The following is a 135,863-nucleotide window of genomic DNA, read 5'->3' as shown; positions in this document are numbered from 1 at the left end:
CCTACTGTGGATGCAGGACAAGAGGGATAAGACAGTATAAAACACAAGTCACCCTGCACTACATGGCATCCACACCAGAAAATATCCCCAGACCTGTCTCCTATGCCCAGGGAGATGTAGCCAGCGAGACCACATGGAGGGGGTGTGAGATATGAGTGGCACTGAATATTTTCCCTGCCTGGCCAGATGCAGCACAGCAGGAATTGCACCAGGCCCAGGCGAGGTCTGACCTTTCCCACTGCATCCAAATCACTTGGTGGGAACCACTACCAGCTCGGGCAGCACAGCCAGGAGCGCTGCTCCCTCCCACGGCAGCATGGAGGCCTGGCAGCTGCAGGAACAGGGATGACATGGACAGGATTCCTCCTCCCACAATAAAAGTTTCAACCATGGTAAAATCTTACTTCATCCTAATTTTTAAATTAGGCATTCTGGGTCATGCAAACCACATTAACAGACCCTCTTTACTAGAATTCCAAATCATAGCCCAAGTATCTTTATAAATAAAATACAAAAATTATTTCATCCATTTCTTGTTCACAAAATTGTTACAAACTAGCTCAGCCACAAGTTACTGTCATACTGGAGGACTTGCATGTTGAAGGGCATATGCTCCAGAAAAGGTCAGGCCAGCTGAAAAAGCAGGTTGATTAGGACTTAGAAATCTAGGCTTTAGAAAACCAAAAACAAAGCCAAACCAAATTAACCCAACAACAACAACATAACTAACAAACAAACAAACAACAACAAAACCCACAAGACCAAAGCAAACAGAAGAAACTCAGCCTGAAGTAGCATTTGGCAAACTGGCATTTTCATTGCAAGGAGCTCCTTTAAAAAAGCTGAAGCTGAAATGATTGTTTTTCCTGTAATGTCTCAGCCTCCTGTGTGCTGAAGAGCGAGCACCCAGCAAGCGACGGCCTTTGACGGCCTTTGTGGGTGGACACATGGATCTTCGTGTTGCTGGAGTGCTGTGTGCCTGGGTACCAAGGTCAGATGAGCTGCTCCAGCATCCTCAGGACGAGCAGTGGCAGAGGCAGCCTGAGCCTCCCAGAGCAGCAGGGATAAAGCCCCACTTGGCTGCGCTGCCATGTGCCAGGTGAGCAGCTCACTCTCCCCAGACATGTCGTGCATTCCTGTACATGGCTTCAGACAACAAAGATGCTCTATCTACATTTTTTTGGAGGGCTGCCTGGCATGTTTTCACTCTGACTGACTGGTCTGCCTTGTTTGACAGGACACAGTTGCTCTGTTTTATCCTTCTTGCCCAGGAATATTGGGAAAATCCTGTGGGGCTGTTAAGTGTTTGGGTGAAATGCTGAGTGTAGGTGCAGCCATGCAGCTCCTGTTGAAGTTAACAGACCTGGTGGCAAAACCTACCCCTCAATATCAATTTGAGATGAAAGGTAAAGTTCCTGGTTGTTGTGAAGGTCAATGAACATCATATAAGGGCAGGGTTTGTCCTTGATACCATTATGTTGGAGGGTCATGGTGAAGATAAAACCAGGGAATGTATTCAAATGGCCTTTTGTGCTTACCTGGCCTCTAAGTACAACAGGGAAGCTCAAATCTAGAGGCCGAAACATTTTTTTAAAAATTAAATTAGTTCTTGAAGAGGTCCTAGAGTACCAGCTACTAAGAAGTATTTATTAGAAATTATTTTGGTATTGTTTAAGAATCTGATATGGAAAGCTCCTTCTTGTAGATGTGGCCTATAGGGTTAGTTCCATAAGCTGATTTCATGAACAAGTGGGCACACATAACAGTCAAGTTAATTTATGAATAAAATTCATATATCAATGAAATTTCCATCCGTGAAAGACATCTAACTTTTTCAAGGAAAAACATATGGTAATTTGGCTGCATCTCTTCAAATTTATTAGAGAAGGAAACTGATGAGTTTTCCCGAAGTGCAGTTTTTAAAAAGAGAAATATGTCAGAGTGCACATGCCATATTATTTGATTCCTCAAATTTAGCAATGTCTTTAAGGTAAATACTGAAGAATGTCTAAAAATACATGCATTGGGCAATATAACCCTTGTGAATCTACACAACAGCTTTGCCAATGATGGTTTATTCCTTTTTTGAGCTCCTTCTTCTCTTAAGGATTGTGGGTTTTTTCCATGTTACTTGTCCTTTGTTGCAGTGCTAGGTTTGGTTTAGCAAGCTGCAGCTTTCCTGGAGAGCACAGCTGGGATGCTTAGGCCAGAGTGACCATTTTGCCCTCCCATAGTCCTTTTGGACTTCCCTGAGCTCCTGCTCCGGCTAGCTGGGCTCTACAACACAGTGATGGCAAAGGAGGCAGAGAAGGGACCTCACAGTGGCCTCAGAGCACTCTTAATGTTACCTCTTGTCCCTGCAACCCCCAGAGGCAGAGAGACCTGGTGATCTGGGCACAGGGGGTTTTCTCAGGGGCCCCGGAGCGGTACATGGGCGGAGTTGGGGTACAGGATCCAATTGGGAGAGCCCGAGGGAGCGGCCAGGGCTAGGGGCAAGGAAAAGTGGGGGGGGACAATGTGAAAGGCATTTAATAAGTGAATCAGTGGGAAACACAACCCCACAGTCCTTCAGCAAGACTTCTAGCCAGCATAATGTTATTTATAGTACCTCTATGAATAACCTAACTCTACAGCAAATTAAAATCAGTGTAAAGAAACCCGTTGTACTCTCACTGATTTCCTCAGTGTGAACATGTTAGCCTTGATCTGTTGGATAACCAGGCTCACAGGATGTCTACAGCAGAGGTAGGAACCTCATGTGTGTTTCCAAAAAGCTGATCAAAGCTGCAGGGCTATGTGATATCCCCGCTCACGTGTGAGCAGCAAGTTAACTTGCATTAGTACAGCTAAAATCAGGATTTCATGCATAACACTCCCTGAAAGCCACCTTTTCCCTTCACTTAAGCAACAACTCACTAACCAAAGGAGTTTGCCCATAGTTACAGGGCATCTTTATGCTATTACATGCCACACTGGTCTTGATTAATTGTGTGGCTCTTACTGGAGTAAACCCATCCCATGATCATCTTATTCATTAAGGTTCCCTCCAATGCCAAAGACTTAGTCTAGTGTGTTCTACCATATAAACTGCTAGCTTCTGACAAATACCAATAGACCATCTGTTTATGCTGGGCAGTTTAAATCCTTCTCATAGAAAATATCTGGGGTGCTTCAGAAGGTTACAAAGAGAAGCTTTCAACAGCTAACAAGACAGTGCTGTTTAAAGAAGTAAATCATTTTTGAAAAAGGAGTTTTAAAAACCGTTCACGAAGAACATTTCATTAGTTTCTCAACATTGAATATAGTCTTTTTAGAAGTGACTCAAATGCACAAAACAGCACAAAACCTCAGAAATATTCTTTTGTTATATCTGTCTTTTTAACCCTCAGTAGTGGCCTATTTTGTCCTCCCTTTTGGTTTTCTTTTTAAAAAAAATTTAAAACTGAGTCTTTTTTATACACTTTACTGTGCCTCCAAAGCCTCCTGCTATTAGATCAGTTTTAGCTTTCAGCAAGCGAGAGTGTGCAATAAAGAAAAACTTCCCAATGGCCACCAACACTGTGGCACAGCGTAGCTGTGCACTTGGATGACAGATTAGCTCCAGAATGCTACTTTTTATTAAATTATCTAAGCTTTCATCTGAGGATGCTTTCACCAGGCTTTTACAGCCTTTGATAAAAGGCAAGATTTTTGATAAGGAGCCCAAAGCTTGGCTCCCATGCCTACATTGATCTACATGATGATGTCTGGCCCTCAGATTTTAGCTTGTAGAACAGTGCCACCATGGTAATATGATGTAGCCCAGGAAGAAATAAGCAATGCAAATGAACAGAAGTCTAGAAAATATATAGAAAAGAATGTTGTTTAGCCTGAAGAAGAGGAGGTTTGAGTGGGAATAGGAAAGAGATTTTTTGAATGGATTGCTGCCAGGGGAAAAGATTGGTTATTTTCCATGATGATCTCTACAGGCCAAGAAATCATGGCTTCAGGTTAGATGCCAGGTGGAATTTTTTGACAGGAAGGATAATATGAGGATGGACTGTCTGAGGAGGGTATGGGGTCAGAAGGTCCTCAGGACCTGCTTAGGCAGCTGTCAGAAATGATACTGCTGTGGTTATCTGTCTTCAGCCAGTGAAATGGACTAACTGTCTTTTGGGTCCTCACAGAAAGGCAGCAAAACTATTGAAAACAAGTGAAAAGTTTTCATGTTCAGGAAGAAAAGGGGGGAAAAAAGTAAATTGTTTTGTGGGGCTTAAGTCAATGAATACTTACCAATTCAAATGAACAGCAATGCATCCCAGCCCACTCCCCCATCCTGGAGGGCAACTACTTAAATCCCACTCTGTTCCCACACCATAAAAAAACAGCAGGAGGCTTGAGAGAGGTGAGTGTCCCAACTCTCATGTCTGCTCCTTCAGATGTTTTCCTGGGAGTGAAGTTAAGGAAATCTTCTATTTCAGCTCCCTTTCCTGAAGAAAAATATTTTGATTCTGTGCTTGCACTTTTGTGTTAAAGTTACCAGATCAGTCTGGCTAATCACAGGAATGATCAGAAGCTCTCAGAGATACCCGAATCCAGCCTGGAGCATGTCTAAGTTGATGTCTTTGTTCACTTCACAAAACTAAATAGGAGTACCTTGGGAGAGGATTAGGTATCTGCAATTCAATCCAGATGATTGCTTTATCATGGAAAACCATCCCTCTCTGTACCACCCAGAAGGACAGCCATCACAGGATGACGGTACCACGGGCTCCTGTTCCACCCCAGTTGAAGCTGCAGGCTTTAGAGACAGAGCTAAAGGATGTACAGCTGCTACAGGAGAGGGTCTTAACAGTGTGTGAACGCCATGTGCTTGTAAAGGTATTTAAAGGATTAGGGGAGAATTAAATGTTTGTCTGTCTTTGTTGTTCAGCACAGCTTCAAAGCTGGAAGACTATATTAAAGGAGATATTTCCCGTCTTTAAATACCGGAAGGAGACTGCTAAAACAATAGCTGGGAAATGCAGGCATAACCTAACAGATTTATACACAAAGATGCTGGATGATTCTTACTGGATGGGTGAAGAGCATGCTATTCTGCAGTATAAAACAGTGATATAAAGGTCACAATTTCAAATACCAGTGAACAATCCCTAGCAGGGACACAAGAGCTGGCTCAGGATTCCTCTCTGGGAAACAGAAGGCAAGCATCCTGGCTGGTGGTTTCAATTCACCCCTCTGCACTGGGCTGTGGGTTAACTGGCCAGCAGCAGAGCAATGCTTCCCATGGCCTCTCCTCAAAGCAGTTCTCTTGGGCAGCCAGGGGTGGTCACCAGTTTATCTGCTGCTGTTAAATCTGCCTTGTACCAAGAATCAGAGCTCTTAAGTTCCCCAAACAGGGAACTTTCTCTGTAACCTTTCAGGAAAAAGCAAGTCTGTCTAGAGACAGAAACACTCTTGGAGAGATGCTCAGGCCAGCAGGTGCTTTCTGGGGAAAGTTTTAGTTAAGGATTCAAGTAAACTCAATGCCTTAGCTGGCAAAGGGAAATGGAGAGTCTTTCTCAGAGAGGTTATGCCATTAAATCAGATTTTTACTGAACTGAGAAACTTGCAGCTCCACAATAGGGCTAAGAGGGTCTTAAGACACCTTGGTGTGCTCCTGATACCGAGCTATTCTGCATAGCTTAGACAGCTTTGGGGACATGGCCTAAGTTGTGGCTCACAGCCTGCAGTAAGTGCCTTCAGGTACCAGAGCTCTGCCCAGGGCAGCCACTCTGCTCCACGCTGTGGCTGCACTCTGGCTCCAGGCCCTTCTGTCTCCAGCATCATCCTCTCAAAATACCAGGTCCAGTGCTTCTGAAAGCATCTTTAGAAGGCAGACCGATGGCTGTTTTCTGCATGAGGGAACATCTCTTCCAACTGCATTTGGGAGTTTTATGGATTATTCCTCTTCACTATTCATTCTTATTTTATTCATTATAGAAAGGGCAGAGCAAAGGCAAAAACCTCACTCATTATATATTTCTCCTCTCCTCTTCCAGCCTATTTCTCTGAGAGATGTCATCACTGAAACAGTTAATTGGGAATAGTAGCAATTTATATCATCCTCAGAGAATAAAGGAAAATTCTTTCTAACAGCAAACCTCATTCTGAGCAAACACAGCCCTGAGTTCCTTGGCTGCCCATCACCTAAACCAGCTGCATTATTTGTGACTTCACAGGCCCCACAGTGAAGAAAATAACTTTATTCATCATCATTGTCATCATAGTATAAATTTGAAATGTATTCGGGTTAGTTTAATGAGAGTGGGAATGTGCTCCCAAGAACATTATACAAGTATTTTTACAATGTGCACTGAGCTAACAGATATTCAGGTTATTGAGCAACATGTTCATACAGCCAAAGGCTTTATATCTTGGCCATGAAGAATGCTGGAGCAGAACAAGGACATTTCTCTCCTTTCCTTCTTTTCCTTTTTAAAAGTGAATTGATATCTCTTACTGGGGACACTGGTCCCTCCTACATTAGGGTTACTTAACCCTTGCCTTTACAATGGATGCTTGTGATCCTTTTCTGGGAAAGGATCAGACCTCCATTTTTTTGGAAGCAGGTATTCATACTCTGTACAGGGAATGTCCTTGGGGTAAAAAAAGTATCTTTGACTTGGAAATTCCTCTCTGCTTTGGTTGAGACATTGAATGTTAAACTTCTGTTATTTCACGTCTCAGTTTCCTTCAGCTGGAAAGCATGCTGGCAACACTCCAGACTGACTGAAGCATTTGAGGGATCTATGAGGCACATGCTGATGGTTCAAGCCAGGGCTCATTCTGAATTCCTGCTGACTTCAGGCACTGCCAACACCACAAAGCACCTCTGCTCTCTGCAGTTGCTTTTGTAGCAGAGTTGGCCAAAGCAAACGTGTCCCAGCCAAAGCATCAGCCTCCAAACTGTCTCTGCTCCTGAACCACCTGAGCTTGTCTGTCAGCATGCTCAGGATGGGCTGGACCTGTTGACAGAGCAGCAGCAGATATTGGGCAGAGACACAGCTGAGCTGCCTGAGCAGTTGCAGCTGGGCGATGGTGGAGGACTGTGCTTCATGTCACCATCCTGTCACAGCCCCCTGGGGCCCCCATGACGGACTGAGGGATGCCATCCCTGAGTAGGGGAACAAAAAAGAACAGTTGCCTTAGGTGTCTTTGTTCTCCCTCCGCAGCAGTGCCAACACATGCAGCACTAAAACTCACTTCTCATCCTTCTCCTTCCTTGTTTGGGTCAAAAATTCCCCAGCTAAAGAATGAGGGTTAGCATCTTCCTTCTTACACTCACCACCAGCAGTGTATGCCCCTCTTAATCCCCCAAACTTCAGGGACCTGAGGCCCTTGTCCTTCAAGGGCAGGAGAGAGGATATTGGATTGTGCTCCTTCTCCTTATCTTTTGAGCCAAACACAAGACAGCAATCCTTTTCAAACATCCCAGACCCCAACCAGACAGACATGCACAAGCAGAAAGAGGGTATCAAGATCACCAAAGTCTCTGAGTTACCATACTGAAGGCTCAGAGGTGACTCACTGTAGATAACAGTAAGGTAACTTATTACACTCACATAAGAGAATGAATGCTTCATTTTGGCCTTCACAAACTGCAGGAGCTATATTTCAGCACTTCATCAGAGCCTTGCTATGCAGGGTAAAAGCAGTTGACATGCAAATGCTGAACTATGACCAGAAGTGGCATATTTGGTGTTGCTTGTGAAGCCTGCACTCATGTGCAGGCATAAAACTGGTGTTTAATTGCACAGTTCCTTTATGCTTTTGTCCTGAACCTTCCCTGCATCCAGCACTGAGATGGGATGTCTGAGTGGGATCCCTTTAGGTTATACTGGGAAGTTTGAGAACCTGGCATTTCCTAACTTTTGGTACACATGGCATTGCATCCTAAATATTTCTTTCATGCATTAATTTGATGAATACAACACAGATTGATGTACTCATCAGTCAAACAAGTGGCAGAATGGACAAAGGCTGGCTGCTCCCTTCATGATCTAAAGCTAGCTTCAAGAGGAGGGCAGCGCTGTTCATGCCTAGGAGAATGGTAACAGCAACTGGTGCTCTCAGCTCATGTCACAATGAGAGTCTGAGACCACTTGTAGGACACTGCAGGCTCCTGCAGTTGTGCACTTCCCTGAATAGCCACTCACTACCACCTTCTTGGGAGAAGCACACACTCCCCTTTCCAGCTGTCTGGTGCTCTCAGAAGCATTGCCCAGCATCCCCGTACTGGGTGTGTAATGGTCCTGGAGTCAATGAGAAACAACTCCCTGGTTGGGTCCACGTTGCTAAAATAAAAAATGATCAGGCAGATGCTGGCCATGCAGCCAGGTGGAGCAAACTGGCTTCCGCTCACACCAGAACCAGTTCCTTCTGAGCAGTCTTGCCTCAACCCTTCAATATTTGGCCTGGTTCTCTTCTGGCCCCATTAAGGCCCTGTGATCTGCCTTTTCCAAATTTTAGTTCCATTGGAAATGGCAAAAAGCTTCTTCCCTTATTGTATCCATGGGCTTAATGTGTTTTCAGTAGCTTCCTGAACATTTTTTACAGCTCACACACTGCAGACAGGTAACTTACACAGAGCAGACAACCAAACACTCTCAAATACTTCATTTTTATTGCACTCACTGTTAAGCTTGCAACTCCCCATCCCTTTCATCACTAGAGTGCAACACCCTGCTGCTTTTAAAAGAAAGTATGAGCCTTCCACATGGAAATTTGAGCCATCAAATAAAAGGGAAACCAAAAGGAATTAATTTCTACTGTGTTTTATATTCTAGAAGCGTCCTTCTCATTTTTAATATCATCTTCAGATCGTACCATCAACATTTTATTGTGTTTCATTAAAACACTACCACAAAGTGCATCTTCCCTAACAGAAAAGGAAGTACAAATGCGATAAAATCAAGTATTCTTAACCATTTCCCTAATTGTAGCTATTAAACATAGCAGCTGCAGATTAAAATCTCACTTTGAGAAGTCTGTGTGCACATAGACAATAAAGACAGTACTATTTCAGACAATGTAGACGTAAAATTACTTAATTTAAAATGAATGTTTGCCTGAAAATTGGTGTATAAATCAGGACTGTAAGACACAGATTTGAGATCCAAGAGGTACAGAGACTTTTCTCCTCCATGAGAACACCTTTCCCCATCTCAGAGGCTGCAAGTGCTGAGGCTTCAGACACCCTCCTAATGTCTGACAGTACCAAACCAATTCTTGCCCCCACATCCTCCCTTCATGCAGATCACCCTAGAACTTGTGGAAATACATTTATTTCCAGAAGTAGTGGTTTAACAAGCACCAGAAATTTCAAATTTAACTCCTGTGAGTAATTCTTTCTTACTTCATGTTTGCCACAGTGGAGACCATTACACAGGTGCCAAGGAGCTGCTGGAGTGCAACAGCCCAAGCCTGTAGACAGCCAGACAGTTGCTGTGATGTATTTAGCCCTTCAGGAGAAAAGATGCTTTATTCGAATTGACACAAGAAATTGATCTGTGTGTTCTGCAGCACGCAGTGGAAGTCCTGCCCCTAGAGCCTGAGGCCTGCAGCTCTCCAGGTGCCCGCACCCTCAGGCTGCCTGTCTGCTCAGCACTACAGTCCATGCCTTGGACTGCACCGGTACCATCATGTAGCTGTAAGCAAACACAGGCTACAGAGCACTGCAATCATGCACAGGCCATCGAGAATTAAAAGCATAAGGCAGTTAAAAGCCAGGTGAATTGCCTGACTCCAGCAGACTGTACACACTGAGCACACAGTGGGATGGATGCTGATGTACTCATTAGCCTGTGGCATATTTAATTCCTGACTGTTCTGTGGGCAGCCATGAAATGGTGGTGGGAGTGAGGACAAGAAAGCAGGAAGAATAATAGTCTGCCCATCAGAAGTGCTTCATAAACAGGTAACAAGCTATAGTGTACAGGATTAGGTCCAGGCTGAGTCCAGAGCCCCATGTCTGTAGCACCTTGCATCAATACCTGCATGACTGCATAAAAAATAAAAAGCAATTAAGTGACTAAAAAAAAGTGATAAAGGGTCATTGAACATTAGTTACTGCTTCTGTCAATCACAGAGGGGGTGCAAGGCAAAAGCACTGTCGGGGTGCCATCACAGCCAGTAAAGAACCACCCTGTGGGTGAGCTGAGGTGACCACTCTGATCAGGGTAACCAGAAGTATAGTTACCTTGGAGGCACAGTGACAATTTAAGTGTAGCTGTAAGTCATAAGTCCCTTTGTTTTGACTAGTTTCTAACTTCAACAGCACAGGCATCATGCATCAGCAGGACCAGATCTGTGCATGTACCCCATGACCATCTTGTAACAGATGTTCTTGCAACCACAAGCAGCTCTAGCTCCAAATCACAGCCACAGCAAGTTGTTCTTCATCAACCTCTCTGCCTGTGCCAAAGCTCTTGCTGTTTCTGACCTCATACTTTATCAGCTGATGGGGCTTGACAAAAGGAACACATGCCACCTCCAGTGTGATTTGATGATCATACATCACAGTGGGATCTCACCAGTGACAATATGCCCTTCCCAAGGCACTGAGAATCTTTTATCGGCTGCCCATTGCCCTTTTGCTGTACATCAAGGAGACAAGAAAATGTAATAAATCTCAGAACCATTTTAGTGAATCAAAGGAGAGACAAGGGTGTCTCTGGTTGTGTGGTTTTCAGAACAATTATGGGACTGAGTCATACTGCAAATTTGTTGGACTCATTGATGGGGACTAGACTAGAGAAGGCACAGTGTGTGAAGCTGCCTTTGCCATGAACTATTTAATGTGCTAAGAGGGCACAGGAATATGTGAGTATAGTGGCAAAAATATGGGAGATCCATAGAGCTGCAGCAAAGAGAGCTAGTTTTAGGATGGATAAGATTTTAATGTTGGGGCTGGAGCAAAAGGGACAAGACAATCATTTTCAGAAGGGATTAGAGCTCTCACTCCCTTATTATTTATAGGCCTTTCAACCATGGGATGAGTTGTATGACAGGAAGAGAGGGAGGGAGGGGAATGTCTGATGAGCTGTACCGTGTAAGGACAGGTTACTACACAGACTGCAGCAGGGGAGCAAGCTTTCTCAGAGCAGATCATTTGAGCACATGATCCTGCTTCATGGCCTACCCTTTGACCACTGTAGGAGCTTGATTCCTCCTCTGCTCCAGGGACATTTAGTCAAGCAGTCACAGACCATGACCAAACATCCCTGCGAGACTCCTGCAAAAGGTTGTGCCAGGATGCCCGGAATGTGTGACTGTCCCTAGCTTTGGTGAGCCCTGTGCTCACAGTGTGAGACACAACAGACCTGTGTTTGGCTCTGCAGCAGCAAAGCTGAGGAGCTAATCCAGCAATGAGAACATCTGGATTAATAACATCTGGCATACTCATATGGCAGATGTATGGACCACACATACAGAGCTAGAAAGCCCCTAACTCAACAGACACATAGTTTAAATACAATGGATACAAATAGTATCTCACTTTCACCCAGTAAGACTGAAGCAAAAGCCTTACCTCTCCTCACTTAATCATGTTTTACATGGTACATAAAATTATCCTCTTTGTGCTCTGTTCACCACAGCTTTGACAGCCTCTAAACACCTAAGAAAGCCTGGGGCTATGTATTTTTCACTTTGTATATGCTACAACCACATACAATTTCAGGAAGTATTGGAGGATGTCTGCTTGTCTTTTACTTGGAATTAATCTTTTACACCTTTGATTCAAGGAAGTTCCTTGTTATTCTCACTTTCAGATATCACTCAGCTGTGTCAGACACACGGCATTAAAATGAACACAGATAATTTTATTACTTATCCATGATGTTGATTTTATTTTACTGTTTCCTGTGTTGAAATGGCAAAATGACAGAACATTCTCTCATTTAAAAAAAAAAAAAAAAACCAAATGATGATACTTGTAAGATAATGGTAAGGAATGTGGTAAGCAAAAGTAGGTTAACTTATTTTACATCAGTTATACAACAGTCTTGTGAATTGTCCTTAATTGGTTTTGGTTATGTCAGGCCTTTATTTAATTCTCCATCACTTTTAAGAGCCCTGAGGTAACGCACTTCACAGAGAGAATATTCTGACTGACTTTGAAAATGTGGTATTGTTGAGCAGAAAGACTCACTGAGCAGACTGCTAGTTTCTTTCAGCAGCAGGAGAGATCCAGGAGGTGATTAGCTTTGTTCTCATTTACAAAGCACCAGTGGGAATTTCTAAAGGGTTTCACAGGCCCTGGGGATAAGGCCAAGAACAAAACAGGGCAGTGAAAAGCAAATAGAGCACTTCATCAATAAACTACTTAGAGATGCCACATCAATAGTAAATTAGGAAGAAAGGAAGGCACTCTAATACTTTCACATAGCAATGGAGGTTTATATATTGTTTTTATTCCTACTTGACTTTTTTTAAACAACTGCACCTCTATCAAACTAAGCTTAGCAGAGGGAATAGAGGTAATACCAACTCGCCACAAGGCTATTTGATAAGATTTGAAAGGCAGACATACACTGCTTTGTGCTGGTTCTACAGTGCTGACCTCTCCCAAGGGTTACTACCGCCAGGAACTCCATCCTCGGAAAGGCTGGGAAGAGAGTGCAGCAGTGGGAAAAGGCTACCAGGAACTGCCCGACTGCTTACCAAAGATGCTGAAGTACTGCTGCCACAGCACCCCCTGCCCACATGTCCCCACAGAGGACACCATCTGCTCGGCAGACACAGGTGTGGATGGAAAGCTAAACAGAAGGGGCAGGGAGACAGTATGTCATTAGTACCTCGGTTTTTATTAATAAATGGTGCTTCTAAAACGTCTATTGCTCCTAACCAGAGGGGAGGAAAAAAGATGAACATTTAAAATAATTTTACAGCTGGAACAAAATCAGCACAGGTCTATGGATCTTTTTTGTAATTGCAATGATGTCGAGGCATTTGTTTGGATTTTAATGCTGCAATAAACCACTAGCAATTAGCTAATTTTTCAAACAAGGATCTCACTTTTAACCATAAGACAGAGTTTTCATTTTAGAAAAGCCTCCACAAACTCAATTTTCTAGGCTGAAACCTTCCCTCCCCCAAAACTCATTTGCCAATTTAGTAACTTTTTGTTCAGATGATTAAACGAAAAATACAAAAATAAACCCTGCTTCAACAAAGCTGTATTTTCAAGTTTAAACCAGCCTCAAAACCATCCCACATCAACTTTGCTCAACAGCAGCTGATAGAAACCGAACAAAAGAGCAACAGAGGCAATTTCACAGCTGCATCATGCAGTCTCGGGTGGGGATGCTGCAAACCTGCTTCAGCATCGTGTATGACTTCTGACGACAGGAACAAAATGGGAAACAACAGAGAGAAACACATCAACTAATTTACTCCTTGCAGCTTGAAGAGGGATGATGTTTTGGTAACCATTCTACAGCCACAGAATATACAGACACAGGGTTTATCCTGTTTTGAGGTAGTATTTAAAACAGGAAGGTCCATTTGGACCGATGCTCCTGACATCAGATGCTCTTTACCAAACAGGCCTTTCTGGAAACCCACCTGCCTCCTAGCACATCCCCAGTGGTTCATTATTTTTGCCACATGAGATTCTTGCCAAAACAGCCATACATTTGAAAGACATCTACATCCTTGATATGGGAGGCTTAAGATACAGTTCCCTCAGTCTTTGTAAGCAATGCCAAGAGCTTTTCTCTTGCTCTTCAATTGCTTCAAGGAACAGAACGTACCACGACCCTTCCTGCAGAGCACTTGATACCGAGCCGTGCCTGCAAAGCCTTCCGGGCACAGATCGCCACGGATGCATTCGAGCTTTCAGTCGGGTGACTTCACCGAGGATCCATGCCAGCGCCCTGCGTCCTTGACTCGTGTGATTGTGACCCGTCACCTTACACAGCCCCTGCTCTCAAGCAGCAAGGGATGCTTGAGAGTGACCATTCCTTTGCTCTCAGGAACGACCACCGTGCTCCGGGGATGGAACCCGGGAACTGCTACCTTCCCTTAGTCCTCAGGCGGACAAAAAGGGACATCGTGGCCCACCCCGTACCCTCACGAACCAAGCCCCACGCCCACCGGAGGGGCGGCCCGGAGGGCTGGCAGCGGCGCTGCCCCGCTCCCGCACCCTGCGGCGGGCGGCGGCTCGGCCCCCTCCGCGCCCCGCCTCGGCCCGCCCCCCGCGCGGCACGCCGGGCCAGCATGGCCGCTTCCCGGCCCGCCGGGCGCCGGGCGCGGGGCTGAGGGACGCGGGGACACCGCCCGCCGCGGGGCCGCCCGGCATGGAGGGGAGCTCCAGCTGCGAGAGCCTCGGCGCCGGGCGGGCGGCGGCGGCGCGGCCGCCCAGCGGCGACTCCCTGTCCAGGTACCGCCCGCCGCAGAGCCGTCGCCGCCCGCCCGCGGGGCTCGGAGGCCGGGGACCACCGCGGGGCGTGGGGGCAGAGGGAGGGAGCGGGGAGGGGCCGCCAGGGAAGAAGAAGCCGAAGGGATGGAGCTGGTGCTGTTTGTTCCCTCCGTGGGCAGGAGGCTCCTGCGCTTCCCCGGGGTCGGGTCTCTCCTGCTGGGGTGTCCCTGCTGCTGGGGGTGGCTGTGGGGTGACGGAGCAGGAAGGCAGGCGTGGGCTCTGCTCGGCTGCGGCACAGCCGCTCTCTCTTGCAGGCCTTTAGTCAGCGCAGGAGGTGCCACACCCACCAGGCTCTCGGTAAATCCGTGCGCAGCCAAAGCAGTGCCCCTGCCCTTGGTACCTAAGGTGGAGGGATCTGGGAGATGGGCAGCACAGGTAAGCGTTGCTGGAAGGGCAGGCGCGGCACCCGCTTGGGAGCTGCCTTTCAGCGCGGTGCCGTGCCCACGCCAGGCCTTGTCCTCTTCAGGAGCAAATTTCCTGGGGCGTGTTGAGCGTTTGTGGTTTTGCCATCATGGCTTTTTCTGAAAGCTTGACTTTGCGGGTTGAATGGCTTGTAATGCCATGTGGGTAATATTCAAGGTCCTTAAGCCATGGAAGCCAAAAGGAGATTTTTGTGTTCTTTCCACCCTCCACGGGCTATCAGTGAAAGTTTAATTTTGTGATTGAAAAGCACATCCTGCTTGGGCCTTGTGTTTGATGAAGGAGGTTGCAGTAGGGTAGCAAGAGCAGGCGCTGAGAGACTGATAGGGCTGGTGATGTGGGAGGCCCTGGTGTTGTGGTAGAGCCTGGGAGAAGGGTGACCTGATGGCTGCTGAAGGTTGTTCTGTCCCATTCTGGCTGCCCTTGCCATGCACAAGTTGCAGGATGACAGGATAACTTGGGTTGAAGAGTTCTCAGCATCCCTGAGTCCAGCCTCCTGCTCATACCAGAGACAGCTTTAAGATCAGATCAGACTGCTTTTGGCTTTTACCCGGTTTGGTCTTGAAAACTTACAAAGGTGAAGTGCACACAGCCTCTCTGGGCAGCCCATCAGCATCTCCTGTATATCTTCCACTGGCACTGGTGGCACTGGGCATGCTTTTTTGGTCCTGCAGAGCAGTCTCTCCCCAGTCTCTTCACACAGGCATGGTGCTCCAGCTACACTATCCCTGAACTCCCTCTAGCTCCCTGAAGACTTAACTGCACTGTGGGGCTAATACCTGCATGCAGTACTCCAGAAATGCTCCTCTGAAAGCTGAGTACAGGGGGATCCTTCCCTGGATCTCCTGGCTCTGCCTCTGTTCTTAGAGCCCAAGATGCCAGTGGCCACTTTGTTGCCAGCATCTCCAAACTCCCATGGTTGGCTTTTACCCCGCTGCTCCTCAGACAGGCACTTGGGTTTCTTCATTCTTGGGTCCTTCCTGACTTCTGACTTTCATTTCACCCTTCTTCATCAAATTCTTCTGCTCTCTGTACTGGTTTCACTGTGCAGTTCTACCAGTGCCCTGCCAGATGCCAGCAGGCCTCTTTCGCCCTTACTTAACTGACCCATTATATTCTTCTTTTTATCTCTGCATCAGCTCAGGCAACTTGGACCCATCTGGTGGAGGTCATTTACTGTGAGAGGCCTATGGACACTAAAGAGAGCTTAACTCAGAAGAGCCAGTGGCTACAAGGAAGCTCCTGTTGAGCCTCTCGGCAGCATGCCCTGCGCAGATGGAACCATGGGGAAATTGAGATGATAAATCTGTTTCTGTTGAGCATGCACAAGGCTGTGTCCTCCAAGTCCTGGAAAGGCCCAGACTCTTAAGAGATTTCTTGGGATGTAAAAAAAGCTTATTCAAAAGCTTTCAGAATCTCAAGTCTCTGCTTGAACATCTAGAACCCATAGAAGAAAGCTAGCCACTTGGGGGGGGTTTAATGTACTCCAAACATAATACAGGTATTCGAAATAGATTAATGTTTTTCATCTGTAATTATTAATAAAAAGACCCTCATCTTGAGTTGGTGTATGCTGTAAAACTTTTTAGTTGAAATGGTTCAAGATTAGGGCAAACTTACAAGAAAATAAAACAAGGTTCTTGTAATGAGAGATGCCTGGTGACCTTCAGAATGTTTATTATCAGCTTACCTTGGCAATCTAGTGATGCATATGCACAAATAAATAATTGTCTATTAATTGGACAGTAGATTGATTTTCATCAGGTTTTTTTTTCGTTGAAGCTGTACTGCAATCTGATTTTATACATCAGAATAATTCTCTGAAGCTAATTGGACTATTTGTATGCATTGAAATATACTTATTTTAATTTCTGTGATTGTGATCTAACAGCTAGACCAGCTTCAAATTGTAACCTATGACACATTTTCACCAAATGATTTTGTTTAAAAGAAGTTAGCGTTGGGAATGATGTGAGGAACACAATGAATCATGAGGATGCTGTCATCAGTTTTTATAATCCATTTTATTTAAAAGAATCAAAACCCAAAAAATGACTCAAAGGTCACTCATCTCAGAATCACCATTACCTAGCCTTGTGAAGCCTTACTGAGTTATACTTACTGAATTGTTTTATGCAAGATTTAGAAGACTTGGAAAGATGCTAGTGATGCTGGTATGAAATACATACAGCAGGACATTCTTTGGGTTGTCTCAGCTCCAGGTTGGAAGTGTTATTATTTCTACAGGTGCTTAAGATCTAGCTCCTCAAGTAGACATGCTTGATAGGGTTTACTTGTACATAAGGCTGCTCACATCCAGATAAGTGCCTTGAAGAACATTATAGGTTTGTCTTTTAGTAATGCACATGAGCTGTGGCAATAAGGGCATTTGACAGTGAAAGTTGCTTTGATATTTAAATAGACCCTTGTAACGTGCAATACCTGTGGTGTAACGTGCAGTACCTGTGGTCCTTGAGGAAGACGTAGGAATAATTAAACAAATGTTACCTACTTTCTGTCCCAACTAGAAAAACATTGAAAAACTCCTAACGAGACTTACAGTGTAGTTGTTTGTACAGGGTAAAAAATCGCCAGCTCTCTGTGAAAATACCGAGTTAGTTTCAGATGAGCAGGTCACAGCTAATTAACTCGGCTGCCCTCACAGTTGTGCTGAAACAGCTATTCTGCTTTTCAAGTCTCAGCTGTCTCACCCAGTGCTGGCTTTGTGCAGCACAGCACTGGGTTCTGCAGCTCTCTGTGGTTTCCAAGGGTCAGTACTTAGCATGGACATTCCCCTCCCATCCTGTTCTCATGGAAGACACATGACCATGAGCCAGCTACTCATAAAGAGCTGTGGTGGTATTTGACTAGCAACTTGCAAGACGTGCTTGTGTGTCTGCAGTGTCTGTCCAGAAACAACCTGTGAGACAGAAGAAGGAGTGAGGTAAAACACTGATTCATATGTTTGATGAGCTACAATATGGTTATGTCCAGAAGAACAAGCTTTTCTCAATGTTATGGACTGCTATTATATCTCTAGAATGGCCTGAGGATCCTGGGTGAGTGAGTGATAAACACAGTTCAGCTCTGCTAGTTATTCAGACTTCTTCCAAGACCATTCTTAAAATGAATTTGTGGGTGGGTTTGTTGTATTGTTGATTTTGCAAATTTGAGGTTGCATCCAGACCCTCTGACCCTTGGAATTCAAAGGAATAGCCAAAAAATTTCTACCACAATCTTTTCCTTTCATGAAGGGAAAGCCAGATGGAGTCGTGTATGATTTTAGCAGAACACATGACTTTAGGGAAAAAAAGTGGTGGCAAACTTCAGATATTTACTTTTCATTAAATGTGTTTAGGCATTTTGTTCATGCAGTCTATGTGGTTATGTCCTGTCGTTTCTGAATGAGCTTGCATCTCTGTATTCCTCAGGAAAAGCATATCACAGTTCAGTCTGAACAATGGTCCAGTAAGATATCTAAGAGGCTTTCTGTTAGGTCTGCTGAAGATAATAATAATAATAATTTGTATTGCCTGTGCAAAAGTGTGGAGGTGATTGTACTGTAAAAAAACTGTTATAGGAGACGTCAGTGCTATTTCAACATCAGTATAAAATGAGAGGAAGATAAGGCAGTGGGTAGATGTTTCCCACCAGCATGACTGTAGCAATGCTTGATGTTACTGCTTTTTTTGTTGCTTGTTATCACCTTTCTTCTGGTGTTTATCATCCACAGAGGTCTGCAGACATGGTGGATCCTATGCACTGCACTTCTACTGAAGCATATGAGAACAATCATGCTCCTTGTCTTTATGTTTGCAGGGATAAATCTGAAAATGTAAACTCAGTGTAAATCAGTGCAGCAAGGTCTGTTGAACCAATAACTCCATGAGGTATGAACTCCCCCCTTGTCTCAAATAAGGCCCTGTCAATACCTGGTCTGATTTAAGGCTGTGTTGAAGGAATTCTTTCCCCATGGGTGAGAGTGATGCTGGAAAGAGTTGGGTCTGTGAGCTGTTGGCTGAGGAGGGCGTTAGCTGTAGCACCACATTGCTACCAGATGTATGAGCTTTGCTGATTGAGTTGTTTTGTGATGAGTCATTGAAGTTAGAGTTTGAAAGGGAAGATTTTTGCCAGTTTTGGTGTTCGGTGAAATGCTGTCATTTTCCTCATGGGCTTTGAGAGCATTTCTTGCATTTGATTTCTTGTAAGTGCAAAGCAGGATTTCTCAGGAGTTGTTACCATTAAAGACAAGTATGTTGCTGGATGAGTGTTGATAATGAACTGGTTTTGCATCTCAGGAACTTAACACTATGCCTAGAACCAATTAGCAACTCCAGAGCAGTTCATTATCATTGATTTTAATAAATGAGTGATAATTTCTAGCGCTTACTTGCAACTGAAATCTGTTCTGAGACGGGTGGCTTTCTTGTGTATTGTGAAGATAAATAGCACTTTTGCCTGCATATAGATTTGCAAAATGAGAAGAATCTTTTTAATAGTCTCAGGGTTTGGGCCAGAAAATAATGAAAATACCATTTAGTGAAAAAGACTTTAGAGCTTTTAATTTATAGCTGCGCACTTGTGAAGATAAACCATTGCCTCTAAAGAATTCACAGATTGCTTTTAGTAGCAATCTTTGCTATGCACATTTCTGCTCCTGCATTCAGCAGAAACCATTTCTACTTATCTCAGAGTGTGAGACCTTCAGTCTTAAAAGTTTTCCTCTGTCAGGCACATGCACATCTCTTTGTCCCAGTTCTGCCCATTCAATAAAATGCTTTTTATTGATGACAAAAATGTTTGTGTTTAAGTATATTTTTCATCCGAGAACATAAAATACAACTGACACTCACCTGTTCATTGTATTGTAATTAAGACTACATTGGTGTTTAAAGGCCTCACAGGAATTTGCAGTATCATAGTTCTAGCTGCTGTACAGATGGCAATGCTTTCTGTGTTGAAGAGATGGGGACCAGCTATTTAATTGTGCCTAAGCCAGGACTACTCTATTTTTAATAATGCCTGGTGGGTAATTTTACTAAGCTCTTGGATGTGCAGTTGAATGCCAAGACTCCTTGCTGAGAGATTGGGCACAGAGTGAGATAATCCAAGGACGAGATGAGAAACTGCAGTGGAGACATGAGGCAAGATCTGACAACTGGTGAGGAATGAAGCTAGGCTCAGAACACGACTCTCTTGGGTCCTATCAAGCACTGCCTTCTCTGAAGAGGGAGGGTAATGCTATGTTGACTAGCAATCTGTTTGCTAGACAGCTCTGAGTTGTACACATAGTTCCTTAACTGCAGGCTATCCATAGCAGAGGTGCAATTACAGAGCCTGAATTTTTAGATTGAAGATGACCTGACAATCTCAAATTACAGAATTCCTATCTGTAGCCCTGATAGGTTAACACCTGTCTTGAACATATTTTGTTACCTATTTCTGATGTTTATCATCTCCCTTCCTTTGCTAATTCTTTCACACCTCATGTATACAGGCAAGAACTGCATTTGGAAAGGTCATAATACCTCTTTAATGGCTCAGCAGATCGATTGTCCACATCTTTTTCATTAATCTTTTCCTGATGACCTGCTTTACTGATACTGGTTTTTCAGTGCTGGGGGTATCAGCAGTGTAAAAAGAGACCTGATCCATACACCAAAGAGCTTTTGTTGACTCAGGAGTTGGACTCAGTGATCCTTGTGGGTCCCTTCCAGCTCAGGATATTCTGTGTTACCAGAAAGCTTAGTCAAGGAAAACAAACAACAGGCCTTCATTAGAAATGAAAGAAACAGTCCGGAGGTCACCTTGATACATGGCTGTTATGTACAAGTGTAGTTGTAATACAGCACATGAAAAAGTCTTTTTTATTTGTCCGTGGGAAGCCCATTCCACCATGAGGAAGAATGTGACAGGAAGGGAAAGGAGTGCTTGGTTTGTAGAGGTGTCTGGGATAACCCAGGGAAGTGAGAATACAGGAGAGACACTGTCACAGTAATTACCCCATCTTCATTTTTAACTGAAGTAACATCTGGCTCTTTTATTGCCCCAATAACTGGGAGCTAATTGAAGGAAAAAATCAATGAAAGACAACAAAATATCAGTGGAACTTTTCAAGTATTTGCTTTTCCCTTTCCTGCCATCCGTAGTTACTTTTGCCGCAGCATGTTCTCACTCAGTAATTTTCCAGTGATTTCAAGGTAGCTCTTCTCTTTGTTTCTCTCTTGCTTCTCTGCTCCATGAATTCTTTGCCGTTGCTTTCTAAACCCTGATATATTTGATGAAGAGAAAGTGTTAGCAGTTTTTGAGTCCATAACCTTTTCAAGGTGATTTTCTAGTAATTTTGTTAGCTCTGTACAAATGCTCCCACTTTACAGATCTGGCTTCTGTAGTCTTCTGGCCACGGCTCCAGAATCATTAATGCTGGGTCACCCAATGATTCAAATTTGATCTGGGTCAGGTGTGGGTGTGTGATCATATTTCTGCTGAACTATTTGGAAAAACTGGAGTTTATAGGTTTTTTTCTTTGTTCTGGGAAGACTGGCAACACCTGTTTAGAATAAAACCATATTTTTATCTGGATTTATTTACTGTGATGTAGAGACTATGTGTCCGTACAAAGTGTTACACACAAGACCTTGTTCACAGGCAAAAAGGCAGTGCTTTTTCATATAGCAAAGAATTTATTCTTAGTGTAACTGAATTTTTGGAAGTCTAACCATGATTAGTCCAGATGCAATTATTACAGAAAAAGAAAGAATAATAATGCAGTTAAAACTGTCATACATTAAGTTCTTGGTTTCTACCCCTCTTTCTGGTGTTACGTTCACCCATCTTCTGTTCCTCTGGGTGCCAAAGCTGCTGATTTTATTTATTATCTGGTAGTAGTGGATGTTAGAGCAAATTGTCAGCAACTGGAGTCCTTTGCTGGGAGAATATGAGGTTCATCACATTGACTCTTTTCTTTCTTCACTGTAGAATCCACCTGGGGTCATTTCAGTGTGTTTTTTCTTCATTGGCCTGCAGTTCCACACTGCATCTGAGTTTTTGCTATATATAATTGCATTTATGGGTATTAAACACAATTTCTTTGTTCTCCTTGTTACCTCTGAAGCCAGTTTTGTCCAGCTCCAGCTCTGCATTTCTTTCATTGATCGTTGGTGAGTTGTTTATGGCCATGGTCTCAGGAGCCAAGCCTGTGCCCCATTTCTCATCCTGTGCCTCTACTCTTCCATGCCACGTCCTGTGTCTCCACTTCTCCAGTCCTCTGCTGTGCTACCAGGCTGTTGTATTTCTCTCTACAAAGTTACTACATTAGTGGTAAATATTCTATATAGAATAGCTAGCTGCTTTTTACTGCTGTCTGTGCAAAACTGTGGTTGTATCACACACAAACAGAAATAAAACAGAGGGGATATACATACCTGGCCAGTTACAGAAATTGCAGTCACACCTAAACCAGTTCAACCAAAGCTACAAGCAGGCCAAGAAAAGTTAAGGCAAAGCAAAAGTGACAAGTTCTGAGGCCTTGAAAATTCACTACAAGGCTTATGACCTATGAAGATCAATGGCAATACTGAATGACAGGACTGAAGTTAACCCAACTATTTTTTTCTGTACAAAATATAACTGCTGGAGTGAGTATACCTCTGATCATTGCTTGGTGTTTTGTGATCAAAGTATTTGTTGCATTTTTACCCCGGTACAAAATGCACTAATACATGAATTACTGAGCTGAACCATGGCCTCATTCGTACCTTCTGCCTTTAGTGAAAATAAAGCATTTGTGCTGTTTTTATCGCTGTGTTAATAAATCCTATTGTTGACTTCAGTTGATATCACTGCTCAATGGTCTTCTCGAAGAGAAGGATTGTACACATTGGTAATAGGACTGCCCTCATGAACAGGTTCAGCTAAATCTGCCCATGAAAGGGCTGGAGGCTGGGAGTGAGTTGGTTGCACTTGTGAGATTAAAGGGCCTGTCTGCCTGCTGTGGAGAGCAGATGCTGAAGGTAAGGGCAGGTCACTGGGACCTGTAGTACCAGAGATGAACTGCTGAAGGATGGCTGTCAAAATCAGTATTTAACCAGCAGATGGATGCCTTTAGCAAATGCAAACTGATCAGCATCTTACCTGTAAGTAGAACCTCTCTGAAAAGAAATGAAAAATGTGGGATCTTCTGCCCGTATTTTACCCAAGCCGACTTTTGGGGAAGACTGTTCTTGAAAATTCAGGCTGTGTCTTCCAGTCTGAGAATGGATACCTCACTCCCACACTGAAAATGAACCCCCACACCCCCACACCTTATGAGGGAGTACTTCCCAAGTCTTTTTCCTCGAAGGTGAAGCAACATGCTAGCAGAGTAGTCGTTAAATACCAGGGTGTGAGAAGGAGGATGTGGTGGGTCTGTTGGTGGATGTGCTCAGGACTTGTGCCAGCAGAGCAGTCTTGGGCCTTCAGTATTCCCACCTGTTTGGGTATAGCTTCTGCTGATCACTGCTGCCTCCAGCACCACAAAGAGACAGAGTTCATCTTTTTTTGCTAGAACATACTCTGATTCTAGACTCCACATTCTCATTCCACTTTCTGCTTCCACCTTTCATAAAGAAAAATACAAGCATCCTGCATGAGATTTTTCTCATCTGGTTGGGTTGATACAAAGTTCTGGTAGTCTCTGGGTTGGTGGGGTTTGTTTTGTTTTGTTGTGGGTTTTTTTTGTAGACAATGAGGAAGAATGAGTCATCTCAGTTTCTCCACGGTGGCTCTAAGTAGAGCCTACAGTGAGTAATTCAGATGTGACCACCTACACAGAACTCTTTCCCCATCATTGTGGTAAGGGCAAAGAGAGCATTGAATTTGGGTTGTTCTCAACTCCAAAAAAAGAAGGAGCTATTTCTTAATTCACAGCATTCCTCTTTTTTACATGTTAACTAAATATATTTGCAACTGAGAAGAGAGCAGAGATTTGTAGTCTGGTTTCCTAAGTCCCATTTCTCCATGTATGTGTGTATATCTGTCTAGTTTATTGACTAATAATTTTTGTAACATTTGGACAGTTTTAGCCATGCTTGACAGAGGAGTGAAAATAGTAACTTATGACAAGTTTTGCATTTAAGCAAAAATGGAGATAGGAAGGGAGGGCACGTCAGTTCTTCCATTACAGAAAAAGTTTGTTTCATTTCCAACAGAAGGGAATACCTAGATAACAAGGATGTCATGAATATGTGCAGATTGTTTTGGACAAGGCTTCTCTCTCAAGTTGGAGAAATATGTTATATTCTCTCATTTTTGCATTTCCTTCTTTCCCTTTGCTTTCTCTGGTGTCTGCAAAAGGCTGTGTTCAGTTAAACAAAGCAAATACAAACTACTCTGCCACAAGACACTGATCTTCAGGAAACCAGGGTAGGATCTCATTCAGGTTGCTCTATCTCCATGGGAAGTAGGTATCTAAAACCTCCCTACCCTCAGTGGATTCAATACACTCCACAAGTAATCCAGCAGAGATCAGTGTCCACTCCAGGAGGGCTGAATTGTTTTCTAAACTCCACTGCCTGGATTTCCGTTGGCTAAGCAGAAGTAGAGACACCCATGTTATCCACCAGCCAGAGGCGAACCATTCTGACCTCATTGGTCCTATTCCTTTTTGAGTTAGTTGGTTTTTCACATACACTGATTTCTGCTTGAGGAAGCAGAAGTGGCAGGAGGAAGTGGCTGTGGGTGATCTTAGATTAGCCCTCATTTCAGATGAATGAGCACTGATGTACAGAAAATCCTCAGATGAGCTCGCATAGTTTGTGTTCCTCATTTCATTGCAAGGCAGAAGAATTTGAAAGACCTTTGTTTTCAACATGTACCCTGGAAGTTCTTCCTCATGTTGAGATGGAACTTCTTGTATTTTAGTTTATGGCCATTGCTCCTCATCCTATCACTCGGCACTACCAAAATGAGTCTGGCACCATCCTCTTGGCATCCACCTTGGAGATAATGATGAGATTCCCTTCTCAGTCTTCACTTCTCACACAAATGCTCTGTTTTTGAAAACATCCTGTGTTGTCTTAGGTTGAATTTCTGGAAATAAAGCCCCTAAATTGTCAAATACTTGTCTGACTTGAGCCTTGAGATTTTGCTAGGGACCAATTTCATGCAGGGGCTGAACTATCAAGAGAATAAAGGTGTTCCCAGACTGTTTTTTCTGAGCTGAATGTGACAGAGCACATGGCTGCGTAGTGTCTGTGAAAGCTTAGCAAGGTGTTACAGTTTTGCTAGGTGATACAAGACTCTCCATATTGGCTATATTTATACATCCTTTCCACCTTCTTTTGATTTTCCCAGGACGGAACAAGTAATGTCGTTGATTAGTAAATCGCTGGTATTTTTAATTCCTGTGGGTGTTAGGTTTATTGGGGTGAGGGGGTTGTGTAGTATGTGTTTTAAAGAAAATCAGGAAGTTTAACAATATGTGTTACGCTCTAACTAAGGTGTTTCTTAAATAGGAACATAGGAAGGAAGCTAAAGAAAAACTGAGAGAGCACATGAACTGTGAGAAGTACACGTATATTTGGTTAATATGTGCACAATTTGTTCTTAGTAAGTAACTAGAAATTGAGGCACTGCCAGAACACAAATCATAAAAGAGAAGTTATATCCATCTTTTTATTCAGTTCTTGTTTCTGTCCTAAGGTAAGTACTTACTAATGTAATTTTTGTTTCTCTTTCTTTCCTTGATCAAGTTAATAGATTTTTCCTAAAAAATAAAAATAAAAATTAACAACCAAATAAAAGATTTGATATTCTGTGTTTCCATTTTTTTAATTTCTCTTTTCTCTCCAGTTCTGGACTAGTTTTTGCAACTTAGCGTGGGAATGTCTGAATTTGCAACAAAATCCTGATCGTTTTTTACTTGTCTGTCTTTCTCTGGCTTGATGAGTTTTTAAAGGAAGGGTGTCAGTGTTTAGAGGGTAGATATAAATATTGATTAACTGCAAGGGTGATTTTGAATTGTATGTAGGATTTCCATCATGGCTTTTGTCTTCATTCAAAGTGCTTGTGGAGACAGTTAAATGTTGCCAGCTCTCTTTCTCCTGTGGCGTGCAGTGGGAAATCCACGTTTGCTCTGATGTAGGAAATAGCAGCACCACCCAGGTGTCTTAGTTCTCTGCCACAAGACATCCTGAGCCCTGGAATCAGCATTTTCCACAGGCAGGGCTAAGAGACAGTGGGTGTTCTTGCAGCACCGGGAAACACTTGAAGTTGGATTTGTGAGTTCCCTTTTTGCCAGAGCAGTCATGCAGCGTGGAGATTCCCTTGGCAGAGGCGGCCGCTGGGGCTGTCTGGGGGAGAAGGCTGCGGGTCAGGACATGTGCTGGTTCATCACGGCCCAAGAGATCTCTTGCCAGACATCTTGTCAATCAGCGATCTCCCTGATGGCTTTCTGTCTGTCCCTGTGCAGCACTGCTTCAGCCATCTGAAGCCTGAGGTGCTGGAATGTCTCCACCTCAGACATATTTTTTTGACCTAGAAATAGTTTTTCAGGGCAGGCAAGATCTTCTTCACTTCTAGTTTAGTCCTGCCCTCTGCAGCATCTGATATTTGAAAACAAAGGCTCTGGCTTCTTCTGAACAATAACAGGGATGCCAAAAAGCATAACAATGACCCAGTGTGTAGGAAGGCACAGAGAAGAGCAGGTGGGAGCACTGTTCTAGCAGACAACCTTGTTTATGTTGACAGTAAACAGGGTTGTGTTTTGAACCTCTCTTCATCTTACAGTCTTAATTTATTTTCAATGCTGAGGGCCTGTGCTGGTGATTGGAAGCCCCTAAGCTTTGGAGTACAGACCCAGATGTGTGCACCATCTCTAGGAAGTCTGTCAAATCTTCTTCCCAAGGCCTAGGGTAGTAGAGCCAGACAGACAGGGCTGCCTTTGAATTGTGTGTCACCTGGGGAAGGTGGGATGACTGCCTTGCCCACAACTCCCTGCTCAAACTCCAAATGCTGCAAGCAGAAGTGCTTGTACTGAGGTGGATTTTACAATCCAAACATTTCCATTAGGAACTGGAATCAGACCAAAATACTGGGTTATCAGCCTGTTTGCAGAAGTTAGTAACTAACTTTGGACTCTCTGGATATGGGCTGAAATTAAATTGGTGGAACAGAGTCAAAATGTCAGTTCCCTGTGGAAGTCTAAGAACTTCTTGAATTTTTTTTTTTTTTCTTCTTTTCTCTTCTAGCTGAGCATCATGCCATACCAGCTGGGAGCTTGTTAGAAACCAAACCTCCTTCTTTTCCTCTCATGAATACAGATCATTTTGTAGTTATCTTTCTTGTGCTGATCAGACAATATTGATTCAGGGGTCTCATAGCTCCTGTTCTTCCCGGTTTTTGCCTTCTGGATTGTTGACTCACAAGAGCATGATACTGTGGGCTCCTTGCTGTTATTAATTACATGATGCATATTGATTTGTCTTTGGGCGTTGGTCTTTATTCTTGGAATCTTGCAAATATTTTAAACAATCAGCCTATTGTTTAGCCAGTGCTCTACAAACACTGTAGGCCTTTTGTGAATTTCAGTTTAAAAAAAATAATAAAAGAATGACTAATAGAGCACAAACGGTGCTTGTGACACTGTAGTCCATTGTGTAACTATTGAGAGCAAAATTTGCATTCCTAGAAAAGCTTGTTCACGGTCAAAATATAGGACATTCTCTTTATGGCTCATGGGAAAAGATGCACTGTATATTCAGCTCAGGATGCTACTTGGAAGGATCAACTTTTAAAAAATGTCATTTTCTTCCCTTGGAACATTGAAGTCAGACTGAGACCCAGCTTTGCTTGGCAACAGAAGTGACTTTTTCATTCAGGCAAGTGGCATGGGGGGGCTATTTTAGGTTTGTCCCATACATGCACCATGATTTATTTGCTAAAATGGCTTCTCTTTAAGATGATGGCAAACTCTGACATGATGGCCCTTTCGAATAGCGAAAATACATTATTATATAATATAAGTGTCTGCCTTCTCTGAATGCCAGAGGCAGCCTGGCAGTTGGTGCTTTTCTTTCCTTCAAAAGTGTATTTGTTTATGGCTTTTAGTTCTTCCCCTCTGAGGTTGTCAAGCAGAGGTTAAAGTGCGATCTTTAAATGTTTAGAAAAATTGTAAGTTCCAGTCAGCTCACCTGAAACTAGTAGCTGTCTGTCCTGCATGTGCCTAGAAAGATGGTACTGGGTGCTCAGAGGGGTAAGGCTGCATCTCATACATGCTATGGGTAGTTTCCTGTGGCATTTGTCCAGGTAGGATTAGCCTGTTTTGACTTTCTATTTTGCTGTGAAGAATTAAGATCCAGTCACTGCTCACTGGAGATAGCACTCCTTTGTCTGTCAGCAAAATCTCTTTGGGAAAGCAGTTGCCTGTTACAGTGGGCACATGTAGTGGCAATTACTGTGTGATTCCTGTCCTGGGAGGGATGGTGTTAAAATGCTAAAACTTAATTTACAGCACCAGGGCCTGTTCTGGCCCCATGGCAGAGTGGAAGCCAGCATAGAGTGCCCAGCTCCTGCTGCAAGGCTCTGGTTCTGTCAGAACTGAGCTTTCAAGTGCTTGCCTGGAGAGGGGTATGTGAGGGACTTCTGAGGACCCTTAGGAGTATGTGTGTATACACAGATAAGGACTATGGGGACCACTTAGCCTTAGCACAGATCCACGGAGCTGCTGCAAATGGGAGAGTCTGATGTGGGCAACAGCTGGGTGTCCCAGGCCAGTTCAGCCAGTACTGGCTAGGACAGAGTCATATTCATGGGGAACAAGCACCAGTTTGTCTCCCTCTGCTCTGAGGTGACCCAGGAGGTTTTCCAGTATTACTTTTTTCTTCTCTTGAAGAAGCAGGAGTATTGGAAGTATTGAGGGAGTGTTGTCAGTCTGAGCTTGGGAAGTGAGCGGCGAGTGCTCAATACCTCTGCAGCATTATACTTTTAAGAGAACTGCCCAAGTGCTACAAGTGCTTCTGTTCATGGCCCTGCTGTAAATTCAAATCAATTGGACCCTGCTCTCTTGGCATCTGAAGCTTCCAAATGAAATTGTATTTACCACTCATCATCATTAATTTGCAGTTTTCACCTTGATTAATTTTTAGGAATGCACATAATGAGAAACTTTTAAAAAAACAGGAAGAGAGGAAATGGAAATTTGCCCTCTACAGTGTTTTTCTCATTTATGACCTCTGTGCCTGAAACTGTATTGCTCAGTGGTGCATTTTGTCACCTGTTTTCCATGTCAGTTCAGTGACTATTGAAACAAAATATTCTGTTTGATACAAAAGAAATGGTGTGAGCGGCTCATGCCAATTAATGTCTGAGTAATTGGCACACCTTTGCAAGCAATTTGAAGCAGCTGCTTGTTGTACTGACAGGGAAAAAATATTCATAAAGAAGGTGCTGGAAAGGTGACTTTATCATCGCTGACTACTGATTTTGGTTGTGTTATTTATAGGAGTGAGCCAGGTTAGTATTTTAAGACATTGGTATAAAAAATAGGTGTCCTCAAGCCCTATGCATGTATTGTAAATAAAATGGGCATATTTTCCAGAGGTGTGTTTCTCATCTGTTCCATCAATTTTTTGTAGAGTTCTGGGTGTTAAATTCATATGCATATTCCTGCTTCTGGATTTAGGAGGGGAGCTTTAGGAATCAGAACGTAATCTTTTTTCTTCCTTTTTATGGTCTCTGTTTTGTTTTTATTTTGGTGTGGGGTTTTTTTTGGTTTGTTTTTTTAGACAATATCTTGTTTTGAAGCAAGATAAAAGTCTCTTTTTAACTTTTCAGTCTGAGCAAGTGTCATAGAACCATAGAATGGTTCGGGTTGAAAGGGATCTTAAGGATCATCTAGTTACAACCCCCCTGCCGTGGGCAGAGACATCTTCCACTAGACCAGGTTGCTCAAAGTCCCATCCAACCTGGCTTTGAACACTTCCAGGAATGCAACATCCACAACTTCTCTGGGCAACCTGTGCCAGTGCCTCACCACTCTCATCGTACCCAGTTCCTTTCTGCATAGGATTTACTTGTCTTTGGGAAGGTGTATATAGTTTATATTCTTGCTGATCAGAAGTTTAGTAGAATGACTATAGGTATACTTTATGTTTCTGCTGAACACAATGAGGAACACCTCTAAGAGCTTGCTCAGAAATGACCATTCTCAGTAATTACAGGCTGAGATGGTTTAGCCAGATCACACCTCATATTCATTTTGTGGCTTTTGTCTAAGGTTTTGCCGGAAGTTATTGTCCGGTTTTAAGTGATGCATGAAATTGGTTGTTGTGACATTTTTCTTGAGTCACAAGACTAAGAGAAGAGGTTATACAGAGTGGTCATCCTTCGGCCTGGTGTTCACAGAAGGCTCTTCATAGAGAAGTTTTTCTTAGCTCTGGAGTGTGGAGACAGCAAAGTAAAATATCCTGTGTTTGGAGTATGAAGAATGTTGTATTAAGTTCCCTACAACAGGGGTAAGGATACAGGTAGGAGAGCTCAGTCCTGCAGAAATGGTGCATTTGTCTGCATCAGGTTAAAACTTCAGGGCCTCACGGTTTGATTCTGGCAATTTCTTTGCATCTTTGTGCTTATCTTCTACCTGACTTGGGTTCACTGTCATGCTCAGATCCTCACAAGGTCAAATCACCCTCTTCAGAAGCTGTACTTGTGCTTTCTGCTTCCAGGGAAAACTATTGCTTCTCTATGCTAGGAAAGAAAGAGCTTCTTAGTCAAACTCTTAGTGCAACAGTTGCCAGAACGAATGGCTACTACGAGTTTTTGTTTCTCTTCCTGGGCTTTCTTATATATCACATTTTTCACATTGCAGGGAGATTGCCTTGTATCATTAATGGCAAATGCCATTTAATGATACTTTTTGAAGTGGCTTAAGACACTATCACCAGTTTTACCCGAAATATTTCCCCTGCACATTCATAGTTTAACAGGTCAAGTTTGTGCACTGCAAACACTTCTGCTTGCAGCTTCTTTCCATCTTTGTTGACAGTTTAAGCTCAGCACACTGGCATACCTTCAATTCTGCTACGGGTGCAGTAATACCTTTCAATTGCCTGAACAGGAACCACCGGAGGGCATTTGTCTGAGTCTGAATTATGTTTGAAAACCATCTGGCATATTGTAGGATAGTCCTAATAATAACAATGAACACTTTATCAGCAGTTGAGTCACTGTGCTTGGTTTCCAGTGTAATTCTCGTATTAGTTGTATGTATGTATTCCATATAGCCAAAGGGTTACTACTACATGCAGATACTGTATAAGACCATTGTGCTGACAGCTTGCATTTGGACTCATCATTCAAAATCTGGCTATAAAGAAAAACATTTAAATAATAAAAATAATTACCAAGATGAAAGACACAGATCAGTGTTAGTTGCATCCCAGACCTGTTTCCTGCTTCTGCGTGGGGGAAGAATGAGGAGTGGAGTAAATGGGGATGGCAGTCACAGGAGTAAGGTGCTTTCCCTGAAGGTGCTTTTGACCTGTTGAAGGGGATCTCTTTTCATACTTAACACAGACATCCATCAACAAGGACAGTGTAGAGTTGCCTGGGCCTAAAGCATGGGGAAGAGAAATGCTCCAGGAGGTCCTTGGTCTTCCCTGGTTCCTCACAGGAACTCACTTATTTTCCTGTAGGCAGAGCTCAAAGTGTTTTGTGAATCTATGTTGTTCCCCAGAACCTTAACGAGGTTCAGAGACAATACTGTAATTTTGCATGTTTAAGTAGTATTGAACCAGACCTTCAGCTAGCAGTGACTGGCACAGCTCTAGTGACTTCTAGCCCTGGCTGAAATCTGTCCAAACCTACCTGTGTTCTCAGATGTTTGTCAGGTGTCCCCCAACCCAGCACTTACATGTGCCCATCATGCCCTGGCCGTCCCTCAGGTCTTCTCTGTGTTGCCTTACTGGTGAAGCACAGCTGTTGGGGGTTTGTCCCTGTGGGAACAGAATGTCCTCAGTGGGGTCCTCAGCACATTAAACTGATGCCAGACATACCCGTCTGGCTGCCAAAAGTACTGCACGAGACAGCTTTAACTTTACATTGGCAAAAGCTGGGATAATGTGCAGAAGCCGTGACAGAAGCATGAGTAAATGATTTGCCTGAGATGATGCAGAAGAGCTGGTGGCAAAGCATGGAGGGAGCTCTGGTCTCCTCACTCTGAGTTTGTGTGCCGGTCCCAGGATGCTCTCCTGCTGTCCCCCACCCAAAGGCATATGAAACTATGTGGTTTGAGGATCTTTGCTGTTGGATTGGCAGCAGAGGAGAGCTAAGATTGACTAAACCACTGAAACTAATAAACTTCTCATGTGCATGCAGGGACATCAGATTAATTAGTTTGCTAAGCAGTGGAGCTGGAGCTGTGCAGCTGCCTGACAACGATAAGAGGAGGGAGGTGCAAACCAGCAGCCTTTCTGCTGTCTGCTCCTTCCTTCCATCTCAGCTCCCTGAAAATGGCAGATGAGGAGCACAGAGGTAGCGAGCCAAGCACATGCAACCTATGCATACTGTGCCGAGCAGCATAATCCAGGGGTATTGTTCGCTGTGTGTGCAGGCATCGCTTCCCAAAAGCTCCCACTGCTGTCACTGGAGAGAGGCTTCACTGGTGGTTTCTGCAGGAGCACAGGGACATTGGTGCAGGGAGCTTTTGAAAATCCACTTCTAAAATGCAAATGCTTTCCTTCTTTAACAGCCACTTGAAGCCAAGCATGATCAACAAACACAAAACACTTTCACAGCTCAGACATGCTGTGGATTATGGTTCTCCCCCCTTTTCCTTTTTCCTTTTCTTTTTCCCCTGCATAATGCAGTTTGCCCCTTAGTTTGACAAAGTGAAATTAATTAACAATTTCATAAAAGTCTTTGGTTTACAATGATTAGATAATAGCTGCTTGTATGTTAAGCAGTCACTGGGAATGTACCCAGGCAGACAAGTTATGTCAGCACAAAAACTGGTGAAATTTTGATCCTTTTGTTAGCACTCTCCCTCCCTGAGAGCTGTTCAGAGCAGGTTAGACAGACAGCTCTCGGGAGCTGTTTGGGTCTAGCTTGTCCTAGCTTTGGGGCAGAGAGACTAGCATGCTTCACTAAACCTGTCCAGCCTTTCCAGCTCCCTTTTCTGTCCCCAAAGGATAGGAAATTTTTGAAGCAAATGCTCCTACGAATAGGTTACTGTGCCCAGTGATGTCGCAGCGGTTGCTTGGTTGAGTAGGCTGTCCTGCGTGGTGGACAGGGCCAGGTCAGCTGCTGGTGTGCCCTGGCTTAGGTACTTATCCCTGTGCTAAAGGATTTGTAAACTCAGCAGAGTTGCTGACCTTTAAAATGTATTTAAATACACAAAAGTTTGGGCCCTGAAAGGGGAGGGAGCTAGAAAGCATGGCTTCTGGAGGCTTACCCTGAGCCTCTGGCTCCCCCGGCTGGAGCCGGTGTGGGAGAAGGCACAGTGGAGACCCAGGCACTTGAGTCAGGCTTGTCACCCGACAATGAAGGCATCTACAGTGTCTGCTTGCTCTTCATTGATAACTTTAAGTACCTTTGAGTACCTTAAAGTACACACTCTAAGTATGATCTCCTTATAGGTTGCTGTACAGTAAACGGGTGCTGCTCTGTGGAATAATTGTTTCTTTTTTTTTTTTTTTTTTTTTTTAAATATGCTTTTAAAAATCAAATTAATTAAACGGGTGCAAATAAGAGGGTGAGCACTTGGAAAATGAAGACTGACCGTGCAGAAACCAGGCTGGAAGAAGTTTCAAGGGAACACATAAGGGGTCTGAGCTCGTTTAAGTAAAGTAATGTAAAAATGTGGTTTAGTGCTCAGCCTAATTTAGCATGCCTGCAGGCTGCTGTGTGCAAAGTGTTCTCAGCCTTCCTCATCATCTCCAGATACAGATTCCTTCCCTCTCTGTGTGCTGCATCTGATGATTTATATAGCCATGTAATGAATCCAATCAGTCTTGTTACCCAACAGAAGACTCTCTTCATGTTTATTAATAGTTTACTGCCCCGTCGGATCGGCAGCTTGAACCGTGCATCCCATGATGCCCATCCAGCACAATGGAGATGGCAGCAGTGTGCAGTCTGGGTTGAGAGGAGAGGGGAATGTGAGCAACCCATCAGCAGCACTCTTTTTACCAATTTTGTTGTAATGTGAAACTATACACAAATTCAGTGCTTATATGAGGCCTTTTCATTCACAGGAATGGGAGGTTTTGCAGATTGAGTTCTTGCTGTTTTAGTGTAAGACAATTTTCTGCCTGAACAGAGACTGTAGGGTGGCTGTGGCATGAGTTGTATGCACAAGTGCTGCTGGCCATCCGGAATTATGTGAGTTTACCTGGCAACACTGCAGGAGCTGAGCACGATGGAAAGCTGAGTGATCAGCTGTTGAACCTTGTACAACAAGTGCCTTCAGTGGAATTGTGCTAATCAATTGACACACCAGTGTCATTTATTTTAAATAACTTTTTACTGTTCCTAAAGGTTCCATTTCGAAGTTTCTACTTCATAGGATGAAAGAGGTGCCAATACTCTTTAATCCTTGAACAGATAGGACTAACTCCCAGCAAGAGCCCAGTGTTTCTGTACTCCTTTTTGTTTTTAACAAAGTATTGCTCCCTGTGCAATACTTTGCCAAACTCCAAAGAATAGAAATAAAAATGGAACATTTTGGCCTTTTGGTGGCTGTTTATCAGCAGCAGAACAATTTTCAGACAATTAACAAATCTCCAGGCCCTTTGGAGGCTCAGATACAGCTATTTCTAGGTTGTCACATGTCTAATTAATATAAGTAGTAACGGTAATACTCCTGCTGGTGTTCTGCTTTGGCCATGGCTAGGCTTCCAAGTCTGATAGCTGATCATTAAGAGTGTCTTTACACCCAGCTAAAACCTTTCTGGGGTCCATAAGAGTGTGGGAATTAATTGGCACAGGTAATGTTTATCGCTGTACAGTGACATCAGGGAGTAATGTTGTAGCATGTAGGATCTTTCTTTGCAGTCATCTGGGTTTTTAAAAGCCTAAGTATCAAATGCTAATTTTAAGCAATTAGGGTTCTAGGCGAGGTTGCAGTATAAAAATGCTGTTAAATATAAGCATATTTTAATTACTTACAGCTATCTTAGGAAAACTGTGTAGAAAAAGAAAATTTTTATTTTGCTTTGTTATTTAGCAAATCACATTCTATATCACCAGAGACGTGTGCTGGGAGAGTCTTTTTAATTCTCCTCAGGTTTATACATATCCTTGAAGTAGAAAAGTTGTGTGTGATGAAAAGAGTTTTAATTCTGAACTTCTTCCACCACCGTACAGCTGCGGTTGGAGCTGTGCTGGCGTGCATTCAGGAGTCTGTCTGTTTTCATCCCCTTGCAGCGCACTAATATCTCCCATCTGAAAGGCTGAAATGGAGGCCGTTAGTTTCTGTAATTTAGGATTTGATCCAGTGTTAAGGAAACTTCCCCGTCCAACCATCCAGGAGCCAGTCTGACAGTTGCTCTCCCACCACATGAGATGGAACTGAAGCCCCTTTGCAGCTCCACACCCCACACTCAGAGACAGACCAGATTTCTCTGCCGTCTCAACCCCTATTTCCTATAGCAGGCTCTTAGACATCCCAGTCCTTCAAATACTTTAATCGTGGTGCAATAACTAAATAACAAAATATAACAAAATAGCAGCTTGAGCTGGCGTCTCCAAGGAGGGATCCCAAACAAAGGAAACCCTGGGCTTTTAAAACCCTGACAGTCTAAATGCAGGAAGGTCCGGGGGTCTTTGGCTCCTGCCGTGTCTCTGCGTGTGCGGTCACCTGGCCGGGCCACAGGTCCCCAGGCCCTTTGCTGTGCAAAGGGTTGGCAGTTCTGGCCTCTTGGCTCAGGCTCTTGCCACCAACAGCTCAACCTGCAGCTCCACTGCAGCTGCTCACGCCGCTTCGGGCACTGAGTGTGTTCCTCAGCACAAGCTGGTGGCTGCATTAATGTTGGCTCAGTCTGAGCTGAGATTTAGTAATGAGTTGTGTACGCTTTGGTAATCTCTGGTAATGGCAAGTAAAACAGGTTCTCTTAAAGCACTGCTGAGGGCTGAATAAGTGAGAATGGAAAGGGTGGGAATAATGAAAAATGCCTGATATGACTGTAAGCGAGTGGCTGGACTTGTCAGCTTTTGAACTTTCTTGAGCACAGTTTTGACACACTCTGGTGGTTCTCTTTATAGCGCTTCCACGTCGCAGTCGGACCATTCCACTCACACCAAATCTGCTTCTGCTCTGTCGTCTGACTCCATCTCCACCTCAGCAGACAACTTCTCTCCAGATTTAAGGGTATGTATGTTTTGTCTTAAAAAAGAAAAAAATACAAAATGTGACCTCTTTCAGAGAACATGTCTTGCTTCTGTGAGTTGGATATGGTAAAATAATGTCAGCTTTCAGTAATGCCAAAATACATTTAGCCAAATTACTGAAAGGGCCTGAAGTCAAGCAGGTGAAATTGAAGTTTAATCTCTACTTTATGATGTCCTTCTTGATAAAGTTGTTTAATCTTCAAAAAGCTGACTCTGCAATCCTCACTTGGAGATGAATTTTCAAAGCAACTCCATTTTCTTTTAGGTGCTTTAAGTAAGTGAAATCCTCAACCTGTCAGTTGTATATACTTTTTCTTCCTGTTATGTGTATGTATATATAAAAAGTGTTCTGTCTTGAGAACTTCTGCTTGTTTGTAAACACTGAGTCCTTGGAAGTACCTTCTTTCAGAGAAAGATTGCTATCTATCTCCAAGCTGATGAAAATAATCTGTCACAATGAATAGCTCTGACATAAAAAAGGTGCAAATAGGGCTCTTTTAAGTCTGCTATTAGATTAGTTAATTATAAACTCGGAGTTCTAGTTCAGTGTCACAGGGGTTTTGAAAGCTATCTGTATGCTCCTCTTATGAAAACAAGGGGTTTGCTGGTATATCTTAGCTTTAAAAAAAAAGTCCCTGAGTATAAAACTGTTGGTACTGGTGCATTCCAGTAACAACTTGAGCATTTCTCAGCTGTGGTTGAAAATCTTTGTAAAATCTAAACACAGTAAAATTGCATAAAAATCTCTGAGTACAAAGCTAATTCCTTTGACAACCATGATGATTTTTCATCCCCTGAGTGTTGTCTCAGTCATTCACAATTAATAACAGAGAGTCCACCTGTTCATAAGTGACAAGAATATGAATGTTTCTTTCTAAAGGCAGTTTATTAGCCAATTTTAAGCTACAATTTGGAAATTAATCAGTAGTTTATGTGCATTCTATGATAGTTTGCACCTTTTGCCTATGGATCCAAAAAGTAATCTTCTGAACATGCCTGAGTATGGAAATTTGTAATATGTCTGAAGTTTTTCGCCTGTGAAGTTAGGGTGTTCAGTCACTCTAACATACAGAAAACATAATTTTTAGGCTGAGGCTAATTGGCTTATTGATATGAATAAGATTGAAAATTCTGCTACAGCTCTAACTGTATAATATTATATATGAAATTATTAAAAAATTAAACTTATTTTCTTATTTAATTTTTTACTGAAGTTTGCGTATGTGGGATTCCTTTTTCAGTTTTGATGCACAACTCAACTTGCCTTCTCACAGTTTTGGTGACGCTTCAGGACTACCTTTAGAAGTAGAGGACAAGCCAATATTTCCTTTTTAGAACTGAAGTTGTCTTTCCCTTCCAGTGGTTAAGATGGCTCAACATGTTGTCCTTGCAATCCTGATTGTGTTTTGTGACTCTTTCCCCACTTTTGTCACCTTATCTGTGTGAACTGTAAGCTGTCTGGGCAGGGATTCCAGCTCTCCTCAGCTTGTCTGGTTTCCTATTCAGCAGGGCCTCTGTACCCACTAGCAACCAAAAACAGTGTCCACAGGGGAATGTTCACTTAGCTGCATGAGAGATTTTTTTCAAGCAGAAGATGCCCATGTATTCCTGGAGGCCATTAGAAGCCCATAATTTCATGCTGTGCCACAGTTCCTGTAATATGCAGGAGTGATTTCTTCACAGCCTGCCCTCTTTTTTTTATTTCTAAGCAATCGAAAGTTCTGCCTTGGTTGGAGCAAATGCTGCTCCTCTTTCATTTTAGAGTAGTATTTCAGCAGAGATGGTAAAACAGAGAATTACTTATTTACAATAAAGTCACTGCAGGCTAAGTGTGAGCACCTGCTTCTGCTGGCAAAAGGCTTCTTGCTCTTCACCTGCATCAACTCTGTGTGAACACAATTTGGCACATGCCTTCTGTGCTTCACCTAAAGCTTACTCTTGCAGAGGTGGTGTGAGTGGCTGCAGTGCAGCTGTGTGTAGGTGTAAAGCTGGGTCATACCTTTACACTCGAGTGGCTGCTTGTCAGTGGTAGGCAGACCTAGAGAAAATGCATTCCCATGCTCCTACTTGTATTAGAGTATAGGGAGAAAGGGACAGTTTCCACCCCTGCAGGTTGACTTAATTCTCCTAGAGGAATCCATGCATTCATCATTTCATTCTTTATTCCTGAGAGTGTCTAAGGCTGGTGAGCAGTCTTTGGGGGTCAGATGATCTGTTCTGTATTCCAGTGCAACTGCAGACCCACCATCTGTCCTCAAATCATCACTGTCGGTGCTGGTGTGTTACTCTTTGCTCCCTGGGCTTCCTCTTGGAGCTTGGTGCCAGCTCCCAAAGGGAACAGTTATTTTGAGTGATGGTCAGATAATGGTGATTTCTGTCATGTCTTAAGTCGAGGACAACGGACGTTCCTTCCCAGGGCTTGTCATTCTTTGGCCAGTTTTCTTCGAATTGACACCTCTGTCGTGTGACAGTTCCACAAGTTTTGAAAGTCAGTTCTGTGAGGGATTTTTAAGGTCCTGATTGGTTTTGCTATTTTCTTGGAACTTTCTGAGATGTGGCCTTGCCTTGGATATTGCAGATGAGGCAGTACCATTAACTGATACAGTGACACGAGCATGTTCTCTGCTCTAGCTCTTTCCTTACACACCTGAGCGTCTTGTGCAGCTTTCATTGGCACAAGACAGCACAAACTCCCAAGTCTTACCAGGTACTGAGATTTGAGCTAAGCATCTCATTACTGTGGGACAAAAAGAGGTCCCACATTGTTCCTGGAAGAGCATAAGAGAACAAGCCCTGAAGAAGGAACTGATGCATTTTGTGGTAACTCTGTGGTATGGGAGGCGAGTGCCTGGGCTGCACGGTGTTCTCACAGGAAGGTGTTGCATCAGTTGGCTTTAAGAGGCTGAAAATAAGCTTTTCAAGATTTTGACGTGGATATGCCATTTATGTGATTATGATCTTGTTATGTGTTTAAATTTTTCCTGCTCGAGTGAATTGCTACGTGGATTCATCATCACTCCTACCTCTATTTGGTCTCTGCCTCTGCATGTGCATTGGCTCAAATTTAGGAATTAAATTTCTGTGACGATGGAAAAACACTATGTGATAGCTACAATTAGCACTCTCTTTTTCTGTGGGGAATTTTTAGAAGAATAGTAGGCGTCCATTGGGAGGAGGGAGCCAGGGGAAGGACCCACCTAATTTCTTGCAGTCTGTGCCTGCAGTTTTCTTTTGGAGTGCAATTAACACTCTGTGTGTGTGCGCGCATGTGTGTAATGAGGTAAATGAGACAACCACTGGGGATTCCTACTGAATGCATGTGCAGTATTTTTCCTAAATCTTTCTCCAAAGTATTTAATAATAAACTTTATGAAGGTTTGGGGTTTTTTTTAATGTATATTGAGCATGTCAGTATCTGGAACTGAGATTAGATTCCCTTTCCAGTAGAAAGCTTACAGAATTTTCACTTCATAAACTAACTCTAAATAACTTTTGGCTGCTTCAGTTAGTTTCTTAGGAAAAAAAAAAAAGAAGAAAAGTACCCCAACAAACCAGAACCCCAACAGAAAAACAACAAAGCACTCTTAGGTTCTCCTTCCACCCCCTTCCTGATCTCAAATCCAAAGCTGTTTAGAATTGATTTAGGGTATATACTCTTGTAGAGATTTTTTAGCAAACACACTGCCATATGTTTTAACATAAGTTATAGATCACGCAAGAACAGAATTGAAGTAGTTGGAAGTGAAAATGGAGTTGGAAATCTATAGATACTTTGTAATTTGGGTTGAGATGTTAAAAACACCTTAAAGCCAACATTGCCAAAGGGATTGGAGTGTATAAATAGCTGTTACAGATCTGGGAAGGTGGTGGTTAATAAAATACAGCGAGTTTCTTGCTCCTATGTCCTGTAGGCAGTATTTTCTCCTATGCGTATGAGGAGATGTGTCTGTGCATTTTATAGTACTCAAGTCTTCTTGCTGATGCTCTGACTTTTATCAGTAGGGATTTTCATTTTCAGGTAGCTGTTGCTTTATAGGATAATGCCTGAAGTTTACCATGTTCAAAGCTTTGGAGTAGCTCTTATGAAAGGGTTGGATCCTATTCATTTGCAGTTGAGTGGATATGGCCAGCAGAGCCTGCTGCCGCTTCCCTTAAGAACAGTACCTTTGCCTGATAACTTGTTAAGGCCCATTGTGTTTGCTTTTGGATTTGTATGCAGCAAAAGCTGAAACCAAAGGATGGAAACTTGTGTGTTGTTTTCTTTATATTGCTTCTTGCATCTAGAAAGAAGGAAACTACAGCAGATCTGTATGTCACCTGCATGGCTGTGCAGCCTTCAAAAAAAATTGTTCAAATCTTTGTTGTTAGCATTGCTGTTGTGACCACTAAACCATTCTCCCCTTTGAGGGCAACAGTAAGATCCACAATTCCTGATACTGCTCTGAAGTCCAGACAAAATACTGTACAAGTATATGACCCATCCTTCATGACTGTTGTTCTCTACATAGTGATTTTCTTCTTTAATATATGAGGAATTGGTGTATTTACAGTAGGTTGATGCATGAGATGCAAGAATATTACTGTAGCATTCCCGAGACTTGAAGGTTAGAAATGGGAAGAAACAGAGTGGCCTGTGTAACCTTAATTTGTTGTATATTGTGTATATGGTCAGAGACTGTAGACAAGCCCGTGTGGTTTATTTTGTGAGATGCATAACTGATGCATGACAAAAGGTATATGAAGGAGTATTTCCTTCCAAGACAGTAAATGGATACTGTTGCTGCCTCCTTAGGTTTCCTGGATTAAATCTATTTGGGTAAGTCTGCATTTAAGCTAGCCAACCACAATTCCTTTGCACTCTACAGAAGGACATAGATCATTTATGATCTGATCTATCTCAGCTTTAAGAATGTGCCCATGCTAGGTGAGAATGTCATGGAGCTGAGCTAGAGAAGTCCTTGGTGCAGATGTTGGGAACATACTTTGAGGGGCAGCAAGTGATTTCTGAGTATCCCAGCTTTAACTGGGTTCCAGTAAAGGTACGGTTTTGTCTTTTTTGAGAACCTAATATGTTTCTCTTCTGACTGTGGAGAGAATGCAGACTAATACCTCCTAATACAGACTTCTAAAATTGAGGTAAATGCTGTCCCTCAGGTGATATTGGGCAGGATTAACTGAAATGCCAGTCACTGACTTTGCCACCTTTGTCTTGCTTTACTCTAGCTTTAGTGCAAAGTAGCTTAGACTAGTTTTATGTAGAACACGTATATTGTTAGTAGAAAAACATATTGAAGAAAGATGTGATCCCCCCCCCTCCATCCTTTGCTGTAAATCACTAAAACTAGCCTCAGTGAGCTTTTCCATTACTATCTCCCTGCCAATGCAGGAAGTGTGTCAGGCTTTGGTTATGTGTAACACATGTTCAACAAGAGCTGGGTTTAGAGAGTGACATAACGTTTTAAACTCTAGGCACTCATTTAAGCAATGTTTTTCAGTTTTGATTTTAAGGGACTTTTCAGTCAGTGAGTGATGCTAGCTTGGAAGCACTAAATCATGACAAAACCTCTGCCTAAGCTCCTCCATGGTAGTTGAAGACTTTCTGCCCTGCCAGTCGGCTCCAGGATAATATATGGGGATAAATATTCCTGTTTTGGACTAGCCCTTGACTCTTTGCATGGGGCTGCCTGTAAGCAGCCTAGTACATAGCAAATGTGCAAAGATGTCTTCTGTGTTGGGAACTTTCCTTCCCCGTGCACTGGACTGTAACTGCTATTAAGTTACAGACTGTATTGCACAAGCCACCAGATGGTGAAGGTAATTGACCTGTTTTCACAAAACACTTGGCGAGATGTGAGCTGGTGATGCAGCAGTGAAATTGAATGAACTGTTCATCTTTTTACTGTCGCTGTGTGAAGACTTGACCGTGTATTTCTCTGCATCATTGCTTCGTTACATTCTCACATGGAGGAGCACTTCACGTTTTTGTGGGTGTACGGGGGTAGAAGCTATGCAGGCAGAAGTGGCCCTTACCTGACCTGCTGCTAGCATTTCCATAGGTCCCTTTTTACACAGGCATGAAGTCCAAGGGCCAAATCCAAGAACAGGCAGTGCTTTACATTATCAAAGGTGTCAAACAGAGGGACTTAAAGAGCAGCAGAAGAGAAGTAAGGAAGTTTTACAGGGAAATATATTTTAACTATCTTGAAATTCTTATTTTGACCAAACGAGTTGCCTGTGTGTGCTTGTGGGAAATGGGCTTCCTTTCTTTGGAGCATTAAGCTGTTGATGAACAAAGGCACAAAGGACTGGTTCTGGAGAATGAATGATGCTCTTGTCCATAAGCATGGTCATACCAGGACAGCCCTGTCCGTGACTGGAATTTAGCCCCTGCCATTGCCATGTTTTTCGAGGACTCCAGTTTATAGTAAGTGCTGCATATTTCATAAGAACTATAATGATTTTCATTTTAAAATATCCCAAGAGATGGAAAATCTTGGTCCCCTCCTTGCACCTCTCCCCAGTAAGTCCTTTTCTGCACCTCCCCCTTTCAAGGAAACAAGCCCACAGAGCAGCCAACCTCTGGGTTGAAAACTATTGATTTCATGCAAATTAGATAGGGGAAAAGCCAGATGCAGTCAGTTTTCTGTCTCCTTTATGTGGAAATAATATTCCCTAAGTGCTCATCTAGTAAGAAAAGAGCAAAGACAGCAAACATTGCTAATTTTTCTTACATAGAGGTACCTAAATGCTTGAATATGAAGTAATGCATGGTGAAAGAAATCTCTGGAAGCATTTATGATTGCCATCTATTAGGAATGGAAAACTAAGGAGAATGAGCAAATGACCTTCATATGCTCTGAAAAATATTTTCATCTCTTCCTAATCGACTGCCATATTTCTCCTAGCTACAAAATGCAAGAATTTTCTTTTTGTTGAGTAAAACCAGGTAAGAAGTGGCTTCCCTCCTGCCCCCTGTTAGTTACAGTTTTGTAAATTTAAGGGCAGATCAGGCAGGTATGAACAAGCATGGTATTTAAAGGGAGTACATGGATTTGTGATTGCATGCAGTGCCTGCCAAGATTTGATTTTCTGTAGATGTTTTTGCACGGAATGAAACATCTTTGTTCCCCTCTGTATGATTGCTTGCTCATTATAAATATCAATTACCTGTATCAAACTCAAAAGTGAAATTCTTAGTAATGGAGGCAGTATTCTGTGACTTACTTTAGTTGGTAGAATTTATAACTGTTTTTGATCAGAGTGTTTTTCTGTCACTTAAGACTGATGATATGAACTTCACTGAACTAGTTTAATGGTTTCCTTGAAACTTTTAATCTTCTTTTCACGTATAAGTTATTTGCTAAACAAAATTCAGTAACAATAATGGATAGAGTCAAGCTAATGTGCTGTCCAAAGTTTTTGAGCAGCCCATGGAGAACAGAGGCGTTGTGGTTTGAGACGTATGTGGAACCCTTGGCATTGAAGAAGGTTCTGTATTAAAAAATGTTGGACTTGTCTGAATAGATAATATCTTCAACCTTCTGTGCCAGGGAGTGTTGCTGAGTTGAGTCAATGACGACTTTCTGTCAGAGCCTAATGAGAGAATTTTCTTGAGGCACCAAGCCATACAAACTTGAAGAGACAAGCCAGCCGTGGCTGAACGAGTGGCCCTCAACAATGTGTTCCTTTGAGCTTCTAAGCCTTGCCTTGTAGCTGTGCAGCGAGGCCCCAGGAGATTCACCAACCCAGAGAACCCAGAGAGGCTGTTCTTCGTCACTGGACATTCGAGTCTGAGTGGAGAAGAACATCATGGAAAAAACAAAGCAGAAAACCCCAGGGAAACACTGCGTGGTGGCTGCTTCCTCCTGCAGAGGAGTCCCTTTATATTACTTTGAGGACTATATTTCTTTTTTTTAAATACAATAATCTTCCGCTTCTTTTTAAAGATTTTCAAGACAGTGGTAAGTAAGCAAGTGATTTCTCAAGCCCTTTTTTGCTCTCTCAAAATATATATGGTAGGTAGAGATCACAGTTTGTGATTTATTTTTTCAGTTGTGTCAGGAAGGCATAGTTAAAAGGCAGTTGCAGTGTACTTTGTATGTTATTACTGTCTTTAGAGTAGTGTAATATGTGATCTGTTGTCAGAACATTTTTTGATAACTTAAGTACCTCTTGTGGTGTTTTTTAACTAAGCTAGGAGGCTGCCTTTGGCCAAGTGCTCTCTTAGGAGTTGAATGGGCTTGATGTGGTATTTGGACAGTATGTTTGATTCTTTGTGTACTCTTTTTAAATGATCCATGTGTCCATGGTGTTTTGTCTTTTCCCCTTTGAACTTTTAATATCCCAAAGGAATAAGACATAAAGCATTTCCCTGCAATTAATATCTTGCAGCTCTGAATGCCTCTAACATAGTTTTTTGAGCCATCTGGTCATAATCCTCAGAAAAGTCCCCGTGCCTCAGCAGGCAGAGATATTTCTGTTCGTTCCCATAGTCTTTCTGCTGTGGTATTCTTAATGATTCAAAAATAATCAACAAAGTCCATTTACTTGCTTGACTTATGTTTTATTGCATTTCCAGTAGGATTCTTTGCACATAAATCTTCTCAAAGTACACTTGAAATAGCCATAAATGGCAGCTGAAATTCTCCTCAAAGTAGTGCAGTGTTTGCAGTCAAGTAAGCATGGCTTCTGTTCCATGGTCCTGATAATTGAGCACTGAGAGGACAAAAGCACCTTAGCAGTAAAATGCTAGGAAAAATGTGCCCTTTTTCCTGTTGCAAGCAATGTTTCATTTATAGAAGAAACCTATGCACCTGTGAAAAACTGTCCTAAAGAAGCATACTCATCTTGTTTCTGCACAGATTTGTGTCAGGCCTGCAGCTTCTGTCAATGTCAACTGGACGGAATTAGTCCTCTGTGGGGATTTTTTTTCTGGCATGAATCAAAAGAGCTTTTTTATCTGTTTTGTTTCAGGCATTTTTACACCATCACTGGAGTAATGATAAATCTTAATGCACCTGCCATAGTGGCACTGTCCTTTGTTGATTGACTGACGGAAACAGCCATGAAAGAGGAAAGGGATGCAGTGGTAGGGCAATTCAGGGGAAGGAATAGGTGAACATGGTTTGAGACCCCCAAAAGCCATTTAAAGCAGAGAAGCATTGGTTATGTAAGTGTATAGGTTTTGCTATTAATTTACAAACAAAGTTAATGAATGAATCGAGTATGTAAAAGTAATCCTATGGCTAAGTCTTTTCAGGAAGGCTGACTTCCCTTTTGTGGTTCTTTGTGACAGCAGACAAGAGCCAGCTCTGACACAAAAGCTGTCTGTCATACCTCAGCTAAGACAACCTGTCTACAAGCTTTGGAGCCATGCCTTTTTAAATGAAATTCATGCAGTATTTGTATCTGACTTGGCTCATTCCCTGCTGCCTCTCTGCACACAGCACGTTTGTACTTCTCTGCAAAGTGTAGGATATGACTGCTCAGTTGTTAGGGGATGTCCAGCAGATTGGGTTTTGCTATGTTGACCACAAGAAAGAACCAGGGTTGGGATTTGCCCTTCTGAGTCTGCACAGACATTCCTTTATCCTAGTTCTTAGCTTTCAGCGGGAAGAAGGGTACCTATGCTAAAGGTGCTTCTCCTAGGTATCCTGCTTTCCACCAACAGGTATAGAGTGCCTAGGGCGACCAGCACAGATGTAGATCTCTAGGTTTAGGTGAAGTGGGTATTCCTGCAGCTTACTGACTACCCTGCCTGCAAAGTGGCAAAAATGATGATTAAGGAGGAAATTTAATCATTTTCCATTTCTTGAGACAAAGGCATTAAAAAAAAAAGAGAGGGAAGGAAAGTTTAGATATGTTGAGTACAACCAAAATATTCCCAGGTAGTCCTTTAAATGTGAAGTATCAGAGAGGTATTTTCCTGTAGGAGATAAAACCTGTCACTTGGCTGTTGAGTTTCGATTCCATGTTTCACACTTGATTTGAAAAGATACATATTTTTTAAACTCTACTCATTCTCTATGTTTTTGTACATGTACAACATGCACATTCCTGTCCCTGCACCATATCTTTCACCTGTTGTTTCTGACCAGTGTATGCTCACAAGGTAGACAGAAACATGCCAAATCTGAGTTCAGGGACTGCAGAAGCAAAGGGGCTTCGTGTGTGCGTGTGTAATGTTTGTCTATACAGGCAAGTTTTATATGTTTATGTCAAGGGACCAGTTCAGAGACCGCCTTCCTCCTGTAGGAAACATAGAAGAGGACTGTGTGTAGCTGGAACAAAAACAGTTCCCAGCTTGGAGAGCTTGTCTTCTCAGAAGATGGAGCAGACATGGTTTTGGGGAAAGGAGTAACACAGGAGCAAGGTGTTCGTGCTGTTGGGTTGAACGTGTCATACCAGTGCTGCAGCTTTATGCATAATAACTCTGTTCAAAATGTGCAGAGTGACTTGGAGTGTGTAGGAGGTTACCAAGGAGAGATTAACTCAGAGGAAAGAAAAAAAATTACAAAAAGGGTGCATTTTAATATTGTCTAAGCCAAAAAAGATTCCTTTTGCTCATTTTTATTGTGATTCAGGATAGAAGAATCTCTGCAGACTTGAGAAAACTGTTACACAACAATTTAGTAACACAAACCTGTCTTCCCTTAAGTTGTGAGAAGCCAAACAATATGACCTTTATGGGTTTTAGGACTCAAATATTCAGAAGAAAGTAAAAGAGAATAACTGGAAAATGGCTAGGAGAGATCTCGAGTGCTCTCCTCATGCATCTTTGTTATCAGGAGGCTTGTGCAGTGTCCAGGGATAAAGTTACTCTCTCCCTGGTTGGTCTGAGGTGCTCCCTCTCTCTTGCCCAGTTTTTACTCATCTTCACTCCTGTAGTCACACCCTAAGCTAGTCCTGGCAAAATGATGCAGGTTATGGGAAAACTTGCATTACAAAAGCCATAAAGTGGACCTGGGCATCTTGACTGAGCTAGATGCAAGAAGCAGTGACAGCACTGGCAGGGTGGGTGGGAGGAGGCAGGCCTGGCTTGGCCTCAGCCAGCGCAGGATGTGGGTTGTCAGCCAGGCTGTGCAGCATCGCTGGTAGGCAAGCGCCTCACCAGGCAGCACAAGAGGAAAACACATCAGCTGTTTTGTTCATGGTCAAAAAGCAAACCCTGAATTTAGAGCTTCATGTACTCTCTCAGGTCCTTCTGGAACAGTGTTCAGCGGTGCACAGGCCTCTAAGACCCTGTGCATAGAGTTTGCTTGCAATTCAGCTCTGTACCACCCCAGGCTGGCTGCAGCTACTCAGGGTGAGCTGCATGCACGAATTGTGCAGGGACATCAGCCAGGAGAGGGATTTTTGTAGCAGCATGCTGGCTGCTGTGTTGGGAGGCAGTGTGAACATGTGGTTGTAGAGAACTGCAGTACCCTGAATTGCAGCAGTCCTACCTTTTTAGCAGGACCTAAATCCCTTTCCCTAACCCCATACAGGCAAGCAAAAGAGATGATGATTTTGTTCCTCAGATCTGGAGGTTGCCTCAACAAAACAGCAGTTTCCCTGTCTTGGGTGCAGTAGTTGGGAGGGCATGAGAGAGCTCTGCACCTCCAGCCAGGGGTGACTGTGCAAACACAAGGTGGGATCCTGGAGTAGAGAAGCGGTTGTTGAATGTAGCAGTGTGGGTTTGTTCTGCGAAGTCACTGCTTGAGCAGAGGACAAAGGTAGGTGGTGGCATGAAGTCCTCACACCCTCTGAGCCAGGACTTGTGTTTAGGTTCTAAGGTACTCCCATTCTTAGACTCCTGGAGAGCTGTTTCATCTAGAGGGAGAGCTGCTGACGGGTGGGATGGGTAGATGATGTTACTTGGTAAAAGAAGACAGAAATAAAGGCTGTTCTGGTGTGTAATGAGACTTCATTCCTCCAGAGATTCAGTTACCAGGCATAAGATTTTTGAGGGGAAAAGATAACGAAGACCTTGTTCAACTTAGAGGCAAGGCAGAGTATTCCACTGGTTCTTGGTCATTGTATCTGTTTGTTACAGAAACCATCTTGGTGATGGTTGTGACAGAGTCACTGGGGTCCTATTCCTAAGTAATAATGATTCGCCCAGCTCTGCATGTGCTCTTCATTGCAGATCTCTAAGGACTCTTTGGTGTTATTCCCACAGAACAATTTAAAAGGCTGAGGCACACAGAGGTGGCACGTTTCAGCTGCAGGAGTATGTGGTACCTGCCTCAATAGCATTTATGGATCAGCAGCTGCCGTCTCCCCACTGCAGCCGGGCTGCCGCAGTCGTGTCCCTGGCTCCCTTCCCTGCTTCCTCGCCTTACTGGTGCTCTTAATTTAATTTTGAAAGGCTTGCAGAGGGCTAAATTTGGGCCCAAGAGTGTTATTTTTAGAGTCTTGAAAATAGGCTAATGTACAAAAAAAGATTTTCCTCGCAGTTTAATGAACCATTTTTGGATTTTGAGGGGGAGAAGAGGATGGCAGTAAGATGGAAAGGCTTTTCATGTCACTGCCTTAGTCATATAAGGAGCAAAGAGCCCATTTATAATACTGACGTCATCTTAGAGCTTCACGTGCATTGTCCCATGCCATTCTTTCTCCTTGATCTGTTTCCAAAACTCCTCTTCTCTTATCCACCCACTTTTCTTACCTGCTGCTGGCCCCTGTCCTCCAGTGGTGCCACAGATGTCTTCTCCTGTGCCTGCTGCCTGCATTTTCAGCCCCACACAGATTGCATTTCCCAAAATCAATTTTAAGGAGCCATTGATGGAAGTGAGTTTCAGGAAAATATCTACCATTCATTTCTTGGCTTCTGCCAGGATGGGTTTCAAGTGCCCATGTTCCAGCCAGAAGCTTATTCAAAATCTCGTGCTGAGCAGGTAGTGCGTAGACTGGTACAATAGAGAAGTGTTTGTCCTAGGCTTTCTGACCATGTCTGTCTCAGCCTCTTGGGACGGATGATGGTTATCCAGGGGTTATGTGCTTGCACCGACTTTGAAATCATCATGGAGTCAGTGCTTTGTTACCTGAGATAGGTATTGTGCTGAAGTCACTTGAGGGGTGGTGAAAATGAGTTTAGTCCTCAAGACTGTAGCAAAAAAAAAAAAAAAAAAAGGAAATAATAAGAGGGGAGGCAAGGAGGCCGACCTTGAAGTGCTGTGCTTCCAGGAAGCCAGCGTCTGCTGCCTGGTGTTGAAGTGAGCACAGGTTTGATTGCTGACCCTTTCCTCTGGCCCTGGGGACAGAGAAGTGTGAGTGAGCAGATGGATTTTATTAGACTTAGAAGAGACACTTTTTAAATTGAAAAAGTTTTCAACCTTGTCTTTACAGAACGGTGTTCACATGGAGGTTCTTCATACTGCTTGCTTATTCCCTCCTTCTCTCCCCCACTTGCAGGACAGGTTTTAAAACCCACCTGAGCACTGCCCACCTCTGCCGCCTCGGCAGATGTTTGTCATACCAAGTGCTTTCTATGTGTCTTACCTCATATTTGTTTTGGCTTAAGATACAACCCAGTCCCCCAAATGTTTACTGCTGAACGTGCTCCTGCTGACATCTGCAGGAGAGCAGCAAGGCCAGCTGTTGACCGAAGTGATCCTGGCAGCAGCTGCTGCCCGTGTGGGGTACGGACCTTCTCAAAGAAGCTGTGATCGTGCTCTGAATGCAGAGTGTATTTTCACTAATGTCCTTCCAAGATAAAAGGCCAAAAAGATGACCACCACTTATGGGCTAATTAGCCAGAAGCCTCCATCTCATTTGTCATAATCCAGATGTTATCCTGCTAATTTCAGGGCTGTTACTCAAGCACAAAATTGGACACAGAGGAGTTGAGAGTGGGTCTACATCACAGGCTTTTGTCAGGGAGGCCCTCAGTCAGGGCTTTGATGGGGTGTGTGATCTTTGGCCAACACAGCTGTTCTGACAAGAAGTCCTCAACATCGATTTCTGCTTGTTATACCAGGAAAACCTTATTTTTATTGATATTGCTGATGTGGGGGAAGAGAAGCTTCCCAGCAAGTTGCTGCCAGTGTGAGTTCTGTCGGTGGTGACCTCTCCTTACTCATCCTGTGGACCCCAGCCCAGCTGCTCTGGAAACCTCCATGTTAGGACCTGGTCTAAGTGGGTGCAGTTGTGAGGTTTCTGTTAGGAAGTCGGGACTGTACTTGCTTTATTATTAATTTTTTTCTAAGTCTTTTGAATGCATTTTTTCAAATGTACATCTTGTTCTCAAGAAGGCTTTGATCTTGTTAATCTTTTCATCTATGCATCAATCTGTTGTGTGAAAATGCTGGAATGTGCTCTTATTGTGGCAAGGGCTTTCTTTGGGTTTGTTTCCAATTTTTTTTGCATAGTTTAGGGAATTTTTCTTCCCCGAGGCTCTCCCTCTGGCTTGATCCTACATGAAAGTTGACCACAGACGTGTCAGGTTCTAGAATGCTACTTTAGGCTATGTCTTTGAATTTTCTTTGCAGGGATTTCCTGACTCCAAATTGAAGCAATTCTTTCTCTTTCCTTGCATTATGATAAAGAAAACATTTTGGGTGAGCCTGCACATTCAGTTGTGAGCAGCAATGAGCTCCCTCTGCCTGTCTTCACCAGGCGGGACATACACCAACCTTGAACTCAAAGTTTTGTGGTTGCTATAGCATGAGGCAGAGTCTGGACTAACTTACCTGCTCTCTGTCTGTATTAAGAGGTTGAGCAACCTGTACTGCTGTGCTTGTGGTCATTTGTCCAGTTTGAGGCGTGGACAACATGATTAAATCCATCTGCGTTTGACCACATAGCCTTAATCTTGATCACTTATACTGGCTTTTCTCTCCTAGTTCTTTTAGGTTTAGACCTCAGGTTACGCTTTCCTAGTTACAGCCATGCTTTCCTAAAATGTCCATCTGCTCATGATAGCAGCTGTTCTTGTCAAAACCCTTGTGTAAATGCAACCATAGATCTGAGAAGTCATGCCCTGTGGTATAGCATGAACCCAAAGGAAAGTGAAGAAGGGGTCATTTGGCAGCCAAAAAAAAAAAAGAAAATCTAAACTGTACCTCCTATATATGCCTGTCAAAATAGGACCTTTTTAACTGAGTCCAGTCAGGGCTTTTGCAATTGTGGGACCCTCACTGAGCAGTGGAGTGACCAAGGTGACCTTTTCAACTTTCCTCAGTGTAAACTACAAATTGCTCTGCTGAGTAGTTGATACCATTGTGGTAATCGCTGAGCCCTTCAACTGGGAAAGGAACTGATTCCTTTGGCTCTGTATACATAACTGTGAGAGAATTTGACTTATGATGGTGGGCTGGGCAAGAGAAGGTTGGAGCATGAAAGGACACCTGGGAAGTGTGCTGCCAAAGCACAGAGCCTGGTGTTGACCTCTGAAGAGACCCTAGGCAGTACTTCAAGATCTTTGAATATTTGTTGTCCTTGATACTGTTGACCTGATACTGTTACCTGAAGTGTAAACTTCTTGGTTTATGAAAACATAATGAATTTCTCTTTGTACTTGCATCTTTTGCCTAGGTCCTGAGGGAAGCTAATAAATTGGCTGAAATGGAAGAGCCGCCTTTGCTACCTGGGGAAACCATTAAAGACATGGGTACGTGAAGAGGAAATTCCTTATTGTTTGCTGACAAACAGTAAAATATCCACAGAGCGAAATATCTTGGTGGTCACTGACCAACAACAGCACCTTGCAGATGTTTTGGGAACCATGATCAGGTTGTTTCATTAATCGAGCTATTGCACATTACCTGGGCCAAGGTAACTGTGTCTTCTTTTAGCACGTGGCAAGTACAAGGCAATTCAACGCTCTTACCATGAGTGATGGGGTGAGTTGTACAGCTCTGCATTTGCTGCCTCCTGAGAGGACATGGATCAACTGTTTCAGTTTGTCCTTGCCACAGGGTAACTTCTTAGGCTGACACAGCACAGTTGTGTGTCAAATCTCTGTCATGGACTCTAGGAAAGGATACAGTCCTTTTGCAGGGAACTTACTGCGATGGGGGATGGGTTTTTTCTTTTTTCATCCAGATGTTGTGACATGCATCAGATTTGCTGATGCTCTCCATTCTGAAGGCTTGAGTAAGCCTCTTGATTAATTTTCTCTGAAAGATTTTGCATTCACTTTTTTAACATGTTGCCTTCCTTTTAGGATGGTATAGAGGAGTGCAGCTTCAGTCCTAAACATAAAATACCGAAAAAACGAAAACTGAAAATACTTCACAAAAAAAATGCACCCAGCAACGACAACAATATAAAACCAAGCACAAAACCCTCCAAACAACCCACCTCAATGATTAATCTTTTTCTCAACCTCTTTCCTAAGGACTCTGAACTCATATTCCAGCCATACACTGCAGACTGATATCTGTCTCACTCCACAGACACAGCTCTGACAGTGAGGCAGTACTTTGAAGGGTTCCTAGGGAGTGTTTTAAGAGATCAGAGTTACCAGTGTTTTATCTGTTGGCAAATGGTGTGATGAGCCATGTAAATCTATAAGACTGGGTGACTTTTGGAGTAGCCCAGACAGCAGCTGCCTGTTCCAGCAAGAAGCTGGAGGCAGCAAAAAGGAAATCTTTGTTATTCACCAGCAATAATTGTTTCCTGTTAAAAGTGTGAAGAAAGGCAAATGTAATTCTTGTATTTTACAGGGAAGGGAAGAAAAAATATTTTCAGCCAACCCAATAATCTAGGGTAAGATTGGCCTGTAAAAGACAGGAATTCCACAAGCAGGGGAATTAGTAAATCTGGTTTCTGGTTTCTTTCTCCCATATGTATTCTCTTATACATACCAAAGACTGAGATCATTAGGCTTTCCCGTGGTGATAGCACTACTACAACCTCTCTATTATACCTGGCATTCGTTCTCACAAACAGTGGAGCGCTTTAATGCCGTGGAGATCCTTGTTTATCAAGTAGAGACTGCTGAAATCATACAGCTGTGGCAGGGTTAAGGTCAGACAAGCCATGTGTGTAGGTGCATTTGTACATGCGCAGTGTAATCAAGTAAAATTGTTTCCTTAGGAAACCAGGCTAATAAAATGCAAATGTGAAAGGTGGTGTGGCTTACAAGCTGGCAAGGCCAGTGTTTGAGATCGTGCCTGGGGTTCCTTACCTTTCCTCTTTACCCAGAAATCCCGTTCCTTTTCAGATGTAAATGCATGCTTTTCTTATTAGTGGATTTTGCTGGGGTTTTTTAAAACATTTTGAAATTACATTTTGAATAATGGGAACTCCAGTGGAAAAACTAGGCAGGCTGCCCTCACCCTTGTTATGCTTCCTGAGTCTGCTTTCAAACCTCTGTCAAACTAGTCTTGAAAAGAAGTGATTAATAATTGGCCACTAATGAAACACTTGGTTTAATTAGAAATGGCTATAAGCATTTTGTGTTTAATTGTCCTTCAAACAAATGTGTGTAAATTTATACAAATAAATAAACAGTGGAATTACTAGCATGTTTATATATATATTTTATTTCTTTTTAACCAGATATTGTATGCTACATATTTTGCTCTGAATTTGTCACTTCTGATATTTTAAGGATCTTTCTCCACATCCAAATCTCGAGAGTCAATGAAGACAATGCAGAAGCAGAACTGATGTGAGGATGTTTTAGTTATATGAGTTGCCAGTGCCCTGGAATATGGCAGACTTCTTCTCTTTCTCCCTCTGGGCTAAATCTCATGGGATAAAGGTGGAAGAAATTTAGGTTCCCATCCTGACACCCCAGCAGCCTCATACCTCATGTTCATGGTGGCTGTCTTCTGGGTAGGAGGCGAGCCGTCCTCCTGACATAGCCCTTGCGAAATGGGTGCCCTAGAGCTTGGAGGCTTGAGGTTATTAAGATGATCCAGGGAATTCTTTCATGGATCTGGCAGCTCTGGTCAGTGGGTCTCCTCTGTGTTTTTGAGGGGTGTCATTACTTGTTGGTGATAGTGTAAACCATTGCCATGACACAGCCAGCCAACTGCTTCAGTGGCAGAAGACCTGGTAGGCGGTAGAGGTGGGGAGGCAACAACTTAAATCTTGGCCTTTTTAATTGATATAAAACAGAAGGGCAGTTAGGAGAGGTGTTTGCTGTGGAAAGCCAGCAGCACCTCTTGCCTTTTGCTGGAACAAGTGAGAAACATTTGAGGCCTTTTAAGAAGGGGACTGTTTTGAGTCACCGTCACTCAGGCTCAAAAATAATTGAATTGTGTAGAGTAACTTGATCGCTGACTTCAGACCTAGAGCACCGGCAGCTGGGTGTTACATAGATTCATGGCTCCTGCAGATCACTGTAGCTCTGCTGGCTTTTAGCATGAAGGCCTTCATCCCAGGGCTGACTCCACATGCAAGGGTGTACAGAAGGACCCAGGCATCCTAAAACCTGCCTGCACAAGAACTGCCTTCTCCTGCCCCAGGTGGCACAAACCATCTTGGGCACAATCCTTAGCTTTTATGCAGATTGTTGTCAGCTTCAATTGTGTGCATCCAGGCAGGAGTGGTCTCCTCTTTTCATGCGTGTTCTCAGCTACTGGCAATAAGAGCAAACAGTGTGCACCAAACACTGGCCTGTTGACAGGGGTAGCAGTTTTGTGCAAATGGAGGATTCTGGGTGGTGGTACTATTTCTACCCAAACATTTACCTTCTCCACTGAACTGAAACTTGCATGTTAGCTCTAGGCTCTAGGCTAGAACCCCAGATTAAGCTTGTTTTAATTTCATGATCTGCAAGGTAGGGCCCCCAAATATTGCTGCTGGCATAATTTTTCTCCCATAAAGTAACCGTGAAATTAACAACTTCTTATTTTCTTTCTTTTTTTTTTTTTTTTAAAGCTAAGGATGTTACTTACATCTGCCCCTTCACTGGAGCAATCAGAGGAACCCTTACTGTTACCAATTATAGACTGTATTTTAAAAGCATGGAACGGGTAAGCTTTTGAAATGATCTGCTTTCGTTACCTTTTCAGTCTTTAGACCTAGGTGTTGTCTGAGAGTAATTCTGTCTGAAATGTAACTATATGTTTGGGAATATAGACATAAGGGAGCAGGAGCTGGGGATTTTTCCCCCTCCCCTTTTTAAACTCACAAATTTCAACTGTCTACAGGACCCTCCTTTTGTCCTAGATGCATCTTTAGGTGTAATCAACAGAGTGGAGAAAATTGGAGGTGCTTCCAGTCGCGGTGAGAATTCATACGGGCTGGAGATTGTATGCAAGGTAAACTTTTATCTGTGTTTTGCAATAGGGGAAGGGGAACATGTATTTTTAAAGGTTTTCTCTGTAGTACTGCAGGAAGTTCTGCAAAATGTTTCAGTCAGTATGACTTCACAGGTGCCAAAAAACATGATAAAAGTCATTTTCAGTATTCTCCAGCTCCACTCATTTGAGAAGAGGTCCAAAGCTTTTTTCGGGCTTTGTGCTGGGCAATGGCTTTTCTTCATCAAGGAAGTGTCAGCCTGCATCCTCAGTTTTCAGGGTGATCCACCAGACTTATTCTAGGTAGACCCCAGCTACTGTGGAATGCCGTAAGCATGTCACTCATTTGCATTTAAAGAGCAAGAAAGGGGCACGTTTCCCCCCTAAATCATTAGCTCATGTCCACCTGTTGCTGTGCTTTGCCATGAGGGACTGGTGAGTAGCCTTCAGTCCTTGTCAGGGCTGTTCTTTCGTTTCTTTCAAGGCAGTGCATATTTCACATGTGCCTCTCAAGAGCCCTTGGAATAACTGGAAATACAAACTGCAGTAAAAACTAACAATTTGCCTCCTCATGTCTGCTTGTTATAAACCCACAAAGAAGATAAAGCCACCATCTCCCCTCCTAAATTCATATCTCTGGATGGCGTGGCCCCTCTGCTTCCCTCAGTGACCACACAGGAAGAGCTGGATTCAGAAACTTGTCAGTCTTGGGCTGCTTAGAGCTTGTCAGAGCCCCTCAAGGCTAAAAGGATGCCACTTGCTGGATGAGAGCAGATGCAGGAAAGAAAAGGAGTCCCAAACTGCTCTGGTCACTGCTGTGATTTTGAGGCACCAGGAAGCTAAGCAGACTGTCACGCTGTGGGTGTGCTGAGTCAAGACCAGTTACTGCAATTTGTACCAAATCATCCAGCTGCTCCCTTGTCCTGTGGCAGTAATAACCCACCCTGGCTAACATAGGGTGGGCTGCTTTTGCTGGCAAGCTAATTTGTTCCCTGTTTTGATCTGGATTCCTAGTCCTCAGCCATTTTGTCATAAGCACACTTGGTCAGGTTTGGAGTGAACGGTATCATTTCCCTGGGTGGGAAACTCAGGCACAAACTATAGATGGGTGTTTTGGCCTTTTGTAGCATATTTATATATGTCGGCCTGCTTCACCAGGATATGCATAGCAGTTTGGTGCAATAATGGAGAGGTACAGATACAGCTTCTGCATCCTGAAAAGTTCTCTGTCTGAGACCAGTCATGTAATCCCTGTAAGGAAGCAAAGTCTTCAGCTGTTTATCTCATTCTCTGACTTGCTCTACTGTCTTCATGTACTTGAACTTGATAGCTCATTTCCTGTTGATGGGTTTTAAACTCTTTACTGCAAGCAAAAACTTAGAGATGCTTTATTTACTCTCCAAATTTGGTTTTGTAGATGACTACGGAAAGGTCCTGAAGGACCGCTTTTTGTACTGCTGTGCAAAGTGGAGGAGCTCTTGGTTTCAAGACATCCTCTTGAGTGCTCTGAGAGATGGAAAGTTTAATGGGAGATGGCATTGGATGCTTTGCACCCAACTGGCTGTCCTTGGGCCCTCTACATGCAGTACCTCTGTGGAGGTACTTTTTTAGGCCATCCCCTCCAGTGGTCTTGTGGCACTGCTCAGCGTGAGAGCTCAGTGAGAGCCGAGGAGGTCTGTCTCACAAAGTCCTGCTGGTCAGGCATAGCATTTTCCTGAGCAGGGCTCTCCTCAAGACTTTCAGCAGGTGGAGAGCTTCATGTGAAGGCAAGATGCTGTGGTCGGGCACAGCTGTGCCCTTCCTCGGCTGCTCTGCTGTTGTTGGAGGCTGCAGACAACCCCTGAACCAAGCCCAACATTGCAATACAGCACTGTTCAAAGTAGAGTATTAAATCAGTGCTAGAAAGGGCATTGTGATGTGACCCTGTTTTGAATTCTGAATTCTGGATTTTCCTTGGATTTTGAAGTGGTTCAGAAATTTGTAACTTGATTTCCCTCTTTTTTTCCCTAGGATATTCGAAACTTGCGGTTTGCTCATAAGCCTGAAGGGAGAACTAGACGATCCATATTTGAGAACCTAATGAAATATGCTTTTCCAGTTTCAAATAATCTGGTTAGTGTTTTCTCTTCAGCTTTTGCCAAAAGACACAGAGCAGCACTAAACTGTTTTGTTCTGTCCCATCTACTTAATACAGCATTCACATGGGGTGCATTTTCTTGAAGGAGAGGAAGTGCTAGTTTTCAAATCTGTTTTAAACTTAATTCTGTAGGAGTTTAGATCTTGTAAGAAACAGGAAAAGTCTATTACCATGCACTTCTTTCATGCATGGGGAATGACTTACTGATAAAGCCTTGTAACAGAGGGAAAGTACTCAAATCACAGTGACATCCATCAGGGGTTTACAGCTAATGGTGACTGCACTGCCCCAAATCTGGAATGCAGCCCCTCTGCTCTCTAATGTCATGACACTGCAATTGTTGTTTCAAATGCTGGTTGAAAGGATCTGGTTGTTAATCTGTAAGAGTATTCTTGCCCAAGTAGTTTTATCTTCTCTCTTTAATAACAAACTCCTTTTGTCCATGAAGTACTAGGTAATAGCTAAGGAAGATCAGGGACATATTGTAAAGGATATTGTTGTACTAATTACCTGCTACAGTGAGAGCGTTAATCTTTTTTATAAAGCCCTAAAAGAAAAGTGATGCAGTGGGAAAAAGAATGGTCAGTCATGAATTACTATTTGAGATATCAAACATCCTGTAAATGGGCTCTGAGTGGGCTCTTAATGGTAAATTTTCTTTCTTTCTTTCAGCCACTTTTTGCCTTTGAGTACAAAGAGGTTTTCCCAGAAAATGGATGGAAAGTGTATGACCCAACTTGGGAGTACAGAAGACAGGTGGGTATTGTGCCACATCCTTCCTCAGCCTCTCCTCTTCAGGAGTGAGGTCTGTGCAGTAATATAATTACAGGTCACATGGAGTGGAGAATGAGCCTGCTGACAAATGCTGTGCAGGCTGGGTTAGGATGTTGTTCTCCACGCTGCAGTGATTGATGAGAGCAGTACAGCTTTAGAGATGGTGGCATCCACTGATGGACATCAGCTCAGGCTCCAGAGAGCTGACTTCAGGCTCTGGTAGAAAAAACTAATGCTCTGGCTTGGTGATCAGGTGCTGCTGGTAGTGAGGAATGGAGGGTGTGTGTTCCAGGTACAGGCATCCCGTTGTTGAGTTTCACACCTCAGTGCTTGTTTGTATTAGCTTTAATTCTTTCCAGGTTTTCCTGTCTTAAACAGCAACCGGGGGGGGGGGTGGAAATTAAGTGTAGAATGCCTTCACTACCTAAGGTGTGGTTCCTTAGCATAGGGAACAACCTAGAGAGTACTGTGATTTACCATCGTTTAGAACACACAGTTGTAGTGTGTCCAGAGTAGACTGATCAAAGGTATTAACGACCATGAAGTGACAGGCTGTCAATTAGGAGTACTGTGGTAAAAATTTGAATAGTCCTCTCTGGGGTAAAAGATGGGAGAATTTTGATTTTTAAAATGAAATCACTCCTGTCATAAAATTGTCAAGTAGAAGAAAGAGGATGATTTGGTGACATGTTTGCCCTGGACACAGTAAGCTTCTGTCTCCTCCAGATCTGCCAGAATAAAACCAATTTTCCACTGTAAAATTAAGAAATTTTAAGCCACGCAATTTAAAGGTTTATTTGGGTCTTTCTCATCAAATCAAACAAAACCAGACCTCTGTCCTAGCCTAGTTGTTCGTCTCATTCCTGGAATCCAAAACCTAAGGATTTGTTTTTCTGGTTCTAGTCTTCTAGAAGCTGGGCATGCCTTCTAAATTGGTTATCTAGGCCTGTCATTAACAGATGGGAGAGAGCGCTTCGCTGTTGGGGGTGATCTGTTCTCTCCTAAAATAGCTGCCTAAGATAGATCGCTGCCTTCTAGGCTGCTAATGGGAAGTGAGATGTATCTTACTGTATCTTACTGTATGCTGCCTTCATTGCAAAAAGGTGTATTTTTTGCAATGAGATGCCACAATCTAAAATCCTGGTCAAGACAAGCTCCACGATAGTTTGTGATCCCTTTCTATCTAAGGTCAACTTGACTATAAGGCCAGATAATGCAGCAGTTATTGCTTTGTTTAGAATTTACCTCTTTCCTGGTAGTTGTTTTATGGGAAGATCTGCTGGTAGAGAAGGATTTGCAGCCCAAGCTATTTGAGCAAGGTGCTTCTTTATAGGGCCGAGAACTTTGGAGTAACGACTAAAGAACACCTGTGCTATCAAAATAATCTCCACTGGAAAGCGCAGCATTCGCTCAGCCAAGCATCAGTTAAAACAGGTGAAGTACAAAAGACATTTTTACAACACTTGGAAAGAGGAAACGATGACTTTAGATAATTTCAATGTAGATTATTCCACTTTCTTAATCCTGGCATGTCGGTTTTTATGATAGAAGCTTTTCTGTCCTTATTAGTTTTAATACTGTGATTTGATGCACCTTAAATTTGTTGGGAATTTGGTTACATGGTGAAAGGATACACGTATTTGCATACATGTGATTTGCAGCTCTTCATGGCCTTTCTGTAAAGAAAATGGGTGTAAAACATGACCCAGCTGAGGCATTGCTGCAGTGTGTCCTTGTGCTGTGGCCTGCTTTTGTGTTGTTTGCGAGTGGGAAGGACAAACTTTGCCTGGCTGCTTCTGTGTCAAGAAACCAAACTAACATCCACATGCCAAAGCCCTCAGTCATTTCCTTACATTGGTAACTGCAAAAGTGAATCCAAACCAGGATTTTTTGCAGCCACAGCCTGAGTTTTACCCATGATGGGCCACAGTCACTACCATTCCAGATCACACAATCCATCTGTTCCAGTTCCTTATCTCTAAAAGTGACCAACACCAGCTGCTGAAGAAGAGGCAAACCATACTGCAGTAGATGTTTATGTTGTGATCTGGCCAGGAGGAGAATTTCATCCCTTTTGTTAGATTGATTTAGGCCCTGCAACATGATGCTTTATGTCCCCTCCAAAACTTTTAGGTATTTCAGTCGGTTTATTTAATTCCAGCAGTTGTAACTATGGATGTTCAATTTATCTGTGTGAATGTCGTAGCCTTTTTTCTTAATCCAAGCAGGTTCTGCTAAAGCAATAACAAGTACTACAGTAAATCAGGATTATGTCTTGAAATGGCAGCGGGGATTCGTTAACAGTGAAACAAAACTGGCATCATCAAATCAGATAATGGGATTACCTGTCTCTGACTGTATGAATTGTGATCAGAAACAGAAAAGCAGGACATATGCACTGTCAGCAGGACCTCCTGGAATTGGTTTAAAACCTGTTAGAGAAGAGCTGGCCTAGGGCATCAGCAGCCCAGCAGTATGGCCAGGCAAAAACTTGCTATATCTTAGGCCAGGTCTTTTCCCTGTGGGAGCAGGGACACACAGAGAGGGGAGTGGAGCAAAAGTAAACTCCAACTACCAGGTATCCAGAAAAGACTTTTAGACCAGGATCCATGGTGAGATCTATGTTCACACTGGTAGACATGGCAAGTTTGAGTGTGGTATGATTTGTAGCAATTAGGAAGGCTATTCAGTAAACCCCTGACTTTCCTGTTAGCATTCTTGGGAAAGATGGAAATATGTAACTTATTAAGAATCTGTGATTGTGTAAAACTGTGGGGAGTAATAAACAACCTGTAGAGAACAAAAGGAACTCAGAGAGGTTTGAGATTTAGTTGGTAAATGGAATCACATGTGGCAAATGAAATTTAAAACTGAAATTGCTCCCTGATTTTTATTACACACGGGCTGGCAGAATATAAAACAGAATTGCAAAGTGAATAAGACTCACTTGAAACCAAAAGTCCTTAAGATGCCTTTGGAGTAACTTAAAGCTTTATTTTCCTTATTAAGGTGGGAAGCATTTGGAAAATATTACAAGAGGTTGTGAAGTTGTGTGATGGTTCCCTACAAGAGTCAATCTTGTCTAATATCCTGTGCTCTGGTCATATCTACCGGGGAGCCACAGTGGAGGGCTGTGGTTTCTGCTTTCAGAGAAAACATGGAGAGACTAATAACTCAGAAGAACTGCCCTGTTTTGAGGATAAAAGAAGTGCCCAGCATTAGTATACAAGTGGAATGGGAAAGGTAGAGCATGATAACATCAACCTACAGAGGACTGCTGGGTGTCACTTAGGGGAGTAGAGCGAGGATTGAACTGTTAAATGTCCCATGGTTTAACTGAGGTCCTGCTTATGCTGGGTGTGTCTCTACTGCAGAACAGATCACAGCTCTCTGGTACTGGGTGGACACAGCCTGGGCTCAGTAAATGGCAGAGGGACCAGCTTGGCTCTGCAGCTGTGTGCTGTGTTGGTGTAGGGCTGTGCCTTAGCCAGTGTGCTCAGCCTCTTGGTATCTTGTGGCTCAAACCAAGTTTGAGAGGGGCACTGCTGGTGTAACACAGGACCCTCCCTGCCTTGCCTGCTGCAGATCAAGGTGCACTTACATATCTAAGCTCAGAGTGGATCTGCTCAATCCTGTAGAGAGATCTGACTGTGTGTAACTAAAGCAAGGGAATTATTTTTTTCCTGTCAGTGAAGGATCCTCGTGTGCTTAACCTTAACCATGTGCTTTGCAAGGTGGTGGTGTCAGTGCTGTGCTGGTGTGGCTTCAACAGTTTTTCCCTGCAAATAAAGAAACTCCATCTTCTACATCATCAAGTGTAAATCAAGTGATAACCAAACCCAAGTCATTAAAGTAAGGCATGAATGACTATCTAGAGGGAAAACAAGTCTAGTTTGTATGTGGAGAGGACACAAAGGCTGTGTCTCTATGGTTAGATGATACAGTTGTGAGGAGCGTTCCCAAGCACAGGGGCAAGTTTCAGGCATAGCTACAGACCAGGCTGTTACCATCCCTCTTTTGAGTGAACATGATTGAGCATCTTTAGCCATGCACAAAGATACTGTGATGCAAGTCAAGGATCACCAGCAGGCAGTTTGGAGAAACTGTCCTGTCTGGAGGATAAGTGAGTTTAATAGTATGGATGTGAGGTGCATTGGTTCAGCTGGGCTCAGTGAGAACGATCATGGGTACATTTAATTTATCACTATAGAGGTGGCTTTGCTGCCTTCCTCAGTTTGCCCTCTGGCAGCCACCAGAGATATGAATTCCCCTAGAACCAGGAGCTGCTAGCAGCATTAATTTACCTGAAGAAGACAGACCTGTGCAGAAGTCTCTGGTCACTAATGTGGACATGCCACGTGCCCTGGCAGCTTCAGGATGATCACAGCCTGCTGTTAGCGAGGCATGCCTGAGTTCCTCCTGCAGGTGCGCAGGCAGGCAGTTCCCAGAGCGACTCCTTAGCCTGCAGAGGCTTATTGAGTTACATCTGTAACAGTTTGGTTTGATAGTAGGCTTTTGGGTGCTTACAACTTACCGGGAAGCAGTGAAATGCATCTTAGATGAGGAAATACCAGTGTGCTTTATATCACGTTTGGCTTTTTCTATTGATTCCAGCTGGAGAAGGGCAAATCTGAAGGAGCACGAATAAATGCAGAAGCTACAGTGCATGATGGCAAACTTCCAGGGAAGATGCAAATTCAGCTTCTCTTCTAGCCCGCTTGGCTTACTTCTGTTTGCTTCCAGTCCTTAGAGAAAGTCACGATCTGAATCCAAAGCGTTCTGGGTGGTGCTGTGATTCAAAGCTCCTGGGCCAGGGGAAAGCAAACATTCCCCAAGAGTCAAAGGAAATTTGAATGCTGATGCACAGCATCTTTTCTTTCTTTGGGGGCTTGTCGTGGATTTTTCTGGTCTAGGCTATAGCAGAGGAAAGATTTCCTTCAAATTTGTGTGTGGCAGCTGAAAGACTCAGAGTTTTGGAGAGCTTCAGAGCTCAGTTCTGGCCCAAGTAGTGTGTGCTGAAGCCACGCTGTCCAGCACTGTGAAGAGGGTGCTTTCCAGTGCCCACTCCTTGGTCTTCTCCATGAGCATTGGTAGAGTAGTTGGATAAAATGAAAAGGGGACTTTCTTCCATGTAGCTGCTTGTTAGCTCCAATTTTTCTTGCCAAGACTGTGCTGACTGAGTAGTTTTCATTCAGATTTAGGGGAGGTGGAATTTTCAGGAATTGTTTATGGATCCACTGCACGTACTTACTAGGACAGGACTGAGAACTAATTTGCCATTAGTCCACTTCTAGGTAGTAAACAGCTTGGTCACTGGCAAGAGGTCTTGCTATTCCCTGGCTGGCAGCAAAGCTGGTGGACCCAGCAGATTCCATCCTTGCTGGGTGCAGCAGGTAGACCTCTGAGCATGTTTTACCCATCAGTAAGCTTGAACTGTGTATACCCACTGTTTCTGCCAATTCTTCAGCTTCAGACAGTGCCAAAAATAGCTTTCCTTCAGGCTTTTGGGGTACTTGTGATCCCTGTAGTAACACTGCCTTCCCAGGGAGGGCCAAAGGACAGGGGTGGTTCATAAGCAGGGTGTGTGACTGATATTAGACAGAAGGTCTGGCCTCCCCTCAGATTTCTAACCACAACCTCTTTTGACAGCGTGACTCACCACTGGGATGGGGAGCCGGCTGCAGTCTGTGTGGGTCAGCCGTAATTATCACAGCTCGTCTGACTTGTGTTAGATTTGTCATTTATTTCCTGTGGGAGCCATGACAGTGGTAATCAGTGTGCCACCACTCTCCCTTAAAATGAAGTAGTGTTTATTAGAACAGAAGTGTGTATTGTGTTAAGAGTTGATGTTGCCCTCAAACACACTCTGTGCTTCACAGCCTGGCCATGTTTGCTGCAGCAGATGTGTCTTCCCCACAGAGATGCTTTGTGTCAGAGCTCAACCCTGCTGCCACAGGGGTCTGTTTAAATCTCTCCTTGCAGGCAGCTGCACCAGCCACTCCCTGTTGGTCTGTTCTCTCCTAGCATCAGCCAAACCACGTCTGCAGGTTGTCAGGGTTGTCCCCATTGTGCTTCAGGTGTTACTTGGAGATTGTTCTCTGGGAAGCTCTTGAGTGGCTTCCCCATCACGGCACGCTGAGCTCTATGATGTGTGTGTGGAGATTCCGTGCTCTCCCAGCCCAAGTCCTTAGTACAGCCAGAGAGCTTAGTGTGACAGAAACATGGGAGTTGCACATCACATACAGTCACACAACCAGAGACATACAGTTGTTAAGTTTTTGGTGTTTTTAGAGGTTTGCACAGTTGTGCCACAAACACTGAACAAAGCCCAGATCAGGATGATTTTTGGAGGTGTTTTACTTCCTGTTCTCCCTTCTTCCCCTTCCCCCATCCTGTCTGGGAACTCTGCTTTGTATGCCTGGTTTCCAACCACCACATTTGAACTAAGTGTCATGAGAGGACTCAGTTGGTCAGCCATTCTGTCCTGCTCCTGGCTCTCCTGTAAGCCCGTGATGAGACCAGGAGGTATTGTAAAGATGGGCTCAGGGGGACCACCTGTGTTTCTACATCTGTAGCCTCCACAGTTCCTTTGCCATGGATAACCCTGCCTGAAGCCCAGTTTCCCTGCTCTTCAGTGACTTGAGCAAAACATCCACCTCTCTGGGGAGAGATATGAAATGCAAGTTACCAAGATAATGCATTCCCAAGTACCAGCTCTAAATGTCCTTCCTTAACAAATGTTGCCTTGAATTTCAGGTCTGGGGATTTGTCTGTGCTGAGGTCTCAGAGCAACTCATTGCTAACCTGCAGTTTCCTCTTTAGGGAATTCCCAATGAAAGCTGGAGGCTGACCAAGATTAATGAGCGCTACGAGCTGTGTGACACATACCCTGCCATTCTAGCTGTGCCTGTAAACATTCCCGATGAGGAATTAAAGAGAGTGGCATCCTTCAGATCAAGAGGACGAATACCAGTGAGTGGGACAGAGGAAGCCACTTTGATGTGGTTTTGTTTCACATACCTTTCGGCAATAAGTACTACCAAGATCAGGCTGAGTGGATTCCAGGGAGCAAATAAATGGTCAGTGGATAATAAAAGTGACAACAACATGTTTGAGGACATAGAAAACAACAGCATCTACTGAAACTACTGTTGTGAAAGAGATGTAGACTAAACCAAAACTAGAAGATAAGATAATTTAGCACAACTCAAACCAAATCTCAGTTCAGTTCCTGGGAAACACAAAGCAGCTCTGTTTGGCTGTTTACAAGAGTCTGGCCTACTCTGACTTTCAGGATAGAGGAAGACGCAGTGATACTCTTGATGAGAGTGCTTATTAAATGAAATAAGATAAAACACATTGTAATGATGATTATTTCAGAGGTAACTGAAAAGGTACTGGTTTACTTCTCAAGTCTATAGAAAATTCAGTCTGTTCCTAAAGTGCTTAACTTTTACATTGTGTAACATAAAGTAAGATACAGCCCACATACTGACTCACACAACAGCCAGGAAAACAGTCTCCATCGTATTTAAAAGTCAGACTTAAACAATTTGATCACCTTTGGTTTGTTCAAACTTTGGGAATGCTACCAGAATGAGTAAGGACAGTGGAGTTCTTTCATTCAGTTGTGATTTAGTAGAATCCTTCAGTCCATTTAGCCTTCTGGAAGCAGCTAACAGGATCCTAGAGCAAACCATTACAGGTAAATCATTTCTCTAGTTTAACAAATCCCATTTTTCCTTAATTTAATTCCCATTTGTTTCCAAAGGTCTTGTCATGGATTCACCCAGAAAGTCAAGCAACGATCACTCGCTGTAGCCAGCCCATGGTGGGAGTGAGTGGCAAGCGGAGCAAGGAGGATGAAAAGTACCTTCAAGCCATCATGGATTCGAATGCCCAGTCCCATAAAATCTTCATATTTGATGCACGGCCTAGTGTGAATGCTGTAGCCAATAAGGTCAGGTACTTTTTCCTCTGACTAAAACTGGGAATGTAATAATTTAGAGCACATTTCCCACCACCATTTCATATTATTCTTAAGGATCACAAAAGGGTTTTCCACTGCAAAGGAAATCTGCATGCAATGATCCAGTTCTCTAGACAGACTTTTGTACCTGCACTGGTATCTGTAAGATGTCAGTGTGACTACTAATGATCCATTCTATTAATTTACAATGGGAAATGAGATTGGAAGGGGAAAAAAAAATGAAGTAGTACTAAGATCAGACTCTAGCACTTTGGGCCTTGTGTATCACCATTTTTCAATTCACATGGGTGAAATACTGCTTCCTCTAACAGCACCAGAACTTTGTCCCTGTTAACTGTGATGGGAGCAGGAGATACTCAGCACTTCTGAAAATCAGGCATCGAGATTTTTAATTCCAAAATATAACTGGGGATTGCTAATGTCAAGGAATATTGCTGTGTTCTTTCTGCTGTTATAGAATCACAGGATGGTTTGGGTTGGAAGGGACCTTTAAAGGTCATCTAGTCCAACCCTCCTCTGCCATGAGCAGGGACATCTTCTGCTAGATCAGGTTGCTTGGAACCCATCCAACCTGACCTTGAATGTTTCCAAGAATGAGGCATCTACCACTGTTCTGGAAAACCTGTTCTAGTGTTTTACCACCCTTACTGTGAAAAATTTCTTCTTTATATTTAGTCTGAATCTACTCTCTATTACTTTCAAACCATTACCCCTTGTCATGTCACAACAGGGCCTACTAAAACATTTGTCCCCATCTTTCTTATAGGCCTCCTTTAAGTACTGGAAGGCTGCTATAAGGTCTCTCCAGGGCCTTCCCTTCTCAGCCTTTCTTCACGGGAGAAATGCTCCAGACCTCTGATCATCTTTGTGGATTTGATCCAACAGTACCACGTCTTTCCTCTGCTGAGGTCCCCAGAGTTGGACACAGCACTGCAGTGGGGTCTCACCAGAGCAGAGCAGAGGGGCAGAATCCCCTCCCTCACTCTGCTGCCCACGCTGCTTTGGATGCAGCCCAGGACACGTTTGGCTCTCTGGGCTGTGAGTGCACATGGCTGGGTCATGTCCAGCCTCTCATCCACCAGCACCCCCAAGTCCTTCAGGGCAGGGCTGCTCTGATCTGTTCATCCCCAGCCTGTGTTGATACCAGGAGTGTCCTGACCCAGTTGCAGCACTTGGCACCTGGTCTCGTTAAACCTCATGAGGTTCCCGTGGGTCCACTTCCCAAGCTTGTCCAAGCCCCTGTGGATGGCATTTGATCCTTCTGTTTGTGTCACTGATGAAGATATTAAATAGCCCTAGTCCCCATATGGACTCCTCAGGGACACCACTTGCCACTGGCTGGACATTGAGCTATTGGCCACTACCCTCTGGCTGTGACTATCCAACTTCTCATCCATCAAACAGTCTGCCCATCATCTCCAGTCTAGAGAGAAGGATGTTGTGGGGCACTGTGTCAAAGGTTTTACTCAAGTACAGGTAGATCACACCCATAGCCCTTCCCCTGTCGGCTGCTGTAGTCACTCCATCATAGAAGGCCACGGGGCTAGTCAGGCAGGACTTGCCCTTGGTGAAGCCATGCTGGATTTCCTGAATCACCTCCCTGTCCTCCATGTGCCCTGGCACATCTTCTCAAAGGATCTGTTCCATGATCCTCCCAGGCACAGAGGTGAGGCTGACAGGTCAGTAGTTCCCAGGGTCCATCATTCTATCCTTCTAAAAATTGTGTTTCATGCCATCACTTTAAGCTTTGTTTTAATGGTGGAGCTGCTTTGTTGCACTAAAGATCTTTTTTTTTTTTTAAATCTGCCTTTCCCACCACTTAGGAAAGACAATTAGTGTGTGGGTTATCCTCCTCTGTAATAGTATGGTAAATTTTTAAATGATAGATTAGCGAATGTAATGAGTTAACAGCTTGAATGGGGATAAATGATAATTACAGAGGAAAAGAAGGCTTGTAATGTGATACTCTTTAGTAAAAATTGTAGGATTCATTAGCTATTGCAGAATAGAGACACAAAGTGTGTGCCTGTACATGTTTGCTCCCAACTGTAAGATAAAGCCAATGTTTTTTGCCTGCTTTAGATAGCCCAGTCACTGTCATTGTCAGCTGCTGTTTGCTCAGGACAAAGGACTGGGGTAAAGTACAAAATATGTTTTTGCTTAATGATCTGTGTGTGGATTTTGTTCTTCAGGCTAAAGGAGGGGGCTATGAAAGCGAGGATGCCTATCAGAATGCAGAATTAGTGTTCCTGGACATTCACAATATTCATGTTATGAGAGAGTCGCTGAGAAAACTGAAAGAAATTGTGTATCCCAATATCGAGGAGACTCACTGGCTGTCTAATTTAGAGTCAACTCACTGGCTAGAGCATATCAAGGTATGCATGTTTGCATCCCCTGCATGTGGCTGGGCAACCACAAGTCCTTACCAGTCTGCTCACTGGGAAAGATATCCAGAGCTAATGCCAGGATTTTAAATTCCTTGTAAATTTAAAGACTTACAATTTGTTTTCCATTTATAAGCAACTAAAACCATAGTTTCTTGGAGTGAGGAATCTTAAGGAGATGAGAAGAGGGACAAGAGAAGGGGCTAAAATACTGAAAGATGGTGCTTTGAAAGTGAAGGATGTTCCTGGGTGATGTGTAACTGTGAAAGCTCTGCTTAGAGCTCAGGAGTCACAGAGTTTCCAAGCTCTTGACTCAGCTCCTTGACATCCTGGCATTATTGACTGGTCCAGACAAGGAAATGCTGGGAGTTTGTGCCCTGTCAGCCTTTCAGGAATCCGAGCAGAGTCAGAATAAGGAGGCAAAATGTTTTGGCTTCTCCAGATGTTGGTTTTCAAATTAGCTTCTTCTGCTCTAAAAATGTCCAGCTTACATTGTTGCTCTGCTGGTGCAGACGGGCAGATCTGCTCCTGGGGCAGCTGCAAGGTGATGCCCATTCCTATCAGACACAAAATGCTCCTTCATTTAAATCCTGACTTGTCCAAGGACTGAGCTTTATGCAAGGGCTCTTCTAGAGTTGTGCCTACACTACAGTTTAGATGTATCGTCATCTTGCTGGAACAGAAAATGTGTTCACCAGTTTGCTGTCCTAGTTATAAAGTAGTTGGAACTGATTTACCATTCTCCTTGAGGCAAACAGAGCCCTTGGTCTGTCCTGTGCTGTCACTAGCCATTTTTCATTTATAGTTTCTGTTCCAAAGAGATTTTGTAATTTGTTTTTTTTCCTTGCCCTAGCTCATTCTTGCTGGAGCCCTTCGGATTGCTGACAAAGTGGAATCAGGGAAGACATCTGTGGTTGTGCACTGCAGTGATGGCTGGGACCGCACAGCCCAGCTCACCTCGCTCTCCCTGCTCATGTTGGATGGCTACTACCGAACTATCAGGGGCTTTGAGGTGCTAGTGGAGAAGGAGTGGCTGAGCTTCGGCCACAGGTTTCAGCTGGTGAGTCACTAGCCCATGGAAGGCACTGAACACAAAGTTATTGTCCCTCCTGAAGGATTTCAGGGGAGTTTAGCCTTTCCTGTGAGAAGTTTCCTGGCTGAACTCGCAGAAGAGAGGTGAATGCTGATGTTATTGTTTTCTACCTATAATTCCATTTATCTCTTAACCTCCTTGGGACTGTATTGGTTAGATACCAGGAACAGCTGGTATTAAGTCTCTCAGGTGTCTGACTGATAATGTCACGTTCCCATGCTTAGGCTTAAACTAGCAGTGTGCTTTGGGTTCAGTGCTGGCATTTCTGCTGGGAGTTGGCAGAGACCACTGGGACATTTTTTGTCTTCATTTCCAGTTCAGTCCATTTTCTCAGACTGCTTGGGCACCATCATCTAAGAAATGCTTTGGTATTGAAGAGGTTGGGGAATTTGTTTATAGCCTTGAGCTCACATTTTTTTCAGGCACAGTTCATTTTTGGAGAGGCTTCTAATTATATAGGTGAAAGAGCAGCAGTTTGAGCCTGGATCAAGAGTAGCTTGTGGTTGTGTCCTTGCAGCTGGCAGAGAGGCAGCTTTGTGGGCTTGTGACACAGCAGTTTGTTATAGTTTGCACTGATGGGAATTGAGAGGGCTTTTCAGTAGAATCCTTTCAGTCTTTGTTCCTTCTGTGTTTTGCTTGTAGCTGTTCTCTCATGGTTGTTTCATTCTGCAAGGGCTAGAACAAGGTCTGTGTACAGCACTTGCAGCAATGGGTTGCACTGTCAAATGCTCTGAGGAAGGTGGGGAAACTGAGGCACTGAAACAACTGAGGTTGTGCTGCAGCAAAACTTGTTATCTGGTATTTGAACAACGAGTGTTTTAGCTTCTTCACTGTGTAGACAAGGAAGATAAGTGACAGTGATGGTGAGGGGAGAACTGTATTGGAGATCTCTGTTACTTACACGTTCTTGTTCTGTCTTTGTACCGTGCTTGGGGCTCCCGGGTGATACGTAACCATTAATGCACTCTGCTAGTTCTGAGGAGTCGTGCCTCACGTGTTGGCCACACAGCACAGTCAGGGTTGGAGGCCTGCTTCAGGGAGTAGTGTCATTAGTGCCTCTCTGGAGGTGGCAGGCGATGGGCTGGGCTGGTGTTTGTACAGCTCTTGGAAGCAGCGAGGTGTTGCGTGACGGTTATCGCCGCATGCCGTGCCTGTAGGTAGTGCTTGTGTCTAGCACGCTCTACTACTGAAGTAGCCAGGACAACAGCTGCAACTGAAGCAAAAAGCATTCTCATTTTTTTCCCTTCTAAACTTTAGCTATTAACTGAAATCAGTGCCAGCATAGCATCTGGAGCCTCTACTCAAACAACTCTTGTTTTAACTTAGCATGAAAATATCCCCATAAAGAATTTTCACTTCAAAGACAAAGAGAGTAGCTGTCCTTTACTCCTTTACCCACTGATATGGACAAAGCAGTATCAAGACTCATTAGAAGCTTTTGAAGCTGTTGGTAAAGGTTTAGGTGACAGAGAGCAGACCCCAGCAGTTTCCCCATGAAGCCCTGGGTGACTCGTGTTCTGTGTGCTGCTGTTTCAGAGGGTTGGCCACGGGGACAAGAATCACGCGGATGCCGATCGCTCCCCCGTCTTCCTGCAGTTCATCGACTGTGTCTGGCAAATGACAAGACAGGTAAACTGCTGGGTGGCACCCGTGTCCACAGAGCCAGGGCACTGAGACATGGCACAGTGTCTGGACACAGGAATGATTTCCAAGCTGACCTGTGCAGGATCTCCTTCCTGGGCTTGTACTCTGGCTTTGATTCTGGCAGCAGGCTTTTTGGGAGCCTGTTAAGCAAAGAGCCTGAAGGCACTTGCTAATGTCAGTCCCTACCACGGGTGGGTACGACAGATCCCTGTTGCCTCTGCTCAAGCTGATGCTGTAACCTGATCCAAACTGCAGCAAGACAGGCTCCATTTTAACTTCTTCTGAAGGCCGATGTACTGCTCCCAGTTCATAATGTGATGTACAGAGCTGAGTGCCTCACTTCAGACCAGGCATGGCAGAGGTGCAGTCCAGGAGAGATCCCCTGTGTCTGGGAGGTTTTTCTCCAGGCATGTGGAACCTGGAAGGTTTTTGGTATCTTCTGTGACACAAAAGTCAGCTATGGTCAGGCAGTTCACTGGAAAAAAAGCTAGGCTCATCATGGATTAGACCAGGAGAAATGGAAGAGAAGGATGGCACTACATATGAAGCTGTACCACATCCATGCAGAGAGAAGAGGAGGCTTTACTGTCATCAGAAGTCACTTTCATTTTGGTCTCCTTGGATTGCTCCTATAGCTGGGCATCCTGACCTGCAGCTGGTGAGGTCAAGATGTCACAACTGGGGCAGCCTGGGAAGAGAAGGGTGGTTGTGAGGGAGGAGGGCCTCCTGCTCTCCTCTCCATCGCCCCTGCATATCTTTGCAGTTCACTGCATGTATTCTTACTGACCTTTTGTGGAGCTTCAGTTGTCCTTGTCTCAGATTGTTTCTGCACAGAACTCAGCAACAAACATGGCCTATGCCCATACACCTTTTCCTCCTGCTGGCCTCTGTCACAAGGTGCCTCCCTGCTGTTCCCTCTGGGCAGTGCTGTGTTAGGCACCCAGGTTATTTCCATTTGGCCCTGGGAAATCTCCACTTTTTGAACATATTTATTTCTTGTGAGCCTTTTATTCACAGTCCAGCTGCATGGCTTGTCATGAGGAGCAGGCATAGCAGAGCGAGCTTCAATTTGAAGCAGCACCGAGTGTATATAAACACAGTGCTGTAACCCTGCTGACCTCTGGCTTTTGCTCAGAATTCCTCTCTGCACATGCAAAGTAGCTTTCCAAGAGGGAAACTCTTGCTCCTGGAAGGAGCAAATATGACCCTGAGTATCCAGCCAGGCAGGGAACAGGGACAGATCCTGTTCTAGAAATCAAGAGGCCAACTCCTTACCAAGACCACAGTGTGGGAGAAAGTTTATTTTCCTGTTTCAAAATCCCAGCCTAATTTTCTGTTTCTGCCTAAAGTTTCCTACAGCATTTGAGTTCAATGAGTACTTCCTGATCACCATCCTGGATCACCTGTACAGCTGTTTGTTTGGGACCTTCCTCTGCAGCAGTGAGCAGCAGAGAGTGAAGGAGGTAAGACAGCTTCTCTCCAAGGTAAACCCTGTTCCTGAGTGCTTTAGCTGGCCAGATATTGCTACAGAAGCTGGTTCCTCACTCAAAGGTAGATGTAGATGTGGGCCTGGGAAATGCCAAGCCCACCTTCTCAACAGCTGGGACTTGGGGGATTTTCCTCTTTGCACAAACTGCTATCTGTTGGAGACTTCATGTTTCAGAGCAACACCATCTCCCTTCTGGACACTCTGTCTACTTCCAGTTAGTCACTAGTGGTTGAATAGCTCTTGGTGTCTCCCAGGCAGTGGAAACACAGTTGTGCTTTGAACTTACAGTTTACTGTAACCTTCTCCGTGGGAACTGGTGCTCTTTTGTTGTCCGTTTTCTTTGAAGTGGTCCCTTTAGGGTACTTTGAACTACCTAGTGCGTGCTGTCATTCTGCACACACAGGTTTCAGCAAGTAACTGGTCTTAATGTGTGTTCTTGCTGTGCTTGCATCTTCCCGGGAGAGGACAACTCTCCTACTCTCAGTGAGGACGCGCCTCTCTGTCCTGCCACAAGCCAGCTCTGCCCTGCAGTCTGGCAGAGGTTTGTTTGCCCAGGGAGGAGCGTAGAGATGTGTACACTCAGACCCAGTGTGGAATTAGAAGGAAAACAGTGGCACTCATTCTGTCTCACCTAGCTGAAGATGAAGCATTCTGTCACCAAAGGCTGCAGCCGAACAGCACAGAGGTACACGAGGGCAGTGCTGTGCAAACCTGATGTGATTACATTTGATAGAACATCAGTTAAAAATAATCATAAAAGCTAGCTGTAAAATAAAAGTGATAGCATTTTACTATAGTGAAATCAGTGTCCCTGTTTCTCTGGGGTCCACAATGATTGAATAATTGTCATTTCCAGGGAAGAAAATCTGCATGCTGTTTGGACGTGGGTTTGGGGGTTTTTTTAAAAGGCCGCAGCTTAGTGAAGTACTTAATCTAGAAAGTACTTCAGCACTGGTTTCAGTGGGAGTATTCACAGGTCTAATTATTCCACTAGATCAGGGCCTAAGTCAAATGTTTTCTCTTCTTCCTTTGCAATTAAATCCAGCAGGTCCTCCAGGAGCACTTTAGAGAAGTGAAGTTTAACTAAAGCACTCAGAGTTCACATGCCAGTCCCCTCTCGCTGTACCAGTGGTGATGCCTGGTCTGTGCTGGCAGCTGGGTGGGTCAGAGGGGTTGTTCTGTACCAGGGTGCGTGTGCCTGCCTGCATTCATGTGCTTTGAGTACAAGAACCACATCAAAAGAACAGTTTTGGGGTTTTTTTAAGCTACAAAAAAGCAACCAGATCCATATAAATGACAGGCATATGTCTGTGCTGCTGTAGTTTGTAGATAGCTGGGATTCGTATGGCAAATAAAGCCTCCTCCACCCCCTTCCCTTACAGAGCCTTCCAAAAAAGACTGTATCACTTTGGTCTTACATCAACAGCCAACTGGAAGACTTCACTAACCCTTTGTACGTGAGCTACTCCAACCACGTCCTGTATCCCGTGGCCAGCATGCGCCACCTCGAGCTGTGGGTCGGTTACTACATCCGCTGGAACCCCAGGATGAAGCCTCAGGTACGCCTCTTCCTGCTTCCCTCTCTGCTGCTACCAATACTCTTATTTGGAGATCAAGACCTTTAGGTAATCTACAAACTTATGCTGCCACTGCTTAAATCTGAAAACAAACACCTAAATTCAAATGCCAGCAAGAGCAAGCGCCACCTAGAGCTGCCTGGTGCACGTGCCCAGCTGGACATCACCACCTTGTGAAATCTGCAGGAACTGAGGATTCTCAGCGGTTTGGGAAATTCCTCACTTAGAATGTCGGAAAAATTATTTGAATTCTCTTTACAAAAGAGCTTAAACCCCTAAGACTTCTCTGGATATGGGGCTCTAGATAGGAATTTTGGGGCTATATTTAAATTACTGATGACAGAAACCTGCTGCTTGCTTTGGCTGCCTGAGGTGCAAGGGTCTGACCTCAGCCAGCAGGGAAGCTGGCAGGGAAGTCTGAGCATGACCCTGAATGCTGACGTCACTTTTTAATAGGAAGGGACAAAAATTCCCGATTGCCTCACTGCCCATCTGCACGTAACAGCTCTGCAAATCTGCAGCCTTAGACACAGGAACCCAGCAAACACTTTGCAATACTGGCTACTAAACAGTCAGAACTATGTGAAAATATTTAGAAGAATCTGGCTGGTTTTCCACCAAGCCCCTGAAATTATGCCCAGGCTGAGATGCCATGGCCAGTGTCCCCCAGAAAGGTCAGAGATTAGAGTTTGGCAACAGTCATCTTTCAAAATGCGTACAGACTGTTTTGTTTAGCCACCCCTGCAATGTGCATGTTGGATCCAAACGAGCAGCCCAAAGCCAGAGCAAGCACTCAGGTACCTGTGGGCTGGAGACTGATGACTCTCAAGTACCTCCCCTCCTTCCCTCACAGCTGTGTGTAAGGTCAGCAGCAGTTTTGTGCTTCAGGCTCCCACTTCCACGCTCACCTCCCAGTGCTCAGCTACACATTTCCTTGCAGGAACCTGTCCATAATCGCTACAAGGAGCTTCTGGCCAAGCGGGCTGAGCTGCAGAAGAAAGTGGAGGAGCTGCAGAGGGAGATCACCAACCGTTCCACCTCATCCTCGGAGCGAGCCGGCTCTCCCGCGCAGTGCGTCGCTCCCGTACAGACAGTTGTATAATACGGACTTCTTTTTGCTGAGTAACTTCCCAGGACCATGGGGGGCAGCTTTTCAGAAACCCCCTGGATTTCCAGCATGGTGCTTGGGAGATGCCAACCTATTTATTTATTTCTCTCCAGGGTAACTTATTAGTACTGTAGCACTAGAGAAAGCTTAAAGCAAAAACCAACACAGACAAGGCCCCCTATGCAATTAACCTTCTCAGTGGCTAGCTTTTAATACAAGCCAATTGCACCTGCCACTTGTAAGAAGCCTGGAGCTTGCTCTTTGTTCACTGATGTGCTGGAAATCACTTGGCTTGGAAGAGTCTGTGCACGAGCATGAAGTACTGTGGAGGAAAAATGTCTGCTCAGAAGTTTGAAAGGCCAAACCTGCCTTTCTGTTGGAGCCTCAGATGCAGCTGTGACATCACACACCCTCCTGCACAGCAGAGTGAACAGGGGCATTTGCCAGCACAGCTGGAAACAAGCAACAGTAACGTCTGCAACGTGTCACTCCCTTCACCTCAACCTAGACCATAGGAAGCCATGTAAATGATGCCTTATTTAAAGAACAGGCAGCTTCTCCCCAGTAAAACACAGCAGTAGAGGAGCAACATACAGGCCTTGATTTTGTAGGACAACGTTTACTTCCATCTCTGCAACTTTGGAATCTTGCTTATGGTTTACAGTGGGTGTGCCAGGATGCAACTTAAGCACCTTTATTTCTGAGGGGGGGAGCAGAGTGTGGCTCCCCTGGGCTTTCCACAGCTCCTCTGGCCTCCAGTGCCTCATAGTCATCAGGGGAAAGGTAGTGGAATACCAAGGGGCACGTGTGAACTGCTGGGATCAGCCATTACGTTTTGCTTGGGCAAGCATAATTAGCAATTTTAATGCTTCTGTGCAGGGTTATAGTGGTGTACTTATGGTATTTCAGTTTTCTGCTAACTAATGGAAGCAACTGTGCATCAACCAAAGACGCCTTTCTGCCTGCATTGCAACTGCTGCTTTAGGTTTTTCTGGCAGACTGAACAGCTTAGCCATTTTCTAAACCCTACCTTTTTCCTCATAGTCTGCTTCAAGAACTGGTGTCACTCAACTAAACTCAAGTTGAAATTCAATTTTAATACAAAAATTTACTGTAGGAGATAAACCAGACACTTGGTCAAACCATGACTGCCCCCTTGCTCTTCCAAACAGGTAAGCACAGGGTTGCAGAAGAGGGGGCTTTCAGAAAGGCAGTGAAGTATGTGCAAGGTCTTCAGGCTGCTTCTCCACCTGTCTGCTAAGGAGAAGGGGCACTGCCTGGTGTGGGTTCCTGTCTTGCTCTTTTATGACAGGATCCCAGACTGTAGTCACCTGTTTAATATGCCTGTCAGCTGCTTCACTCAGCTGCTATTCCCCTCGAGAAGGATTTTTGGAGAGAGCATAAAAGCAGACCCATTTCCACCTAAGCAACTGCCTTTCAAAAGCCAAATCGTGCCAAGGCAGTTAACAGTCTTTCCTCCTGCAGTCTCCACTTCTGTCTGCTCTACTGCTGCAATCACCACACCGTGCTTACAGAGAAATCCACAGCCACCTCCTGACAGGATAAGTAAGAGGCTGCACAGCATCACCACGTTTGTTACAGAGTGGCCTGACGCATTATGGTTCAATAGTGCAAAGAATCCACACAAAATAACTTTCTAAGGACTTGGATTTGCTTTGAGGTTAAAGGCAGGTCTGCTCTTATGTACAATCACTATGTAAGATGGTTTAAAGCATTATTCTGTATTAGCAAGTTGACTGTGTGTGTATATTTTGTTTCTTGATGAAGGCTGTTTGGTTTCCTTAACACTAATAAAAACAGATAAATGGATAAAGTTCCTGTGCTCTTATTTGCAACTGTGTGGTTTTCCAAAGGACTTGCAGGACATGCAAACATTAAATAAATAGCAGTGCAAGGTCAGTGTGTGAAATCCAAATCTCTCTCCTTCAGTAAAGGGTCTTGCAAAATGCTAATGTTGAAACTCTGAAGTCTAGAATGACAGAAAACCAAGATTCATCTTTGGACAAGTTTCATTTATCCCATACAGACCAGTATTAATATAGATACAGTGCTTAGCTGCTCAGTAATATAAAAACAGAATCACAGAATGGTTTAAGTTGGAAGGGACCTTTAAAGATCATCCAGTTCCAACCCCCCCGATGGGCAAAGACACCTTCCACTAGACCAGGATGCCCCATGCAACCTGGCCTTGAACACTTCCAGGGATGGGGCATCCATCATTTTCTCTGGGCAGCCTGTGCCAGTGCCTCACTGCCCTCATGGTAAAGAATTTCTTCCTGATATCTAATCTAGACCTGCTCTCTTTTAGTTTAAAGCCATTCCTCCTTGTCCTATCACTACATGCCCTCTCCAGCTCTCTTATAACCCTTTCACGTGCCAGAAGGTCTCCGCAGAGCCTCCTCCTCTCCAGGCTAAACAACCCCAACTCTCACAGAAGCTACTGTCTAATGCACTGTGAAGTGCAGAATTATTTTTTTCTAATTGTAAAAGTATTTTCACTCAAAGTATTCTGAAATACTTTCACAACTGAAAAAAACCTCCACAATTTCTGCACCTTACAGTGCATTGGCACAGTAACTTCTGTGTAAAAGAAAGATTCACATTTTTGCATGTAACCTTATGCAAAGCCTAAATTTACTGGGATGATTTGTGATCAACTCAGTGGATGCTCCCTGATGCTCTCAACCCTGGTGGGCTTAATTCTAACTTGGCACCTCATTCATTCGCTGTAGGCAGCATGGATGGAGCCTAAGATACTCCTAAGCCCTCCACCAGTAAGGAGCTGCATGAGGACAGCCTGAGGGCATGCTGAAGTTAGCCCATCTTTGAGCAAGCTGATCTCCAGAGGTCCTTCCCGAGCAAAATGACCAAGCGTAAATTTCAGCTACTGATTTTGCAGGACCTCTGGTATGAACTGCTCTGTAAGTGGTTACTCCCACTGTACCTGGTGAGCAGCATCCAACAGCAGCTAACCCCATATGTGCCTCAGATGCAAGGAGACAAGCTGGGTGCATCACCTACAGGCAACACTCAACCCCCTTCTGCCTGTGTTGAGCCTGCAGAGCTCCCTGCTGAGCTGCAGGCGAGGGTGCACAGCTCTGCCTGTAACCTTACCTGCAGCTCTCATTCATCATCCTGACCAGGGACAAGTCACCTTGCCATGAAAAGCCCACGGGCTGTGGCACAGTGCTGCAGCAAACACCCAGCTAATTTAGAGGAAGTGCAGCCTTCCCACAATTCATTCAAAAGGCAAGCTGGCTTTATTGTTTTTCAACTGTATATACAGGTAATCTGGGTCTTCTGTACATTCCATTAATAGGAAATTCTTTAAATTATTAACATAATAAATAACATTGAATCAGCTGTGCAAGTCAGAGCACAAACTTAATTGCACTACTACAAAAGTAGATAGCTCATCAAAGCACATACTTCAAGTTAAAAGCAAGACACCAGGACCAAAAGGCATGATTGAGGCACTTGCAGTTTAAAACACCTGTGGTTTCTCTCACTCCTCTACTACCCAAAGCTGTCAGCTAGAGACAGGGTATTACCCCCTATGCTACAGCTTTTTCCTAAAGCAGAGCTTCTGTAGAAAAATTTCACTTGATCATTAAGCAATGTAACTCCTAAGTTATTTTGCTCCTTTTTTGAGTACTCAAACATCCACTGCCACTGATGCTGACTAATGCAACGTAGCAGAAGAACCAGGGAAGCCTTTTGAAGAGAGCTCCACAGAACACCTTGGGAGGGGTTTACCTGTTCTCCCTCAGACACTCCAAGAGATGGAGTCATTGCAGCTGCACCCAGAGCAGAACTGACAAAAGCCCTCACCACCCAGGGCTGCAGCATTGTTTTCACACAAGATGCATCCTGAGAAGCCTCCCAGATGAACAACAGCGTGAAATGGCACTGGCACATCACACACACACACCAACCTATGTAAACGTGCAGTGCTTGGTGTGCTGGAACAACATGGAGGGACTGCTGGACCCATAACATAAGGGAACTGGGGGAGCCCTACTGTTAAGATTCAGTGGCCATGTACCTTGAAAATGCAATGTGTTTTAAGCTAGACCATAATATATACAATCAAATGCAGGGATGGAGAACCAAGAGCCCGTAAGCCTGTATTTCAAGAGTGCGCTTGGCATACAGTAGTCTCTTCCACACCACAAGAAAGGCAGCTGCTTTAGATCCAGAATGTGAGAAACTTTGGCCAGGATGGTTCAAGAACATCTCCTGCAGAAGAGTCAGCAGTCCCAGCTGATATCATCTTTCTGTAGTGAAGTCTGTATAGTCTGCATGTCTCTCAGCAACTGAAGATTCTTCCGGCTCTTCTCTCCAGGCTTCACTTTGATGGGACCTGCATTCTTGCCTTTTGTGCTTACTGTAGTTGTTACTTTAACCTCACTGACTGGGAACCTGCTGTCTTTTATTTGTTTAGCAGAAGTCTTTCTGGACTTGCATTCTCTCCTAAGTCTCTCTAGCTGAAAGAGAAGCCCAAAGAAAAACATTAAGAAGTGATCTTGTTTCAGTTTTATGTTCAGCGATTCTTCCAAACAGCTGAAATATCCCACCACTTATCTCACCCAGGTAAGCAGATGGTTCCAAGTCACACTCAACAATAAATATTTTATTTTCCTTACAAAGCATTGTTGTATTTGCATCTTTAGAGCTGTGTTTAGCTTACAGTCTGATCTACCACCTCTCTAAAAACTGAAGCTCATTATGGGGGAACACCGCCATTAGGAATGTAACAGAAAAAGGTGTAGATGAAAGAAGTTGATTTGCCACTGTTACCATCCAGTGATTAAAAAAGAAAACAAGTGTTTTTTACATACATACTAGTAATTTTAATAGCTAGTCACTACCAGAGGTGTAGCTTTGAAAAGAATACCAGAGCTCTGCTGGGGTGAAGAGGTGGTATCCACACACAGCACTGTAAATCACAGCATCAAACACTCAGTTCTTCCCAGCAAAGACTGAATGGGGAACTGGACAGTCTGAGGTTCAGACACATTCATATGCCCAAACCACAACATGGGTGGCTTCTATAGCTCCCCTCTCTAGGGTGGTGGTGGTCCCTCCTCCTAGTTGACAGCATGCAGCATCATTACTGCTGGGAACTACAGCACATCTGCTTCTCTGCAGCAGTTCCTCTGAAGATCATAAGATATCTGAGTAACACTTCTAATAGCAAGCATTTTGCAGATCCATTCTGGATGTCAGGTCTCAGCCTGTGTTTTGTGTATAAGTTACATCAGGTGAGGGTGAATCGTGGTTCATATGAACTGAACCAGATTAAACACATGGGTTTAAGCTCTTTGAAAGAAATTCACTAAAATTAATGAAAACAAAAGAAAACAGGGAATCAATGTGTGTGTTTTATAGCTTTGAATGAAAAGGCTACACTATCCAAAACATTCTGAAAGTTATAGAATAAGCAAAACAGGTATTTTAAGCCTTTAAAAAATGCAAATCAAAACATAAATAGGTAGTTTCCTCCAAGTAAAGGAAAACTGTTCAACAATGTTCAAGGAACAAGAGGAGTGTAAAATGCAATGTGAGAATAGAGGCAAAAGCTCTGTCCAGGACAGGGTGAGGAGTGGGCACAGGGTGACAGAAAGGATGTTTCTGCAAAAATACTGGTATAGATGGAGGTATGCAGACTAACTTTGGGACATCAAAGGTAGAATTCAGAATTAGACAATGCTACTCTAGTTATTTCTGCTTTATGCAGTTGCTGCTAGATTAGGATATAGCATTAAAAAAACCCTGCTTAAGTCAGCAACTCTACATGAGTATGAACACAGGCAAAAGAAACTCACCTGCAAACGATGCCTCCGAACTTTGCTGATTTGGTCTGCCTTTGCTTCCATCTTTCCCACCAGTGCATCAAGTTCCCTCTCCAGATCTTCCCTCACTGCAATAGTTGGGGCTTCCTGGATGAGCTTTGACAGCTGCTCATGATCACTAGCACACAAGTCAGACAAAGCTTGTATCAGGCTCCATTGGCTTCTACAGCTCATACCCCAGTTCAGAAATAACACTTCTAGGAAACCATAGCATCAGCAGACAGACATGTTCAACGCACCATAACAAACCAGTAAGAACAGTTTTGCTGGTTTGCAGCACTATTCCAGTAGCTCATCCTGGAGGCAGGCTGCTGCAACATTGAGTCTCAATAATCTAAGTAGCTTCCAACTTCAAAATGCATATCCAAAATGACCAAATAACCCCTTGAGAACTTGATCTCAGCACTCATTCAGTTAATATTTTGTGTATCTGTACCTACTGCAGTTGTGCAGTACAGTAACAATTCATGTTCTGTTAACCAGGACAAGCAAAGCACCAGCAAAGCTGTCCTTTAATGGACTATTTGTCCAGACCCTGCTTTTGGCTAGGATAGAGCTTTCATTTTTAGTAGCTGTTACAGTGCTGTGTTGTGGATTTAGTACAAAAATAATGTTGGTAACACTGATGTTTTCATTGTTCCTGAGGAGTGCTTACCCTAAGCTTTTCAGTGTCTCCTGCTATGCCGGTGAGGAGGGGCACAAGAAGCTGGGGCAGAGAGATTCCTGGGATGGCTGGTTCGAACTGGCCAAAGGGATATTCCATACCATAGAACATCATGCCCAGAATATAAACTAGGGGGAGTTAGCCATGAGAGGACAATTATTGCTGAGGACTGGCATTGGTCAGCAGGTGGTGAACAAATGTACTGTGCATCACACACTTTTTTACCTTGGGTTTTATTCCTCTCCATTTTTCCGTGCTATTATCAATACATTTGACTGTATTTCAATTACTAAACTGTCCTTATTTCAGCCCATGGGTTTTTTCTTTTCCCAGTTTCCCTCCCCATCCCACCAGAGCAGAGGGGCAGGAAAGCAGCTGCATGGTGCTTAGCTGCCAGCTGGGGTTGAACCAAGACAGTACTTTTTGGCATCCAACATGGGCCATGAGGGGTTAATGACAGGTCTGACCAGAATGTGTGAAGACAAATCTTTTCTAGGCATCGTTGTACTGGTTTAACAGCGGCTGGTCGCAATGCTGGTTCATGGTGCCACGGAATCCCGGGCCATGAAATTCCTGCGGGGAATGGGTGTGCTCAGCGCACCGCGGGAGCCACCTACTGGGGAAGCGGTGTAATTACACTGCTCTCATTCCCTGCTCGGCGGGCCGGCCTACAGAAGAGACATGGTCCCACACATTCCCCTTCTTCTTTGTCCAGGCTAATCACAACAGCCTTTGAGAACCCTCAATAGCCCCAGGGTGTTAAAACCAGCGTGGTGCCAGAGCTTGGATCCAGCAAGGTGCTGAATGGAGTTCAGATCAGGGGAGGATTTGTGTCTGCGGGCAGTGAGCGAGCCGCTGTGTGGGACTGACTTCCTGGTTAAACCCCACAGAGAGTAAGCTACCTTCTACACAAAAGACAGGATATAGAGGGTACACACCACAGGGAATCCCGAGTTTCACCTGTGGGACGACAGGGAGAAGATGAAGTGGGATGGAAAACCTATACCTCAACCCTAGAGGCACAGGTACGTGAACCGCAGGGAAAAAAAGCAAGCACAAATAGGGGTACTTCCAGGAAAGTTGCTGCTTAAGTCTTCATAGTGGGCAGTTCTCCAGACAGAGTGGCAGGGCTGATCTTATTCCTGATCCCATAGATAGGAATCCTAATTCTTTTTTACAGGAAATGGTAGAATCCTAGGACCAGTATTAGAGGAGCCCCATCTCCAGCCAGGTGCAGGAGAGGGACAACCAGATTTACTGGACTGTGTGGATCAGATGGCGTGGCACATCAGACCCAGGGGAGTACAAGGCTTTAGCAGACCCTGGGCCACAGTGTACCCTAATGCTATCAAGCCATACAGGGGCAGAACCCATTTGTATTTCTGCAGTGACAGGGGGATGGTGTTGGAGGCTAACATCGGCCTGACAGAGTGATTGGCAAGAGGACCCCACTGTGGCTGGCCCAGAGGCTCTGTGCACCCTTGGCAGAGCCTGTCTCGGGCGAGGGCATTTAAAGGACCCACAAGGGTACTGGTGGGCTTTCAGTACAGCTGCCCTGGAGACAAAGGAAATGAAGCATCTGTCCACCCTGCCTTGTCTCTCAGAGGACCCTTCTGATGTGGGGCTGCTGAAGATCAAAGAACAAGAGGTGATAGAATGATTTGGGTTGGAAGGGACCTTAAAAATAATTTTGTTCCAAACTCCCTACCACGGGCAGGGACATTTTCTAGTAGACCAGGCTGCTCAAAACCCCATCCCACCCGACCTTGAATGTTTCCAAGAATGGGCACCCACAGCTTCTCTGGACAACCTGACAACCTCACAGTAAAGAATCTCTTCCTAATATCTCATCTAAGTCTGCCCTCTTTCAGTTTAAAGCCATTACCCCTCATATAAACACTACACACCCTTGTAAAAAATCCCTCTCCAGCTGTCTTGTAGCCTCCTTTGAGCCCTGGAAAGCCACAATGAGGTCTCTCTTGAGCCTTCCATTCTCCAGGCTAAAAATCCCAGCTCTCTCAGCCTGTCTTCAGAGGTGCTCCAGCCCTCTGATTGTCTGTATGTCCTCCTCTGGACTCACTCAAGCAGGCCCACATCCTTCTTATGTTGGGGGTTACAGAGCTGGATGCAACACTCCAGATGAGGTCTCACCAGAGCAGAGCAGAGGGGCAGAATCCCCTCCCTGGCCCTGCTGCCCACGCTGCTTTGGATGCAGCCCAGGACACATTTGGCTCTCTGGGCTGTGAGTGCCCATGGCTGGGTCATGTCCAGCCTCTCATCCACCAGCACCCCCAAATGACTTCAGCCATTCAGCTACCCACCCATCACTTTTTCCTGCCCTGAAAGACTGTTATGACAGCTGAGTCCAAAGTCTTGGGCTCAATTAACTCAATGGGCTAGTAAAGGGTTGATCCATAGACTACAGGAATAATATCTGTGTGTACATACATGAAAAGACTGGAAAGGTGATGGTGGTTAACTGGGACATACTGGAAAGTGTGAGGCTTGGGCAGGACATAAATGGTACAGTATAAGGGGTGGATACTGTCCATCCCAGCAGGCAGGAGGGATGGGTGTGGGGGTGTGTGAGTGGCAGCAGGGTACTGAGCTGCTGGCTGGGTCCACACCACAACAGTCTGCTGCATCGGGGCAGTGACTTCTCCCTTGCCTCTTCTGAATATACTGCTGCACATAAGCACAGGTCTGCTGTCCAGACTGTTTAGCAGAGCCTCTATCTGCAAGGAGAATTGACAGCCCCTGCAAGCAGCAAGACAAAGATTACATGCTAGAGACCTCCTAAACTAAGACCTTTCTCAGGCAAAACCTTCCAAGTTCAAAGCAAAAAGGCAAGAATATGAAACATCTACATTCATAAACTGCAATGGAGAATGTACCACACTCACAAACTCATCTGTCCAAATTCATCTTGTAAAGTCAGCAACACTTCTGAGAGCTCTTCCTGAGATGAGGACGAGTCCATTGGCAGGGATGGCCTTCTGCTTTTGCTGGCAGGATGAGCCATACTGGTGGGTTTTGCTAGTGGAGCATCGTTTACCACATGTCTGTTACACAAAGCTTTCGTGTGATGTTTCATCAGGTGCAGCACGTGTTGCACATTGGCAGCAACTGAATGACTGGGACTGGTAGACTGAAAGGAAAAGAGACTTCTTCTAAATGTCATTATCAACAACTTGATAATACTGAAGAGCATCTAAAAACAGTGGCACTTTCATTTTACTGACAAGAATGTAATTTTTGTTTCAATTAATACGCCCTAACAAGAACACCCTGTCAAGCAGCAGAGCAGGCTCATTTTTGGAAATACCAGCTCAGCTAGTTGTCAATATCCAACAAAGACAATCTGTAAGAAAGTGTCAAAGAAAATTACATTATCTGACCACTGGGTGTCAGGAGTGCACCGAGGCAAAGACACTTAAGGAGCTGCAGCTACTGAGCTTTGGAATTAATCAGCTCACCTTCCCAGCCACAAAGGGTACATCACCCAGGCACAGTCTGTAATGGGGCTGCACAGTGGAATGTCTTCCAAGAGAGCATTTCTGGAAAGAAAGAAGAGAGAAGTATTTAGCAAAAATTATACTACAGCAAACCTACTTTCCCTTTACTTTGTAGTAAAAGAGGCAACCTGCTCCCTAATCACATGCACACAACCTTATTTAACTCCTCAGAAATTGCCCTTCTCTTCCCCACATCTTACCTTCTCTGGCTGCTTAGCTTTTTTCCTAGGTTGTGTTGCTTTTGGAGAAAGCAATGGTGATGCTGCTTGAATCAGTAGTCTGTTGGTTTCCAGGCCTGTCTGAAGCTACAATTGAGGGAATAAGGGGAGTTACTGAAATTAGATTAATAAATAATCAGAGACAGTGCAAGCAGAGAATTGCAAACTGAGAATTTTTAAAACACAGGCTCTCTAAAAGCAAGGGCTGCAAATTTTTAGGATATTTTTGCAGTCCAAGGTCAACTTAAACATTAAATATTTCCTCTGGTAGCACTACTTGTCAGCAATCCTAGTAAGTTAGAGAATTAGCCTTAGTGCATTAGTCCCATGCAGGCAAGTGCCAAGACATCAGCTGTGCTTTACACTTGACAAGGTATTGGGGAGCTCAAGCCACCCAAGCCTGATCAACTGATCCCATGACATATAGTTACTAGGGAACTACTCCTTCTGTCCTATTAAATTTGACAGTAAAAAAAACCTACAAACAAACAAACAGCCACAATAACAAAACTAACCACCAAACCATCTATTGAGAGAGTTAGGGTTAGAACTTCCTGTCGACAGTGAGAATCCTAACACGCTTTGCTGTTCAAGAGGAAGATATGGCATGGCTTTAGAAACCATGTCCTGAAGAAGCATTCACAGCACAATTTTTCATTATTAAATTGAGATATCCCTTTCCCCATCACACCAAACTCCTGGCAAAGGTTAATGTTAGAGCCTAACACATTACCTCCATAATTCTTCAGCATCCAATGAATGTTTAATGAACACCACACTTTTGGATTAGAAGATCAGCCAGCATCCTTAAGGGCTCATAATCAAGAGTATGTTGTCTCTTTTTTGCCTCCTTCTACAATATTTTAATTACAATTATGAACAAGGGAGCCCATTTGTTGACCTTGATATATTCAGAGGTTCCCATGCATACTCAATTATGAATTAGTCTGAATTTCTACTCCTCTTTTCCAACTAACTTCTCTTAGTAAAGAAATCAAAGCTTCAGTGCACAGGTGGTGGTAGAAAAAGGTTTCCAAAAAGCTCAGAGAACTTCAGAACATTTGGTACTTCAGGCAGGAGTAAAAAAAAAAAAAAAACCACAAAAAACCCCAAAACAAAACAAAAAACCCCCAAAAAAAACCCACAAAACCAAAAACCAAAACAAAAACAAAAAAAAAAAAAATCACAAAACCAAAAAAAAAACCAAACAAAAAAACCCAAAACAAACCCACAAAAAATCCCCAAAACAAACAAACCAACCAACCAAAAAAGATACTAAAACCAGGATTTCATTATTCTGTGAGGCATATGGGGGGCACTTTCAGTAAGCTTAGCTGAAAAGTTGATAAAAAGGAAGAGCTAATTACAGTGCATACCAGTACAAAAGAAATTTCCTGTTGGTTACCTCAGCAGCTTTTTCCTGAACAAGCTTCCTTGCATGTTCTTCCTCCTGAAGCTTCTGTTCCAGCTCTTTCATTTTTTTCTAGTCAAAGTTGAATAAAAATAATAGCATTACTAATGAAACAATTTTTTTCTTCCTGAAGCCCACAGTACTAAGAGCTTGAGCAAAACTATGAGTCCATCTTAGGATTTAAAGATAAATGAAGACTTGTGCATTGTACTGATTGCTGATGCTTCACCTGTATAGGCGTAAATACAGCAGTCAAAAGCTTACGCTTAACATTTACTCTTTTTTTCTATTCTTACATTCACAACTGGTATCTGAAGTTAAGTCACAGCCAAATACACACAGAGCAATACACAAGGCTCTTTCTCTTCAATTGTAAAATCACCCTAGACAGTAGGTTGCTTTGTATACATTATCCTCCAAGATTCTGTACTACAAAAGAGCTAACAAAGACATATCATTATAAGGCAAGGGAAGACTTGCTTTATTTAGACCACTAGTGGTATTTTTGCTAGAATCTGTAACTTGCACTCTTTCAAGAAAAGAATTTTTGAATATGTAGCCACCTTTCTAATAAAAAAAGAGGGAGGAAAGGTTGCATGATGCCTCTGAGATACCTTTAAACAAAACTGAAGTAATTTCATCTTTTTATCACAAAAGCATATAAGAAGCCTTTCGAAACTCCTCTTCAAAGGAAAAGGATAAGGGAAAAAGCACATATTTCTTTGTAAACCTCCAACAAGATGAAAACATTGTTTAAACAAGATACACTGAAATTCCCAATGTGAAAGTTATCAAATAACTTTCTGGCTTTATATAGCAGTGAAAAAACAATCCAGAGCTCCAGTACTCAAAACAATTTCCCTTCTCTTCCCCCAAAGACTGATAATTCAAGAGCCACTAATCAAACTTAAGGCAGAAAAGTGTGCTAGACAGAGCGATGGCTGGATTTGAACACTTGTTTATAAACCCACTACACTGAGGTACTAAATATTTCTGCTTTACTTAAGCATTAACTACAAAAATAATGCAATGAGCTGTTATACAAAGGTGTTAAAAGGCAAAAGCCTGGATAAACATTAAGGACAAAGGCACTATATAAAGGAACCAACTTTTTCTATTGAATAAAAGAACCATTCTGATGATTTTTTTTTTTCATTCAAAACAAAGGTATTCCAGGTAACTTAAAATCATCTTCTGCCCTTTACAGTTATTGGCACAACCCTTGATATCCGTGGTCAGTCTCAAAGACTTTTTTTTAACCTGTTAAGCATGAAAATATTGAGGAAAATATTCTCTTTAAACTGAAGATTGACATGAAGCTGGGCCAAGGCTTTTATTCTGAAATGAATGAGTATTTCCTCAGCTAGCTGTTCGGCTGCAGCAGGCAGCTCAAACTGCACAGCAAGAGTGTATCTTACTGTATCACCTGTGATAGACCCTGTTAGAAATTATATACCAAATTTAGATTCCCTAAATGATTTCATTGTTTATAGAAGGTATTATGCAGATTACTGGACTGTCACTAAGAGAGAGGCCACAGAGCCAAGCGAACAGACCCTGCCCAGCACTGCTGCCCATCACATAAGACAGTACTGCAAAGCAAGCAGACTGCAGGTCAGCACTGGGCTGCCTGACCATCCGACTCAATCACCAGGAGCCACTGCAAAAAACTTTAATGACAAAATAGAAATAAAATATTTCTATTTTTGGCCTGTTTTCTAACAGAAAATTATTTTCATGCAACCACCTACTCACAGAATCCCAGAATCATAGGATGGTTTAGGTTGAAAGGACCTCTAAAGGTCACTTAAGTCCATGGGCAGGGACACTTTCCACTAGACCATGCTGCTCAAAGCCTTGTCCAAACTCATCTTGAATGTTTCCAGGAACAGGGCATCTACCATCTCTGTGGACAATCTGTTCCAGTGTTTTGCCTCCCTCACTGTAAAAAATTTCTCCCTTGTATTTAGTTTACCCTCTTCTAGTTTAAAAGCACTGCCTCTTGTTCTATCACTACACTACAGGCCCTGCTAAAACATCTGTCCCCATCTTTTTAATAAGCCCCCTTTAAAAACTGAAAGGCCACAATAAGATCTCCCTGGAGCCTTCTCTTCTCCAGGCTGAACAACCCCAACTCTCTCAGCCTGTCTCCACAGGAGAGGTGTTCCAACCCTGCGGTGATTTTCGTGGCCTCCTCTGGACCTGCTCCAACAGTTCCATGTCCTTCCTGTGCTGAGGACCTCAGGGTTGGACACAGAGCTGCAGGTGGGGTCTCACTAGGGCAGCGTGGAGGGGGAGAATCACCTCCCTTACTCTGCTGGCCACGCTGCTTTTGATGCAGCCCAACCCACAGAATGGGTTGGGGCCCCCCACAGAATGGGGGGTTAAGTCTCACTGTTAGCATTAAGATCAATTACTATGAACCACAGTTATCCAAAAAATGTCATCCACACACACATTCAAATTCTGGCCATCTGGCTACATGCAAGACCACAGGCCAAACTGCACTTTCAGGGAACAGCCCTGTTTCTTTACTCCATCTTCAGACACAGACATGATCAGATCTTCTCAGTCAGCTGTCCAGAGCCTGCACTGCAGGACTACAGTTGCAATAAAGATGTCTCAAAAGCATTTCCAGGCTAAGTACTCCAATTACAAGTACTTCACATAAATAGGAATCTCAGCATTTCCTTTCCACAGGCAATACTGACATTAGCAAATTACTTGAGGACAGTACTTACAGGGCCAGGTAGTGGTTCTTGGGAGATAAAATGCTCTCAGTAAGACCCCCATAGAACTTGTGCTCTGGCAGTGTCTGAACTCAGAGGCAGATACATCACCACTCACTCATGAGCCATCACCTCACCACTTTCCATCCATTTCAGCACATCCTGTATGAAACTGTCTCTTATTTCTTGCTTCAAACTCGATTTGAAAATGTTCCTATGATCTTGCCACAACTACAGCAGAGATCGAAGAGGGAACAGATGCAATGCTTCTGAGTAGAGAGTGCAATCACCCTTTGAAGATTATAAGGTAACCCCTATCACATGGATGCTCACATAGGAACATAGCCTATAACCACAGAGGCAGGCAGACCTGTCAACCAGAAAATGGCTCATGACAGCATAATGACACAAGGAAAATGACTTGGCATCACAGCTAAATCCAGATTTATTTCAGTCCCAAGAACTGCTTCAAAATTGTGTGAATTTAACACCCAATTCCCCTTAAACATATTTAATTGTGACAGCTACTAATTCCTGAAGATAAAGAATCAAAGCTCTCTGGTTTGTTCCAGAAAAGAACACAAGAAGAACCATAAGGCTGAAATTATTTTCACTAGCCAGGCACAAAAAGGCAAACAACCCAGTCTCACCAAACTTCAGCTACTATCAGTCAAAAACTTGGTAAAAGCCTTTCAGAGGGAATGCCAGTTGCTGAACTTGTTATTTCAACTCTAATCCTAGAGGAAACTACTACTACTTTCAGAGTACAAGACCCAGGAGACTCTTATTTCTCTTTTCAAGTGTTTGGCCTAAATAAACAATGCAACCACTTGTACTCTACAACTGCAGCTCACCACAATGGGGTGTCAAGATCATAAAAAGCTTGTAGCAGCCGCTTTGGCTCAGGGACTTCCAAGAATAGTTGTAGCATCTAAATGTTCTGCAGCAAGCCAAACAGCTAAAGATTTACTACCAAATATCTCCTTATGTACTTCTGGAGAAACACCATCTACTTTACCACCTGAGATAAGGGCTGGTGTGCAGGGTGGCAAGCCTATGATTTGATAGAATCCAGAGCTGCCATCCTCAATACCACAATTTAATCACATACTATCTGGTCCTCTTGAGGGAGCAGGGAAAAAATTTGCAGAAGGAAGCCTCTCCCTGGCTAAGCTCTCTGTAGTTTCCAGGCTTGGGAGACTTGTGGTGTCTTTACAGCAACAGAGGGAGGTACAGGGATGGGACTTCAGAGGCCAACACCACAGAGGGCACACAGAGATGGATGGGGTTTGCATGGCAAGGCACTGGTAGCAATGGGGCTACAGGGGTGGCTTCTCTGAGGAGCTGCCAGAAACCTTCCCATGTCAACAGAACCAATGCTAACAGAGCCAGTGCCAGCTGGCTCCAAAACAGACCCACCGCTGGCCAAGGCTGAGCCCAACAGCAATGGTGGTAGCACCACTGGGATTACAGATTTAAGGAGGGAAAAAAAAACTGCTAGGGAACAGCAGCAAAAAGGGAGGAGTGAGAATATTTGAAAGCAGCAGCCTTGCAGATCCTAAGGTCAAAAAGGGAGGGGGAGAAGGTACTCCAGGTGCTAGAGCAGAGATTCCCCTGCAGCCCCATGGTAAGATTGAGTTTTATTTCTCACCATAAAATTACAAAAACTATAAAAATTCAAGGGTCAACCCACAACAGAATATGACCAAACACAGTCATGTTGAGTTTGTAGAAGCTCCTGATTCAAACAGAGTCCTGAAAAGGCACACTGACCCAAACCCATCCAGTGCTAGAGGCCTTGCAACAGCAGGCTCCAGAAGTCTGCACACAAAATAACTAATAATAAGTGTTTCTTATTAAGGAGGGATAAAAGGAAAAGAATACATCAAATTCATACAAGTCAAGGTGTTGGGGTCCCTCCCCTGCCATGTAGCCCTGGGAGAGGGGCCCTGAGGGCACAGACACGGGGTTTCCCTGCCCCTGCTCAGCCTCGTTCCCATTGGTTGGTTTGTGTTCCCTGCGCGGGCAGAAGGACCCTTGGTCCCGTGACTGGAACAGTTCCTCGGCAGAGCTCCGGCCATGCGGCTGGAGAAATAAACATCTCTGAAACAGCTATCAAGAATCTGTCTGTCCATATATATTTCCTTTCCACGGGACTCCTGGTTTGATATATGCGTGTTGCAGGATCCCCACTGCAACAAATGGTGGAGAATTGAGAGCAGAACGATCCCCGATCCCTAAGCGACTGATTTGTGTGAGTAAACCCTGGAAACTTTGGATTCCTCTTCTTGGTTTTGCTTTGCTATTCCATATCTAAACTATGGAGGAACAGTGGGAAGACTCTTGGCTCTCAGAGCCGCATATGGACATTTATCTTAAACTTAAAATGATTCTTGAACAACGATTTGTAAATTTTAGCTTGATTCAAGCTCAAAAAGAACTGAAACACTTCCTGGCATGGTTGTTTAAGAACTTTTTCTATGTTTCTTGGGATTTAATTCTTACCAAGGGCTTTTGGAAAACCGTTTGGACACAGTTAATATTGGAGTCAAAATATATGCCGATGGAAGAATATTTTCGTGAATATTATTTAGTTACCGAGACTGCTGAGCAATGTCAGCTGTGTCCTGGCGAAGGGAAGCCTGGCTCAGGGACCGTGCGGCCCAGACCACGTGCACCGAGCGCTCTGCGAGCAGCAGCGAGGCAGTTCCCGCGTGCGGGCGGAGCCACGCGAGCCGCAGTGTCCGTGGTGGAGCGAGGAGCGGCGGGACCCGGCGGTGCCCGCACGGCCGCGTGCAGCGCGTGGTGGAGCGAGCCCCGTGAACGCCCGACTGAGAGGGGAGGCGCGCGGGCGGCGGCGGGCGGCAATGGCGGTGGAACGGAGCCGCGCCCAGCCGAGACGCGCGCTGGAGCAGGGCGCGGGGGGGTCGTCGCTCGGGGGCCCGGCCGAGACGTGGATGCAGCGCCCGGCATCGGCAGCGAAGCTGCGACCAGAGGAGGCGACGCGCGGAGAACTGAGCGGCGCGGCCCGGCCCGGCCCACGCAGCCCCGAACGCGACCCCGGGAAGAGCGCACAGGCACCAGCAGCCCCGACAATTCCAACATGGGAGCGACTGAAGGAGAGAGCAAAGACGCAGCGAGACAGAAAACAGCAGCCACTCGGAAAAAGATCATAGTAACTAAGACCTTAGGGATAGTAAAATGGTATAATGTTAAGCAAAATTATGGTTTTATAACAAGGTGTGACAACCAGCAAGACATATTCGTGCATAGAACTGCTATTAAAAAGAATAACCCTGAAAAATGCATCCCAAGCTTGGGAGATGGAGAGGTGGTGGAATTTAATATTGTACTAGGGGGAAAAGGGTTACAAGCATCACAGGTCACTGGGCCTGATGGTGTTCCTGTAAAAGACAGTATATATGCAAAAAATCGTAGTCATGTTAGACAGTATCTCCATTGTAAGTCCCCCCTACAGTCTCCCTTTCCTAATCCCACCTTTCCCTTTTACCCTATGTCCTATTACCCCCAGTGTATTCCCAATCCGTTTTTTCATCCATGGTTTCCCTCACAAAACCATGCTTTTGCCAATTGTTTCCCCAAAAGTCCCTTTCCAATGCCGAGTGGGGGATGAAAAGGGGGAGGGAAGAAGTTAAACCCTCTCCTGCCTCAGTTTCCCCACAAAGCATGCTCAGAGAGTCCTGTCTCCCTTCTGTCAGCCCTAAGATGTTCCACAGAATCTGTTTGGACATTTAAAGACTCAGGAGGGTGGCTTGTTTTGTTTTGAAACTGTTCTTGTTATGTTTATCCAGTTGTTTTCATTCTCCTTTTATAAAAATAAAACGGGTAAGGTGTTGGGGTCCCTCCCCTGCCGTGTAGCCCTGGGAGAGGGGCCCTGAGGGCACAGACACGGGGCTTCCCTGTCCCTGCTCAGCCTCGTTCCCATTGGTTGGTTTGTGTTCCCTGCGCGGGCAGAAGGACCCTTGGTCTCGTGACTGGAACAGTTCCTGGGCAGAGCCCCGGCCATGCGGCTGGAGAAATAAACATCTCTGAAACAGCTATCAAGAATCTGTCTGTCCATATATATTTCCTTTCCACGGGACTCCTGGTTTGATATATGCGTGTTGCAGGATCCCCACTGCAACATCAAGGTACATCTGGATAATAACAGAAAATAACTGCTAGCATTCAGTAGCATGCAAAGCAAGCCAAGATCTTAGGAATGGCTGCAATTTTACAATGCCTAGGCACCAACAAAGCACAAAAGAGGAACACCAACAGACTATTAAGGCTTAATAAAACTCCAACTCCAGCAGTGTACAGTGACCCAAAGTCTACCTGGACATGTAGACTTTCAGCAGTAACTTCAAGTTTTTACAACAGCTCAGTTTTAAAATGAAGTTTAGTTGCTGTCCTACTCTAAAGCACAAGGCTTTGCTCAGCTCTGCTACTGCCATAGAGCTGTGAAGTACAGATTAGAATAAGCAAGATAAATCTGATATAGTACCCAACACAAATGACAGACCTCTGCTAAGGACTGCATCGTAGTAAGTCTGCTATACTCTTTTTCCAGTATATCCAGCTTTTCCAATTTCGACTGAACATGCGATTGGTCAAGAAGCCGATCTCTCTCCAAGAAGCCCTTGAAGGGAGAAGTGAAAAGGAAAACAATTATAACAAAGGAAAACAATTATAAGCACAAGAAAACAAGACCATCTTGTGTCTGGAGCACAAAGGAGGCCCATAAACAGTCCAAAGGAACTACTACTTCCTCTGTGCAATTTTAGATGGTGCCACAATCAGGGAGCAAATTGCACCATCAGCAGTAGGGAACCACACACTTAACCACAGCTGATAGGAAGGATTCTGCAGTCTCTCCTTCCTCCCAACCCAACACAGTAAAAAAAGAAAAAAAATCATTATGCAGAAATCAGAAATAGCTTTCTCCATTTTTTTCTTCAGTAAATATTTAACAAACTGAAATAGAATAGCCACAGAGACCAACAAACAGACAGCTCTAGGTGACCCATATTTCTATAAAACAAAATTCAAGCTCATTTTAGATATAGGCCAAATCCCAATTACTGATGGTGGGAAATAGAAATTTTACTGCTATTTCTACAGAATCAGTATTACAGCCCCAATTTAGCAAGAGAAGCGCTAGTAAAGAAAATCCCCAAAGACCTGAAGAGTGTAAACACCAAAGGGAGTTTTTTTCCCAGTGGCACACAGGTATAACACTGGAGAATAAGGATGAGCTACTGCAGTAAGCCAATCATGCAGAAGCAAACAATTCATATTAATACCAGAGCCTGCTATTGCCTTAGAAACGGGTGCACAAAGAAAATACCAGGGTCTTGAGAAGACTGGGAAATGTAAGTAGGGAAGATATCCATACCGAAGGATATGAAGGCCAGCTGAAATAGACATCCATGCTTAAAGGTATTAAAATTACACTAACTATGAAAAATCATGACATAATTAATGATTTTTATGATTTAACCCTGAGATAGTTTTGGGAACACACCTGTTTCTCCAAAAGATGTGACTTCTCGTTTTCTGCATGCTGGATCATTTTCCTCATGTAGTCCAGCTGTTTCTCTAGAAGGCTGCATCGAGACTCAGCAGCTGCCAGCTGAGAACACAGCTCTGAAGATAACAGAAGGCAGAAAATGGAAATCATGTATTGCTTGGTCCTGGGATTTTTTTTGTTGTTGTATTCAGGACAGTTTCAAAACAAACAAGAAAAGGACCATCTAAGAAACTTACCCATTATGCCTAATGAACTTCTGTATGCATAAAAATCCCTAAACCAAAGAATGCCTTTAAATTATTTCTTTGTAACTCCACATGCCATTGCAAATTAAAAGATGCTAAACAAAGTAAACTAAAATTAGTTTAGGCATTGATAGGAATCAAGTTTCATCCACATCAATGTTCTATAGTATCTATACAAAATTTGCAAACAACCTTGATTTTTCTTTGACACTTCAGTCTTGTCATGTTCTTTGCGTTGCATTTGCTCACTCAGTACTTTTTTATAGTCTGCTGTTTCCCTGCTGAGGTGTTTTACATTCTCCTCTGCCTGAAACCGTTCCAACTCCAGTCGATGAATTTTTTCCTGGAGATTCTTCAGGGCAGAAAATATTGCTGCAATTGAATATGTACCTTTTGTTAGATACCATTAAATCACCACTTCAAGACAACACCGAACTTGCAATGCTATTATAAAAACACGTTATGTAAGAAGGTCAGAGTGTTCCCTACCAGCATCCAAGAGTCCTTCCAGGAATTAAGACCTGTTTCCCTTTGAACCATAACTGATTCCAAAACTAGTCTTGAACAAATAGATGCCCTTAGTGCACCCCCTTCACCTGACACATCTGGGAAAGATACAACTATTTCCCAGAACAAGTCATATAAATATTGTGTCAATTAAGAACAAACAGTGCATCCTCTGACCCTTTATCAAAAGAAAATGAAAAGTCACAATTAGATAGTTAAACAGTGGCAATTATCTATATTATTATTATTCCTACCACAACAAATACATAAACACAATGTTCCCGTGAATGGCCACACAGTATAATAAAGGTTAACTATGAGAAGGGCTACAAAAGTGCTTATTTATAAGTGGACTTCTTTTTTAATTCTTCTGGTTTTTGCACTTGTGCTCCCCTCCTCCACCTAAAAACATACATCTCCTTTGTGCTGAACCATTTTTCCCTTTCTACTGCATTCCCAGCTTTAGCAGTTACTGAACAAAGCCTTTCTATATTCTTCACCACAAAAAGAAAAGCAGTTGTAATACAACTCACAGCACCTTGCAATTAGACCAACTGCTGGTAATCTGATGTACTGCGCCTCTTAGGTGTGCTGTTTAATTCTGTAAAGGGAACCATAAGCATAAGCCCTTTCCCCAATACAGGGCTGCTAAAGTTAAACATAAGAACATCTGTACACACAGCTCATATAGCAGAATAATCTGCAAGGTCACATCAGCCCTCTCCTTTGTGCTTAAATCCACTCCAGACAAAGAATGTACCTTTACTACAGAATGCTTGAGCACTAGAACAGTTGGAACTGCATATTGGTTTGGGCATCACATTACCAAAAAGAAAAGAAAAACAAAACAAAACCAAAAAAAAAGAAAACAAAAAAGGAAAAATAATTATCAGAATGAGCATCCCAGAGTAAAAATTCATCAAATCTTGAAATGAATATCAGCACATGAGAGTATCACATCAATGGAAACCTGTTAATTACATAAGTAGCAGCAACAGTAGTCACAGTTAAGAGGAAGTTATTGATAATTTGGCCCTATTTGCATATCAGAATCACCAACTGCACCCTCTTCTCTATTTACATTACTGTTCCTTGGATTCAGTTGAAATAGGCATAGCTGAGACAATAAACAGATTTGTTACTATTACTCTTAAAAGCTACATTGAAATCTCTGTATATTCACAGTAATGACTAACAAAATAGCAATGAAGCAACTCAAGCAATGAAAAGATAAAGGTGAAACGCAACAGGATGTCAAGTACCATTCAGTCATTCCTGTTAGAGCATTAAAGCCAACTGTGCATGCTGACACACATATACAACACAGACATTAAAATCACAATAAACAGAACTTACTATACTCAATTTCAGGATTTTTCAATAAGATTTATTTAATACAGGGAACAGGAGTAGCAATAAGGACCCTCAAGAACAATCAAATCAATTTTGCCATTTGAAATTACTAAAATATATGCTCCAGAATGTTTCTGCATTTTTAAAAGCTATGCAAAAAGAGAAACATACTGGATCATCCATGTGTTGGATTCAATTTTCAGTACATATTCACATTTACTTGCACTTTATTTAAACATTTTTTGAAAACAAAAACATTTGCTAATTTTAAAAAAGGGATATAATTTATCCGACTGTCTTCCACCACCTATCCTTATCTCAGAGTTGGCAGAGTCACCATTTGAAAAAAAACTGCCAAGTGAAAACTTGGAAGTCAAAACTTTATTGCTAATGCAACATGGAGCACACTCGACAAAAATACACCTGCATCAGTAATTCATAAGGAAGCTTTTTCCTGCGCATCCAATTTTTCATTTGTAAAGATTGTTTTAGTTTTGTGTCAACGGCATTCTCAAAAGTGATGGCCTTGAAAGTATATACTGCATTTTAAATAGCACTGCAAGAACTGAGATTTCATCTTCTAGGTCATTAACACAGGAGTCCCTAGTAACTCAGACATGAATTGTGTTATTGGAACAGGGACTTGAGGCTATCATCCTGATTTTTTACTTAGTTTGGGTAATACTCGGATTCATCCTAAATATTTCTCACTTTTGTCCATATAAGGAAAAAGTATCAAGCAGTTCACACCCTTAAGCCTCCATGCCACTCCAGTCTTAAAGGGAGCATTTCTGCAATGACCCTGATCAAACAGCTCATCAAAGGATAGGTCCTGCTCCACTCTCCCAAATCCTCATGATATACCCTGTATGTACCCCAAGGCAGCACTGGAGTAAGTCTCACTGGATGACAAGCTTATTCACTAAAACAACAGAAAACTAACCAAGAATAGGTTTTTTGTTCATGTCCAGTCAGTCAAGACAAATCTGTTTACATGGAGATGAACATCAGGACCAGAGTGGGAGAGGGAGAAGGAACAGCCTAGAAACAAGAAGAATAAATGGGAATAAAATTGCCTCCCTTTTTGGTTTTGTGAGCTCTCAGCTCAGCACTTTGCCTTCTCTGTATCCTTTAAGTCTTCAGTGATACAATAAATACTCACAATACACCCTTCATTCATGACAAGCATTTCAATTTTAACAGGACCAAACCTCTTCCTTTGCTCCAAACCATTCTGGGGACTAAAGTCTCCTTATCTCTCACTCAGCTATGAATTCAGGAGAAGAAAGGTTGAAGGAGACAAAGACTGAAGAAGGGACAAAGAAAACATGTCAATACAATTGCACAAAGTACTCAGACAATTTTACAATTCTCTACTTCTGAAGAAGAGCATCTTTCTCCATCTGTAAGATGACCTTTATCACCAGGTGTTCTTTGGAAAAAGAAGTGCAAAGGACCTACAAAACAGGCAACCTGGACATCACTGGGAATTGATAAAAGGATAAAAAGACTTCAATCTTCACAGATGTGGAAGACATACAGTATTTTACCATGATTTGGAAACAGGTAAGAAACCAACTTTGCTGAACTAATACCTCTGCTGTTGCTTTCAGGATATGGAATTACTGGTTTCCATGGGGAGCGCTCCAAATCCAAATTAATAAATGGCTTGTGCTTCGGGTATTCTATAAACGAAGTTGAAGAGAGTCCATCTGTGGCTGATGTAGAGTTACGAGTTATGTGCAGATCATCCTGAAAACAAAATAAAGCTGTTATTCAGCACATTTGTTGCTTTGTCATAACAACAGAAATAAAGAAAAGTAGGATTCCATCACATGATATGTAGAGGTACTGCTACAGGAGACTCATATCTCAAAAGCTGTACTTCCTTCTTTTTAGCCTTAGGACGTGTCATTTTTACATTTAACTCCCCTTCACTAAAAACAATATCAAACAGATTAATCTCTTTCCCATACTAGTTTCTGATTTACACTTTTGTTTCCCATTTACTTATACTGTCTGCTGCTCATTGGGAGAAGGCGATCCACAATCAGTTGGAAAACAACCACATTCCTAATTACTGGTTACATTTACAGCACATGAGATACTGCACTAAGGTGGCCAAACCTGATAAGGCACACCCAGGACCATGGTTCTACATCACCTCATCTAACACAAGAGCTCACTGACTGCACACGGGACACAGGACACACTTTGCAGCTGGGAAGGTGAGGTGAGAGTCCCAGTCCCTCTAACTCCACTTACTTCAATTCATCTTCCTTATCTTTCCATTAGTAGATGGAACTTCACAAGACACATCCAGATGGCTTTATGCTACACCTGATTAGTGGTATCAGCACAGGAAACAGCAGATCACAGCCAGGAAAGTACTCCTACCTCTAAGCAGGAACATACTCTTAAATCAGCTTCAGACTGTTCTGACAAACGTGGCCATAGAGACCATGGATTTCCCAGCAGTCTGCATCAATTTTGCAAACACCTGCTGTGCTTTGGATGTTGCAATGACCTGAAAGGACCACCTAGCTGGGAAGATGCTCTTCTAAATAAAGGAGACATGGCAGAATACAGTGCTGATGGTTTCGACTCAAAAATTCTCTACCTGGCCTAAGCTTTCAATTTGTATATACAAATTAAATGAAATGCTTACTTTTAATTTCTCTCAACTGCACCCATCACTGAACATTTCAGTGACAGAATCTGAAAGCAACCTAAGAGAGGTGGGCTGCAGACAGATGCAAAGCTCCTACAGCTTCCGCCTCCATCACTAAGACAAATGAGCAACTGCTGATCTTGGCAGGGTGCTTTTAAGCTTTTGCAAATACCAATCATTGGGAGAATATCTCAACCTAAATTAAAATACAGAAAGTATTAAGTACCTCATGGTAAATTGCACAACAGCCCAAAATGCATTATGAGCAGCCAAATATGGGGGAAAAATTTAAGAAAATTTTAAAGCTATTTAAAGCCCATACACAGCTGATTTCCTCTTACAAATAAAGTGATCCATTGTGGGCAAGAAAATTAGGATCCTAACTACTCTGAGTATGTCAATTGGTGTTTCTAAGCATAGTTTTATGACTGCTTTGCAGTTTGTGTTTATAACATTTTCCTACACAACATAATGGCTTTTCTCAAAATAACGGAATTTGCACACACATTTGGTACCTCAGAAAGTGAATTAAAACACTAATCCCTAATTGAGAACATTTTAATAAAACCATTTCAAGCAGGTGTTTTATGCATATACACACTGCTTTACACTCAGCAGCCTCACAAGTCTAACCAGAACACACGAATCCATCTGATCGAAAGCCTGTTAAGTGCAAACATCAAAAATGCCATCAGCATTACAGGATATGGCATTGATGAGCACAGAATACTACGACCAAATGATGGAGTAAAAACAAACCAAGAAAAACACAGCACTTCTGTAGCAGACAATACAGGAACAGCAGCAACATAAGCCTCAGCAACCATCGATTCAAATATCAATATCCTGTCTGCTATTGATTCAAACCAAAGGTATCCCATGAAACAGTCAAGAGAAAAAGGGGAATCAGTTTGAAACCAAAGTAGGGCTGACAGCATCACAATCCTTCTAAATGTCACCATCATCTTTCATGTCTTTACAGGTAATGTCTCTTCTGAGAATTAAATATAACTATATAAAAATACCAAAGTAAAGGAATTCTTTTGTTTGTTTTTACTGACATTAGTAACATTTTTCTAGCCAACAGCAGACTAAGTGAAAGAAAAATCTGGTGTACTCAAAAGCCCGGAGCACCAAAGTCACACAAAGTAAAGTAAATTGAGGCTTTTGACTAGTTACACATCTTCTAAATTCCACCCGGATGCAGGGAATAGGCACTAATTTGAATAGTCAGAAACAGTAATTTGCAATAGTAATTTGAACAGTGTAATAGTCAGTTCAGATATCTGCTTCAAATAGCTACTGAAAAAATTTATGCTGGAACACCATATGTTATATAGGCAATCGTTCTTTGTTTCAGTATAAATAATAATTTGCTACCAAGTATATTTTTCTTCCATATTTTTAAGCAAGAGAGTGGCTTATATTCAGTTTCATAAATAGTGACTTTAAATAATTTGACAGAATACTTTGTGAGAGTTTACAAAACAGCCTCAAGGAATTTCCCATCACAAAGCTCAAACATCACAGCAATTCTCTGCTCTTTTCCCCACTCTCTCAAGTCATTAAAAATCACTTAAATTTGCTCCTGCTGTTGGAAAGTCTCACAGGGAGTATCATGCTCCAATGCTCAGGAAAATTGTGAAAAATAAAAAAAAATCAGGGAACTCTATATATTTGTTCTGAATCTCAGCTAGGCCACATTTGCTAACTACAGCTCCTCTCTTTCACTGTACTCCCTACAGTCTTTCCTTTCTTAAGCCACATTAAAGGCTCAGAGTAGTAAATGAAGAAGCTTAACAGTCCCACAAGGAGCCAAGTGTACCCTATTACATAACAGCAAGCTGAGCACGTTTTATCTCCACAGGTCTGACAACACTGCCTTCCAAAATTCATGGCTTCCACCACTGCATATCAGCTGCCTACCCAAGCAGAAAGAAGGGAATATTAAAAACACAGACCAGCAATATCTTAACACATCACCAGCACACAGGGACCTCCTGAAGCTCACAAAAGCTGAACACAGCAGGGAAAAAAAAGACACAAGCTCATATGGAAAGTTTTCTGCTAAGAATCAGCAACTTGGGGCTGAGGGACACTTTTCAAACAAACTTCTGTAGACATTAAAAATGACCCATCATAACGTTGTTACTTCCCTGACACAGAAACAAGTACAGCACACCATGAAAAACTATCCAGAGAGCTTTTAAACTCAGTGGTGTACCAGTCATTCCAGTAAGGAAAAGGCAAAAAAACATTTTTCTTGTTATCTTACCCAAATTACTAGATCTGTGGACAGTAAAAAAAACAATGATTTATAAACAAACTGTAATGCTAAGTGACAGCAGGACACAACATCTTTCAGGTAGTGACTGCATGAAGAAAGCATGAAGGCACAAAGTCAGCACCTTTGGTACTTGAACTCTGGCACGGGAAAAAGGGATTAAATTAGAATGGGTGCTATTGCAAGTTCTCATCTGGTACCACAACCAAAAAAGGAAAAGAGAAAAAAAGATTGATACTTGGCAATGCTTTAAGTGACATACAGTAGTCTTTGCACGTGGTAAAAAAAAAAAAAAAAAAAAAAAAAAAAAAAAGAGGCAAACCCTGGAAAATTATGTAGGGAATGAGCAAAAAAAACCCCAAAATAACGAGATACTGAATGAACTGATTATAAAACATCCAAGTATCCAGTTATTCAAACTTTCATAGTCATTGTGGAGGGACAATCTCAATTAGCAGCCTACCCTCCCTCATTACTGCAGTACTAGGAAAGTGGGGAAGGAAGGACAGCCCCTAGCCCCTATCACCCACATGCCAAGTTAAGTGCTGGCTGCACCTCCCTGATATAGACTGAGTCAGGAGCACTCTACATTTCAGTAACATCTCTAGTTAAAAGCACACACAAAAAAAGTTAACTTAGTTAAGCCATTACATCAAATGGGGAGGAAAAAATGTTGGCACAATACAGTAATTTTTGTCAACTATCTGCCGTAGAGTGCCAGATGTATTAAAAGCAACTACTTTCAATGTTCAGAAAAATATAAAGTTACGGTTTTTTTCTTTTTTTGAGCACATACAGAAAGTCTACAGTGGGCAACTTTTTTCCCCAAAAGTTTTGTTTTGCTAACTAAATTGATTAACAGCCTCCATTTACCTACTGAAGACTAAAACGAGTCTTCTGACATCCTTTTCTAGACATGCTAGAAACAATTCCATTCAGGAAGGAGATAGGAGTCCTCAAATTCCTCTTGCTGGTCGAGGTGTAAGTATGGGAGCACACTGCAGGGCAGGAGACACACAGCAGAGAACCCCACAACGGGTGCTCACCACCCAGCCAGTGAGATCCCAAAACACGAATCCCTTAAGAGTGATCTCGCACACCATCGTGCTGCAGCCTTTTCAGCATCTCTGCTCCTCCAAAGCGCATGTAAGACACAGCTTCTCACAAAAAAAAAAAAAAAAAAACCAAAACCAAACCCAAAACAAAACACAAAAAGACCAAAAAAAAAGGAAAAGCGACCACCTAAATTTAGAAAGCGATAAACATCAAGCCAAAACTGCGGACGCAGAAATTCTGGTCCCCAGCGTGCAGGTGGTTACCTGTCCCAATCTGCCCGGTGCTCCCACACGCGCCTAAGGGCACGGGTATCTACCAAAGCTAAACCCCAGCTTAAGGCAACGTTTCCACCTTACAAAGAGAAACAACCAGACGTGCAATCCACCAGCAGCTCGGCACTGGGAGCTCTGGGCTTGCCGTGCTCGCCCCACTGACCCAGCACTGCACAGAGGGGGCTTGGCTGAGCCCCGCCTGCCCGTGGAACAGGTGCTTTCAAAGTCACGACACCGAGCTATTCGTGAGAACAAACCAAATTCAACGCTTTGTTCCCATTCGCTTACAAACAGGATCTCCAGGCACTGGCATGGGGACAGCAACAGGGCTGGTATCAACAGCCCAGTATCTGTCTCTTTTTCTGTCGCTTTAGAAAACATGTGTGCATACATCATGGCTTTATACATACATACATACAGATATATATATATATATACGTATACGCACATTTACACACATATACACACACAAACACCTATAAACGTATATATATATGTATATACATGTTATTTAACAGACAAGCCAGCTTCCACAGCCTGTACGGCTCCCGGCACGCTGGAGGCATGCAAGCCACCAGCCCCGCACTACCCGGCCGCTGCCCCCGGGCCCCCCACCCGTCCTACCCACCACCGCGGGGCCGCCCTCCGAGCCTCACCGTATGCGGACGGCCGGGCTCAGCCGCCGCCATGTCGGCCGTAAGGGAGCCCGCGCTAGCCCTTGTCACTTTAAGGCACGGCCCCCGCGCGGCGCCTCGCTTGACTGCCTTCCCAGACAGCCAATGAGAAGGGAGCATCGGGGGTGAGTTCCGCCCCGTCGTCCGCTCGGAATTGAGTGACAAGGCAGGTACCAAATAAAAAAAGAGCGGGGGCCCCGCTCAGCCAATCGAGAGGAAGAGGCCGCGAGCGGCGGGCGGGCCCCTGCAGCCAGGCGCGCGGGCGGGGGGGCGGCGCGTGGGCACGCGCGGAGGGAGGAGGGCGGAAGAGGCCGGCCTTTGTCAAAGGGAGCCCCCGCGCCTCGGCCAATCGCAGAGCAGGGGCGCCGCCGCCGCCCGGCGCAGGGCAGGGCGCCCGCGGCGGGATTGGCGGCGGCGGGGCCGGCGGGGGCGGCGATTGGGCGGCGGCGTTCGAAGGCAGGTTTGGCGCGGGGCGGCGATTGGCTGCGCGGGCGCAGCGCGAGCCCGGGCCCGGGGCGGAGGGAGAGAGGGAGGGAGGGAAGGGCGGGGGGCGCGCGCGGGGTGACGCCGCCGCCGACACAAGGGGGACGCGGGCGGGCGGCGCGCGGGGCCCAGGGCGGCACCGGCGGGAGCGGCACCGGGACGGGGACGGCGGCGGCGGCGGCTCCTCCTCCTCGGCGGCCCCGGCGGCCGCTCCGTCCCTCGCCCCGGCGGCACCTCCCCATTCCCCTCCCTCGGCCCGCCCGTGTCCGCCCCGCCGGATGGCGGCGGCGGGCGCGGCGGCCGCCCCGGCGCTTTATGCCTGCACCAAGTGCAACCAGCGGTACCCGTTCGAGGAGCTCTCGCAGGGCCAGCAGCTGTGCAAGGTGCGGCGGCGGCGGGGCGGCCCTGGCCGGGGCTGTTGGCGGGGCGGCGGGCGAGGGCTGAGCGCGGGCCGGGGCTCGGCCGGGCAGTAACGCGGCGCTTCCCCCGCAGGAGTGCCGCATCGCCCACCCCATCGTGAAGTGCACCTACTGCCGCTCCGAGTTCCAGCAGGAGAGGTACGGCGTGCGTCTGCTCGGGGGCTAGAGCGCTTGCAGGAGCTGGGCCTGGCTGGTCCGGAGAAGAGCGGAGTGAGAGGGGATCTCATCAGTCTGTATAAGTGTCTCCAGGGCGGGTGCCAGGAGGATGGTGCCAGGCTCTTTTCGGTGGTGCCCAGCGACAGGACGAGGAGCAATGACCATAAACTAAAACACGAGAAGTTTCACCTCCACATGAGGAAGAACTTCTTCACACTGAGGGTGGCAGAGCACTGGATCAGGCTGCCCAGCCAGGTGGTGGGGTCTCTGTCTCCGGAGACATTCAGAGTCCACCTGGACACGTTCCTGTGTCACCTGCTCAAGGTGACTCTGCCTTGGCAGGGGGGTTGGACTGGATGATCTCCAAAGGTCCCTTCCAATCCAACTCTTCTGTGATTCTGTTTGCCAGTAATTGCATGGGGAAGAATGTCAAAGTGCGTGTTTATCACCTAATTCAATGTTGTGCCATTTTATCTCTTTAGCAAAACCAACACAATATGCAAGAAATGCGCCCAAAACGTGAAGCAGTTCGGGACGGTGAGTAGTTACTTGGTTCTTAATGCTGAAGTTGAGCTCATTTGTTCTTCAAACTGAATACAAAGTTCTCTTGCAACTAATCTTCTTACTTTCTTTTGAGGGGAAAAAAAAAAAAAACCAAAAAACAAACCCACCCTAGAGATTGCCATTCAGAAAGTTGATGGAAAAGACTGACATCTCTTGGTTTCCTCTGTGGGTTACCATTTCTTTTCCCAAATTGAAATCCATTTGTGTTATATATAGCTTATCAGTTAATAATAATTTCAATATAACTATTTGTAACAAAGCAATGTTATTTCACATCACACATGTTAAGTCATTCCCTGCATATTCTCATAAGCACACGCTTCATGGCAGGAAGACCATTAGCCCTTCCTCTTTTTAGTGAGTGGTAAATGTGAAAATCTAGTAATACCACATACTTTATATTATGTAAGTCTTTAGAAATGCATGTTAATCATGTTAAGCTAATAAGTAAAAAAGATTTTGAGTATTATCTGCGTTCATGTTACTCTGCATTTTTTCCTGTTGAATTTCAGCTTCAGTTCTGTTCGAAAAATGAATTTTTCTATTATATGAATGCACACATTGTATCTGAGTTGCCCTGCAGATACGAGTTTTTAGGAGGTATCAAGATAATCTTGTTGTGGAACAAAAAGGCATAACTTCCTTATACTTGACATAAACCATATTAGTTGAAATTCAACTCCTTTGAGAAGTGTAATAGCTGTTGCTATGTAGTCAGGCACTTTCTGAGTGTATATGTAAACTGAACAAAGAAATGCTTTGAAAAGCTTAAAATGCAGCAAAATGAATTGCAAGACAAATCCAGCAACACTTTTACCAGGAGTTCATCAAAAAACCAGAACTGCACTGAATATAATCAGCCACTTCTAACCTATGAAAACTGCCAGCAGTTTTATTTTTCAGCACTGTATTAGTCTAGTTGAGCGTATGATATGAAAGTTGATAACCTGACCTGATAGTATCAGAGCTTGGTTTTTGTTTGGTGGTGGGGCTTTTTTTGTTTGTTTTGTTTTTTAAGTTTCCTGCAGTATTGCAGGGATTAGGATACTAATCTTAGAACTGTAGGGTTATTGAATCCCTGAGCTGTGCAAAGGAGAGGGATGCCATCAGAAACTTCCCGTCTGAAAAAAATCGCTTGGTTACTCTTCTTTTAAAGTTTTGTAAGTAATTTCTTAAGTAGCGTAGTAAAACTGAGAGAAAATGTCATAACATTTAAAAAAATAAAAAGCAGTAGGTGTAGAGGTTAGTTACTAGATGGTTGTGTGTGTTTCTTTTATTATGCCTGGGTTTTCATGGAAAGTCCAGGCTGGTTTTAAGCACTGAAGAAGCATCATTTTAGAGGAAAAGTTTAGTACTGGAGATAAAAATGGTAGGAAAAGGGTTCTTAAGATAGGCTGTATGAAGCCCTACTAGTTTTGAAGCATCATTATGTGGGTTGAAATACCTGTGTTCATTACAGTAAATGCAAATGTATTCAGTTCAACTTTTTTATTTTTCAGCCCAAGCCTTGTCAGTATTGTAACATTATTGCAGCATTTATTGGTACAAAATGCCAGCGTTGCACCAACTCGGAGAAGAAGTATGGCCCGCCTCAGACCTGTGAGCAGTGCAAACAGCAATGTGCTTTTGATCGAAAAGAGGAGGGAAGAAGGAAGGTAGGCTTTGTTCCACATCTCTCATGGCTTAGGCTGACAATAGATAGTGTTCTTCCTTCAGAAGAGAAAGATTAACAGAAATGTATCTTAAGTTCTCAAATACCAGATTAAAGTTGCTGATCTGTGCTTTACAATATTTGAATTATATTTCGTAATTTGCAATTCTTATGTCAGCTACTGAGCTAACTTTTAATTAAATCACACTTTCCAAAAATAGGCATAAGTGTTAGCAGACAGTTGTAGCTGTGGAACAGAAGTTAAGCAGCTCAACAGTTCCTCGTGTTCTGATATTTATTTTACTTTTGTTTTCCCATCCATTGGTTCTCATGTATGTTCATAACTTGAATCTGTCACTTTACCTCTTCTTATTTGCCTGCCTTGCCTTTAAGTAGAGCACCAGAGAGGTAGACTGCTCCGAGCAGCCCTTTGTGTTCTGTTTCATTAAATAGCTTTGCTGAGTGCCACTTTCTCATTCCATAAGGTGCTGAGAAAATGACCTCAAAAGCCTCTTGACTGAACCCAAGAATAATGCTGTTTTTACAGAAGAATTTACTTGGTACAAGTAACACATTGGCTGGACATCTTGATTCTGCCTGCAGTATGATAGGTTGAGAGAGGGCACGTGGTGTTTAAACTAAAAAAGACTCGTCCTTTTAAAAAGTTATTGTTACTTCTGCGATGTAGAGCAGGTCCAACAATTGCTAGGCTCTTTCTAGCACAAGTTTAAATGACAAGTGGAATAAGATTCAGGTTACTAAAAGAAACTTGCATGCACTGGAGCTACAGTAGTGATGTTTCATACAAAAGATGTCTTTTTTTCCCAAAGATAATGGATGAAGTGAAACAAAATTTCCTTGCAAATATCTTCTAGTGCAAGTGTACTTGGAAATAAAATGTGAATTATTTCCCAAAAGGTTGATGGAAAGTTGTTGTGTTGGCTCTGCACACTGTCATACAAGAGAGTGCTACAGAAGACAAAAGAACAGAGGAAGAGCCTGGGATCTTCACATTCTAACTCTTCATCCTCATCTCTTACTGAGAAAGACCAGCATCATTCAAAACACCACCACCATCACCACCATCATCATCGTCACAGCAGCAGCCATCATAAGTAAGTATTTCAAAAATTGAAATATGTGTTGGTAGCTCTTCATCTTCTGTGTTCTGTTTATATGGAGATAAGTAAGGAAAGCTATTTAAAACATGGTGTCAAAAGCAGTAGTATATCATTGTTCTTCATGGTCTGTCAGAATCCTTGGATTCTTGGAGTTTGAATGAAGGTGGTTCATTAAAAAAAAGGGAATTCTTGGTGATTGTCAGACTAGTTGATGTTAAAATTGGTAGCAAGTCTACGAAAAGGGCTTATGGAATGGCTACAGAAACAAGTTACTTGAGGGTAAACTTGTATTTGGGTTTCTAGGCAGTAACTGCTTTGTGGTACCTGCTATTTTACATGCATTTGCCGTGGGTTAAAAGGTGTGTATTAGCAGTGAGAATCCTCACCCTGACTTACTTCACCCTGATTCATGTACAAATACTGAAAATTAAGAGGAGAAGCAGAAGCAGCAGTATGAGATTACCTTCAGTCTAGGACCAGTTCGTACCTCTTTGCTAGCTTTTGTAATCAAGTCTTGCTGGAACAGGCAGTTTGTGAGTGGCTGTGATAGAGACACAGGGACATAAGGCTGTCAGTTCAGTTACTGTCACTCTGATGGCATTTCACATAGTTTTGTCCCATCTTCTGCAACTTTTCTCAACACATCATCTCTGGCCATGGCATAAACAGCGTACCAACCTTAATGTACATACCCAATTTAATTAGTCATAAACCCCAGAATTCATTTGGGATTTTGTGCTGCTATAATAGTCATGATTCTTATTTTCATTGATAGATTTGTGGCAGCATAACTTCAGAACTACTTGGTTTTTGTGTAAATACTAAATAGTATTTATATAATAAATACTTATAAAATATATAAAATAAATATTTCTATAATAAATAGCAAATACTGTGTCTGCAATGGTAATGACCCTGATGCCAGACACACAGACACTTTCCTTCTAAACTTCACATTTCTAGTGCTTGTAATTTTTCAGCTTGTCTGAAACTTGCCTAAGTGTGACTGAAAGATACAATCAAATTAAGATGAAATGGTATTGGCAATGCGTAAAAGAGAAAGGCCCATACTTTCACTTTTAAAGAGAGAAAAATAAGATTTGGGGTTTTAGGAATTCGAATAAGAAAATTATTCTTGTCATGCATAGAGTTATTGTACTGTTCCTGTTCTTTCAAATCTCTGCTGAAAATGGAGTTAGAGAAAGTTAAATGTAATTTAATGCATTTGGCACAAGTATAGTAAGGATTAAATTTAAAAAAGTTAGCTCTTTACTACAGAATAGAGCTTCTGATATATTCAAGAGTTACAACAGTAAGCATATCTATACAGATCACAATGTTCCTGGTTTCCCACCTTTTTCTTCTGTAGGCTGCCATGGGTCCATTGCTTCTGGTCCAATTAGTATGACTCTTTTTCCCTGTCCATTTCAGTTACTATTAAGATCAGACAATAGAGACAGTGAGGTATAAATACAGATTCTTTTAACTATTTCACTCAGTGCAATCTTTTATATTCTACCCTTCCTATATCAGTATCCTTTATTAGTTGCTTTTGCAATGACTGAAAACAAATGGTTACACCTGAGAAGCAGTTATTTTCAGGGATCCAAAACTTCACCTTACTCATATGGCACCAAATGAACACCGCTTCAGGCCGTGTTCATATGGCAGTATGGGAATCCCAGGAGAGGTGCTTTAGACCAGCTTGCTGAGTGCAGGTTTAGCAAGACAAAGTTCACAAAAATTGGGAGGTATCAGCAAAAAGGTTTAGCCATCAGTCTTGAACTCTATCCCTTGTGACTTGCAACAGCATAGCTACTTATGATTTATGATGATTTATAGCATCCTGACATAGCAAAGCATGATCAGGAACTTGTCCAACTGAAAATTCATAAATACTCACTGTATTAGGAAAAAAAAAGGGTGGGAGGATTTTTCTCAAGTACAGATACCATTCACATAAATTTACAAATAATGGCATATTTGGTCAGTTACCAAGTACATTTCACATATTTCAGAATCAGCAATCTGAGTCCAGAACAAGATCAGGGACTATGGAAACAGAGGTAAATATTATATTATTTATTAATTTTCTTTTAATTTATCTTGCAGTTTTCATTTAAAGAATTTCTTTTTTCTTACATTTCGGCTAGTCTCTAGCATTCCACCTAGGAGCATGAGTTAAGTTTTTTTTTCCATGTACCAAATGGTGATATTAGAGAGTTACATAGTATGAGGCTTTAGGTTTACATTTTGTTTGATTTCAGCCATAAATCCTCTGCAGCTATTCAGAATGAAACTCCAAAGAAAAAACCCAAACTGGAATCCAAGCCATCAAATGGAGATAGGTAAAGTTATATTTTTGTAAAGCTGAGCCATTTCAACCAAACAGAGCACTGATCTGTGACAAGTTGCCTTTTTTTTTTTTGTTTGTTTGTCTGAGGAATGAGGGATGTGAAACTTGTGTCCTGTCAGATGGATTGTTGGGTGGTATCTGAGTGCTGTCAGTCAATTAAGTTACTTTATTAGCAGAAAACTAGCACTATTTTCCTGCTTTTAAGCTGTTTGGGGCAAAATTAAACAAAGCTTGTGTACAAGGTAGCAGTTATCAACACAGTGGTGTTCCCTCACACTGGGAATTGTTTTGTCAGTTAGATGCAGGGTAGAACCTGCTGCTTTAAGCTAATCCAGTATCTAGAGAGTTCTTTAGAACCTTAGTGTGGGAGACTGAATCTTTATTCCGATTCTGGCCAATGGTCAGAATAAAAGTTAAAAGTGTCTGCTTCAGTCAAAAGGTATTTATCCCCCTCAAAGCTAATACTGAATTATATTTCTGCAGGTGTATGTAATGTGTGCCATTAGTAAGGTAATTTGCCAGTTGCATCCATTTCTGTCAGGTACATACTTTTTTTGCATTAGTCCTTAAGGATGTTTATGGAATTATTAATGATAGAATTTGAAATTTTTTTTAAAAAGTGTTTTGCTTTTTTCTTTTGATGTTGTAAATAACTACTGTTTTACATTTTTAGTAGCTCTATAAATCAGTCTGCAGACAGTGGAGGAACTGACAACTTTGTCCTCATAAGTCAGCTGAAAGAAGAAGTAATGTCACTTAAACGTCTTCTGCAGCAAAGAGATCAGACTATTTTAGAGAAAGATAAAAAGGTAAAAATTACAGCTGTTCAATAAGTACTTCATAATTTTGTTTCTGTTTTGTAGTCTCCTAAAAATGTCAAGACAATACGATAAAACAAAAGTCAGATACAGTTGTTTTATATAGCAGCTAATCAGATATTACCATTTAAAGGAAAAGATTTGGACTTTTGTATCATGAATGTATTTTGTCTCTAAGTCAAAGAGTAATTCATCTTACCTCACTTCAGCCATGAAGAAGTTAGCCTGTTACTCAGGCTGCATGCCACAGGTCATGGATAAAATGCCAGACAGTGGTTTGCATGTTTTATATGCTCTTAACTGAGTCATGACAAAGAGTAGTAACCATTCTGAGTTTAGCATAGTTTTTATTTCGTTTTAAACTAAAGCAACTCTAGCCATAATAAGTCAATGTCCAAATTTACATGGGTAGTGTATGAAAATGAAGTGGTTTGTTTTTATAGGATCAGTAGCATGTGTACTGTAGGTTGTCAAGTCTTTGTGGGTAGTCAGAGACTGCAAAAAAATCATGGATTAAATGGCTGTCAACAAAAGTTAAGTGAAATTGTCAGGCCCAAGTGGCTGCAGCAAAACTCTTAGAGAAGATTCACCCTTCAAACAAACTAATGACTAACAAGAGAAGAGAAATAACTACAAACACATACTTGCTTTGCATTACCTAGACTTTATTTCTCTGCCATCTGAATAACTAGATGCTTTTAGGGCACTATAACAGTGGCTCTAGAATGTCTGTTCAGGACTGAGTAGGTTATGGAATTGTATTCCAAACAGATTTATTATATTTTCAAGTAAAATTTTGATTGTGAATGCATGGTAGCCTACCAAACATTGATGGTTAAGAAAGACTCAATCATACTGACAGGAAAATGCTTCCACTTTTGAACCATAGTTCTGTATCTTCATTTCTACACATAGGTGTGTTTTGTAAAGGATATTGAACCTATTTTCATTTATTTATGAATTTATTATTTATGTCACTGGTAAAATATACCTAGTGTTGGAAGTACTTGCTATTTCACGCCTTTAAGTGTTCAGTGTGAAAGAGCTGAACAGTATGTCATGGATTCTCTTTATGTATTTTCTCCAAAGCACAGACATTAGGCCCTGATCTCCCTTATAAAGTCAGGAGAAGATCGTGAGTCAGTAGAAAATTCACTTAGCTCTTTTTATTTTTAATCTACTGAGCAAGGCTAACAAAAGTGGTAGGTAAGGAAATGTCGCCTACTTCTGAATAACCACTGCAGTGACTTGTTTTGTGCTGTTTCTATAGGGAGAGTATCTAATGATTTTAATATCCCCACTGCTAAAACTATTTATTTGACTTCAGAGTTCTTTGATGTTAGTCTCCTTCAGGCATGAAGTCCACACTTTCAGAATGTCAGTTTTTCAGCTGCTGCAGGGAGGAGAAAAGCTGAACACATTATACAATGTTTGCATAGCTGGAAAAATTGCAACAAATGAACATACTGCAGATTTTTTTTTTTTTTTACTGTGAGATAGTAAATCTGAAGACGTGTACTGGGTGAAAAGCCTGAGCCATACCTGTGGGAGACTTCTGTTAAGGTCATGTCTCTAGATGTATGAAGGGACAACATTTGAACAGCTTTGAATGCTCCAAAAGTAAAACTTCTGACCTGTATAACATGGCAACAAAAACAGCTCAGTACACCAGCTTTGCAGATAATACTCATTCATCACTTTCTGTTATGAGTCAGGGTATCAGCCGTGTCATTATCAATGTGTATTGTTTGCGGTACTAGCCTTGTTTGTCTTTCTGCACTGAACGGTAGTGAGAAACCACAACATTACCACGAGGCCCTGAGACTTCATTATTAGGAGAGGACCACTGTTTGCTGAATGTTCACAGGCTGTGTGTTTGCTCATCTAGTTGCATACTTCCCTGTGGTGCAACACTAGCACTAGCTTTTTTTATGTTTAGCGTGAGGTGTGTGGGTTTGCACTGGATGCGCTGCGGTCTCCAACAGCCGTAAGTGCATGCTTTGAGCAATGGTGTGTGTTCAGTGAGTTATGTGCCATTGTATCAGCATACCTGCACTTGACCATCTGTTTGACTGTTCTTCTGAGCAATACCTGTTTCACTACATGTGATTTGACACATAGTAAAGTTGGCAATAGCAGTCTTGGTAGCCACTTTAGGAGGGTCTGCTCTGGTTTGTTGTGGTAGGCATCTTTGCTAGCAAAGAGGCTTCATTTCCTAATACAGGAATGTGTACATTGTATATTTATCCTTTTGCTTAGGACAAAATGTAGCATAAAAGGACACAAAACAATCTTTTTTGTTGTCTTTGTAGGGAAGGTTTTTCGTGTTACCACACCATATAACTGAGAGGTGTTACTGAAGATTGTGATAAGCATCTCACAACTGAAAGAACAGCAAGGATTATAAATCACCAGTCTTGTATTTGATTTTTTTTTTTGTTGACGTTTAGCCTTTTTTATACAAAATTCTGAGCAAACAGTATGGTTATATGATGACGTTGGCTTTCTGCATATAAAATAGGTGTACAGACTTTTCAAACTGTTTCTCAAGTGCTGAGCTGTCAATAGAGCAATAATAAATAAATAGTGTTTCCTGAGATTGCTGAGGTTTCCCTAAAGATTTCACGTATTGACTAGAAGACATGTCCTGTTGCAGTTTTCAAGGAATCTTCATAGGATCTGTGTTTTTCAGTTGACAGAATTGAAGGCAGACTTCCAGTACCAAGAGTCTAACTTGAGGACAAAGATGAACAGTATGGAGAAAGCTCACAAGGAAACTGTGGAACAGTTGCAGGTGCGTAATTGCCTATCAATACTTGGGAAATACTTCCGATGGAATCATACATTCAGGCTGTTCACTCAGCTTGTTTGCTCAGTGTTGTTGACTCCAGTACAGTAGTACCAAGTTCATGAGTGGTCATTGCCATGTTTAACTTTGCATGCATTGTACAGCAGTTCTGCAGTCAACAGTCAGTCTCCATGAGTTAAACTCACTCTTTTAACTTTAAAAGGTAAAGCCTTACCTCACATGCTTTCTCCAAGTTTATTTTTTGTGTCTGTTCTCTGACAATTTATCAGTTGTCATTGGGCTATGGATTTGATGTAAGGACTCAGCATTAACACATTGACAGCTAGATGTCTCTTGTTAAAGCATGCTTTATCAGGAAGAAAACCTGAGTTAGTTGCCTTATAAATCACAGACTGAACAGACACTAGTATATCCACTAGCAATAGTGGATATACTAAATTTTGCAATATGGGGAATGTGGTTACTTTCTCTGTTGAAGACAGAATATACATGTCAAAAAGCATATACAAGTCTTTGAAAAGTGATCATTACCTTCTCTGAATGTTCTTAGCATGTACATTTTGAGAGTTTGTTCATAAATGCAAAGTGCGTGACGCTACTATTTCAGTAACTCATACTTTTTTAATCTGTATTGCAGGCCAAAAACAGAGAACTGCTCAAACAGGTCGCAGCATTGTCAAAGGGTAAAAAGTTTGATAAAAGTGGGAGTATCCTCACATCTCCTTGAGGAACTGATTATTTGTGGGGTTTGCTACTCAACGTACATTTGAGTAATTCTGTGAAGCCCTTAAAATCCTGTGTAGTGGAAAAAATATTTTTGCACACCAGATTAGTTGGCATGTTTCCTACATGTTTTTATAATTAATATGCAGCTTTTTTTAGTTACTGTTCAGATGAAATACTTCAACTGGCTTGAAGAATGTTTTTATTTTTTTGATATTGGAAACCTTTTGCCAGCAATAGTATTAAACAATTGCATAGAGAACATTAGCAGTGTTCTCTCTGAAAGGACAACATGCAATAACAAACTAGGTGTACTTTTTACAAAGTAGCAACTGAGTCTTTTAAACTACACTGATGTCAGCCAAAAGTTTATGAATCTGCAGTGACACTGAACACTGGTTTCTGGCAACTGTTCCTTTACTTTGTATGAAAATATAAATTTGGAATGGAAATCATGGTGCTTTCAAGTGGAACTAAAAAGAGGCATATATGTATGTGTAAATACGACTGTAACGGTTATATTCTTAGTTATAACAAGTAATTAGTGTTTTACATTCTTGTGATAGGGACTGACTGAAAGATTATCTATTGTACAGTAACAGAGGCAGTGTGGTTTTTGTAAGATTTACTGTAGACTTTTCTTGCAAGTGCCTTTCTCCAACTGTTTATTTATAGGAATGTTGGTATTTTGTACATAAGGTTTTTATGTTTTAAAATCATGTTTAATAAATGTTTTATGTAAATATAAATGTGTGTACAGAGGAATCTGAATCAAAGATCAAAGTGGCTAGTGCAGTGCTCGAGGCAGCATTAAGAGCTAGCTAGCTGATTGATGGACAGTGAATATTGGCTTTAGATAACCTTTGTAGCTTGTGTCTGTGAGGCGTAGGATTTTGTTAGTGCTGCTCATGCCAAACACTTCCTGAACAAAAAGCAAAATGTTTTTTTGCCACACTGGAGTTTTGTGGTTTGTTTATACATTTTTCCCATTTGGCACAGCACTAATTTTAATTCCATAGCAGACATTGTACTCCCAATGTTACAGCCTTAGCTAGTGGTACACACTCAAAGGTTTAAATGCGTTTATTCCCTATTGTCTGATTTGATGTACTTGGTTGTAATTTATGGTGATTCCTCTTAATGAATTGCAAGATGCACATCCCCCACTGAAGATACACAATGAGAAAAGAGTAGCCAAAACTAATGGTCTTGAAATTAATTAAGGGAGTGGATGTGGTGTCAAAGGGTGGATTTTAATGTTTTGGGTGGATTTTCATTCTAAATTACATCAGTTTAAGTTTAGCTCTGCTCCTAGTGGACATGAGTCATATTCAGAAATTTCGATTAAACAATCATTTAGTATGCCCCAAGGTATCTATTCAGGAAGGTAAGTTATGAATCAGCATAAAGGGAAGTAGACTTACACGGGTAAAGGTTTAAGTCAGCTCTGGATACTGACTGATAACAGAGTAGTTGTTGATATTTCGGCAAGCTTAATTGTGTAGAAACAACTACAGGTTTTTTAATTAAAGAACAAAAGTCTATAGACCCTTGGCTGTTCACCCAGGTACTGAACTATGAACACCTTCTCAATAGTTCAGATGAGATCCAGCAGTGACAGACTACTGAAAAATATTAAAAACTTAAGCTATCTTGTTTCATATAGTATATGTGTATCTTTATACCCTAAAATCAACTTTGTATGTTTATAGAAGGTCCTCTTTAAACATACTAAACTAGGGTAGAGAATGCTGCTATCTTTGGGGTTGTTGTTAATTTTTTTAGTATACGACTAAAATTTACGACTTTCATTAATTCAGAATTAGTATATGGGTAAATTTTTTTCCAGTTTGATGGTGACCCATATTCAGTGAAATGGGTTTTAAAATACAGAAATGCATAGCAAAATGAAATGTTTGAATTAAGATTACTTAATGATACCAGTTCAAGCTGCAGTCAGGACATTTTAAAGAAACAAGCAGAAGTTCTGTATTAGAAGTAACTAATTATAAATCCCAGTCAGAAGAATTTTTAGGGGCTTCATGATCTTTAGTTCTAATTAAATACCTGTGGGTTTTCTTACACAATCGCATTTTTAACATGAATTTTTTAAAGTTGTTAACTAGCCGACTGAATCCCAGTCCTGAGAATCATGTCCTGGAGCTGTAGATTATTGACATAATAAACTGATGTTCTTTAAACGTGGATCTGCGAGGAGATTGTTGTACTGTATTGTGCTTTTTAGCCTGTTTCCAGATGTTGATTAGCATTGACCAGTGATGGTCGTTTTGGCTCAAGTTATTTATGTATTTTAAGCCTGTGAATATTGCGGCCCCCTTTTAAATAGTTTGTCCAACTCCGCGTTCTGCAGTGAAGCTGTTCAGCTGTCCACATGTATAGATTATTGAAATCCTGTACTGGCACACATCTGACCGTTGACATTTTGTACCTTTTCTAAATCCAATGTTTCACAATAAAATCTTGTCAAAACATTCATCTGTCCTTTTAAAATTATTCAAAAACCCGTATTTTGTGTTAATCTCTCATGCTACGTCACTCGCTAAAAGTCTGTGGCCAAAAAAGGGGCAGAATTTAGTATTTCAGTTTCTGTTAAGATAAGACACCTTGGGCTGTCCTCTGATTGTAACAAACTAGAGCTACAGATTACTTTGTCTCATGAAAATATTTTTGTTTTCTACAACAGAATTATAATAGATAGAAATATGTTCCTATAGACAAGAAAAAAACCTGAAGGTTTAACTGAAATCTAGTGACATTTAATAAAGCCTTCAACTGCGTTTTTATATTCTGATTAACATCAGCACTTGTGTTTAAAAGTACCTGAATTTCAGTCTGACTCTGTTAACTGTAACGTTGCCCTTCCTTTACATACCTTGTGTACAGGTTGGGTGATTCTGAGATGGATAATTTCTTTGTCTGTTCCATTTCTTGTGTCAGGAGGAATTAGGTGCCCACACCAGCATCCTGCTGGCTGTCAGTCACAGTGGCTCCTAGTGTTTAGAGCACTGATGCTGCAAATTGTAAATCTTATTTTATATTTCTCTCAGCAATCAATCTTCACCTTTCCACAATCCAGAAGAATACTTCTCATTCAAGAATTAAAGTTCAAAATGAAAAAAACAAAACAAAACAAAAACCCTTAAAGAAAACGTCCAACAAGAGAGTAAGATTCTGTATCTATCTGGTCAAGGCAATTACTGAGAAGAGGAGAATCTTTGAGTTTCAGAGCATCTCAAAACTGTTGATACTTTGTATTAGGTATAGTAACAATATGCTATTCTAATACTGGATTGTTCTTAGTCTCATTTTAATGCAAACTTGCAACAGCAACTTTGAAGCCATTTCTTTTTAAAGCTGAGAGCAAGTCAAAACTAGGTGTGGTATACTTACTTTAGGTGTGGCTTCCATGTGACACATGCAAAGTGTGTGTAACTGGCTAAGTAACCAATTGACTCCTGAAAAGAGATTTGCATCATTTGAAGTAGATTTCCTTAAAGAAGATTTAAATTGGTATAACCTATGTATAGGCATTCAGGCAGTTCTTAATGGTCTTCAGTGCCTTCAAAAGCTCAGAATCCACACTGATTTTTATGAAAACACTGATGTTTATGATTGCAAACTATAATCTTCAGCTTTTTGAAATGGAGTAAAAGCTTTTCATGTCATTTTTATTCATTTGAACGATTACTAAAATATTGGTACTGCCATAGAAGATTCATTTTCTCATGTATTATGTGCAATTGCTTTAGCTTTCCTCATGGAAGAGGTACTGATATATGAAATTACCTCTGTTGAATCCCACAGAAGAAGAAGGGGGTATCAGACAAGGGGATTATTGAGGTGAAAGGAGATGTTTGTGGTGCTCCTGGAGAAAGGGGAGTGTAATGGAGGTGTCAGGGCTAATGGGGAAGAGAGACCTCTGAGATACCGTGTTACTTGTTTATGCAATGTACTGAATCACACAGCTGGGTTTTTTCAAGAGGTACATATTTTCTGTATCTGTAAAATGAGGCATTGCTTAAGGGAGATTTTTGGTGTTTGTTTTCAGCAATACTAGAGTCCAGATTTTAGAAATGAACAAAAGAAACATCTCGATTAAATCTAAATACAAAGATGTACAATTTAACATTCATCTTACAAGCAGTTAGTCGTAACTGTGTAAGTAAAAAAAACAGGTAAAAGTGCAGCAGACCACTGCATACCATAGCCCCAGCTGCATAATGGTGCAAGTTTCACTGTATGACTCCAAGTGACAATCTCTCTATTCTTATACATTAGACAGAAATGGTCCTTGAAGGTATGGCACTCAGCAGCACATGAATCATTGACATTTTCCCTTGCTTTAACCGCATCACCTTTGCAGACGGAAGGTCAGTATTGGAGATGTAAACAGAAGACTACTTTTATAGGGTCTTCTTTTGACTGCAGAAGGCGTGGGGACAAACAAAAATATATTGGACTAACTAATAGGTGAGTGGTTAGACCCAGGTGATCTTATTATGGGTTGGGTCAGAGGAATGTGGTGTATTCCTCCTATGGTGTCTGTGGGTATTAGAATTTGCAAATTGATTTTTCCCAAATTGATTTTTACCTCCTGTTATAACACCTCTCCCACTTTAGTACCTTAGAGCAATTTGTTTTCAACTGAGTGCTGAAAACCTTAAGATGTTTTCCCTTATTTGAATCAAAGATGAATGTGTTTTGCTTCATTTCAATAAAAGGTGTACAATTTGTCCTTCATCAGGTGCATCAACTCCTGTCTTCACTTTTATTTATAGAGGTTCCTTGGGAGACTTTTTACAATCTTCCAAAAAGGGGAAGAGCTGTAAAGCTGTATTTGCTGGAATAACTTAAATCACTGCTGAAAGGGAAACAAATTAATCAAGCCGACTCCACTGGAGCAGTCTAGTAGTGCTCATACAACCTGTTGCAGTGCTATAGTTGCAGAGCGTGTTACAAAATGCAACAAGGAACAGTAATTTCAATCATTCCTTCAAGATCTACAAGGATTTGCTTGCTGGTCACTTGACCTGACTCAGGGTGCAGCATTCAATAAAGCAGCTATAGGCAAAAAACCTTTATCATACAATTGTGGAGTGGTTTGAGTTGTAAAAGACCTTTAAGATCATGGAGTCCAACCATTAACCCAGCCAAGTCCCTCTCTAATCCATGTCCCTGAGTACAAAATCTATACATTTTCTGAACACTTTCAGGGATGGTGATTCCACCACTTCCCTGGGTAGCGTGTTCTAATGCCTGATAGCCCTTTCCATCAGGAAATGATGCCTAATAACTGATATAAACCTCCTCTGGTGCAATTTTAGGCTATTTCCTCTTGTCCTATCACTTGTTATCTGGGAGAAGAGACTGGCTCTCACCTCACTATAACCTCCTTTCAGGTGGTTGTAGAGAGCAATAAAGACACCCCTAATCCTTCTTTTCTCCAGGCTAAACACCCCCAGCTCCCTCAGGCACTCCTCATCACACTTGTGCTCCAGCCCCTTCCCCAGTTCCATTGCCCTTCTCTGGACACGCTCCAGCTCCTCAATGTCTTTCTGGCAGTGAGGGGCCCAGAACTGAACACAGGATTTGAGGTGTGGCCTCAGCAGTGCTGAGTACAGGGGGACGGTCACTGCCCTGGTCCTGCTGGCCACACCACTGCTGATCCAGGCCAGGATGCCATTGGCCGCCTTGGCCACCTGGGCACACGCTGGATCATGTTCAGCTGCTGTTGACCAGCACCCCCAGAGCCTTTTTGGCTGTGACCCAAGTGCAGGACCCGGCACTTGGCCTTGTTGAACCTTGTACAATCGGCCTCAGCCCATCAATCCAGCCTGTTCAGATTCCTCTGTGGATCCTTCCTACCCTCCTGCAGACGAACAATCACACTCAACTTGTTGTCACCTGCAAGCTGACTGAGGGCACTCAATCCCTTTCCCCAGGTCATTGATAAAGACATTAAACAGGAGTGGCCCCAATACTGAGCCCTTGGGAACCCCACTTGTGACCAGCTGCCAGCTGGATGTAACTGCATTTGTCACCACTCTCTGAATTTGGCCATCCAGCCAATTTTTTTATACAGTGAACGCTGCACCTGTCCATGAGCAACCAGCTTGTCCGGGAGAATGCTGTGGGAAATGGTGTCAAAGGCTTTGCTGAAGTCCGGACTGACAATATCCACAGCCTTTCCCTTATCTACTAAGTGGGTCAGCATAGAAGGAGATCAGGTTGGTCAAACAGGACCTGCCTTTCCTAAACCCATGCTGGCTGAGCCTGATCCTCTGGTTGTCCTGCATGTGTCTCATGTACACAGGATGATCTGCTCCATGACCTTCCCCATCACTGAGGTAAATGTAATGATTGCGTGCACAAGACAGCCTCCAACTACCTTATAACATCTGCAAAAGTGGAGCGAGCACTTGATACTTCCTCTTACTGGAAAGGCATGATGCTATTTTGCATAAAAAAGCAAATTGCCTTGCAAGATTAATTTGAAACCTAATTTCTTCATTCTCATTGAAGACACTTCAGTCTTTCTGCAGTGGTAAATCTGTTCCAGTTTTTAGGGTGTGATTAGTACAGTGGATTTTTTCTCTTCTTTTGCTCTAATGGTAGTGATATGTAAAGATTTTTTTAAAGCAAGCACACTTTTGGATGATGTTTACCAAAACTGATGGAATGCACCCCTTCCCTTACTTCCTGATGCTAAATACAGTAAGAAAAAATAGAGCTAAACAGGATGGCTGCCTACCTAAGATTAGCCACTAGATGCTGCTTAAACCCCACAGTGTATGGTTCTGCTGTCTGTGCAGCAGCCAGCACCCACAGTGGATAGCTAGCTGTTCCTGTTCAAATACAACACCGAGGCTACAATGAGAATATCCTAAATGCTGAAATACAGTACTTTGGAATGCTTTTTCTATGTGAGGATGACTGTGCAGTGGAACAGGTTGCCCAGCTGATGATAAAGTCTCCATCCATGGTGATACTCAAAAGCTACCCAGTCATGGTCCTGGGTGACTGGCTCCAGGTGGCCCTGATTGAGCAACAAGGTTGGACCAGATGATCTCCAGAGGATACTCCCAATCTCAATTGTCCTGTAACTCTGAAACCTCAACAGGGCAATATTTTTTTTTCCTTCATCTATTAAAATACAATATTTTTTAACGAAAAAAATAGGTAAGCAATGTTTTGATGCATTCAGTTTTTCCCTCATGGTGTTCAGTTCATTTGAATAGAACAGAAAAAAACCCCAATATTTTTTGTAATAGGCATTCACCTGCTAGGCAGAGTGCTGCACTAGGAAAACAGATCAAATTATATGTATGATTGTTACATAACCATCAAGATAATTTGCTGAGCTTGTAAAAGAAGTAGCTTTGCATGAAGAAGCATTTCTAAAAGCTATTTTTGGTAGCAAATTTCAAGTAAACAGAGCAAGGAGAGGTAACTTCTCATCTATTTCTTTCCTGTTCATCTGTTGCCAACATGATATAATTCTTATACTATGCAAAGTCAGAAACAAGTCTGTTCGAAAATAGTAAAGCTCCCAAGAGTACTTATCTTGCTCTCCAAATCTCTAAAGCCCTTTTGCATTGTTTTTTTAATGTTTAGGGGCAGAGTTCTAAATTAGTTTGGTATGAAGCATGTAGGACCTCAAGAATATGTGTAGTGCTCTTTTCCCCTTACCCACAGATGCCATCTTACCTTTTGTCAAGTGGCTATGGTTGAAGTACAGTTGTAGATCACGTTCAGTCTGCATCCCCTGCTGTCAGTAAAGCCCCAAGCACTGTACTTCTAAAACAACTTCTGTTTTTTCTTAAAACAGGGTTTGGATGTGTATCAAAATCCCAAGTCAGGAGTCAGAAAAGCAGTATTTTGGAACTGTTGGGGTTTATTATGTATTTTTGCATAACATTTATATTATTATATACTTTTAGTTTATTAATTCAGTTTAAAAAGCAAGATCACAGTACAGAGTAGCTCTTCACATCTTTCCTTGTGTCAGGAGAATAGTCCTCCAGTTGAATAAGGAATGTAACTGTCTTTTTGACTTGCTATCATGAGGACAGGTGCATTTATTTTCCTGAAAAGTATCCTTGCAACAACTCACAGAATATTGTTCCTGAGGCATACAGAAATCATAGCAAAAAACAGATAGCATCTTAATCCATTCATAACCCTGTCATAGTTAACATTTCAAGTTGAGTCAACTAGGTGATAGTGTGAGGAAAAAACCATAAGCAATTGAGATAATTTTAAAAAGCAGTAAGTATGAATTTTATAGTGATTCAGAATGCACTCATAAACTTAATTCTGCTGTCAAGATTGCTATCAGGCTGATAAAACATGTTTATCTTACAAAACAAAAAAATAAATATGTTTTAGAAAACAGAACAAAAACATGCTTTTCATTCTTCAACTGTAGTTAGGAACACAGATACTGATATATTATTTACCAAAATAGTATCAGGGGTTATAAAAACAGTAATTTATGTAGTCTAAAAATATCACTGCTTCTTCAGTAGAACATGAAAGAATTTTTTGGTAGTTGACAGAAAATAATTTCTTGACAGATGAGTTTTCTTTTTAACCCCATTGGAAGTTTCCTCTAGCCTAATTTCTGTTCCTTAAGTCTTGCTAGCATGGTAACCTTTAGTTCCATTTTCTGGCAAAAAATGTTCAATAAATCAATCAATTTTATCACAATTTCTGTGATGGTTTTCCTTCCTTAATACATTCATTGTCTTAGGATTTAAAGACTGTGAATGTGCTGTCAAGGATCAGTGTATTCAAAGATTCTCCTAGCTCTTTTATTCAATTATACCACTTTATGCTAATTAGCATCATTGACTTTTCCTCTTTGCAGCAAGATTTGTTCTTCCAGGAGTCAATAAGTTAGTCACCGTACATCTGGCTCCTTCATGTAAAATACACTTCCAGCTGTTGTTCTTGTGCTATTTTGTACCAACAGTAAAAGTGCCCTGGCTTTGGGTGCTGGCACTAGGGAAAAAGCTCTTCTGGCCCACCCTGGAGTGACTCTACTCTCCACTTCATCCCACGCACTGGGATGGCTGAGGTCCAGCCCGTGCCCACCTACAGTCATTTTCCAAGAGGCTGGCAGAGGTTGTACACATCAAGCCACCACATGTTACTTTGTAGTGGAGCATAGGTCCTCATGATCGACAGCGCTGCAAACCCCAGAAAGCTTGACATGGGGCTTCACTGGGGGCTCTGTTTTCCTAAACAAGGGAGAGGGAGTCAGAATTGCTGGGTACTCATCCTCCTGAGGATTTTCTCTCTCAGTCCCTTTGAAGGGGTGTTAGAAGGTGTGCTGCCAGCCTCACAACAACCATTACTGATGGCCGGTCAGAAGATGGAAGCTTTGAGAGAGAAAATATCTGAGGCTCACTGGAGAAGGAAGAGGCAATGCAGATGGTGGACCCCTGAGGGGTAGAGCAGAACTTGCTCCAATTACACCTTTGTTAGCTGGTTTAAGATCAAGCTGAGATGTTTTCAATGACCAGTTCCACCAGAATAAACATCTCTGGAGCTTAGGGCCATTCACACTGCCCCCGAGGGGGACAGTCAGTCTAGGCTTCCCATCAAGTCACCAGAGAACAATTTAGAGTAAAAAAATGAGTTTTCATTTTTGTCCTCTGCATGAGCCTATTTTACATCACTGTATATGGGTCTTAATTTCCTAACAGAGGAAGTGTGAATGCTCTTAGAGTAACTTTTCCTAAAGAGGTCTCTGTTTGACTTATTTCTTAGGGTTTTGCTGCACATGCAAATTCTGTCCAGAGTATGCTAATATATATTACCTGCTGTATTGAAGTGGAAAATGCTTGCTTCTTTTCATTTTCCCAGTCTTTCAATATGCAGTTGCACTCATTGATGCAATTTTGAGGTTTAAAGGCAGAATTCTGTGCCCTGCTGACCCTACAGTAAGGTTGCTGAGTAGAGGGAAAAAAAAGAAAGAAGAAATGAGTAGCTCTAATTTATATAAATTATATATATCACCTATATAAAACATAATTATGTATAATATACTATAATGTTATATGATACAATGCATTGTATATATTTTTTTAATTTAGAATATAAATGTATTCTTATATCTGATAAAATTCTTTATTATTTGTCTTTTCTCTTGCCCAGTGCAAAGCTGATGGGATCAGTAGCGTGGGTCCTAGTCATGCCTTCTATCCTTTCATAGACTTATTTTCTCTTAAAATCTGAGTGTCTCTTTCCACCCAGCCCACCTCGGATCAATTGGTGGACATCAGTAGGATTGTTCTTTGGTTTGAAACCTAAATGGGTGAAATAGGGAGTGGTTTGTGGTTTGGTTTTGAAGTTGTTGTTTAGGGTTTACTTTGTAAATACCTCTTCTCCAAATACAAACCTGTTATCCAATGCCAGGTCTCTGTTCCTTTGCATAGGTGGGAAGGGATCGCAACTTGTTTATATCCCTGACCTCTCCAACAAACCTCACATTTATGACAGTTCCCACTCAATATTGTCAAAGCAATCCCTTGATAAGCATCTCCAGGGCACCTCCATCTCCAGTTATGGTGAAAACTGGTGAATACTGTGAGGGCTGATATTTTAATGCACCAGCAACTGCTCAGGTAAAGTGACAAATACACATGTACAGTTTATCTAAGAGAATGAACACTTCTCAAAATAACATTTTACAGTCAGCAGCAGCCCAAACCAAACTCAAAACTGTAGTATGGCAAAAAAATTGATAAGGTAACCCCAAAATGGAGGAGACAATGCAGGCTAACCACTCTGGCACATGTAGGAATGAGATTTCATTTCCTAAGGGCACTAAGCATGGCTGCGTCACGGTTAACTCATACCTTTGTTTTTAGTGGGGCTTTTACTGGATGTGTCATACTGTTTCCCACTTGGTCTATTTTCCTTGCCTCCACGTACTTTCCATGATTGCATTAACTTGTTTTCAATCTAAGAAACAGAAGTGAGCAACTTTTTGTTGCTGATCTACAGCTGCTGAGTGTGATGATGTGGTCCTAAATAACACAAATTCAGAATCACAGTATTAGCTAGTAGCCAATCTTGGTACTTTAGAGCATTTCTGCTTTCTGCTCTGGGATACAAAACATCATATGTGTTTTGCAGTAGTAGCATATTTCCAGCCATCTGTAATTGCCTCCTACTTGCATATGCTTAGTCACTGCGTACAAACACACACCTTCTGCTGAACTTCAGTGAAGCTCATTATGTTTTTAGCCATATGGTATTCTACAAAGGCTCTTTTTGACAATACTAGAACTCAGTAATCCTAAATTACTTCCAAGGAGGCCAGAGGAGACAATGTAACCAAACCATTATTTTATTTACTTTCTCATGTGATCCAGTGACATTTTGGTAGAACTTTTGTTGTCATCACTTTTGCCAAGTAAATGGAAACATGTTGGTATGAAAAACAAATAACAAATTTATTACTGTTAGAGCAAAAATAACATCACAGGAATACTCTAAACCAACACAATTTAATACCTCTTTTACTTCCTCAGTATTTTTATGTCTTAAATGACCCTTCATGCTATTGGTAAGTTAATACTCACCAAAATCATGGAGTACTCAAAGGTGTAATTAACTCTTCCCTCATATCACCAGCTGGAACCCAAATTGGTTGTCTGTTGTTATCTTGTCTCTGAGTCTGGAGTGAACCTAAACGCCAGGTTGCTGTACTTTGGGAAACCTCTGTCTCCTGAGCAGATGTCTTCCTGGGATTCCAACCAACACTTAGAAGTGGGCAGTCTTATACTGAAGCAGGCGTGAAATGGGCCTGATGTTAATCTTCTAACAAAAATTAGTAGTATTTGGGGAGGGAGAACGTGTCTTGGAAAGTTGTCTCACTTCCTGCCAAGATAGGATCCCAGAAGAGGAACCAGATAGGGATAACCAAGATATTTTTCCTTAATCACAACTATCTGGAAATCCCAGACTAGTGAAAAATGTCAGGCTACAGACCATCTTAAGGATTTAAGGATCTTTTCTCTCTCACAGTTTGACAGTATGAAGCTTTTTAAAAGTATTTTCTTTCACCCTAAATTACTTTTTTATTATTTCCATATTTTTTCCAACCTATGCCATTTTATACTAGCTGAACTATTCCTGACATTTCAGTGTTGCTGCATAAGCTCTTTCAGTCCCATTCCTGTAGGGATGAGATTGCAGAGGGCTGATGTGCCAGCTACACAATCAGAACTGCTGTCCTGGAGCAGCCTGAGAGTACATCGTGAGATCACTGCTGTGTAATCTTGCTCCTCTTTCCGACTTCTGGCAATAGAATAAATAGCCAAGTCCACAATTGGTTCTGTCAAAGAATGCAAGGAGGCTTAGTAACCTGATTAAGAATTTATAGTACTTGTCCATGATGAAGAGGAGATCTATTGCTGCTTGCTGTTCCTGTTTGATCTGCATCCTGGCTTTGTGAGAAAGATCCAGCTTGTTGCTAATATCCAAAATGAATTGGCAGGCTTCTTCAGGAGAGCACCCAGCATATTTCTAGAGTAGGAATATCATTGCATGCCACATCTTGCAGGCTCAACTAAATTCTGTGGAAAAAAATGAATCCCTGTCAAATTACAACCACTTCACAAGACAGAATTTTAGAAGCTGTTTTCATAGAATCACTTGGGTTGGGGGGGGACCTTAAAGATCATCTAGTTCCAGATCCCTGCCATGAGCAGAGAGGGGAACCTTGAGTAGACCAGGCTGCTCAAAGCCCCATCCATGCTTTACGCAACAAAAGGGTTTACCTGGCAGAAGTATGTGGCCGTGATGCCCAGACAAAAGCAGCTGTAGTTCTGTGGCTCCTGAGCCTGGCTGGCTGCACTGGTGTGTTGGAGCTGGTGACGGCACAAGGAACCTGGGAGCACCCTGAGCTGGGTGGGGAGACAAGCTCAACCCCACCCCCCATCAGTAGTGCAAATCTGGATCTATTTGTTCTTTTGATGAACTCTCCATCTTTGCTTCAGTTCTCTATCTAGGAAAATAGCTCTGCCCTATGAAAATACCTCAAACAACATGAGATGGTCAAACACAAAAGTATTGGGGAACACAGAAGCACTTAACTGGCTAAATGGCGAATGTTGTAGTTAAGATTTTATGTTAGTATTTACATAAAACACTGTAATTATGTTGACTCGATTAAAATACAAGCCTTTCAGGAACAAGAGCAAAACATCTTGTGTCTGCACTGAGGCTGTAGAAATAATTCTTAAGATGACAAATAATAAATGCCTTTTATAAAGCAACAATATAATCAGCTGGATAAAATAATGAGCTGTTTTGAGAAATTATCAATGGACAAAGCAATCCTAAGGGAATAAGAGGCATTAATTAACGGAGAAATGAATGCCATGCATGACAGCAGAGGGAGTTTCTGCTTATCCTTCTCTAGGTTTGTATTCATGAATTGCACCTCAATTTGGCTGTGGGTATTAATTTTGTTTTTGCTTTCACATAGTGAGACTAGAAAAGCACAAGGATATGACAAAGAGAACAGACAATATTGGAAAAAGGCCCAGTAAATGCATATATTTTAGTAAAATACAGGTCCTTATACTTGATAGTTACATGGACTGAGAAGCATAGGAAGGGAAAGAAATAGATCTCTCAGTAAATATCTGCTATTAGATGTAGGAAATCTGATAAAAGAAGGAAATTAGAGAGGCTTTTAAAACATGGCTGAACTACCTGCTGAATGCTGGTTATTCGACACATACTTAATTTCTTTGAATTAAATCTAAAATAATGCAAATAAGATTTGAACTTGATACTGCATCAGTTTTAGGAGAGATGGATTGCTTTTCTGGCTCCTCTGCCAGCCTTCTCGGGACTTCACCTCTGCTTTTAGTTTCCCGTTCACAAATGGAATTCAGATTACTTTTTCCCATGCTCTTTTTGTCTTCCTTGGCTGTTTAGACCAGAGATGTTCACACTTTTGTCATGTTCTCCTTTTCCTTTTGGTTTTCTCCTGCTCATTGTGGAGAGTAAGAGGAGGATGCTTATCCCCTCCAATCCCAGGGTGGATTGTGGAGGAGATATTTCCAAACAGCCTCTAAGAGCAGGATAGTAGGTGCAGGCTGAAGAGTCCTATGGAGGCAGGGTTATCGGTGTGGGAAGGATCAATGGTTACAAAAGAGCTGGGGTAGAAAGAAGAGAAGTGGCAGAAGGAATCTTTACAGCACGTGTCAGTGTCTCCACAGGAGTGAGGGGTATTGAGGGTCCCCCAGTCTCTTTTTCTGCACGGATTTCTCAGTGCACCTCTGTCCTACAGTCTCACTTCTGCCCTTCCCAGTGCCTCCCATCCTGGCTTTGGTTGACCTGAATGGCTGAGAGATTTGTTTTGATTTTCTTAAAAGGCATAGTTGGCCCACCTTTGCGTGCTTGTCTAATTATAGCCCTGCATGATTAGGGCTTACTGCAGGGATGACTAACATCATGCACCAGAGTCTATGGCAGAGGTAAGATTCACGTGTATACAAGACCTTTCCTGTTCTTATTATCTGTGTACATGTAAATGTTGGTCTTATACGAAATGGTGGTGGTGTAGTAAGAGTAGTTCTGGAATCTGCTTCATGTCCCACTGGGTAAGGGCATGCTAACTTCATCTCAAATCAAATGCCCTTTCTTTGTGCCAGTCTTCTGTGGTCTTCTTGAATTAGCCGGTATCTATCCTTCCCTTGCCTATGAGCATCGCACAACAGATCTGCTATCATCCTTGATTTCCTGATTCCAAAGCACTGGCATCATTTAAGCTAACACAGTGATATATTACAAGGGATAAGCTGTGTGCATAAGATGTGTACATCTCTAGAAGTAGGTCAACGAGATCAGAAGAAAATGGAGGCAACCAACACAACTTTTCTTTCCTTTCGAGTGCTTATCATCTGCTTTTCTCTATTTCATCATATTTTACCATTCTTTGCAAAGCAGTTACTTGGCATTTCTTTGTACTTACAAGTGTGCGGAGTAAATTTTGCTTGGGTATTAATGTTTTGAGTCCGTGCTGCCAGTTTACATTATGTGTCTCTATGCCAATACCGCTAATGGCTCATAGTTTCCAGCATTTCAGTGACTACTCTCAGGACACTCTTTTTCCCAGATAAGCCGAGGATTTGCATGTTTCTATGCCTCCTGGGCACTTGAAGCTCTTATGTACAGTGTGGAAAATTGAAGATTATTTTCATTTCAGAGACTAAGATAAAAGACAGGGAAAATATTCCAAACTTACCGAAGTGTGCATGAAACCTAGAATCATAGAATGATAGAATATCCTGAGTTGGAAGGGGCCTACAAGGATCATCAAGTCCAACACCAACCTCTGGCCCAGAAGCTTATTTGAAAAACGGCTCTAAATTAACTCAGCACTCTTTTTCTTGCCCCAGATATTCTATTTCTCCTTCTAGTCATTAGGGTAGGCACAGGGGGCTAAATTCAATCCATTGAGAGAAGCCATTATAAGGCTTTTCCATTAATTATGTCCCACTCAAGTCTTCAAAACGAACTGGCCTTTTCTTCAGAGGCAGATTTTAGCCAGCAAGAGTCACTGCCTTGTCCCACTGTGCAGCCATGGGTTGCTCACACAGCCAGGCCCCTGCAACAATATTTATAAGCTCTTCCACCTCTAACATAATAGTTTGCTCTCCGTGTTCTCCTGGGTTGTTGTCCCCCCTACCCCTTTGTCTGTACGCTGTGGAATAAGTTGCCTTAGACACTTCAGTGCCTGAGACACTTTGCATCCCTGGCAGTTCTGATGGATGGCTTTGGAAGATGGTGGCTTCACAAGCCTTGTCCAGATGTTGCTGGTTTGCCTGGTAAGTGTTACTGCTGTGGCCTCCTAAGCATTTGCTGTTCAGTTTTGGCAAAGCAAGGTTCATGCTTCTTTGTCCTTTTCATTTTCAATTGTTCTCTGAGATTTTCTAATTCACATTTGATACAGAGCTCAACTTTCCTGCATATCATGTATTTGTTTTTAATCATGTTAATGTGCATGGAAGTTACAGCAGTTTCTATTGCAAGACTTTGAGTCGTGCATGTGTTTTCCAGTATTTAGTTTATTGTTCTTTTTTGTTTCCTGCTTTTCTTAAACTTGAAACCTGATCTCAAATCTTCCAAAATCTTTTCATCTTCAAGATAATAGATTTTACAATTAGTCATTAAATTACTGACATAATGCACTTACTGGAACTGTCTGGAAATGATGTTTTGCTATTTGGTTGTTTTCCTTGTAGGTTTCTGAAAGGTATGCTGATCTCATTTATAACTGCTTAAATACAGAAAGACTATGCTGAAGGCAGAGAAGACACTCTCCTCTTAAATTTGTGTGTTTAGGATAAGAATCCGGGCCCACCTAGTTTTAACTTTAGCCTTCCTTTTTTGGAGTGGAAGAAGCCACTTTCCTGTACAGTGATGATTAATAATTCATACATCCCAAAACAGAAAATACATTTGAACAAAAGCACTCCTTGCAATTGCTATTATGTGTTTAGAGGTGATATTTTTTTTTCAAATTTATTTCTTTCTCATAATGCATCTCTGCCAGGGGAACCATAATAGAAAGAACTTTGTTACTGCAAAATAGCATGATTAGATGCTGATATTTACTGAGCCCTTTGTTTGCATATTAAAAAAAATTTGACTTCCACTACAAACCTGCACACCCTGAACTTTGTGTGGAAAAAGATGTTTGTTTCCTTGGAAAAGTACAGTGTCAGTAAAAGCCATTTTAGAGCTAATTTCTTTCCTCCTGACACCCCTATCAGAAAGTGCAGAAGAACCTTCCAATCAGTGCCTTACCTCTCTGCTATCTTGAGACTTTGGGATTCATGGAACTATACTCCTTTAAGTGTTTTTAAAAGTCTGTGCCTGTCTTTTATTTGGAAAAACACCTCAAAACCTCTTGTGATAATAGCATTGCAGGCTGGGCTGATAGGCTAAACAATCAGTTTTGAACAATAGATAGAAGCACAGAATTTAAAAGTATCCCTGTGTATGGAAATGGAGCAAAATGCCTCTTCATACATGTTCACAAACGGTGTGGAGATGATTATGTTGGTTCGATGAGCTGCGGAATGGGATGGAGGCAGAGTGCTCTCAATCACTGCTAGCACAACAGCGTATTTATGTCAAGCCATGCTTATAGCAGGTCACATCAGAAGGATTGCACGTAGATACTTGTTCATAAGTCTTTACTCTTTCACTCTGTGTTGCTTAAAGCTTCTCCTTCTACCACTATTGTACTTCTGCTTCATTCGTGCCTCTCATCTTCTTACAGCAACCATCCTTTATGGTTTGCCAGTGGCATCAGCCTTGACATGTCATTTGTCCTCATCTCCCAAAAATCACCTTTGCCTGTTCCTACACTCTTTCTATCCATGTGGCCTCTGCCTGTTCTTCATGGATGCCATCCCATGGTTATGGGCTGAGTACAAGGCTGTCTTGACTAGTAAAATAATTTTATTTTTTATTTTAAATTCATGTTTCATTATGCCACTAAGACTTTATTATCTGAAGCAGACATAGTTATCATATAATTTCAAGTTTGCTTTTCCTTTTGTCAACCCTACACTTCCTTGTCTGTCAGTCTGTACTTTTTAGTGGGCCAGACCTCTGGAAGCAGTCACTGTGTAATGTAGAGTTCCCAGTTCAGCAAAGTACTTGACCATATGATTAACTTAAAGCATCTACTTAAGACATATGCTTATGTGCTTTGATGGTTGCTTTGCCAATTTCTGTGTCTTGCTGGGAAATATTACAATAATAATGTGCCAAGAATTTGACTATTAGACAGTTGTTAATGAATATACCAATCTGGAATATTTGCTTTTCCAAATAAGATTTTGCTATACCTTTTCTTTTTTGCATGGAATTTCATAACAAGGAAGTTTAAGCGATGATTAGCTGCTGGACTTTGTTATGCTAGCTAATAATCTTGTGACAGATCTCTTTATAATTGCAAAGGGATAAACTGCAGAGGAAGAGAATCAAGTATGGAGCAATAATAAAGTGAGACGACTTTTCCTCTTTGATTGACATCACTCCAGCATAGCCAGCGCCAAACCAGTGTAACTGAGGAGAATCCAAATAACATTATTTAGAATTTTGCAGTCCAAGCTGATCTAATGTGCAGATTTTGTTCCAGCAAAGATTTTTAGAATGCAACTATTTCTATCAGAAGATACTGCAGGAAGCAGGAAAAGAGAGAAATTAAATTTATCCACTTGCTTACCGAGAGAAAGAAGGTGAGGTGAAATTTCCATTTTTTCCTTTGCATGGGTTACCTGTGGGGCAAAGTTGGTGGGAGTGTTGTGCTCTTGATGAAAATCTGGATCCTCACTCGAGCCATGCTCCTGCTAATTTTGCATCCACATTGACACTGACCATGCCTTATTTATGCCTCCCCTGATGGGGAGAATTTTAGAGTCTTTGCCGGGAGTCTGAGAGACAAGCGGGACTTTCAGCCTTCTCTGCTTTCAGATAGTTTTTTATTAAGTCTTACCAGAGAAATAGAGCCACTAACGTGACCCAGACACAGCACAGAGCAGAGAATGCAGGAGAAGGCCCAATTATCAAGATTTACACAGTCTTTTAAAGGTAAATCACCCAATGAAAACTTAAAAGATATTTTCACTTTTCTTCCAATGTCTAGTAAATTGTCTGGTCACATAGACAGGAACTGCAGAATTCTTTATCCAATGATCCCAAACTACTTCTACTGCAGAATATGGAGTAGTAGAAGAAGAAGAAGAAGAAGGTCTGGAGAACACCAACAATCCTCCATTTTGAAGTTTTTTGCTTTTATCTATTTAGTGTATTAACAAACCCAAAATCTCTAAATTTTTCACTCTGTGACAATCTTACATAATATTCTATCACCTAGTTCACACCAGTGTAGATCCTAACTCTTCCCAGAGGGTAGGCAGTTTTCTCCAAGGACGAAGGTCAAAACCAGTGCTGTCCAGGGGGGTAGCACCCTTCAAAACAGGCAGAGAAATATTCTCTGCACCCTGGGTTCCCACTCACATGAGCAGCTTGATGATGCTTCCTCCCTTTTTCCGATGAACCAGCCCAGAGAACAAAATAATGATAAAGAACAGGTGCCTAACTTTTTTCAGTTTGGACTGGCTGCTGCTTGTCACTGCTGTGGGACAAGGGAGAAGTCAGAGTCAGCTGGGCCCTGTGAAGAGCCTTGTGCCACAGCTGTTTCTGGGACCATTCCTCTAGCTCAGACTGCATGTTCCAGTGCCCTGCAGAGGAACATGGATGTTTTTGTCTTTCATTGATCTTTGCTCCAACAACCAATGTTCTGAATGAACAGCACATGCAAAATGCTCATCTTGAGATTATGTTCTCCCCAGTGCATGGGAAAGAAATGAACAAAAGGAAAGTAGTGCAGTGTCACTGAGAATGTTATCCTCCCCAGAATAACAGATGGAAAGCTGAATCCCCTGGGCATACAAACTAAGGCAAGCAAGTGTGAACTTCAAATGCAGGAGAAAAAAGGAATTACGTCATCATGACAGACTCTGAATCCTAGCAGATACTATTCCATGGTGGTGGTTGCCTAGAGCAATATGTGGTGGTGTGATGAGAGTGGTGGCAGTACTTGGTAGTGTATTTACCGAAGGCAATGCAATGAGTCTCTTGGTGTTGAGTGCCTGCAGACCCTAAAGGGTATCTGTGGACAAGAAATAAAACACTGGATGTGTATATTTTTTTACCTAGGAAGCATGAGCTTTCCCTAAGAGTCTTTAAATTTTATTTTTGTAGAAAATGTGAGGAAATTAGGTGCAAAAGGTCTCGCAACAGAAGTAACTAAGCAGTTTTCAGCCACAGAAATGGTGAAAAAGATGCTCAAGAGAAGATTAAATTGAAAAATTCAGAAAAGGTACAGAATTTGGCATTAAATCTAGGAAAATGTAGATTTTAAATCTAGAAAAAGACTGCTAATTCTGAGAGGTCCTCTGAGGTGACATTCAACCTCCTCCATATTGTGTACAGATTTAGGAGTGCTGGGGAGGTTTGTATCAGCAATTGGCATGGTGATTCACTCAAGTTGGAAAACTGTGTACTTTTCTTTAGGATGCAC

The 135,863-nt window shown here is 42.7% G+C and overlaps 3 protein-coding genes and 1 long non-coding RNA gene across 14 annotated transcripts; 3 read left to right on the top strand and 1 right to left on the bottom strand.

Annotated features, from left to right (window-relative positions):
• Positions 1-14,289: 14,289 nt before the first annotated feature.
• MTMR2 (myotubularin related protein 2) lies at positions 14,290-77,433 on the top strand. 3 transcript variants are annotated; one of them, XM_032099212.1, is made up of 15 exons: positions 14,290-14,404; positions 36,101-36,206; positions 51,743-51,818; positions 55,043-55,137; positions 55,315-55,425; positions 57,415-57,516; positions 58,214-58,297; positions 65,138-65,287; positions 66,087-66,275; positions 68,498-68,683; positions 69,546-69,752; positions 71,322-71,414; positions 72,779-72,892; positions 74,301-74,477; positions 75,436-77,433. In XM_032099212.1, the coding sequence occupies exons 1-15, from the start codon at positions 14,322-14,324 to the stop codon at positions 75,595-75,597; spliced, it is 1,935 nt and encodes a 644-aa protein (XP_031955103.1). In that variant the 5' UTR covers positions 14,290-14,321; the 3' UTR covers positions 75,598-77,433. The 3 variants fall into 3 exon arrangements, with proteins under 3 accessions (XP_031955103.1, XP_031955105.1, XP_031955104.1); XM_032099214.1 differs by lacking the exon at positions 14,290-14,404 and adding an exon at positions 17,790-17,807; XM_032099213.1 differs by lacking the exons at positions 14,290-14,404; positions 36,101-36,206 and adding an exon at positions 43,900-44,187.
• LOC116439546 lies at positions 14,507-16,514 on the top strand. The gene is made up of 2 exons (XR_004238190.1): positions 14,507-14,818; positions 16,003-16,514. It is a non-coding gene; the product is annotated as an uncharacterized LOC116439546 (long non-coding RNA).
• A 1,428-nt stretch (positions 77,434-78,861) lies between the features above and the next one.
• Positions 78,862-104,686, bottom strand: CEP57 (centrosomal protein 57). Of its 4 annotated transcripts, none has more exons than XM_032099208.1 (11): positions 104,594-104,686; positions 99,250-99,406; positions 95,987-96,166; positions 95,544-95,665; positions 94,524-94,658; positions 87,282-87,359; positions 85,859-85,963; positions 85,620-85,700; positions 85,047-85,291; positions 81,453-81,597; positions 78,862-80,111 (listed from the first exon to the last, which is right to left on the bottom strand). In XM_032099208.1, exons 1-11 carry the CDS (start codon positions 104,624-104,626, stop codon positions 79,875-79,877), a joined length of 1,518 nt encoding a protein of 505 aa, XP_031955099.1. In that variant the 5' UTR covers positions 104,627-104,686; the 3' UTR covers positions 78,862-79,874. The 4 variants fall into 4 exon arrangements, with proteins under 4 accessions (XP_031955099.1, XP_031955100.1, XP_031955102.1 ...); XM_032099209.1 differs by having other exon boundaries at positions 94,542-94,658; XM_032099211.1 differs by lacking the exon at positions 95,987-96,166.
• A 634-nt stretch (positions 104,687-105,320) lies between these two features.
• Positions 105,321-118,207, top strand: FAM76B (family with sequence similarity 76 member B). Of its 6 annotated transcripts, none has more exons than XM_032099202.1 (10): positions 105,322-105,477; positions 105,587-105,651; positions 106,152-106,206; positions 107,733-107,888; positions 108,803-108,999; positions 111,024-111,071; positions 111,273-111,353; positions 112,038-112,170; positions 114,872-114,973; positions 115,626-118,207. In XM_032099202.1, exons 1-10 carry the CDS (start codon positions 105,373-105,375, stop codon positions 115,713-115,715), a joined length of 1,032 nt encoding a protein of 343 aa, XP_031955093.1. In that variant the 5' UTR covers positions 105,322-105,372; the 3' UTR covers positions 115,716-118,207. The 6 variants fall into 6 exon arrangements, with proteins under 6 accessions (XP_031955095.1, XP_031955094.1, XP_031955098.1 ...); XM_032099201.1 differs by having other exon boundaries at positions 112,035-112,170; XM_032099204.1 differs by lacking the exon at positions 111,024-111,071 and having other exon boundaries at positions 105,321-105,477.
• The last annotated feature ends 17,656 nt before the right edge of the window (positions 118,208-135,863 follow it).

The sequence above is a fragment of the Corvus moneduloides genome, chromosome 2 (assembly GCF_009650955.1).
Source record: "Corvus moneduloides isolate bCorMon1 chromosome 2, bCorMon1.pri, whole genome shotgun sequence".
NCBI lineage: Eukaryota > Metazoa > Chordata > Aves > Passeriformes > Corvidae > Corvus > Corvus moneduloides.
Note: the sequence above shows the minus strand (reverse complement) of the source record. Positions and strands in the feature narration are given on the sequence as shown.

What these genes read in the sequence shown, in the direction of transcription:
- FAM76B (XM_032099201.1), top strand. Translation starts at nt 105,373, where the DNA reads ATGGCGGCGGCGGGCGCGGCGGCCGCCCCGGCGCTTTATGCCTGCACC. An exon ending in TCCGAGTTCCAGCAGGAGAG is followed by an intron (nt 105,652 to 106,151) that starts GTACGGCGTGCG and finishes TTATCTCTTTAG; the next exon opens with CAAAACCAACACAATATGCA. An exon ending in AAGAGGAGGGAAGAAGGAAG is followed by an intron (nt 107,889 to 108,802) that starts GTAGGCTTTGTT and finishes ATTTCCCAAAAG; the next exon opens with GTTGATGGAAAGTTGTTGTG.
- CEP57 (XM_032099208.1), bottom strand. Translation starts at nt 104,626, where the DNA reads ATGGCGGCGGCTGAGCCCGGCCGTCCGCATACG. An exon ending in AGCCCGGCCGTCCGCATACG is followed by an intron (nt 99,407 to 104,593) that starts GTGAGGCTCGGA and finishes TTTTGTTTTCAG; the next exon opens with GATGATCTGCACATAACTCG. An exon ending in CACATCTTTTGGAGAAACAG is followed by an intron (nt 94,659 to 95,543) that starts GTGTGTTCCCAA and finishes TCTCCCTTCAAG; the next exon opens with GGCTTCTTGGAGAGAGATCG.
- MTMR2 (XM_032099212.1), top strand. Translation starts at nt 14,322, where the DNA reads ATGGAGGGGAGCTCCAGCTGCGAGAGCCTCGGCGCCGGGCGGGCGGCG. An exon ending in TGAATGCTGTAGCCAATAAG is followed by an intron (nt 66,276 to 68,497) that starts GTCAGGTACTTT and finishes TTTGTTCTTCAG; the next exon opens with GCTAAAGGAGGGGGCTATGA. An exon ending in ACTGGCTAGAGCATATCAAG is followed by an intron (nt 68,684 to 69,545) that starts GTATGCATGTTT and finishes TCCTTGCCCTAG; the next exon opens with CTCATTCTTGCTGGAGCCCT.